Genomic DNA, 144,179 nt, shown 5'->3' on the forward strand with positions numbered 1-144,179 from the left:
CAGAAGTTATTCTCCTAGAAGCCCAGAGGATCTTCTCTCGGAGGTCTTCTTCACGAAAAAACCAACGATTTTTTATTAAAAATTCTGCTTCTCCCAAAGCAACGACCTTCAGATCGTCTCAAGGCGAAGCAATTTTGAAATTCCCTCACACAGAAAAAAAGTTCCGTTTACATTGTTAGAAATTTTTATGATTGTTTTTGTTATTTACATTCCAAACATGTTGTGCATGACTAAATCCGTCCATCACAAGCCATCTGGCCAAGCAGGGTGGTAAACAATCTCACCCTAGCCATTTAACATTCTTTGGCTATAGTATCTGGAAAAAATCCAGCTTTTTTTGTAGTTGTTTTACAAAAAAATTGCCAACAATCAAAAATGTGGAACACTTGATCGATGTGCTGAATAAATTTTTTTGCCTTTCTTCAGATTTGAAATTCAAAGTGAATACCATTAAAATTGATTTGTGTTTTTATTTATTGCTTGAAAGTACGAAATGAGAGAATACGAAAAAAACAAACTGTAGACGATGTAGCTTTTTCAAAAGAAAAAAAAAACGTGCTTTATCATTACAACAACAACAATACAATAAAAAATGACACCCAAAGCAAACAACCTTAAACCTCGTTCGAAGTAGAGATACAAAAAACGTTGCATTGCAGTAGAGAAAGAGGGAGAGCGAGAAAAACGTTAAAAGGGGTACAAGATCACAACTTTTTAAAATAACCAACAACAAAATGATTTTAAATAAAAACTAAATTTATTAATGATTTAGAAAAACAACAAAGCCAATGGCATAACTCATTCAATATTTAAATACTGCATACCAAAAAAACAGAAGCAGCAACATTCATAGAGGCCAATGTCGTTGTTGTTGCATATGACATCATGTGATTGAATGAATTTTGTATCTGCAAAAGATAATTGAAGAAAAAAACATTCCAAATGTAGTTTTTTTTTTCATCTACAAAAATATTTCCAGCCATGATCATTTAAAACATTTTTTTTCATAATTATAATTAACCTTTTACACTCTCCCTATGTTCTCGGCAATCATCAATTAAGTGACCGATTTACCATGAAACAATAAAATCATAATTTTTAAGAGGAAACAAGAACCGAAACACTTTAAATTAAGTCTTTAAAAAAAACCACATGTGCCCTGTCTTTACGTACATATACAGCTAATACGTAACACACCATAACGAATGACTAACTTGAGCACATACACCATACCATACTCAGCATGGATTAACAGGGATTTAAGACAAGCAATCAAACAACAATAACATCACATTAAACAGCTGTTTGACACACTGTGATTGTTCTTGTTTGGTAATTGTGTGCCTGCCTGCCCGCACAGTGGAGAGCCGCCACTTAACACAACAACAAACCATTAATTGATGGAGTGTTTGAGAGAGAGAGGGGGAATGTAATAAGAACAATGCATGCAATTTAACTGTTGCAATGATAGTATCTCTTGAAGAGAGAGAGAGAGAGCGCGGCCATCATTGGAGTTATTTAAATGAGGGTTGTTGTTTCGTTTATTCATTTTATATCTGCTTTAATTCAAGAATGATCTTGAACTACAAGAAAAAAACAGTGGACATTCAAAACAATCGTACGACAGGAGCATCACACAACAATAAAGCACACATACATGGAGTTAGAAAGAGAGCGAGAGATAGTGTACTGAGAGCAATGCATGTCATTTAACTGTTGAAAACAAAACATCATTTGAAGAGAGCGCTGTGGTCTCTTCATATCACTAATTGATGGCCATCATTATCACAGTTAAACAACTTATATGACAGAAGATTTTCCCTTCCTTTGTGTAGTTTATTCAAACATGATCATGAATTATTTTGTGTTTAAATGCAAATGGAACATAACACAACAACAACAAAAATGTTAACTGCTTTTAATAACAATAATTAAGTGAATAGACAACACGGTCGTTCGCTAAGAACATCACTTAACACTAAAACAAAGAATACAGAAATGATATGAGATTCGGAGCCCCATGCATTCATTTTTTAACGGCTACAAAGAAAGCTTAATTTGAAGGGAAAGAGGGAGAGCACAGTCATTAATGATGGCACTCATCTTTGTTATCAATTTAAATGAGACAAAATAATCTTGTAAAACATTTTATTCATATGTAAATGGACAACAAATGTTAACTTCTATTAATAAGTGGACAACAAAAGAAAGAGAAAACAATGTCACAAAATGTATAACGGCGGCAATACAAGACAGTGAATGGTCCACTTTAGATGAGAGATGCTCTCAACAAAAGAATAACACAAATGACAAACGTGAGAGTGATTCCGGTAATATGTATTTTACTGCTGTTGTTGTTATTGTTAGAAAACAGCTGATATAGCATGTGCCTGCCTTTTGTGTGCCATTCTTTTGACATAAATCTGTAACATTTATTAAAGCAATCGAATTAATATTACAAGCTATAAAATATGTTACCAATAGAAAGTAAATTATATTTATAATGGAATCTAATAATAATAATGAAGAGATGTCACTTTTCATGATACAAAAATAGAGATGATCTCAAATGAAAAGAAGAATACAAATGACAAGAATGTGTCATTTTCTGTTGTACTTGTTCTTGTTGTTAGAAAAACAGCTGATATATGATGCCTTTGGTGTCTTGGAATGAAATAAGAATGGAACATTTATTTTTTTATAATAAAATTAGAAATTTTTAAATATGTTTTCAATAGGAAATACATTTCCAGATGCAAAATACAAATATGAATAAAAAATAACGAATAAGAAAACTAGTTTTCTAATTGCGTTTACCTTTTATTTATTTATTTTTCATAGCTAATATTTATTCCAGTATCTGCTGTCTCACACATACAAAAAGTACTTTGTATAATAGTAATAAAAATGTAAATAGAATTCTATTAATTAATTGTTAAACGACTACGTAATTATTATTGCATAAATTTAAATGAAATAACAAAAAATAACACACAATATTCTAAATGACCTTGCCTTAAGTGTTATTAAAAAAAATAAAATAAATAATAAAAAAAGTCAAAATAAAAAATTAACGAACTTCTACGGAGAGAGAATAACGAGACCAACAAATTAGTTTCAACGAAATTAAATAATATTTATTTTTAATATACAAGAAAAATTAATAATATTAAAAACCAAAAACTAACGAGTGTTTTCAAAAAACACTGTAAACAACAAATTGAAAACTACGCAGGACTTCATTTGAATAAAAGATAAAATGAAATTTCCTGAATATGTTCCGAACAATATTTTGGTAAGAAATTATTTATTTTTTAATTTTTAAATTTTTATTTATATAATTTTTAATTTTTCTTTTATATTTTTAATTTTTTTATACACTTCGAATATTTGAATTGGCTCTTCTAATTAAGACATCATGTAATCTGGATTAAACATGTGATAATTTATTTATAAAAAAACAAATAGCTAATTTTACTGGTTATTATTTTTTCACATTCAAATAAAACAAAAGCTGTAAATTAGACACAATTTTGTTTTGTTTTTGTTGTTTTCAAACCCAAATTTGTTTAATATCGAGTGAATGAAATATTATTATGCATCGAAGTTGGTTAAGCCCCTTTAACAGCGTGTGTTTTGTGTGTGTGGGCGTTAAGTCATCGTCTGTCATATGACTGAATGACTTTTAGCCTGACTTGTTTTTTTGTATACAACAATTTTCATGAGACATAAATTAACAGAAAATTTAAATGCAAATTCAGTTCAATAAACTGAAAAAATGAAATACACCAAAATTTACATAAAAGTTAGTTTTACTATTTTTTTTATTAATTGTAAAATTTAGTTTTACATCACAATTTTTAGTTTTTTTGTTTTAATTTTTTATGGTGTGTGTGTGTGTGCAAAGTAACAAACCCATAATTTGTGGGTTGTGTATTTAGGTTCTATTGCCAAAGTTGATTTGAAATGCAGGTGTAGATGTTTTTTTTTTTTTTTTTTTTTTTTTTTTTTTTATTTAATGCTTAAGTGAATATTGAATGGTAATATTTATAATTAAACTACATATTGCATAAAATATTGATAGACACGAAATTGAAGTATTGATTCTGAATATGAAAAGAAATAAACAAAGACTTAAATGGTTTGGTTTTTATAACCCAAGCAATTAAACTTCAAATATTAAAAACAATTTTTTTCATTTTTTCAAAACAACCCCAATTTAAAGAAAAAATATATATTATTGTTCTAAAACTCAAATAAACATTCCAACATTTTCTACGCCTCAGATTTATGTTTGAAGATTTTTTAAAAAATCTTGAATTTATATTGCTTAAAAATATTTGAATATTTGAAAACAGTATTCCTTGAGACATCCATAGAGAATATTCTTTAAAACAATCAGAGCTACTGAACGGTGCTAAAAATATTGTTAAAAATATATAAAAAAATGAAAAAAAATCTTTAAAATTTTATTAAAAAAGTTCTGAAAATATCTCTTGAAAAATATTGTTTTATTTTTTAGAAATTTTTTAATATTTTCTAAAAATTTTCTAAAAAATTTTTTTAAAAAATATTTTTTAAAAAATATTCCTAAAAAATTTATTTAAATTTTTTCTTATTTTTTAATATTCTTTTTAAAATGTTCCTTTAAAAAAAATTTTGAAAAAAATTCTTTAAAAAAGGTGCTGGAAATATTATTAAAAATATATAAAAAATTGAAAAAAAAAATCTTAAAAAATTTAACAAAAAAATTCTGAAAATATCTCTTGAAAAATATTGTTTTAAAATCCTCTCAAAAAAAAAAAAAAAAAAATATTTTTAAAAATTTTCTAAAAAATATTCTTTAAAAAAATTATTTAAAAAAAATTCCTCAAAAAATTATTGAAATTTTTTTTAATTTTTTTAAAATGTTCTTTTAAAAAATTATTGAAAAAATATTCTTTAAAAAAATATTTTCTTAAAAAATCTATAAACGCCTTGTTATAGGACTCTAAAAAATATTTATAAAAAAATCTACGCCTTGTTATAGACCTATAAAAATATTTATAAGGAAAGTAGTAAAGTGGGACTGGGCCGACATTGACCCATTGGTTATTTGTTATACAATTAACATGAATAAGTCGAAATTATATATGGAAGCTATGCTATATCTGAAGCGATTTCAAGGAAACTTGCCAGAGATTAATTTATATAAACTTCAGTACATTGTGTCAATCGGCCTAGCTATGGATCTTTAGTGCACCCTGTACTTAAAATCGGACGAAAATATATATAGGAGGTGTATGTAAATCGGAACCGATTTTTACGAAACTTTGCACACATTATTCTAGACTTAATTTAGACTTTGGTGCACAAATTTCGTGCCAATCGAAATATATATAGGGACTTTGGTGCACTATTTACCTAAAATCGGGCGAAACTATATATGGGAGCTATATCTAAATCTGAATCGATTTTCACCAAACTTAGCACACGTCATTCTAGACTTTATTCAGTACGCTATGCCAAAATTCGTACAAATCGAATGATTTTCAGGGCCTTTGGTACACCATTTACCTTAAATCGGACTAAAACATATATGGGAGCTATACCCAAATCTGAACCAATTTTCAAGAAACTTGACATACATCATTCTAGACCTAATTCATTACGCTGTGCCAAATTTCGTGCAAATCGAAGGATATATAGAGACTTTGGTGCACCATTTACATAAAATCGGACGAAAATATATATGGGAGCTATATCTAAATCTGAACCGATTTTTACGAAATTTAACACACATCATTCTAGACCTAATTCATTACGCTGTACCAAATTGCGTGCAAATCGAAAGATATATATGCACAGTTTACATTAAATCGGGTGAAAATATATATGGGAGCTATATCCAAATCTGAACCAATTTTCAGGAAACTTGACACACATCATTCTAGACCTAATTCATTACGCTGTACCAAATTTCGTGCAAATCGAAAGATACATATGCACTGTTTATATTAAATCGGATGAAAATATATATGGTAGCTATATCTAAATCTGAACCGATTTTTCCCAATTTCAATAGGGTTCGTCCTTGGGCCAAATAAGTGACATGAACAGACAGAGGGACATACATAAATCGACTCAGAAAGTGATTCTATGATATTCTCCAAAGGAACCATGTGTCTATCTCGTTTCCTTTTGCCTGTTACAAACATGTGCACAAAGACATAATACCCTGTACCACCGAGTGGTGAAGGGTATAAAAATCCATTCTCCAAATCGAAAGTATGATTTAAATCTTCCTTCTAAAAATATTATTTTTTAATATAATTCTTCTCGTAGGGGTTGAAAAAAATATTTTTAATAAATCCACGTTCTGCAGGTCTCATAAAAAATATTATTTGAGGGGCGTCTACATATTTCATTTAAAAATGCAAATTACAAAAATGGTTTAAATTGTGTGTGTGTGTCTGTGTTTTTATACCCTCCACCATAGTATGGAGGGTATATTAATTTTGTCATTCCGTTTGTAACACATCGAAATATTCATTTCCGACCCTATAAAGTATATATATTCTTGATCAGGGTAAAATTCTAAGACGATCTAGCCATGTCCGTCCGTCCGTCCGTCTGTCCGTCCGTCCGTCCGTCCGTCTGTTGTAATCACGCTATCTTCTGAAGGAATTGAGATAGGGTGCTGAAATTTTGCATAGGGTTGTCTTTTGTCTGCAGGCAGGTCAAGTTCGAAGATGGGATATATCGGTCCACGTTTAGGCATAGCTCCCATATAACAGTACCTCCCAAATTTCGGTATTTTGGGGTTCTTGAGCTCGTTTTTCAACAGAATACGCTGAAAATTGGTACATTGAGTTCTTATTGGGTACTGAATGTCTACACAACAAATTATAAATATAGGTCCACTTTTTCTGGTAGCCCCCATATAACGGTACCTCATAATTTTCAGTATTTTGGGGGTTTTGATCGTATTTTTCCACCGAATTGGCTGTAATTTAGTATTTTGAGTTCTTAATAGGTACCAAATCTCTCTACAAAAAATTATGTATATAGGTATATTTTTTCGGATAGCCCCCATATAAGGGTACCCCCAATTTTCGGTATTTTGGGGTTCCTGAGCGCGTTTTTCAACCGAATACGCTGAAATTTAATACATTGGGTTATTAATAGGTACAAAATCTCTCCACAAAAAATTATAAATATAGGTCAATTTTTTCGGATATCCCCCATATACGGGTACCCCCCAATTTTCAGTATTTTGGGTTCTGGAGCGCGTTTTTCTACCGAATACGCTGAAATTTTGTACATTGAGTTCTTAATAGTTTCCAAATCTCTCCACAAAATATTATGAATATAGGTCCATTTTTTCGGATAGTCCCCATATAAGGGTACCCCCAATTTTCGGTATTTTGGGGTTATTGAGCGCCTTTTTCAACCGAATTTGCTGCAATTTGGTATTTTGTAGGCGTATATGGTAACAAATCTCCCTACCAAAAATTATTAATATTCGCCCCCTTTTTGGGGTAGTCCCCATATACCCCCTTTTTTATATTAAAATTTTTATCGGATTTGTTGCGCGTTTTGGGTTTGGTTCTAAGACCCTTTTGTAATCATTTCAACTGCGGAGGATAGAGAGATAAAAAATTAGAACGTAAGGTTCGGTAGTGAACTATAGCCGCATTTAGACCTAGCCCCTGATTGGAGGTTCCAGAAGGAGTGGACCGATATTCCCCATCTTCGAATTTGAACTAAGTTTGGAAGAAATAATAAGATGGGCAAAGTTTGGATGAAATCTAAATTTTCTGAAACGGATTTGGTCCAAAGAAACATGGGGTCTAGAACCAATATTTCGATGAGGCACATTTTCACCGTGTGAAAGTGTATACACACTAATTAGCCATAAGGCTGAGGGTATAATTATCCTTTAAAATTTTCTAAAATTTGTATTATGGTTTACATAATCTGTTTTTAGAAATGTCGGTATAGGTGCACTTTTTGGTATGTTCCCTATATTTTCATTTATAGTACCTGTCAATATATCTATGGTGGAGGGTATCCAAAGTTCGGCCCGGCCGAACTTACCGCTTTTTCACTTGTTGGTGATTCATTTTGGTCGCTCTCCAATCTTCATTATTTGCCACCTTCCAAATAGATAAAAGACCAAAAAGATTACATCAAAAACACGTATTTCATTTATGTTTTTTTCTCTTTTTTATTTACTTTATTATTCATATGGAAATAAATGTTGAAAATTACTACCTACCTGCTGCATTTCCGGTTATTTAATTCACGCACGATTTTTTATTATGAAGTCTTAATTTTAAATATTTTTTTAAGATATTCATTGGATCATAATTTTTCTTTTTATGTTACAAAATTGTAATTTTTTTATTCGAATATTTTTTTTATTAATTTCCTTCCTTTCTCTAACTTGTCTCCCTCTCTCTCTCTCTCTCTCTCTTTTACAGGGTGATCGTACAACATGGGAATATCACACAGTTTCGGTAACTCGTGTGCCGGGCTATGGTTTTGGTATTGCCGTTTCCGGTGGTCGTGATAATCCCCATTTTGCTAACGGTGATCCTTCAATTGCCGTATCAGATGTTTTGAAAGGCGGACCCGCTGAGGATCGTTTACAGTAAGTAGAAAAGAAAATAAAAATTGAAAAATAAGAATTAATTAGAAATAGAAAAATTGCTAAATCACTTGAGGAACATTTGGATAAGGGAAATTCCGCACACACATGTTTCATTTTAAAAACTTCCAACATTTTTTTGTAAACAGTTAAAAAATTCCCTTATGATTTCTTTTCCTTGAATTTATAGAAAACTGAAGAAATCCTTCACACATGTTCTTCTTAACACAAATCTCGGTTTTTTCCAAATATTCAAAATTTGTCTTAGGATGTTTTCCTTCGTTTTTTTCCCCTGTCATTCTCTTTTGTAAACACACAAGTGTTCTCTTTTTTTTTTTTGTATTTACATATGTTGTATTTTATTATGTTTAGTTGTTTTTGTTGTTAGAAAATTTCCCTATTTCCTTTTTGTGTAAAGTGTGGAAAAAGGGAGATAGAGAGAGGAAGTAAACGAGTCATTAAGCACGTTTTATGCCTTTTTGCCGACATATCAGTCACAGCCTATTAAACGTGGGTGTTAACAGCCAGGAGATATTTATTTGAAATTTGTCAACTGATCGTTCTTTGATTGTTCTAAGATAACCGGAAATTCGACAAAAATAGTTTTGGATGTGCAATTGTTGTTCATTTGTCAAGTCATTGACATTCGGAATTTTACGTAAAGTACTAAAAGAGAAATTGGGATAATTTAGTGGGAACTGATAAATAATCTATACTAATAAAAGAGTAAAGTGATTGACTGACTGATTTAACGATTCATCAACGCCCAGACGAAACGGCTGAAGCTAGAATCTTGGGTGAGGGTCACTCTTGGTTCAAAGGTGACAGATAAGGCTGGGGTTTTTGAAATTCGTACTAGAAAAGTAAAAAGTACTAAATGTGATACCATTTGTATTTGGCGAACCGAAATCTTAAATTTTAAATGAGGGCCGCTGATGGAGTGTAGAATAGATATAGCAAAGGTTTTTTTTTGGACATTCGAACTCTAAGTGTGCGAAAAGTACTAAAATGTACTAAATTTGGTACAATTTCGTAGCGTGTGTATGGATGAAATTTGGAATGCGAATAGGGTTTGAGATGTAGGGTCGGTTTAGGTAGATGGTTATAAAAGCGTGTACTCATGTGTACGAAAAGTACAATATGGTACTATATTTGGTACAAATTTAATTTGGAGATACAAATCGAGCTGGAATCCTGGTATTTGGAATTAACATTACCGTCGGAGTGTAGGGTTGGGATATGTACGTAGTTTTGGAATTTTTTACTTATGTATACGAAAAGTACTAAATCGTACTATAATTAGTACAATTTGGATTTGGGTGAACCAATAGAGCGGGAACAATGAAATTTGGAGTCAGGATCACTATGGGGTGTGGGAATGGGGTCAGGATTCTGTTTAAGAAATTAATTCGTTTGTGTACTAAATGGTACTAAATTTGGTACCATTTGAATTTTAGGTGAACCAATAGAGCTAGAATCATGAAATTTGGAGTCAGGATCACTGTTGAGGTGTAAGATTGAGATATGTGAAAGTTTTAGAAATTTGTACTAATGTGTACTAAATTTGGTACAATTTGAATTGTGAGTGAACCGATAGAGTTAGAACCCTAAAACTTTAATTTAGGATCAGTGTGGAGGTGTGGGATTGGGGTATATAGGAAGGTTTGGAAATTAGTACCACTATGTACTCATTGGTACTAATTGTACTAAATTTGGTACAATTTGAATTGTGAGTGAACCGATAGAGTTGGAACCCTGAAACTTGGATTTAGGATCACTTTGGGGGTGTAGGTTTATGGAAAAAATGAGGTTTTAGAAATTCGTACTACTGTGTACTAAATTTGGTACAATTTGAATTATGAGTGAACATATGCTCGTTTGATAAAGAATTTATCGCCATAAATTTTATTTCATTCATTCGCGAGCGAATTTTTGCGCTCCCTGCCTAAACGCATTTTCTGCAAAATCGATTTTTTTGAGTTGTGCCGGTCTTGCAGCAAATGAGCGATATGTTCTATACAACCCACTAGCAGAAATTTTATATTGATATAGTCACCATATAAGATTCCCGAACTTCTTAAAACATTTTGAGAAAATTTAATATCCTAAAAATCTTGGGTAGAAAAGGGATTTTTCCATCATCCTATAGAAATGTCGGTTAAAAAATATTTTTTATTTTTCTGAAAATATATCAAACCATTTATATTTTAATATCCCCTTATTTATATTTTAATCTCAAAAAATTTCAGATTTACTATGAAGGTAGTAATAACAACAAATGTTCATTTTATGCTCTCCCAACGATATCTTACCACTTCAAGCCTCCCCTTTTTTTTAACTGTTGTCTTTGATATTTAATTAATTTAACAAACTGCTTATCTATGAAGATATTTCGATTTAATGTTTACACAGCGTATTATTGGTCTTACGTTAATGAAACAAGAAAAAAGACAAAATTCCAAAAGAAAGTAAACACGGAATATCAGAGATGAAGAAATTAAAAAAAAACAAAAACAAAAAATACGTAGTTCGAGGTTTATTTAGTGCACACGCAATGTCCATTGAGATAAGAAACAGATTAAGATATGTTTGGGCTTAATGTTAAACGGAAATAGAGCTCTCAAAGGAATGCAGTGTGATTCTGGGGAAGGGGATTTTTACAAACATTCACACGTGACTTGTGACAATCATATCTCAGTGGATGATATTAAACAGACAGGGATTTTTTTGTTATATAGAAAAACATTTTTGTTATATTTCTCAAACTGTTTGCTATATTTCCATCCCCAACCTTTAATAAATCGGTATTATAAGCGTATTCCAAATAAATATGATCCTGATTATTAATGTAAATTTCGGCTTCGTTATCAGAGCCTTAATAGAATTGACATATTTGTATGTCTCTTTATAATATTTTGTAAATTGACGTATCGCTTTGAATTGTAGCTTCCACCTCTTTCCCTCCTCTACCACTCAAACCCAAAGTGTTGTGTGCCCATTTCAGATTATTGAAAAGAAACTCCGTTATCATCTCCATCATTTATTTGTAAACGTTTCTTAAAAAAAATGATAAGACTCTCCCGGTAACAATATGTTCATCATAACCTCAATCATACTTACACCTACTTATATAGACTTTAATTACACAATTATTAAACCTCAAAAAAAGGTAGCAATGTCGATGTAAGATGTTGTAAGCAGTACTTATACCTGAACATTGGTATTTGAAGATTTATTTGTTGTTTTCTTTAATGAGACTGTTATCTTAATTTACCATACCATGGTCGTTAACGCACAGCCAAATTGGTGTCGTCTGGCTCTGGTGTTACGCATCATCATCATCATCTCCGACTTTACGCTTCCGTACTTTATTAATGATGTGTGTTATGATGGTGGTACTACAATGTGACATATTTTTCAAACACAAAAAAAAAAAAAAAATAATAATATTTTTTCCAATGCTTCATTGAAAATAATTAAGAGGATTTAATTTTATGAATGCTGTGTTCAATATCGAAATATATTTTTTATTTTATTTATTTTTTTTTTGATTTTGAGAAATGTCTGATAAGAAAATATGACACAAATATTCGATTTGTCATTGGAGAGACAGCATTGCTTTTTAAAATCAAATTGTGGGACAAAAAAAATATTTTCATGACCAGGGAAGTTATTTTCTATTAAAAAAAAGTGTAGCAGTTCAGCATAGAATTTTTTTCTATAAACAGAAATTCTCAAACCTTTTTTGACTATAAAAAATTCTATCAGATTCTGAAGGTTTAATTTTTTATCGAAAAGGCTCCCATAACTTCTATAAACAATTTAGTCCATTTTCGATAAATAATTTTTTATTGAAATTATTGTCGATTATCGACAAATAATTTTGATAGAAATTTTTGTCGATTAACGATAAATAATTTCTATAGAAAATTTTGTCGATTATCGATAAATAATTTCTATAGAAAATTTTGTCGATTTTCGATAAATAATTTCTATAGAAAATTTTGTCGATTTTCGATAAATAATTTCTATAGAAAATTTTGTCGATTTTCGATAAATAATTTCTATAGAAAATTTTGTCGATTATCGATAAATAATTTCTATAGAAAATTTTGTCGATTATCGATAAATAATTTCTATAGAAAATTTTGTCGATTATCGATAAATAATTTCTATAGAAAATTTTGTCGATTATCGATAAATAATTTCTATAGAAAATTTTGTCGATTATCGATAAATAATTTCTATAGAAAATTTTGTCGATTATCGATAAATAATTTCTATAGAAAATTTTGTCGATTATCGATAAATAATTTCTATAGAAAATTTTGTCGATTATCGATAAATAATTTCTATAGAAAATTTTGTCGATTATCGATAAATAATTTCTATAGAAAATTTTGTCGATTATCGATAAATAATTTCTATAGAAAATTTTGTCGATTATCGATAAATAATTTCTATAGAAAATTTTTTCGATTATCGATAAATAATTTCTATAGAAAATGTTTTCGATTATCAGATCCTCTGACCCTGAGGATAGATTTTTTATAGAAAAAAATCTTCAGATCCTGAGAATACATTTTTATACCAAAAAAATCCTCAGACCCTGAGGTTACATTTTTATATCGAAAAAAAATTCTGAGACCCTGAGGATACATTTTTCTAAAGAAAAAAATTCTTAGGCCCTGAGGATGCATATTGCCAATAGAAAAAAATCCTCACACCATAAGGATAAACTTTTCCGTAGAAAAAATCCTCAGACCCTGAGGACACATTTTTATACCATACATTTTTATCCTCAGACTCTGAGGTTACATTCTTATATCGAAAAAAAAAAATTCTTAGACCTTGAAGATACATTTTTCTATAGAAAAAAAATCTCAGGCCCTGATGATCCACTCTTCTATAGACAAAATCCTTAGACCCTGAGAAAACATTTTTTAAAGAAAAAAATCCTCAGACCCTGAAGATATATTTTTCTACCGAAAAAAATCCTCAGACCCTGAGAATACATTTAATTTTTTTCTACAAGAAAAATCTCCGATCTCGAAGTTCGATTTTTATATAGAAAAAATCACCATACTCTAGGGATGTATTTTGTATATAGAAATCTTCATCAGGGTTTTGACATTCTTCTGAATTTGTTTATATTAAAAAAAAAATCAGTCCACGGAGACCCTTAGATTTTTTTTCATTTTTAATCCTCTTATTTAATTATCATTGCCCATAGAAAGCCCAATTAAAAATGTCTCTCCCTCTTTTCCTCTTTACAGAGTCAATGATCGCATTATTTCCGTCAATGGTGTATCACTTGAGAACGTCGAATACGCCACAGCTGTACAAGTTTTACGTGACAGTGGTAATACCGTAACATTAGTGGTGAAACGTCGTGTACCACTCAATACAGTCGTAGCAAATCAACAGCAGCAACAACAAATGCAGCACCAACAACAACACAACATGAATGGCTTAAATTCTATGCCACAGACGAATGGTATCAATTCGATGGTGGTGCCGCCCAATCCTACCACAGCCATGAGTCAGCCAAATTCTTTAAATTCATCTCTGATCCAGGCCAATGGTCCCGGTATGGGTCAACCCATTAAAGTGACCCTAACAAAAAATAGTAAAAAAGAAGATTTTGGCATTGTTCTCGGTTGTCGTCTCTTCGTCAAGGAGATCTCTTCAAAAGCTCGTGATCAATTGGCAGCCAATGGATATTCGCTGCAAGAGGGTGACATTATCACCCGCATCCACAATACCAATTGTGCCGATACGATGAGTCTGAAAGAAGCCAAAAAGATCATTGATGGCTGTAAGGAACGTCTAAATTTGGTAGCTTTACGTGATATAACCAATCAGCCACCGATTACCGTCGTCAATCAATTGAATAATTCCAGTGCTGCAGCCGCAGCAGCTCAGGCCAACATTTATGGTACGCATCAACCTCAGCTATCGAATTGTAGCAATAATTTAGATGACCCCTATCTGAATAGTGGTGCCACATATTCGTCTCAGAATCTTTATGTGCAACCACCCACAAGGACCTCGAATAATGGTCCCATGAATGGTGGCTTGAATGATGAGAAGAGTAATTTAACGCCACGTGGTAGATCAAGGGGTCCCATAATGGAGGGTGTTTCTCTACAGCAGCTGGATAGACCTGTGACACCCACAAATGGTGGTGGTCGTTCACGTATTGATGAACCCCCTAGGCCACCACCACCAAGAGCTGGCGGCGGAGGAGCAGGCGCTGGCGGATCAGGTGCTGTTAATGGCGGAGAAGATTTCTACAGCTCAAGACGCCAATTGTATGAAGATGATCCCTTGACCAGATCCCGACAGTCATCCGAGCCACGTTTTATATCATTCCAAAAGGAGGGTAGTGTTGGAATACGCCTTACCGGTGGCAATGAGGCTGGCATTTTTGTTACAGCCGTCCAGCCAGGCTCACCAGCTTCTCTGCAAGGTCTAACGCCCGGCGATAAAATCCTCAAAGTCAATGATATGGATATGTTGGGTGTTACCCGTGAAGAAGCTGTACTCTTCCTACTCTCACTGCAGGATCGTATCGATTTGATTGTCCAATACTGCAAGGAGGAATACGACGAGGTGGTGAATAATCAGCGTGGTGATTCGTTCCACATTAAAACACATTTCCATTGCGATAATCCTTCTAAAGGTGAAATGGCTTTTAAAGCTGGTGATGTCTTCCGTGTAATTGATACGTTGCATAATGGTGTGGTCGGTTCGTGGCAAGTGTTGAAAATTGGCCGAGGGCATCAGGAAATGCAACGTGGTGTTATACCGAATAAATCGCGTGCCGAGGAATTGGCAACGGCACAATTTAATGCGACCAAGAAGGAGATGAATGCCAGCGAATCGAGGGGTAATTTCTTCCGGCGAAGGAGGTGAGTAAAATAAAAAAATCTCCTTAGGTCTATATGGAAATGTTATTCTATGGAACTGTCCTCACATCCTAAGGAATTTTTCCACAAGTCCCCACTTTTTACAATACTAACTTCCCCTTTTTATTTTTTTTTCCAGATCCACCCATCGCCGTTCCAAGAGTTTGTCACGTGAAAACTGGGACGATGTTGTTTTCTCCGATAGCATTTCCAAATTCCCAGCCTATGAACGTGTTGTTCTACGCCACCCTGGTTTTGTACGACCCGTTGTCATATTCGGTCCCATCGCCGATTTGGCTCGTGAAAAGCTAGCTAAAGATTATCCCGATAAATTCTGTACCCCACTGCAGGATGATGATAAGACAACAAATTCAAAATGTCGCATTGTACGTCTATCGAATATACGTGATGTTATGGATCGAGGAAAACATGCCCTACTCGATATAACACCCAATGCTGTGGATCGTCTCAACTATGCCCAATTCTATCCGATTGTTATATTCCAAAAGACCGATAGTAAACATGTTATCAAACAGCTACGTCAAGGTATGCCCAAATCGGCACATAAAAGTTCGAAGAAATTATTGGAACAATGCCAGAAATTGGAACGGGTGTGGTCACATATCTTTAGTACACACATTGTTCTCAACGATGAGGAAAGTTGGTATCGTAAATTACGTGATGCCATTGATCTGCAACAGAGCGGTGCTGTATGGATGTCAGAAACTAAGGTATGTTGTTGTAATGTATAATATCTTATTATTATTTGTTTTTTTTATTTTATTTTATTTTATTTCGTATATATATATAGAAATATAGATGTCGTCTATATGAATGTCGTCGTCGTGTGATTTTTTTATTTATTATATTGTTTATTTTTTTACAAAATTATTTAAAAATATTTTTTTTTTTGTTTTTATAAATGGTAGTCTTTTTTAATTTTTGTAGTGTCTTAACTCAATTGGTGAAGGGTTTATTTATTTTTTTTTATTTCTTATTTTTTTTTAATGGATTTTTTTTTAATTTTTATATATATTGGCATGTCATAAAGAACTAGTAATATCGATGTTGTGTATATATACATATATTAAAAAAGTTATTAATATATTTATTTAATTTTTGTCAAACAAAAGTTAGATCTTTTCCAGATTTTTATCCTCCATGGATATTTAAAATAATTTTTTATATCCCTTTAAATAGGCAATGATTTTTAGATTTCCAAATTAGTGTATGAAGAAAAATATTCAGATTTCGTAATTTCTTAACAAAAAAATCTGAGGAGTTTTTATTTTGTATTCTATATTCTATAGAAAAAGAACTATCCTCAGTTCCTGAAGAAATTATTTTCTATAGAAAAAGGTAACCTCAGGTCCTGAGGTTTTTTTACTACAGAAAAAAGTAACCTCAGGTCCTGTGGAGATTTTTTTTCTATAGAAAAAAGTAACCTCAGGTCCTGAGGAAATTTTTCTATAGAAAAAAGTAACCTCAGGTCCTGAGGAATATTTTTTTCTATAGAAAAAAGTAACCTCAGGTGCTGAGGAATTTTTTTTTCTATAAAAAAGTAACCTCAGGTCCTGAGGAAATTTTTTCTATAGAAAAAAGTAACCTCATGTCCTTAGGATTTTTTTACTATAGAAAAAAGTAATCTTAGGTCCTGAGTATTTTTTCTATAGAAAAAAGTAATCTCAGGTCGAGAGGATTTTTTTCTATACAAAAAAGTAACCTTAGGTCCTGTGGAGGTTTTTTTTATAGAAAAAAAGTAACCTCAGGTCCTGAGGAAATTTTTTTCTATGGAAAAAAGTAACCTCATGCCCTTAGGAATTTTTTCTATAGAAAAAAGAAACCTCAGGTCGTGAGGATTTTTTTTCTATAGAAAAAAGTAACCTCAGGTCGTGAGGATTTTTTTCTATTGAAAAAAGTAACCTTAGGTCCTGTGGAGATTTTTTCTATAGGAAAAAGTAACCTCAGGTCCTGTGGAAATCTTTTTGTATAGAAAACAGTAACCCCAGTAACCCTGGGGAATTTTTTTATAGGAAAAAGTCACCTCATCTACTGAGGATTTTTTTCTATAGAAAAAAGTAATCACAGGTCCAAAGGATAGTTTTTTTTATAAAAAATTCTTAAAACAAAACTTTGCTCAGGTCTTGAGGATAGTCATGACCTCATCCTCATGTCCAGAGTAGTTTTTTCTTAAGAAAAAAGCTCCTCAGGTCATGAGGATAGTTTTTGTTTAAAAAAATTTCCTCAGGTCTTGAGCATAGTTTTTTCTTTGGGAAAAAATATTCTCAGGTCCTGAGAATGGTTGTTTTCTTTAGAAAAAAATCTTCGGATCCTTAGGATAGTTTTTCCTTTAGAAAACTATTTCCTCAAGTCCTGATGATTGTTTTTTCTTTAGAAAAATAAAATAATTCCTCAGATCCTGAAAATAGTTTTTCCTTCAGAAAAAAATCAGGTCAGGTCCTGAGGATAGTTTTTCTTCAAGAAAAAAGTTTCCTCAGATCCTGAAGTTTTTTTTAGAAGAAAAATTCCTCAGGTCCTGATGATAGTTTTTTCTTGAGAAAAACATTTTCTCAGGTCCTTAGGATAGTTTGTTTCTAGAGATAAAAATTCCTCAGTTTCTGGGAATAGTTTTTTTCTTTAGAACAAAATTTCCTCAGGTCTTGATGATAGTTTTTTCTTGAAAAAAAAAAAATTTTTTCTCAGTTCCCGAGGATAGTTTTTTTCTGGAGATAAAAATTCCTCAGTTCCTGGTAATAGTTTTTTTCTTTAGAAAAAAATTTCCCCAGGTCTTGAGCATAGTTTTTTCTACTGAAAAAAATTCTCAGGTCCTGAGGATATTTTTACTGTAAAAAAATCCTTAGACCCTGAGAACAGAAGTAAAAAATCCTCAGGTCTTAAGCATTGTTTTTTTCTTAAAAAATTCATCAGGTACTGAGTAAAGAAAAAATGTCCTACAGTCCTAAGAGTTTTTCTATACAAAAACTAAATAAACTAATGAAAAGCCTTGTTAAGTATTTTGCAGTGTTAGGCAATATTTCTATATTTATAGCATACTTTTAGGCTGCCATTAGCTTTTTTTGATTAGGTTTTTACAGGTCTAAATAAATTTTTCTAACAAAACTTCTTTTTTTTTAACAATGTTTTTAATTTTCCCGCCCAACACACCTCCAATCCACAATTTTCTCCCCACCAAACTGTGAACAATGGAAATCGGAAAAATTGTTTATTTTCCCGCCCTCAACACAAATCAAACAGATACCCGATCCTCAAATCGAAATGATATTCCCTCCCTATATAGCACAACCATGTAAATTACCCTGTTGTCGACCCATGTCGTCATCGGTGCCACGTTATAGTAATGCATCTGGCCTAAGTGTTGCCAATAATAGTTCTGCTGCTAGTCCCGCTGTCGCTGTCAATAAGGCGGCGGCATCATCTGTCAAGCGACATAATTCATTTAACACAACAAGACATGACTTTAATCGAAATCGCCATGCGCAACAACATTCGGACTATCATGACGAAGACGATGACGATGATTGTAATGACTTGATACCACCTAGGCCTCCGGATGCCTTGACAACTATGAACAATGAATTACCTAAACAACAGCGTATTACATCATATGAAATGTTACCCGCACCACCCCAAATTATCAAACCATCCTCCTCAATGCCAAATGGTTTACCAAATTCAAATTATTCGTTTAAAGATGATCCGATAAATGGTAGCGATGAGGGACTCCTCACCGACGGTGGTGGTGGTCTGGGAGACTCACAATATCGTGGTTCTCAAACGGAAATTATAATGCCTCAACGACCATATCGCAGTCATTCGCGTAGTACCTCAAAATCGTATAATGTATCCAATTCAAATTTAACCACCTCGACCACATTGGCTTCATCCACACTTTCGAATCTCTCCAATAATTCGGCAATGCAAAATAGGTCAGGAGGTTATGGTTTGAATTCATATGGTAGTAATAGTAATAATGGCGGCGGCGGTGGTCATCAAGGTTTACGTTACACGAACACCAACAACAACAATAATAGTCGTCAACAAAATCTAGAGCCACGTACCACCCCCTATTACTATCATGAATTAATGCAAAAATCGGCAGTTTTTGATTCCGATTTAAATTTATTAAATGCCGACAACTCACCTATCACAACATCGACAACCGAGGCCAATGATTTTGATGGTGGTGGTGGACAAAATCATTCAACATCAAACATTCGCGGTTAGTTGTCAATGATGGGTGGTGGCGGGGGCGGCTCCTCCTCCAATGAACAAAATCTAGCCTCCCTTAATGGCAGCCTGGATAATGTTCTCAAGGCAACTCGTAAAAATTTAGATGATCTAATACTAAGTAGTAATTCATTGTTCAATAGTAATTCGTCGTCGGCACATCATTCGTCAAATGATTTACTTAACAACAACACGAACGGGAATAGCAGTAGTGCCAATACCTTGGTTGATGATGAACAGCATCATCACCAGCAGCATCATAGTTTAGGCTATATACCACCTCATACGAATAGTGGCCATTATAATAGCAATGCCATCCCGCAATCGAATCCCATACCAGCTACTCGTAATGTTTTAAGCTCGAATTCCTCCATACCATTACAGTCGTCATCGACTTCGTCATTACATTTGTCCGCGGCCACGGCAAAACGCAATAGCAGCCACCAGCATCATTCTTTACATGCCAGTAATTCAAACATTTACAATAGCAACAAAAGCAACAACAACAACCACAACAACAATAATAACAATAATAGTCATCATCCTAATTATCCGAATGAAAAATATGTTGCATGAGAGAAATGTTTTGAATAAGTTCGATGGAACATTTTTTTCAGTGTTGAAAAAAATTATGAAATGTATGCAGGGGAAAAATTTTTTGTTTGTTGGAAATCATGTGAAAATTTTCGGGGTCCGGCAAATATTTTTTTCAGAGGTCTGGATTTATTTTTTTTTTTTTTTTTTTTTTTTTTGATAAAAAATAACATTCTCTTACAGAGGCATTTTCTATGGGAAAAAATCAGATTTCAATTGCTGAGACATATTATTTTGTTTTACAGGAAAAAATCCGGCTTCAGTTACTGAGGAAATAAAATCCTACCATACTTTATCTTCCGGAATTGGGTACTAAATGTTCCTATTGGAGTCTTATTGGATAGAAAATCTCTCTACTTTCTTTATAAAAAAAATACCCCTGTCTTGCGGAGAATTTTTTCGGAAGGAAAAATTCTGTTACTGAGGAATTTTTTCTGCAGGAAAAATCCGGCCTCTGCTACTGAGGATTTTTTCTTCAGTAAAATCTCCGGCTTCAGTTATTACTACATTTTTTTCTTCAGGAAAAAATCCGTCTTTTGTTACTGATTTTTTTTCTGCAGGACAAAAAATACCACAAAAAAAAATCATTATTCGGTAGTTTAACCGAACTTGCTCTAATTTGATATATTGTATTCCGATTGGTTTTTTTTTTGCAGGAAAAAAACCGAACTTAGCTATTGAGGAATTTTTTTCTTCAGGAAAAAATCCGGCCTCAGTTACTAAGGATTTTTTTTCTGTAGTAAAATCCTCTTACTGAGGAATTTCTTCATCAGGAAATAATCCAGCCTTTGTTGATTTTATTCTGCAAAAAAAAAAAAATCCTACGAAAAATTATAAAAATTGGACCAAGTTTCAGAACCGATCACATATGACGGTACCTCCAATTATTCGATATTTTGGTGATTTTCGACACTTTTTTCAAATCAAATTAGCTTTTAGCCGAATATCTGGGCCTCAGTTCACGGAGGAATTTTTCTTTTATAAAAAAATCCTGACCTAAGTTTTCTGAGGTAAATTTTTTCTTTAGAAAATAATCCCGATATTAGCTCAATGAAGTATATTCGGTTTTATTTTTATAAAAGAAAATCCGCTCCCAAGTTCGCCGAGATATTTTTTTTATAGAAAATAATCCCGATATCACCTTAATGAGGTATATTCGGACCTCCTTTTAATGGGGCAAAATTTTCTATAGAACACAAATCTGGCACTAATAAGTGAGACTTTATTTCTACAGAAAAAAAATCGGACGTAAATGTCCTATAAAAATTCGGACTAATTAGTGAGGCCTTATTTCTACAAGAACAAAAAACGGACCTAAATTTCTAGGCTTAAAAAAGTTCAATGATGTATTGTTTTCAATAGAAAATAATCCGCATCTCAACTTAATGAGATATATTCGGACCTCCATTTAATGAGGCAAATTTTTCTATAGAAAAAAATCTGACACCAAGTAGTGAGGCTTTATTTCTATTGAAAACAAAACGGACCTAAACTTCTAGGCATTGAGAATCAGTTCTAATTTTTTCTATAAAAAACTCTGCCACAGTAAGATTTATTTTCCATATGACTTTCAAAAATTTATTAATTTGAATTTATTATTAAATATTTTGAAACCAAAGAACATGATTTCTATAACAAAAATTCCACCCCTGCAATATTTCAAGCATGACGTTTTTTGTTTAAAACATAGCGATATTTAAAAAAAAATCCTTTAAAATTTTATTTTTAATTTTATATATTTATTGTATATATAACTAATATAAAAAGAAAAAATCTAAAACACTAATACCTAAATGTTGCATGCTGCATTTTGTTCAAGTAGTTATTTTTATGTTATACAATACCCCCCACGCCCCCTCTCCTCATATCCCAAAAAAAAACTCATCACATTATAATATGTATTTTTTTATATATAAATTATCCTTTTAGAATTTATTGTAACTAATTTTTTCTTATTAGATGTAATACAACCAAAGAATTTATTTTAAAATTTATATATCTACAAATTTGTTTAAAAAAAAATAATGTTGCTAACTTAATTGTTTTTTTCGTTTCATCTTTTTTTTTCTTTTATTTATATATCTCGAAAATACACCCAAATAAACAAATCAAACAACAACCAACAATCAATCGAAACATCCATCCATCCATCCAAACATCATCACCACCACCATCTCACAATCAATCACCAACAAACATATGGTCATATATATACCCTATATCCTGCCCGTTATATCAACCGCTTAAACAACAAAAAAACAATTCATTATCCTCCCTATATTTTTTGGCGACTCAACTAACCTTTCATCCAAAAACCTGTGTCTTTGTCCGCAAAAAAAAAAACAAATTAAATTATTTTTACATTGTGTCCGTCCTTATCTGAAATGTTATTTTGTTTACGTTACATTTATGCTATTACGTTCCGTTTACGTTACATTAAATGCTTGGCAATCAAACGTATTTTGTTCTCCTGTTTTTGTGTGTGTTTTTTGGCGATCATTTCCTTTAATTCCGTTTCCGTTACGTCAACTCTCATTTCTTAACTACATTTACGTTACGTTACGTTTGTTGCTATTTAATTTTGGAAATTACAATATTATTTTTTCTGAATTGATTTGAATTAATTGAATTCCTTTTTGAAACTAATGCTTTTCCCTCAAAAAATCACGATTTTATTAATTCAAAATTTGAAAAAAAAAACACAACCACAACACCCACTCCCATCCCCTTCCTTATCCCTAACAAATCCTTATCCCATCTGGATTTCTGACACAATCTGACAAACCAAACAACAAAATATCGGCACATATGAATTCCCAACCCTAAAGCCTGTTGAGTCCTTATCCGATGACTTCCTATTCCCAATGACCTCAAATCGTTTGTCGTATGCATCAAGTCCTGAATCTGATTTGGAATTAAGTCCCGGCCCGTCGACATCATTATCTTTGGGCAATTTGCCACAGTTGGTAAAATCCAATTCGGATCCATCGATTGCCACAAATCAGGATAACTTGGATAGGGATAGAGACATAATTGGTGAAGGATTACCACCTCCATATACGGTAAGCGGAAAATCTCTCCTCCCCCAAAACAAATAAACAACAACAATAAAAACAAATAACAATAATAATAAAACACAGGTGCTACAAACAGAAATTATGAAAATTCAAAATCGAATGGCAAAGTATTCAAACTCTAATTTAAAAAAAATATATTACATTTTTATAAGTGGATAATTTATACCCAAGATACTAAAATCTAACCTAAAAATAAAATAAATCCTTATTATATGTCAGGGAATCGATTCATTTTGTTCTTCAAATTAAAAAAATTAACATAACCTCAAAAAGCAAGACAAAAAGAGATTGAAAAAGTTTATTCTTAAAATTTAAAAAAAATCAACATAACCTCAAAAAAAAAAAAAAAATAAATTCCTATTATATGTCAGGTAATCGATTCATTTGTTCTACAAATAAAAAAATCAACATAACCTCAAAAAGCAAGACGAAAAAGAAATTGAAAAAGTTTATTCTTAAAATAAAAAATTTAAACATAACCTCAAGAAGCATAACCTCAAAATAAAATAAATCCTTATTATATGTCAAGGATTCGATTTAATTAAAATTAAAAAAATCAACATAACCTATTACATCTATGTCAGGGATTCGATTCAATTTATTCTTAAAATTAAACAAATCAACATAACCTCAAAAAGCATAACCTTAAAATAAAATAAATCCTTATTATATGCCAGGAAATCGATTCAATTTGTTCTTAAAATTAAAAACATATCAACATTACCTCAAAAATCAAGACGAAAAAGAAATAAAAACAATTTATTCTTAAAATTAAAAATTTCAACATAACCTCAAAAAGCATAACCTTAAAATATAATAAATCTCTATTATATGTCAGGGAATTGATTCAATTTGTTCTTCAAATTAAAAAAATCAACATAACCTCAAAAAGCAAGACGAGAAAGATATTAAAACAATTTATTCTTAAAATTAAAAAAATCACCATAACCTCAAAAAGCAAGACGAATTAAATAAAAACAAAAAAATCGAATTAAACCTAACCTTAAAGCTTTTTAAGGCATCATGTATAATGTAACCTCAAAATAAGAAAAACCGATATTATATATTTAATAGAGTACAGGTTGATATTACATATATTATTACTATATCGGGAATTTGATTCAATTTCCTCTTAAAAAATTAAAAAAAAAATTAACATAACCTCAATATGCAAAACGAAATAAATAAATAAAAAACTCCTATTAAACCTAACCTCAAAGCTTCTGGAGGCATCATAAAGCCAACAATTTACAAAAAATGAGCCTCAGTTCTAGAGTTTTGAAACATTGCAAACCATAATCACTATACGAAATTTGTTAATTATCTATTATAGGACCTTAGGTGCACCAATGGTCCTGCAATCGGATCGACTTGTGTATGGGAACTATGTCTAAATCTGAAATTATTTTATTCCCACATGACACAAGTCATTCTAGTTTCAATTTAGTAGGCTGTACAAAATTTCAGGTCAATCGGACTGGATTTGAGTCTTTTGTGCGCCATTTACATTAAATCGGACCTATTGGAGTCATATCAAAATTTGTACCAATTTAAGTCAAACCTGACACATGTAATTCTAGACTAATTTCGGCATTCCTTGCCGGATTTCGTATCAACCTGACAAACTTTGGGACTTTCGTTCACCATGTATATCAAATCGGACCGATTTATATACGTTAGTCCTATCTAAATCAAAGTTTGATTTAAATCAAACTTGAAACATTCTAGACTCAAAATTTCATGTCAGTCAATTATAGGCCCTTAGATGCACCCAAGTACATGAAATCGGATCGTACTGTGTATGGGAACTATGTCTAAATCTGAAATTATTTTATTCCCACTTGACACATGTCATTCTAGTTTCAATTTAGTAGGTTGTACAAAATTGCAGGTCAATCGGACAAGATTTGAGTCTTTTGTGTAACATTTACATGAAATCGGACCTATTGGAGTCATATCAAAATTTGAACCAATTCAAGTCAAACCTGACACATGTAATTCTAGACTCATTTCGGCATTCCATGCCGGATTTCGTGCCGATCGAAGCCAACATTTAAAAAAAAAATGAGCCTCATCTCTAGACTTTTGAATCTTTACCAACCATAATACCAATAAGAAATTTGTTTTGTAGCACTATGTAATAAACAAAATAAACTCTAGTAATAACAAACAGCTAAAAACCCAACAACAACAACAAAACATGCTTTCATACTACACATACATACAAATATATATATGCATATTTAAAAAAACAACAACGTATGTGCATGTTACTCTATTTGTTATAACAAAAAACGCCCTAATAATATTAAAAAAAAAAGCTTAAAATCAATATCCTCCCTAAATTTAAATTCCATAAAAAAGAAATCGAAATCAAATTCAATAAAAAAATTGTAACCAAAAAATAATCATTACTAATCTCGTATTAACATCACGTATTTTGTTTTTTCGTTTTTGTTTTCCAAATTCTCTATTGCATTAGATTCCCTTTGATCATTCCAATACTACTCAGCCTCCACCGAATCGTCGTCAAACTATGGACACTAGTAAATATGGTGGTTACTCATCTAATTCTAATCTTCTTAATTCTTCTGATCCCTCAACACCATCGACACGCCCCCAGTCTTTGTATGGTATTAACGCCCCCGATCTACCACCACGCATTGATCGTCAATCAAAACCAGGTCCAAATGATATTGTGGTCACAACATCACCCAGTACCACAAACACACCATCACGTTCGAATAGTTCAGGTGGTACATTGGGTCGATCGGCACAGGAGCGGCTCTTTGGCAAGGCCATTGTTAGTGATGATGTTCAGGCGGAATATATTTCAAGGAATGCCGCAAATGCTCTCAATGCTGCAAATGCGACAGCTGGTAGCAGTGATGCCACCACCTTGGATAGACATCATGCCTCATTGGAAAGGCAGGCAAGATTGAATGCTGCCGCTTCACAATCGAAATTACCCGGTGTCCCTCAAACAGCATCGGCTGCCATAAATACACCACAACAGAATGGTTCCAGCTATGACAGTGTCTCCAGTTATGATTCATATAATGCCTCACAACTGACCATGCAAAATTTGGGACGTTTGGGTCCCAATGCTCCCGATGATCTCAAATCAGTGCCAAATGTTAAGTAAGTTTTAATAACACACACACATTTTTTGTTTTGAAATAAATATTAATGTAATATTTTGATTTTGCTAGTGCTGGACGTCCATTGCCTCCAGTGGGTATGGGTGGCCAAACAGCCGATTATGCCCGCACCACTCACGATCATCGTCAATATGCTGGCGGTCCCAATGATCTAAATCGTCAAAGTAGTCCTGGTAGACCACCATATCATGATATGAATGCTGCAAGAAATATCGGTAAGTGAATAGATTTAATAAATATAAGTGTTATACAAATATTAAAGTGTTATACGGGCACTAAAAACATTATTCCTTAGACCTCCGCAATCCATACTCTAGGAGTGTACCTCAGTCGGCAACACCGACTTACACATTTTTTTTGGTTTATATTACTTTTCAAAAAATCTGTTTTTCACAATTTGGTGTCAGTCGGACAAATTGTAGGGTCTTAGGTGCACCAAGAGCATCAAATCGGATCGAACTATTTATGGGAACTATGTCAAAATCTGAACTGATTTTATTCCAAACATGACACAAGTCATTCTAGTTTCAATTTAGTTGCCTGTACAAATTTTCATGTCAATCGGACTAGCTTTGAGTCTTTTGTGCACCTTTTACATGAAATCGAACATAATTATGCATAGGAGTCATATCAAAATCAGATCCGATTTAAATCAAACTTAACACACGTCATTCTAAACTCATTTCCGTATTCTATGGCGGATTACGTGTCAATCGGGTTAAAATTTGGGGCTTCGGTGTGCTATTTACATAAAATCGGACAAAGTTATATATGGCAGCTATATCAAAATGTGAATCGATTTGGCGCAAACCTGGCATACGACATTCTAGACTCAATTTGGTATTCTATGTTGGATTTCATGTCGATCGAGTTAAGATTAGGGCTTATGGACACCATTTACATAAAATCGGAGCTATATATAAATCCTAACCGATTTTAAGACACACGTCATTGTAAACTCAGTTTAATATTTTGTGCAGAATTTCATGTCAATCGGACATACATTGGGTCTTTGGTGGACCATTTACCTGAAATCGGCTCTATTTATATAAGGGAGCTATATCAAAATATAAACCGATTTAAATCAAACTTGACGCACGTCATTCTAGACTCAATTCGATATTCTCTGCCGGATTTCGTGTCAATCGGGTTAGCATTTGGACTTTGGTGAACCATTTATATGAAATCGGACTATGGGACATATTGTAACTATATCAAAATTTCATCCGATTTAATGCTACTTGACGCACGTCATTCTAGGCTCAATTCGATATTCTAAGTCGGATTTCGTGTCAATCGGGTTAACATTTGGACTTCTGTGAACCATTTATATGAAATCGGACAATGTTATATATGGGAACTATATTAAAATTTCATCCGATTTAATGCTACTTGGCGCACGTCATTCTAGGCTCAATTCGGGTTAACATTTGGACTTTGGTGAACCATTTACATGAAATCGAAGCTAATTATATGAGGGAGCTATATTAAATTCCAATACGATGGAGCTACCTTAAATTCTTTACCGATTTAATGATAATTTGGCATGTGTCTTTCTATTAGGTAGTATATGCAAAATATCGTGTCAATCGGACAATTGTGTGGTCTTTGATGTACCATTTTACTGAATCGGTCCAATATATATCATTTCAATACAGTTCATCCTTAAGCCAAATACACCATAAACACCTCAGAACACAACCTCTTTAAATTGATATATTGAAAAATATTTATATTTATTATATGTATATTTATTTTCCAGATCCCCGTAATGGCACACCCCAACGACCATCGAATTTGGGCCTTGAGGGCAGTCCACGTAAAGTCGAAACCAAAACCGATTATGGAAAATATAGGTAAGTTTTCAACAACATTTATCCTCTAAATATCTCTTCTGCAAATCATTTCTCACATTTTATAAGTTTTTAAAATATTTCATTTAGTTTTAAACTATTCTCTTTATAAAATTTGTATATATAAATTAACCACTTAAAAATAATTTCAATTACTTTTATTTTCTTTCTTTTATTTATTAAACAAACAAAAAACTAACTGCATGCCAACCAAACAAACAACTCTCTCTCTCTCTACTCTACTGAATTAAAAAAAATCTAAAAAAACAATTGAAACGTAACTATAAAACAACAAATTATTCTTCTTTGTTTTATTAAAAATATTCCCACCTTCTCTTTTATATTTGTTGTTATTGTTGTCCGTCCCTTGAATAAAAAAATTCGTATTAGATATCACTTCCATATCCATCCCTTTCATATACATTGTCCGGCAACGGCACTACAACGTTTAACACCATCTACAACAACTTCACATATCCTGACAAAAACAAAACAACAACAACAATGTAGTGCCATGCCATCATGCATGCCACCACCCTCTAAAATAACTTGGCGTAATTGTCAAAGGCCAATCTCGGCCTATGTTATGAATAATGCCAGTTATACTCCAACACCATCTCCAGCACAATTTTGTAGCGTTTCAAGAAGTCGTCGTCGTCCCATTGTGCAAAATATATCCATTTACGATACATTAGTTTAAAAATAAATAATAATTCGCCACTTGTAATGTCTGTCTATATCTTTCAATTCTGTATGCAATTAAATATAGAATATTATTTACGAACATTTTTTGTCGAATAATTAAAAAAAATGTGGTTTTATTTTCGAAGAAAAAAATCAAACCTATTGTCCAGCGTCTTCTCTTCACTCCTTTACTCCATTTATGTTGTTTTTTGTAGTTGTAGTTTATAAACAAACATATATTTTTTCGATTTTTTCACAATAATTAATTTTAATTCTAATTGTTTTGTTTTATTTTTTGTATTGCTCTTTTTCATCACCTCTTCTCATCATCCACAACGTTTTATTTTTATGTTTTGTAACTGAACATCCATTTGTTGTCATGTCTCGTCCTGATGTCGCATTGATCCTCGATTTGTAATGTTCTTTTTTATTGTTGTGTTTGTGATATTTGTCGTGCTTGTTCATGACAGTCGCAATAACTCTGCCTCACAAGCCGATTACAATAAAATACCCAAAAATCCGGGTATGCCTCATATGGTAATACCACCACCAAATGTCAATGGCAATATGAACGGCAATGCTGGACCACAATCTGCAGCAGCAGCAGGAGCGGGAGGACCATTCAAACCTGTGCCTCCACCAAAACCTAAAAATTATCGTCCTCCATTGCAAAATTCTGGAAATGCCATGGGCCCGAATCAATGGGAAAATCAGGTAAGTTATTAAAAATATATATTTGTTTCTTCGAAATTTTAAGGGGGATATTTTTACTTTGTGAAAGTATCTACATATGAAAAATTCTCCGATCTCGCAATCGTTTATGATGGATCTTATTTATAACATCCTCCATAAACTGCATACCATACTGTGTTAGAGGATATTCTGTATTTATGAATTTGTATGGAACATGCAAAAGGATAGATAGGTCCATAAATATTCTTATGGATATACGCTTTTTTTATTTTGTGACATAATCTAAATTTCAAAAAGTCTCCGATCTCGCAATCGTTTATGCTGGGTCTTATTTATACCCTCATCCATAAACTGCATACCACTACACTGTGTTAGAGAATATTCTGTATTTATGAATTTGTATGGAACATGCGAAAGGAAACATAGGCCCATAAATATTCTTGTGGATATAAGTTAGGTCACCTTCTATATTAAATCCGTCCGACTGTTCATGTAGCTTTGTTAACAAAATGCAGATCGAATTTATTTTCCAATTGTTATGAAATTTGACACGGGAAGCTCAGCGACGAAACCTTTTGTTCGATTTTATGTAAATGGTGCACCAAACACCCAAAGTATGTCCGATTGACACGAAGCTCTTAGCATTAGCCACCGACATTAGACTAGAAACAATATAGATCCCTCAAAGCTCCAGCGCTTGTCCATTTGGCTTAAAATTTGCCATAGACTTCCGAATTAAGTGCACAATAATATGTGTCAATTTTAATTTATATCGGTGCAGATTTAGATATAGATACCTCATATAATTTGAATCACATGCAACTCATATGTGAGAGTTTCATGTGATCGAAAATCGAAATATTCGTCCGATTTGCTGCTATTAATTTTTTTTACAATAAATTTTTCTTTTTTCCCCTCAGGAACCTGGTTCACCACGTTCACCCAATGGTTTCTATTATCCACCGGCACCGCAGCATCATCATTATGGTCAACAAACGCCTGGATCTCCACATGCCAATGCAAATATGCAGCCAACATATGGTACAAATAATAATTATGGTCCACCACCACCAGCTGGATATCCAACGGCAAATGGTTACAATGGTAATGCCACCACGCATCATTATAATGGCGGTAGTGGTACCGGTCCATATATAGCACCACATCGTGGTATGCCACCACCAATAGGTATGTATAGACAATACATTTCCAAAACCTTTACACAAATAATAAATAATTAAATTAATTTTCCTTCAGATTTAGCTGGTAGTCGCGAACAACGGGGTTCAGCATTTGAATTATATCGTAAACCACAAATTGGTACAGCTGGACACCATCACAACATGAGGTAAGTGCCAAACAATATATATTTTTTTAATTTTCTCCATGGAATTTATTTCCAAAACAACGAATTGTTTCTTAATTTCGTCCTCCATATCCATTTCCAATCGACCCTTCTCTATTCACATTGTGTTAACGAAAAATGTTTTTATTTTTGTTTATTAATAACATAACATCTTCATAAATCGATAAATCGTTTTGTCATTTGTGTTGTCGTTTAAACACTGAACGAAAAACCGCCAAACATTCCTTCAAAACATCGGGTTAAATGGTCATAGTGTTTTTGTCATTTTGTTTTTTATTTAATCTAAAATATATATATGTTCATCATTTGTTTCGATAAAAACATTTTTTTACCAAATTATTTAAAAAATTAAATTAAAAAAATAGATTTCATTCATCAACAATAGCCCATAATTATTGAAAATTTATTATTCATCAGCCACACACACACTTAAACAAACAAAATTTGTTATATCTTTTATTTTGCAATAACCAAACAATAGAAAAAAAAATAGAATGCTTCCCTAAAAAAAATTCAAATTCAAATAAGGATTAAAATGTATTTGTATAACAAAAATTAAATGAAATTAAAACGATTATAAATAACTTTGGCAAATTGTAATTTCAATTTAAAATTCCATTTTTTTTTCAAAACAATCTAATGGAAAATGTCCTCAATAATGTGTCCGTAAAATACATTGTGGTTTCGAAAGTATTTAAAAGTTATTATCTGTAGATGTAGATCAGATGAGTTCAATAGTCCTAGATTAATTCATACGTTTGGACTACATTTCTACCCGATTGAGATGAAATATTGCACAACATTCCAAATTGAGTCTAGAATAAAATGTGTTATGTTTTTTTTTTAATTCAGTTCCGTTTAAGATATAGCTCCCATATATATTTTCGTTCGATTTAATTTAAATGGTCCATCAAGGACCCTACATTTGTTCGATTGTCATAAAATTCTATATGGATTGTCGAATTTTTTATAGCCACCCCATTCTATAATCAATTCGACAATCCATAAGTTATAAATGTATATCAAAATCGGTTTAGAATTTTATATAGCTCCCAAGTATAATCAGAACTACTCAAAAATATATTAGTGCCCCAATAATTCCCTTACTCTGTCTAATTGACACCCAAGTTTGCATAGATTATTGAATTGAGTATAGAATACCGGATACGGAGTTTGATGTAAATCGTTTAGTTGTAGACATAGTTCTCATAAATATTTTCATCTGATGTTTTGAAAATTGCGCACGAAAGATGTTACGCCCCTAAATGTATCTGATTAACACGAAATTTTGCATAGATATTTCTAGAAAAATTAGCCATATAACCGTCCTCAAGTATTGCCTTTGACTTGACAATCCTATTTTTTAGTTTTTATTTGTCTACAACTATGTCTTGACAGTTATACAGAAAGAGTTAAAATATTCTAAAACTTCGAAAAAATATCGTGAAATACCTTATCACAATAAAAAATCCTTATCTGAATAGAATGCTATTTTTTTTCATTATCGATTTTTTTTTATCAAACGAAAATAAAACATTTTTCGGGTTAATATGATTTGAACCAAAAAAAAAAACACTCTTACACTTTTAAAAACATACATACAAGAAATAATCATTAATATTACACTAGTTTTTTTCTTTACCAGATCCATTAAATACAATTAAAAACTTATTTAATTTATAGTTTTAAATAAAAGAATTTGCTAAGGTTTTGGTCTCTTTAAGATTTTCTCCAAAATAACCCCCATTTTTTCTTAAACTAACCCATTTTTTTACTCGAGTCTAGCTATAAAATTATATAATTTTAGTTTAATTGAATCTTCATATATGTTATGGGTTACGGGTTCTTTTTTGCTAACTCCCTTCTACTCCCACTCCACTGTTGTTATGGTATGGTAACGAATATAAAAATCTTCTTCTTTATATTCTTCTTAATTCAATTGGTATTTGCAAAATAAAGTGAGAAATACAAATTTGTTTTTGTTTAAGTTATGTGATAACTTATAAAGAAAATTATTGTTTTAAAAACCAAATATAAGTATTTAATTTCGGATTTTTAAAACAAATATAAGTATTCAATTAAAAAAATTTTAAGGTTAGGATGTATCAATGAATATTTTGTGAATTTGTTATTTTATTTATTTTTTTATATGATTGATTGTAAGTTTAGTTACTAAATTTGTACAAGTATTGAAAACTTATAAAAGTATTTTTTGAATTATAGATATATAGATTAACAAAATTGTGTCAAGTTGAAGTTAGGTTGAATGAATTGTTTTAAATTTTATTTTTCACAATACTTGTACAAAATTTACCATAGGGTATACCCTCAATCCCCTCATATGTTCTCCCAGAAAATATATATACAATTCCTATTTCAAAAATCTAAATGAAATACCAAACAAATTCTAAACCCCATCAACTATATATATAAAAAAATCTTTAGCGAAATGGAGTCATATGAACAACAACACCACCACCCCCATCAAGACCAGCAAGAAATCTATGATGATTATTATGCAATGCAACAACCACCGCCGCCACAACATCCACCACCTAGATCTAGATCGGCGCCTCGCTATCCACATGAACGTCCACCACACGCTCAAGACCCCAATTATTATGATTATGGTGGACAGCCACCGCCACCTTTGCCTCCAGCACATCCACATCATCAGTATTACAATGAAAATGATATGCCACCACCCTTGCCACATAAAACCAAAAAGAAATCAGTATTGAAATCACCATTGACGGCGATTAAAAACGCATTTATGAAAAGTACCCGGCCGCTACGACGCATAAACAGTATGTCCGATCCCGATAGGAAACCAAGCAAATCGGCTCTGCGTAGACAAAATTCTATGCTAGAACGTGGCATGCAAAGGCCCTATTACCCGGATGAATATCCCACATATCCGGCAGGATTTGAAGACCGATATTATGGTGGCAGTGGTCGTGGACGTAGTGTACCACCAAATGCCATGCGCGGTCGTGGGGATCAGTATTATGATCAAGTGCCACATAATTATGGCACCGTACCATATCCTCCACACCATCATCAACAGCAGGATGTTATGAATAGTACCTATCAGAATTTAGGTGAAGAAGATATTTATGGCCATATGGGAGGAGGAGGCGGTACAGTACCCGGCCGAGATCGCATGTCACGAGAGCGTTCCTATGACCCATATGCTGCTGGTAATTATGCCGAACAGGATGACATATATGCCAATCGTGCTTGCATCGATTTGGAGCGTAGACAAATGGAAGCTGCCCAAAATCGTAATGGTAAACGAATCATGAGACGTCATAGTACCACAACAGCTGATCGGTCACAGGGACGGCGACCTCTAATGCCAGCCAATCCGCCCGCCAATTACGAACAAGATGATATATATCAGAGTAAACAGGGAGCCTACATGTTGGATAATCAACGTCGGGCTCCCAATTCAGAGGTAATGTCACGCAGACGGTTCTATCCCGGCGCAGCCAATGAACAAGCCGAAATCCATGAACCCGTCTATCAATCTCGGCGCGAAATGCAGCGTGAAATGCAACGCAGTCATTTGTATCAGACCAAAAAAGAAATGCAAGATCGCATTACCCAAGGCAAGCGGGAAATGGAAAGGGAATTTAGCCCTCAAAGTGGTGGTAGTCAATCGGAAAAATCCGATGATAAATCCGAGAAAGAACCAATCTATCAGACACGACGTGAAGTTAAGGAGAGTGCCCTAAAAACCAGAGCTCAACTGAGAGAGCAAATATATCAGACAAGACGTGAAACACTAGACAGTATGGCAGAGCCATCATATGTTTCTAAGAGAGATATGGGTCGACCGGAACCCATATATGAAACCAAGGAAGAAAGTATTCTACAATCGAGGGAAAATGAAACCGATGAAAAGAAGGAGGGTAAAACGGAAATAAATACCCAAGCGGAGATAAATCATGAAACCAGACCCTTGAGTCCTGTAACAGACTTACAAAAATCTTCGGATACCGTAATTGAGGCTGCTGCCGCAACCTCTGCACCCTTGGCCAGAAACGATGAAGATGATTTAGAAGAGGCGGAGGGTACAGAGGCCAAAGATTTTGATAGATCTGAAATGCCCACGGTAATTGAAAATAAACACAATCAGGCTATGCTGGAGCAAACAGCCATTGAAGCGAATACCTTGAACAATGATAGTCATGATATATCCGATGATGTTTTTGAAACACCACAGGCAGTGTCCTCACCCCTGGTGGTGGAGGGACCACCCATAGAACCCTTAGAGCCACCAAAACCCACCCTGCCTCTGACACCACGTTCAAGTCGGGCACCTTTTCATATTTCCAATATTTTGAAAAGGACGGGTCCACCACCATTGAAAAAAATCAGTGATAGTCGCACCTCAATTGAAACACATTATACATCACAAGCCAGTCTGCCCGTAGGTCCACCAAATGCCACCAGCACACCATATACAAGTAATATGTCATTGCCAATAGCTGGCCCCGTGCCAACATCTGCACCAGCCGCAGCCTCTATACCCGGCAAGGGATCATTCCCCACGCAACCCCGCGAGCCAACCACTTGCCGTGGCATATTCGATTCAAATGGTGGCACACTCGCCGATAATGTATGGAATGTTTCATTAGAAATACCACCGGGAGCCATTGCGCCCGGCGTACGACAGGAAATCTATTTTACTGTTAGTGATCCACGTATGGGTCAGGCTGTTGGTGGTCCACCATTGGATATGGAAAATGGTTTGTTCCTTTAAATTCTCTACTTCACTCCCAATTACCAACACTACTATTACTACTCTCTCTCTCTCTAATATTATTTTCTCTGTCTCTCTCTCCTTGACTATTTACACATGTTTTTCTTAACAATTTAAATGTTTTTTAATGTCTTATTATTTATTTTTTTAAACAACTTAATAAAAATTCTTTTGTTATATTTTTTCACATTTATTAAAAATTTCATTTTTTTAATATTTAGTTTTGTATATTTTTTATATATATATTTATGCAGATATTTATACAGATGAAAATGTATATTTTTTTGTTTTTGTTCGATATTATTTATTTTGCATACCACTTGATGTTTTTTTCTCTGTATCTCTTTATTTTTTTCTTTGGTTTTTTAATAACTAAATATAATTTTATTTAATATATATTTTTTTTAATTTTACTTTTTGGCATGCCTAAAAAATAGACCTTTTACTAATCTCCACATACATAACTCACCTAATGCATGTATATTTAAGATAAAAAGATATTTTTATAAGCAAATATATTCTAAAATAATCAACATATTATATAGCCAGTTCAGGATCTATAGGCCCTCTATTGCCAATTGAAGACATATAAGTCATCTATATCCACTAAAAACATATATGTCCTCTTTGGGAAATAGAAGACCTATAGGTCCTCTATAGAAAATATAACCCATAGGTCTTCTATAGACAGTAAAAGACTTATAGGTCTTCTATAGACAGTAGAATACCTATAGGTCATCTATAGACAGTAGAAAACCGATACGTCCTCGATAGACCGTAGAAGACCAACAGGTCCTCCGAATTCAACAGAAGTCATCTATGCACATTAGAATGGCAATAGGTCCTTTATAAACTGTGGAAGACCTATTTGTCCTCTATACACAATAGAAGATCTAGATTATCTAGCAATAATGGAGGACTTCTATAAACAGTAAAAGTCCTTCTAGGACAGCTGGATCCTTTTCGTTTTGCCACATAAAAAAATTTTCTCTAGCAAATAAGGATTTTTTTCTAGGAGACAACTTTAAAGAGAAAACAAATCCGTCTTAAGTTAATGAGGCAGTTTTCCAAAGAAAAAAATTCGTCCACAGTTAATGAGGCATTTCTTCTTATACAAAAATTTACCTCAGTTAAATAGGCAAATTTTTTGATATAAAAAAAATTGCGACCTCAGAAAATGAAGCATTTTTATAGCCTTCACCACTGTGGTACAGGGTATTATGTCTTTGTCACATGTTATAGACCCATGTTTCCTTTTGAGAATATGCATAGAATCACCTTCTCAGTCGATTTATGCATGTTCGTCTGTCCGTCCGACCATGTATTTTTGTGGACAAAATACAGGTCGCATTTATGATCCGATTTGTATTAAATTTGGCACATGTCACTTATTTGGCCCAAGGACGAACCCTATTGAAATTGGAGAAAATCGAATCAGATTTAGATATAGCTCCCATATATAGATTCGACCGATTTTAGATAAATTGTGCACCAAACTCCCAATATTGGTCCAATTGAGACAAACTGTTGCAGAGAGTTCTGAATTAGGTTTAGATTCATATATGCCAAGTTTTGTTGAAATCGGTTAAGATTTGGATATAGCTCCCATATATAGTTTCGTCTGGTTTTATGTAAATGGAGCACCATACTGCCAATATTGCCCCGATTGAGACAAAATTTTGCACAGAGTACTGACATATGTCCAGATTGATGTATACAAAGTTTTGTTGAAATCGGATCAGATTTGGATATACCTCCCATATATATGGTTTTGTCCGATTTTATGTAAATGGAGCACCATACTGCCAATATTGGTCCGATTGAGACAAAATTTTGCAGAGAGTGCTGAATTAGGTCCAGATTGATATATGCCAAGTTTTGTTGAAATCGGTTCAGATTTAGATATAGCTCCCATATTATAGAAAAAATCCGGCAAGTGAAGCATTTTTTCTGCTAATGAGACATTTTTCGATATAAAAAAGTTGGACTGAGGCATCTCTCAGTGTATTATAAAAGTAATCACGTAGCATACTTTCAGGTGCTTCTAACCTTCATTAATTGTTTGCATGTTTATTTGTTTTCATTTTTTAGTACTCCTTTCATATTATTTTTAATAGTTGTACTAATTTTTTTTATAACAATATACACACATACACATATAATTCTTAATATTAAAATTTGCATGTTTTGTTTAAAAAAAAAATACTAATTATAATTTATTTCTCTCCTCCTTGTCTCTAGGTGAAACAATGCTGTCGCCCCTTGTAATGTGCGGCCCACAAGGCCTTGAATTTTTAATACCAGTTACCCTTAATATACCACACTGTGCCGGACGAACAACATCATTGGGATTGGCCTTGAAAGCCACCGATAGTGAAAAGAATATACATACCGAATGGGATAATATTGATTTGCCCAGCAATGCGGCAGCCCATACCGTATCCGTTAAAGTAGATCATTTCTAAACAAGAACAAGAAACATAATTAGTATATAGTTATAGATTACTTGTATAAGTTATTTTTTATTATTGATTAATTAATAATCTATGTATTATTTGCATGTAAATATCTATAACAGAAATTGTTTTATAGTTTTACAAAAAAAATTAGACGGGGAAAAATTAGAAAGGACAACAACATAAATGAGAAAAAAACCAACTCAACAATAGACGCAATAACGATATGATAATGTCATGGGGTATAAATTGTGCCTTGAGCAGATAAACAGAAAAGGGAGATCCAAACCCCTTTAATTACATAAAAGAAAAAACGAACGACTTTCAAAAGGAAATGATAACCATACTATGATTTTGAAAGGAAAACGACAAGCTAAATATTTTACAATTTAAGTTTTGCAACAAATCCTATTGACATATAGCGCATGTATTTTGTAAATAATTTATTGCTATTATTTATAATTATTGAATTTATTATATATATTCTTGTTTTTATTATCATCATACATTAATTATATTACATATAAATTAATTTTGCGTTAAGATTCCAACTTTTTTTCTCACACACACAAATCAATGAAAATTTCATTGATTTCTCTTTGTGTAGTCTCATTTAATTGTTTTAATTAATTTTGTAAGCATTTTAAATGTTTATTTCTGTTCTTTCTCGAACGAATAATTTTTTATTCATATTTTTATGTTCTCCCTATATAAATACTATATATATGCTTTAAATATATTTTAAAAGATTATCATTATTTTAGTTATTTCATTAATTGTAAAATGGTTAAATATTACAAAAAAAATATTGCAACCAATTTAAATGTAACGCAAAATGAATTAAATGTTATATTATTATTTTTTTTAATGTTTTAAAAAGCAAACCTCGTCGTCGTGTTAAATCAACAAAACAGAAAAAAAGAAAATTATAATTTGTTTGTAATCCTATAAAATAATATTAATATTATTATATTATATATAGCTACACTATTCACACATTTATATTCTATATATACATACATTACATACATATTTACAATACGACAACATACTCCACTACAGAGATAAATATAAATCATTACAAAATACAAACAAGAACAAAAAAACAAAAGCTTCAATAAAAAATTTAAAAATAAAAAAAATAATAATTGTATTTTTTTATAAAAAGGAATTACAGTCATCATTTAAATGTCCTTAACTATATACTTTTAACGATTATATACATGTATTAAACAATAAACCTTCAAAAAGCGTAGATTTGTTTAAAATATTTTGCCAAGGACCTTCAATAGGTGTAGATTTGCATTAAAATATTTTGCCTACATTTGTCTTAAAACAATTTTCAAGGACCTTCAATAGGCGTACATTTTTTTACAGTCATCACTTAAATGTCCTTAACTATATACTTTTAACGATTACATACATATATTAAACAATAAACCTTCAATAGGCACGGGTCCAAGTACCTTCAATGGGCGTACATTTGTTTAAAATAATTTTTCAAGGACCTTCAATAGGCGTAGATTTCTTAAAATATTTTGCCAAGGATCTTCAATGGGTGTGGGTCCAAGTGCATTCAATAGGCCTACATTTGTTTAAAACAATTTTTCAAGGACCTTCAATAGGCGTAAATTTTTTTTAAATAGTTTGCCAAGGACCTTCAATAGGCGTGGATTTGTTTAAAATATTTTGCCAAGGACCTTCAATAGGCGTGGGTCCAAGTGCCTTTAATAGGCGTGGATTTGTTTAAAATATTTTGCCAAGGACCTTCAATAGGCGTGGGTCCAATTGCCTTCAATAGGCGTGGATTTGTTTAAAATATGTTGCCAAGAACCTTCAATAGGCGAGGATTTCTTTTGCCAAGGACATACAATGGGCGTGGATTTGTTTAAAATAGTTTTGCCAGGGACATACAATGGGCATGGATTTGATTAAAATATTTTTTCAAGGACCTTCAATAGGCGTAGATTTGATTAAAATATTTTGCCAAGGACCTTCAATAGGCGTAGATTTGTTTAAAATATTTTTTCAAGGACCTTCAATAGGCGTGGGTCAAAGTGCCTTCAATAGGCGTAGATTTGTTTAAAATATTTTTTCAAGGACCCTCAATAGGCGTGGGTCAAAGTCCATTCAATAGGCGTAGATTTGTTTAAAATATTTTTTCAAGGACCCTCAATAGGCGTGGGTCAGAGTGCATTCAATAGTCGCGAATTACTTTTAAATATTTTCCAAGGACCTTCATTAAGCCCGGATTACTTTTATATATTTTGCAAGGACCTTCAATTGCCGAAATTTACTTTTAAATATTTGTTCAAGGACCTTCAATAGTCGCGAATTACTTTTAAATATTTTCCAAGGACCTTCATTAAGCCCGGATTACTTTTATATATTTTGCAAGGACCTTCAATTGCCGAAATTTACTTTTAAATATTTGTCCAAGGACCTTCAATAGGCGTATACTACTTATAAATATTTTTTCTTAAAGTCTTCCATTCAGATTCTTTGTTTTTTATTTATTTTCCAAGCGTGTTTCATATCTAAGCATGGCTCTTTTTTAAACGTTTTTTGATTGGTAATGATTTTATATTTTCTTTTTTCTATATAATCCTCTCAACCAAATCAAAATAATCAGTTAATTTCCACAATTCCTTAATATCGTTTATATACCTATACATTTTTTTTAAAAATCCAACAAAATTTCAGCCAATTATAGGACATTGAAGATCTTTTCAAAAACAACTAAAAATCTATATGAATTTGACATCTATGGACCTTAAAGACAATTCAGTCAAATACTACATATTTTCCGCTAAAACCTAAAGAAATTTTCATCCAAATCCATCCAGTCATTGCTGAGTTATAGCCATTCGAAGTTTACCTTGTGTCAAAATATAGCTGCTGCGCAGTTCTGGGCGCTTGGTACCACAAAATGAAAAACGGCGATTTTTGGTTTTCTCCAAAATGCAAAATAGCAACAATGTTGCCACATATCTACGTTCTTGCTAATGTGAAATTAAGAAATCGGTATAAAGTAAAGCATACTTTTAGGCGTTACTTAAAAGCACACTAGTAACTACAACAGAACTGTTTAACCAAATAATGTTTGGCGCCTTAAGATATGCTTTAAATTTATTTAACTACCCAGACGAACAACTGTACAAACAAAATATTGATTCAGTTTGTTCAGCTATTGGAAAAATTACGTTGTAACTTACCTTACCAAAAAATGTAAATTTCAATTTTAAATTATTCTTAAATAAATATATTTATTTATTATTATTAGTAGTTAATAGATTTGTTTGTATATTTTCTCAATATATATTTACGATTACTAATATTTTTTGTTTATATATAATTGCAAATTTTATCTAAATTTATTTTATTAAAAAATGTATATGCATCAAAGATAAAAAAACAAAGTGATTTACTTAAGGTTTTCGTTTAGGCGACAACAGTCGTACATATTATTGTACATTATATAATATAATTTTTAAATAGCTACGAGAAATAATACATTATCATTATTATTATTGTAAACTTCATATGCCATAAAGATAGAAAAGGAATAATAATAAAAAACAGTCATATTTTCATTTCGTTAAAGATAATTCACTATATGATAAAGGGGTTTGGGGGGATATCATAAAAAATTTAACAAATTGATGAGTAGGGGATAAAAATATATATAAATATACACCTTTTACGAATTGGAGGATGTTGATGTTAACATGGCATCGGGTTCAGGTATAGTTGATACAGCGTCCTTAACATAGCCATAGATTTGTTTACGTGTATCGGCCACAACGTCTCGTACCATGGTTTTGAAAAATGTTGTGTGATGTGGTGCCTCCGCATAACGATCATAATGATCTAGGGAATCTTGCAGTTTTAGCGTTAAATCGTAATTTTTCCTCACCACATCGAGAATTTGTTCTTCGGTGGGTGTCGATAGGCCCTGTTCGGCTAGCCATTCTTTGATTTTATTTTGAAAATGTTTAACAATTGCCAAAATATTCACCAAGGCATTTAATAGTTTAATGACATCATCTTTATATTCACAGTCGGGCATGGTGGTATAGCGGAGAACTAGAAAATAAACAATTAAAATTGATTAGTTAGAAATGAAGGTGTTTGATTAAAAAAATTATACATTTCTTCGAAGCGTACATTTAAAAAAAATTCAAAGCCTGTATTTTTTAAAAAATATCATTTCAAGGCATGAATTTTGTTTAAAAAATATTTTTTTCAAGGCGTGGATTTTTTAAAAAAAATATTTTTTTGAGGCGTGGATTTTTTTAAAAAAAATTTCAATGCGTAGATTTTTTAAAAATTATGTTTTCAATGCGGATAATTATTTAAGGACCTTCAATAGGCGTGGATATTTATTCAAGGACCTTCAATAGGCTTGAATATTTATTCAAGGACCATGAAAAGGCGTGGATTTGTCTAAAATAGTCTTTGAAGTATGGATTTGTCAAAAATATTTTTTCAAGGACCTTTAATAGGCGTGGATTTGTCTAAAATATTTTTTTAAAGAACCTTCAATCGGTGTGGATTTGTTTAACATATTTTGCAAAGGACATTCCATATGCGTGTATATTTTTGAAATATTTTACCAAGGACCTTCAATAGGCGTAGATTTTTTGGAAATATTGTGCTTTCAATGGGTATGAATTTGATAAAGATATTTTTTGAAGGTGCCTTCAACAATCGCGGATTACTTTAAAATATTTTTCATAGGACCTTCAATAGGTCTGGACTACTTTAAAATATTCCTCAAGGACCTTCATTAAGCCCGGATTAATTTTAAATATTTTGCAAATACCTTCAATTGCCGAACTTTACTTTTAAATATTTGTCCAAGGACCTCCAATAGACTATCAAGGCGTGAATTTTTTAAAAAATATTCCTTTCAAGGACTATAAAGGCGTGGATTTAAAAAAATATATTTTTTCAAGGACTATAAAGGCGTGGATTTAAAAAAATATATTTTTTCAAGGACTATAAAGGCGTGGATTTAAAAAAATATATTTTTTCAAGGACTATAAAGGCGTGGATTTAAAAAAATATTTTTTTTCAAGGCGTGGATTTTCTAAAAAGGACTATCAAGACGTGGATTTTTTGAAAAAGGACTATCAAAACGTGGATTTTTTTAAAAAGGACTATCAAGACGTAGATTTTTTAAAAAGGACTATCAAGGTGTGGATTTTTTAAAAAGGACTATCAAGACGTGGATTTTTTAAAAAGGACTATCAAGGCGTGGATTTTTTAAAAAGGAATATCAAGACGTGGATTTTTTAAAAAGGAGTATCAAGACGTGGATTTTTTAAAAAGGACTATCAAGGCGTGGATTTTTTAAAAAGGACTATCAAGACGTGGATTTTTTAAAAAGGACTATCAAGGCGTGGATTTTTTAAAAAGGACTATCAAGACGTGGATTTTTTAAAAAGGACTATCAAAGCGTTGGTTTTTTTAAATATTTTGAATGACTATTTAAAAAATATTATTTCTTTGACTATCAACATTTAAATCGTATATCCTTCTATTATACTATACTATTTATAAATAAGTACTGCCAAGGCGTGGGGTTAAAAACTATTTTTCCAAGAACTACCAATACCTAGGGGCTTGTGGGCTATTGAGTAGTGTTTTTCTAATATTGTTTTCAATGTTATTTAAATCGTATATCCTCTTACTAGGTCTTCTTAATAGTTGAGGTTTTTTATTAGTATTTTCACATACCCATTGCATGCAATTCGGTGAAAACTTTCTCCTCCCGATTCAATTCATAATAGAGTTCATCATAACTATTTGTGGTTGCCAGAAATGTATCGCCATATGTTATAAACAAATTGAAAATATTTACCACCTAAAAATTAAACAAATAAATAAATTAAATTTCCTATATAAAATACAAAAATTAATTCACCCTACCTGCAGTGATAAATGGAAAATATTGCATTTCTTCACCAATGTTTGTTCTTGATTCACCAAAAACCTTAGTAAACCAATTAGCGCAGACCATAATTCTTTCCAGGGGTAATTCAAACGTACACGACAACGTTTTTGATAGCACAACACACGATGTATGACGCCAACACACAGCAAATACAATTCCATGGGGAATTTCTTCATTAAATGTGATACAATAAACTCAACCAAAAGATCTAATAATGTAGCAGCCAGTGGTTGGGATTTACCCACACGATCAACATTTAATTTACGATGACGCATTTGGGCTCTATGCAGCATAACTTTAAATGTTAAATTACTGTCATGCATCATGGAATTGGCATATTGATCTTCAGAAATGCAGGTTAATATGAGGAAACATAATTTCAAATTGGCCACACTGGATTCGTTTTTGTTATCCTGCATTACTATGGAACTGAAAAAAAAAAAAAACAAAGAGAATAATTAGTACTGATGAATGTTGTAAAAAAATTTAAATGAACTTACCAATATTGAAATACAGCCACCAGCAAATTCGTTGGATATTGTGTCATATCGATAATGGGTGCATTTGCCAAATCCGGCACCGGCTGGGTTAAGCTTAATGTATTACTGGGCGAAGGAGGTGCACTGGATTCGGTTTGTGTATGTGACAATGTTGTGATAAAATTTCGATTTAAATGCACTGCCTCATAGAGTGCCAATAGCAAACCATTATTGGCTTTTATTTGTTGTACACGTTCACAGCCCTCATCCGATACAAACATATTACCAACAATATTCGATAGCGATGAGAACCACGATGATGATTGTGCATTATTAAGGCTTTGCATATATTGGCGACAAAAATCAATTAATGATTGCGATATCATTTGACCATATCCATTCAGAGCCAATTCATCGGCTAATATGGATAATTGCACTATATAAGGATTTGTAGCTTCATGTTTACGATAATTTACCAAAATGGTGAGAAGTATAACAATATCATGACCATGTTGGGCTCTTAGCGTTGGATCACTCAGCAACTTGACAAAGGCATCGAACAGGGTGTTCATCATTAAATATTCTAAGAGGACATTTTGACTGACATTATCCGTACCCGTTACTAGAACCAATAATAATTTGAGGCACATAAAGCGTGCATTTTCGGGAACATCACCTGGGAAGAGAAGAAGAAAAATAAATTTGAGTAAAAAATAAAAAAAAACAACATATATATATATATATATATAATAATTATTTTTTTCAAGGACTATCTATGGCTTTTTTATAAATATTTTTTCCAAGGACTATGAAACCTTGGATTTTTTATAGGACTATCCAGCTTGGATTTTTTGAAATTTTAAAGGACTTACACGGCATACATTTTTTAATAATTTTTAAGGACTATCAAGTCATGGATTTTTTAGTAATTTTTAAGGACTATCAAGTCATGGATTTTTTAAATATTTTTAAGAACTATCAAGGCGTGGATTTGTTAAATATTTTTTAAGGACTATCAAGCTGAGGATTTTTTAAGGACTATCAATGCTTAGATTTTTAATATTTTTTAAGGACTATCAGGGCGTGGATTTTTTAACAATTTTAAGGACTATTCAGGCGGGGATTTTTTTAAGAATTTTTAAGCACAATCAAGGCGTCGATTTTTTTGATAATTTTAAGGACTATCATGGCGTGGACTTTTTAATATTTTTAAAGAAAGTTTGATGAGATATCCATCTGGGTATAGGAGTTTGGAGTTCTTATTCCGCACTACCTACACATGTAATAAAACTATCAAACGTTTCCCATTAGACCGGAGGGAATGATTTTCGACGTCCTCAAACATTATAGTATCACTGGTGGTATGAAAGGTTTATGATCGGTCAAGGGCTACTAACACTGTTCTATAACAGGACCTGCTCTGGATTTTAGTCCTCGGCTTACTGGAGAGGATATACCTCACTGGCGATAGAAGTGACATTGACCTCGGCGCCCTGTCACTCTCGGAATGCATGATAAGTTATCGGTTAAAATAACGATATCTTTGGATCAGTAAATTGTTCGTCGAGAAAAGCCATTGAGGTCCCATCATCCATCTCCCATACTACGCAATTAATCTGCTGACCACCAGCTAGAGTTCCTTGAATCTGAGATCTGCGGTGTTAGAACGGCTGACTTTGAAAGAAAATTACGTGTCATTTCATCCTCCAGCTACTGGAGAGGAGTAATACCTCAAATGTCCTCCCTATTGGCGACAGAAATGACATAGACCTCGGCGCCCTGTCACTCTCGGAATGCATGATAATCTATCGGTTAAAAAACGGAATCTTTGGATCAGTTAATGCTTCGTCGGGAAACGCGATTGAGTTCCCATCATCCGCCTCAAATACTGCACGATTAATCTGTTGACCACCAGATAGAGTTCTTTGAATCTGAGATCTGTGGTGTTAGGACGACTGACTTTGAAAGAAAATTACGTCTGCTTTCATCCCGATATGGTCAGATAAAACCCTGCCACCACATTTAGTTCATTAAACATCCGCTCAGTTCTTGGTAAATATTAAGAATTTTTAATATTGTTTCATATGGCGTCCTGGTTGCACTAAACAAATGATCTATTAATATAATATAGGTTATTTTAAAAATATGAGAGTAATTTTAAAATCACATACAAGTCATGATCAAATTTGTTTACAATCGGTTTCACTGCCTCTTTGCAGCTTATACAAAATATCTAAAACCCTACATGGAACTATATTCCAATATTCTTAACACTAAATATTTCCATAACAACTCACCTAAAAGTATACGATTACAATGATCCATTAACTGTTTCATCCATTTGTCCATATGTTCATAACCGAATATATCATTCAGTATATCATATGAGGTATCTGCAGTCGATTTTTTAAATATGCCATAGAACATGGAGCACAGTGTTTGAAGGCTATTGCACAAACGTTTCGGATGATCTATATAATAAATAAATAAAAGAATTATTATTAATAAATAAAGCCACACCCTGTTGCTTTTGAAAATCTGGTGTCCACACAACAACACAGCATGAATTCTGTGTTATTGTCACCTCCTCCTCTACTCACCGGTATCCAACATTTCTATACATTTCTGGAAAATCATATTTAAATTGGGCTTAACCAAAGCGAATTGTTCACTTGTCAGCTTGGTAATTTCACCCTCCAATGCTTCAACATTTGGTTGCAGCAGAAAGAATTCATTCCAAAACTCGGAATATTCAGGACGACGTTCTTGACTAGGATCTTCACCACGAAAGAACAGCTCATAGATATAGACAACTTTTTCTTTGGGTCTTTTTGAGGAACCACTACCACTGCGTTTACGTGAAGTCATTGTTGTTGTGGGAATTGTTTTTAATGTTTATTTTGTGTAATTTTAATTTTTTCAATAGAATCTGGAAACTATCCTTTTTCTTTTGTTGGTTGGTCGCTGTCAATTGTGAAAACGTCATTCGCAATGACGAATGGGAAGAGAAGACAAAATGCCCGATAAAGAAGAAGTCAAAGTGGAGAACCGAAAGTTACGAATGAGGTGGGATGGAGACTAAATGGGATTGTTTACGAATGATGTGGGTAAAAGAGGTATGACATTGACGTTTGACAGCGGAACAGCTGTTCTTTTATGATTAAGGGTTGTTTAGACATTTGGATTTTTTAATGAAAGGGAGAAACTTTTTGTACAGCAATTGATGTTGAATTTTTAAAGGATTTTATTTATGTTTGTACAGAACCCCGAATGTGTGTGTGAGAATTTCAGATCGCCATTCAAAGCCAAGTCATCGGCCAATATGAATATAAAGATTTGTAGCTTCGTGTTTACGATATGAGCCGTTTATTTTGAAAGTGTTTTAAGTCCATTATTTCTAATGTAGAAATATTTTAAAATATTAAACATGATAGAATACATAACGTGATATGTTTTGTAAACTTTTCTAGAAAATCAAGTTTTGTATCAGAACCTAAAATCGATTTAAACCACTTTCAAAATAAACGACTCAATTTATTAATATCGTATCAAGTATAACGATATCATGACCATGTTGGGTCTTAGCTTGGGATCACATAATAGCTTGACGAAGGCATCGAATAGGGTGTTCATCATTAAATATTCTAGCAGAACATTTTGAAAGACATTTTCGGTACCTTTTACGAAAATTAATATAATTTTAGGCACACAAATAGTGCATTTTCGGGAATACCACCTAAAAAAGATTGAAAATGGTTATAAAAAGGAAATAAAAATCAATGAATATGAAGACGTGACGTGACTAAGTATTTTTTCCTAGGAATATCACGGCATGAGTTTTTAATAAATATTTTTAAGGAATATCTTTAATAATTATTTTTAAGGAAAATTATCAAGGCACGGATTTTTTAAATATTTTTTAAGAAAAATTAAAGCGTGGAATTTATTATATATTCTCTCACAAATAATCAAAGCGTGGATATTTTTCTTTTCGATTTATTCGCAAGAATATAATAATATTTCCGCAAGGGTGGATATTGTTTTTTAATATTTTCTCAGGGACAAAAAAAAGCTCAGGGGTTTAAAATAATACATTTTTATCAAGGCAAGGTATACAAGAAAGCCAAATATTAAACGACTTCGACCTTAATATCAACACCAGGCTGTTTCAATCTACGGAGTTTAGACTTATAATTTCGAAACTCAATTTAAGACAGGTGTCCACACATATAATTGAATAAAACTGGGATGCAACGACGTCCTTAAACTCCTTAAATGTTTTTTTTTTATCTAAAGAGAAATTTTTCAAAAACAACAAAAACATGGACAATGTAAAGAAAACCTTTCCCAAATCCAAAATTACAGAGGTCCAAATTATTTAAAGGCAATTTTCTATATGACCCAACTTAAGATTAGATTATTTAAGTAATATTTTTGAACTATTCTCATGGTGCGCGTTTTTTTTTAATCAACACCGACATCTTGGAATCTTGTAGTGACATCTCTGAACGTCTCACTCACACGATTCGGTATTTTTTGATAATGAATTATGAATGCATTTACCGCAAGACATTGCGTTGTGAGCTTAATTAAATTTAGTTTATTCTCAGAGCTCGGTGCGATGATAATACACACATCTGTCAGTTAGCACCCAATCGGATCTTTTATTTCTCTGGGCAAACAATGTTGTCCTGGTTTAATCGCACTCAAACTGCCATTATCATTGGATGTCTGAATATTTTCATTTATTCTATGGTTGCTGCTGTTATTCTTGAAAATTTGGAATATGATCGATTTGCACAATATGACTATGATGATTACCGGGATATTTATAGGAGTTATGAACAACGGGAATATCGAGAACTGTATTGTACGATCTATACGATAATGTGTTTTATAATGGCATTACTATCGGTTTTACTTATATGGGGCATTATGAAGGTATAGACGAATTAAACAAAATATTTACTATGAAGAAGGTTTAATAACAATATTTTTTTTAATTAGAAACGCCCCGCTTGTATGGCCCCTTGGCTTTTGGGTTCATTTGTGGTGTTAATTTATAGCAGTATTGTTATATTGGATGATATCTTTTTAAAAGCCTCTTTTGACGGTGTGTCACATGCGATTGAATTTTTTGTTATACTTTTTATTATTTTTGGTATGTTTTAAATGAATATGACCATTTATGAGTCTTTTCCTTAACTATATTTTTGATATCTTTTTAGGTTTCCAGACATTTTCCCTGGCATTGGTGTATAGTGTTTATCGAAACTATCAATTGGAAATTGTTCTGCAGCATACTCGTCAACAACTTTATGAAGAAATTCAAGAAGAATATTTGGAAGAAATGACATCAAATGGGGAAGATAATATAACACCTGAATCTCGGATCAATGGCAAATTTTATGGAAAATTTAAAAACAATTAAATAAATACTTCTACTTTAAGTTCTGTTCTGTGATTTAGTAAATGAAATTAAAAGCCTTACTTTTTTCTATTTTCTATTACATGGTAGGGCATAGCTAACAAGGTAGGGCATATCAAACAGCTGATTACAATTTTTTTCAAAGTGGACTGTTCTGTCAAATCAAAATATAAATGTTATTCACCTGAAGTTATCCATTGCATATGGTACAATAATGCAAGGCACGTTTAGACCAGACTTGTTTTTCAACCGAGTTGACTCTAATTGAATATTTTAAGTTCTCATTGGGTGGCAAAATTAAAGTCGAATCTCTTTATAGGTATTTTGTTGGTGGTAGGAACAATGTAGTGATCGTAATTTGGAATTGAGGGATCTATTTTCAAGATATTATTTGCTAATCGATTTCGTTTTCTCCTTGCAGATCTTTAACTTGCATATCCCTCTTACAATAGTCGGGTTACGTTTTCGTTATTCTGAATGTTCTTGTGTTAAGACGTATACAACTTCGAATGTGTCGACTTCATTACTTGTTAAAATAATATTTTTTTTAACCTTGGATTTTTAAAGAATATAGAACTGCCACCGGAACCGTGTACTAAAAAACATTTCAACGTCTAAAGCTGAATAAATGTTGAAGGAATATTTTTGCAACACCCAAAGTATGGATCACAGTCCTCTATTGTTAATATAATATTTTATTCCAACAACAGCGGGAAACTCATGATTTTTCATGGAATATTTTTTCCAACACTAGGCGTGGATTTTTTTATAGAATATTTGTTAGCGTGGTGTAACAATACAAGATGCGACAACCTGAGATGAATTACAAAATTGCAACCTAGGTAGCAACAAGCGGTTGAGTTTATTTCTTCAGGTTTTTCTTTCAACACCAAAAGAAGTATGTATACTTTTTCAACATCCAATCAAGAAACCCTTGTTTGCCTTCAACAAATTGGGTTTTTGTAGAATAATGGTCCGTTCCCGTACTGTAAGAATTTACCACTTTTCACTACGATAACGAATTTTCCTTTATGATATCGAAGAAAATAGTAAAATCTAGCAGATTCTTGCAGTACGGGAACAGACCATAAATATATTTTTTTAAATTATTCATCCCAATGTATCTATTTTTTATTTAATGCCTCTATTATTTGATAAATTCCGTTAAAGGGTTAAGATGTTTCGTGGAAACAACAATACAGCTTGGGGAAAAGACTGGAAGGCAAACAAACAAATATGATGGCAAAAACAAAAAACACATCAAACATCATCACAAAATCTCTCTCGGGCACGTAATGTCCATAATTTGTTTTATTTTATATTTTTTGTTTGTATTATTGTTTTGGATTTAAAGCTTCCATTGTTTATTTTGTCGGTACGGTCGATTAGTTTACTCAGCCGGGCTTTGGCCGGTTGTCTTTTGTGATCATTAATTTGCGTGTATAAAATCAACAACTGACAAGCTTTCAGGTTTAGTTGAGATTGAGAAGTGTAACCTCGCTTTGAACTTGTTTTCAGCAGCTGTGATTTATTTTCTGTACGACGACGATATTCAAACAAACAAAATCAAAGATGCGGTTTGCTTTGGGATTATTCTTGGGTAAATATTAATTGATATCAATTTTTATAGTATAGTAATATTGAATCTTATCTGCATTGGGAGATTCTAACTTAGTTGGTTTTAATTATTATTCTAAATCATTAATTAAACTGAACGAATTTTAAATCACCTGATAATTATGTGTGTACGACATTTCTATGTAGTTAAATTTTTAATTGTTTCAATTGAAAACTGTTGACGATAACATCAACGAAATTGAAGTTACCTCCATGTTTTTTAATTGACTGTGTGCAAAAATTATTGTATTTGTTGTTGGTTTGGTCAATTTTTCACTCATTTGATGACTAATTCTGTGGACATTTAAATTATAATTATTTGAGAAAATAAAAGAACAACAATACAAATCCAGAGTGTTCTACATTTGCAATTAAAATTAATTAAAGTTGGACATTTTATTACACTAGTCAACAATATGTTCAAATATCAGTTATATTAAAAAATGCTTGATATGTATTTTCTTCAAAGAAAAACTATTGAACGGAATTAAAAAATATAGAATACCTCTTAAAAGAAATAATTAAAAAAACTATCTATTGAATAATATTTTGTCTATGAAAGATTTTCTTTCAATGCAAGTCTCCTTGAAAGAACTTCATCAACAAATAACCATTTCAAACAATCTTCGGTCTGCAGAAGACCTCTTCAAATGCTTTTAATCTGCAGATAACTTTTTGAAACGTAAGAAATTTAAGGTTTTTAGAGGATTAAAAGTTCATTGTTTAAAATTAATTTTTTAAAAGTGCATGGATCTGATGAACGTGGGAAAAATACTATTTACAGATCTGTTTATACCAACTAACAGCTCCGTAGGCCCCATAACAAACATGGATAATTTTTCATCATAATTTTTCAAATCTTCCCAACGGGATTGGAGTCAATTCATTAAAAAAAGTTGTCTAAAACTCCCTCAAGATACCGAATAATGGGTGTACCATTATATGGGAGCTACTCGGAAACTTGGACCAATATTGAAAATATTTGGTAGACAGATTTTCTACTCAATGAGAATCGAAAATATCAAATTACAGCTAATTTGGTTAAAGCACGTTTCCAAGCTCCCTAAAATACGGACCATTGAGATGTTGCGTTATATGGCGGCTTCCCTAAAAGGTGGCCAATATTTGTAGGAAGATTTACTACCACACCACAACCTAAAATAACAAATTACGACCAATTAAGTTGAAACATATGCCAAAAAAGCATTAAAATATCGAAAAGAATACCTGCACGTCTACCACAGGAAGAAGACCTGCAGCTCTTCCACAGGAAGAAGCATACCAGCAGGAAAAATACCTACAGTTCTCCTATGGGAAGAGAAGACCTCCAGCTCTCCTATAGGACGAAAAATTCCTCTAGCTTTCCTATAAGAAGAATACCTCCAGCTGTTTCATAGGAAGAAGAATAGCTGCTTAAAAACGTGTAAAAAATCCTCATAATACCGAATATTTGGTGGTACCGTTATATGGGGGCTATACCAAATCTAGGATTGTTTTGTTGAAAAAATTACACGCTTCTATTGAAAATTTTCTTTTTCTTCTTTAAAAAAATTCATGCTTTTGTTGAAATGTTTCTTTAAAAAATTCATGTTTTTGTGGAAAAAAATTCCACGCTTCTGTTGAAATTTCTCTTTAAAAATTCCAGCTTTTGTTGAAAAAATTCAAAGCTTCTTTTAAAAAAATCTTTAAAAAATCTACGCTTCTGTTGAAAAAAATCTTTAAAAACCCCACGTTTCTGTTGGATGTTGAAAAAAAATTGTTTATAACAAATTCCATACTTTAATGTTTCACAAACACATACATAAAAAAATAAATAAAAATAATTATTTAAAATCAAATTTTTTGTAAAAGTCGTTTTCTTTAAAAATAGATTCTAATAGGTCATCTAAAAATAGAATAATAATAGATTTATTTTCGATATAACCTTGGAAAATTGAATCTATAATTATAAACTTTGGAAATTCCTTACTTTTTTAATTTCAGTAATTTGCCTGGTTGCTCTAGCCGTTGCTACACCAGCCAAAAACAAACAGGCTCCTGCATGTTCAGCAAATTGTGGTGAGAAATATGAACCCATTTGTGCCAAGGCTAAAAATGGCAATAAGGAGAGACTTTTGACCTTTGGCAATGAATGTGTTATGGGCAACTATAATTGTCAGCACAGTGATGATCGTAAGTTTTTGTTGTAAAAACGAAAATAAAAAAAATAATATTTTAAACTTTTAAATTCCATTTTACAGCCTATGAGATGAAATCCAAGGGAGAATGTGGTGGCAATGTCAGTGTCCGTCTATCTTAAACGGTTCTTGTATCTAACATTTTTTATGCATGAAAAATAACAACAATAAAAAGTTATTATTTTTTTTAACAGTTAAAGCATATATTTTTTATTTTTGTATTTATTTTATTTTTATGTCAGGCTTAGAAAGAAGAAAAAGCTGTGTTTTTTATTCAATATGCAAAACGGTTTTCACATTTCTTCTTTGATCATTTTTTGAATTAAAATATGACAACGTTCTGTATCTCTTGTACATTATTAAATCAGACTTAAGCTTTTACTTCTCCAAACGCTCGTACACAAAAAGTATTTGTAGTCCTTATTGTATATCTTCAATCTTAAATAGTTATCGTTAAAGAAAACTTTCCATGAAAGCCCTTTTTCACATATTTTTTTTTTCATTTTCTACAAAAATATTTAGTCAACAAGTTTAAACTATGAGCATACCCTATGAGTACTAAAAATAACTAGATAATTTTCGTTTTTTTGTTTGTTTGTTATGTCGCTTTGAAGACAAAATAAATAAAAATCATTTCTCCAGTTGGCTGATTTTTTTGTTTATTTTACAAACATTTATTTGTCATCCTTCTTCTTTTGCTGTTTGACTTTGTAATCGGCCAGAGCAGCTTTAATGGCATCCTCAGCCAACATGGAGCAATGTAGCTTGACGGGAGGCAAACGCAACTCCTTGGCAATATCGGTATTTTTCAATTTACCAGCCTCATCGATGGTCTTGCCTTTTACCCATTCGGTGGCCAAAGAACTGCTGGCAATGGCTGAACCACAACCGAAGGTTTTAAATTTAGCATCGATGATTTTACCATTTTCGTCTACTTTAATTTGCAATTTCATCACATCACCACAGGCGGGGGCACCAACGAGGCCGGTACCAACGGTCGAGTCTTTTTTATCTAAAGAACCAACATTACGTGGATTTTCGTAGTGTTCAACTACCTAGAGAAAAAGTAGACAAGACAAATAAATATATATTAATAAATTATTAATATAAAACAACAACAACATCACATACATGGTGTTTATCAGTTGAAGACCCAGTGTGATAATGTCAATTGTTTACAAAATAAAAAATAACATGTACAAGAGGATGAACAAAAACAAAATAGGGGGCGGGATGGAAGACCAGTAACAGATGTTGTTAAATTTAAATGTTATTTTAGATAAGTATTAAATCTTGAGAAAATAATTTTTAATTGAATGGAGTTTTAGCTTGAGAGCAAGGCTTCATCTGAAGGGATTAGGTAGGAAATATTTATTGCACTTAGTCATTTAGTTGGTTATAAAAATAAGACCCGTCAATCAAATTATTATCATACATATTGAATTTTTACTGCGCAATTTATTTTTCGAGCTCCACCGAAATTGTTCTGAAATAGGTCAAATTGTTGAAAAGTAAAAAACGAATTAAAAAGCATAAACACGATGTCATTAAGAATTTGCTTTTATGTGATGTAGATTGTACATTTAAATTGTTTCTCAAGAAAACCTCTTGAAGATTGTACACTATAGTACAGGCTCTGCACATTCTGAGCACCGCATCCAATCCTTTATTAGCTCATGGGTGCCTTTATTACAGGATTCGATGTGAGCCCGAATTGTCCTATACTTCTTAAAAATAACTAAGATAATATGGGTATTACCGTTGAGGACCTGTTTATACTATTATTTATTGAGGAAGTTTTTTCTTTCCAAAAAGTCCCAACCTCTAAAACTTGCTATGCAATGCTACAACACAATGACAACAAGCAAGAACATCGTTAAGTTCAGTCAGATCGAATTATTTATTTCCTCTAGCATTGGGTGTGCATTCAAAATTCATATAATGGGGCCAAAGTGTATATGGAGCATAGAAAAACACAAATTACAGCCTCTTCGGTTGGCAATTGTATCGGGAAATGCATCTAAGCACATTAAAATTCCTAAATGGGATGGAAACTTTATATGAAGGATATGTTCTAATATTAACTTACTAGCATATGCCCGCTACTTCGTTGACGAATGAATATTTTATTTTGTTTTCACAGAGAACTACATCTGTTAGTAGAGCTAATCAACATACACACCAATATTGACCATAAAACTAACTTCAAATATCAACACTACTCTCAAAAACACTACTATACAAATCTAGCTTTGCACTAATTTGGGTACCATTTTTTACCTTTGCTACTCTTGTAGTACTTATTTCGAAATTTCATGATTAGAGCTCTATAGGTTCACCCAAATTTCGTACCACCTAGTACACATTAATATAAATCCAATAGAAATACAATATTTTCCAATTTCAGGATTCCAGGTCGATTGCTTTACCATAATATAATTGTACGAAATTTAATACCAATTTCCAAAACTCCGTGTATATATCCGCATTTTACACCCCAACAGTGATCCTAACTTCAAATTTCAAGATTCCAGCTCTATCTATCAAATCAACATTTGGTACCATTTAGTACTCATTAATAGAAATTTCCAAAATTTCCTACAGATCGCAATCTTATATCTCAACAATGATCCTTACTCCAAATTTCAGGATCCCAGATCAATTCACCCAAAATTCAAATTGTACCAAATATAGTACAATATAGTACTCATAAGTATGAATTTCCAAAACTACATCCATACCCCAATCCTACAACACTCCAACACATTTGGTACCATATAGTACACATTAGTACAATTTTCCAATACTTCCTACATATTCCCAATCTTACACTCCAATTTTCAGGATCCCAGATCTATTGGTTAACCCAAAATCCAAATTGTACCAAATATAGTACTATTTAGTACTTTTCGTACACACAAGTACACATTTCTAAATCGACTTTACGACGGTAATGTTATTTTAAATTTCAGGATTTGTTTCCCCAAAATTCAAATTGTACCAAATTTAGTACTGCTCAGTACTTTTCGTATACATGATTAAACGCTTACAAAACCACCTCCTTTATATCGACCAAATTTAGTCCATTTTAGTACTTTCGGATACTCATAGTTCTAATTTCTAAAAAACACATTGCTACATATACTCTAGCTCTACCGCTTCGCCAAATACAAATGGTACTTCATTTAGTGCGTATCCTTCTAGTATGAATTTCCAAAAACCCAACCATATCTGACACCTTTGGACTAAGAGTGAACCTCACCCAAAATTTCAACATTCTAGTTTCAGTCATTTCGTCTGGGCGTTGATGAATCGTTAAGTCAGTCAGTCAATCTCTTTACTCTTTTATTAGTATAGATTATCTGCAAATATATTTTTTCAATCTCCAAGAACCCGGATCATAACCCACTACGGCTAAAAATTTGTTTTTCATCTTTCAAAAATCCGAAAGGTAAAATTACAGCCGTATCTTTGGAAGTATGGGCTTAATAAAAATCGTTGCAATCACCACTACATATGGTAAAACGTCCACCATGATCTGCGATGAGGCCCTGAACTTGTACTTTGCCGGAAGTTCTGAACAAATACTGCATCTATTCCTACAATACTTTTCCACTTTTCTTATGGTATTTCTTTCCACATCATTTAAATCATCAATCCCTTAATTATCCCGTAAAAAATTCCCATATATAAACTTTGATTTTGATAGATTGCCAAAACAAAAAAATAACAGCCGGCAAAGGGGCCTTCATCCCATCGTCACCGCTATACTATATAGAGTACAAAACAAAAACACAAACAGGCATGTTGACTAAACTAGACCTTGAAATTTCTCGGCACCACTTCAGAGCGCAACAATAAATTACTGGTACAGCAACAACAACAATAACTAATCACACTATTTTGAAAAAAAGGGAATCATTTTTTTTGTAGTTAAGAATTCCACACAATCTATCAACAAAGATACTTACATTCTCGTGATATAATGCAACGGGAATACTTTGAACACGTCTCAATGGAGCCTGCAAAAGGCGTGATACTCTGGTCAATGATGCCATTGCTTTGATTGATTTGGGATTTCAAAAATTAAATATTTGCTTTTTACACCATACAAAAATTGGAAAATATTGTGAAATAGAAATATTCTAGGTTCGTGTTCTTGTTACGCGCAGTTATATTTCTATTTGCAATAAGGGTTATGTAGTTCGACTGTGGTAGGAACTAGTTCAAAGGGAGTACTCGGAGAATGGAACAATTGGAACTAGAATTTTTTTTATTCATATCGTTCCATTATTCGCCGTTCCGAGGTAGAATTATTTAAGGCCTATTAACCAGCTGGATATCAGTTGTTTATGGCTGATATCAGCAAATTTACTGCCATTCCAATCTCTTTTAGATTTATGCTCATTGGAAGGGTGATATTTCGCAGTAAATTTTTTGTTGTTTTTTGTTTGGTACATTCTAAGGTCTATAAATAAGGTCGTCCAGGGAGACCAGCTGGACATCAGTTGTCTCTTAAGTTTGCTGCCAAAAAAACTTTATTGTGAATTGGCTTCCATTATGAAAAGGTAAACAAAAAATAAATTTTAAAGAAAAACAGCTGTTTTTCGCTAGCTGGCTTACCTTATTTATAGGCCTTTATTCAAATGAAACTAGTTTTAAAAGTTCACACCGCAGAATCATCCAAGTGAACTAAAATGTACACGTAAATGTTTAAAACCGCTCTACAATTGTCGAATATTTTGCAAAATTATTAATAAAATAAATACGGTATGAAGTTGTACACACTACTAATAGTGCTGGGACTATTTACCAGTCCGGTATGGACGAAGGATAGTAACGAAGTGAAGAAAAATCAAACATTTGTGGCAACCCATGAATGGCAGGAAATTCCAGAAGGTATCCAACATCATAAATAATGTGTTTTTGTTGTTGTTTTTAATTGTTTATATTTTTTGGGAATAGGTCAAGGAATACCTCAGGGTCTACATGTCCGCATCAATTTGCAAACCGGAAAGAAGGAAGCTAAACTTTTGGATGAAACCGATGACAGTAGCAATGATCCTTTAAAAGTTATGCACAAGGATGGAGCATTATCCGTTTTGCCCGATGACTATGACATGGTTAAAGAGGAGGAAGACGAAGAGGGCGACAGTGAAGCACCGGAAGACTATAACGGTGAAAATGGACAACCCAAGAAAGTTAAACATTTGGATGAGGCCCTTAAGCGAATTGGCATTGATTATAATCCCGAGGAGAAATTGCAAAATATAAAGCGCGAATTCCGTTCCTATGAAGAGCTGAAGAAGACATTTGAAGGAATGCGTAAAGCTTTTAAGTCGGATGGTGAAATTATCGTACAACTGATTGAGGAATTCCATAATATCACCAAGGATAGCAAAGATATGGAAGTCCGCATTAAGACACAGACGCAAATATTGGAAAGTTTCAATTATCTAATGTCCCAATATGATAATGCCCAGCTGTTTGTGGAACAGGGAGGTTTGGATCAAGTTATATTACCAACATTGGTCAATCAGACACATGTGGGTTTGAAGGTGGAAGTTATGCGTGTCCTCGGTGCAATGTGTCAAAATAATCCCAAAGTACAAATTAAGGTGTATGAACGTAATGTGGGCTCACATCTCACACAAATCCTAATGAGCTCAACACGCACCGAGGAACTCTCCACAGCTCTATATGCTTTCAGTAGCTTGCTGCGCAAGTTTCCACATGCCCAACAGCGCATACTTTCCACATCGGGAACACAAGCCTTGGTTTCAGTCTTGGGTAAAGAAGCAGAATTGAAAATAAAAGCCAAAGCCGTTACCATTATCAGTGATATAATTGTGGAAAAAGAATTGGTTCTCTCCAAATCATCAGCCGATGATGATCCGCTGGCGGCGGCACAATATGCCGAATTAAGTTTCCCCGAATGGCTTGAAGCCAATTCGTATTGTGAAACAATGGATGGCCTTGTTACAACTAATCTCTATGAATTCCTCGAGGCACCTGATATATTGGAATATTTTACAAATGCTCTAGAGAATACAAAATCGTTTTGTTCACCTCTGTGGTCACAGAGTCCACAATTTCGACATGTCCTCCTGACACTACGAAATCGTTATTCACAATCGGAAGATGAATATCGTTTGGATATTTCGAAATTGTTAAAAATCCTAATAGATAAATTATATCCTGAATCAATTAGACATGATGAGTTCTAAACTCCAGTGTATCATCATCTTAAGAATACTTAAAGGCTGTTTATTTCCTCTTAGAGTTTCTAGTTTATTTTCCTGGTTCCAATACCCTTTGTGATTTTCCTAGTGATTAATTCTTTTTTGTTTATTTTATTTCGAAGACTTACTATTTGAATAATTATATTTAGTTTCTATACTTGGGAAGAGTGTTGGTGTATTTTTTTTAATTTCCTATTTAAGCGTTAAGTTCGGACTGCACAAGAATAAATGTAAAGAAAATGTAATTAACAAAATATTGAAGTTTTCTGAGTTTTATTTATCTTTTGAAAAATATTTCTGAAAAGGTCTAAATAGTTGCTTCTTGTTGTCTATAAAGAGAATTCAGAAATATATATATATATATATATATGAAATGAACTCCATTCAGGAAGTCTATAAAGGCCCTTCAGCTCACCTATTAAGACTCCCATCAGCTTGCCTAAAACACGCCGTTCTGCTCGTCCATAAAGGCGCCCTTCAACTCGTCTATAAAGACAACCTTCAACTCGTCTAGGAAGGAGACCATCAACTCGTCTAGGAACTATTCTCATTTTGATTGAGAAGAGATCAACCAAACTCTTCTCTAAAGGATACTACTACAACACATGTATGGTACAGTACGTTATGATTTAAAATATACTGTGCATTACATCAAGGACATGAACCAAACATGTCCTTCCAATTAAATACATCTAATTGGAATATTTCCTGTAGTTTTAAAACAAAATTCTGTAATTCATTTTGAACTCAATTGGGATATTTATCTGGGCGAATTGATATTTCTATTTCGAGGCGGAAATGTTTTAACAAAGATTCGATTCACGCTAGTACTTGTTAAGGATTATTTAAAAAATATATTTTTATTATTTTTGAAGATTTAGAAAAAGTGAGCTGGCAGGGCGTGGATTTTTTTAAGTTTTAGCACAGCATATTTTTTTAAATTTTTTGCATAGCTTAGCCTAGATTTTTTAGAATAATTTTGTATGGCTTTAGGACTGGGCTTTTTAAGAATAGTTTTTAAGGGTTTACGGAGTGGATTTTTTTACGAATAGCTTTCGTAACGAATAGCTTCTAAGGTGATAAAAGTAAGGTGCATTTTTTAAAACCATTTCCTCCACGTCTCTTCTAATATCTCTCCAAATACTCAAAACCTAAGTCGACATTCTGAAGAAGCGTAAAACATTCTTAGAAATGTAGAAAGACCCTTACTTAAAAAAAATGGCCATCCTAATGGACAATAATATCGCTAAACAAGAAAATCCCTATTTTATAGGTTATGTTCTAACCAAATAATACCGGAAGAAGAACAAAAAAAAATGAGTCGCTTCTTAAGAAATATGAAGCAGCATAAAAAATTGTAAAACGAATGTAATCCGTTAGGCGTATCCTGTGACACAATACGACATGTCCTTATAAAACACAACAAGACAATGGACTTAGTGATGTTTTTTTTTTTTTTTTGATGAAAAAAATCTGGAGCAATTTATTACTCTAAAAAAATATTTCCAAGGCCATAAATTTGCGATTTACACAAATTCTTATTATACAACAAAATGTGTAAAAATTGGACAAAGAAAATCAAAAAATGAAGAAGAAGTAACCATTTTAAGGGTAGCAGAAAAGAAAACAGAGCCACAAAATCACCCGCTATAAAATAATGTGCGGCAGATTGTCTCTGTCGCACACAACAGATGTAGCTCACACAAAATAGTGGACAATTAAAGGTTCATTTTTATAACTATCGAAAAAAAATGTAAAGGGATTTTTATGGTGGCCTATAAAAAAGAAATCTACAGCGAGGGATACATTTGGCACAAGCGCAAAAAAATATTGTCCAATTGTTTTTATCATCAAATTGAAAATGTGATGATGCTGCTGCTGCCGATGATGATGACAAAAGGTCAATTGTTTGCCTATAGAAAAGAAGAAGAAACTAACTAGAGATAGTAATTGTCCAGTCGTCGATCAGTTCGGAAGGCAACCTAAAAGATATTCAAACAAAAGAATTTCTAAGAATGAAAAAAAATCGTTACACGCGTTTGAGGTTACCTTAGAGGTCATTCAGGATCATTATTTAGTTAGGAAACGAAAAAAAAACTGTCCAATGAGGGCTGAATTTTTGAGCAAGACCATAAGGCAGAAGAGGGAAATGCTGCACCTTTTGCAATGCTGGTCGTTTGGTCTGTCGGCCAGCCATCCAGCAAAGTCCCAACGTCAAGATGATCTTAAATGCTCATTTAGGACAAACAAAACCCTAAACTTCAAGAGAAAACCTCATTAATTTTCATTTGCAGTTGGCTCAATGTGCTCAAAATTTGGCGCGCTCTCTTCTTCACCCTGCCATTGTTCGTTTTCGAAAAATAAAGAAATCTCTATTTACTTTGATCACATTTATTATTTTAAAATGTCATTTGCTTTGATAGGGTCATTGTATTATCCTGCTAAGCATCCTTGTTGTTGGTAGCTTGTAACAGCATTTGTACGCACACACAAATGAGCTCTCTCAATAATAGTTACCTTTTGCTCAACTGAAATGAGAGCCAAACGGAAAAATAAAAACATCTTTGAAACCACTTGGTTTCATATTCTCTCTCTCTGCTCAATGACAATCTCTCTTCATAACAGTTAACATCTTGAGGAAGTGGCCAATACTTTACTTTTTGTCCTCACCGGTATTCTTCCTTTTCCACATAATCCCCCTTGTGGACAAAAGTGGCAAAAGAACAATGCCATGATTGTCACATGCACACAGGACATTTCCGGATTTACTCGGAAGACTGGCAAATTGCCAAAAAATTTGAAATGAAATAATCATCGGGGAGAACTAAAAAAATGAATAGAATTGAATAGAAAATGTCCAACGACCAAAGATCAGTTTTGTCACCATTGTCCTTGGAATGATACATCTACTAATCTGTTGGTTTTTTAGCTCATGTTACATCAAGATAGTTTTTTAATTGTTGTCCTTGTCTTTTTATTTCTTTACAAAGATTGTCATCGATCATTTTTTTCTGGTCCATGTCATTCATAAAAAATAAGCAGTGTCAGTGTCCATCATGCAACAGTTTGGAGGAGGAAACAAAGATTGAGGGAGATGTTGATCTGATACAGGTAAGCATGACTTTGATGGGTATCAAAAACACACAAAAATCAAGACAAATTGACATTATGTGAAGGGAGTCTTTCACTGGTGAGCAGAAGGCCAGGCAGTGTTTTATAGCCGGGCTGAGGCAGTCTTTCATAGAAGAGCTTAAGGTAGTCTTTCATAGACGAGCTGAAGGTAGTCTTTCATAGACGAGCTGAAGGTAGTCTTTCATAGACGAGCTGAAGGGTGTCTTTCATAGATGAGCTGAAGCTCGGAGCCTTTCATAGACGAGCTGAAGCTCGGAGCCTTTCATAGACGAGCTGAAGCTCGGAGCTTTTCATAGACGAGCTAAAGCTCGGAGCCTTTCATAGATGAGCTGAAGCTCGGAGCCTTTCATAGACGAGCTGAAGCTCGGAGCCTTTCATAGACGAGCTGAAGCTCGGAGCCTTTCATAGACGAGCTGAAGCTCGGAGTCTTTCATAGACGAACTGAAGCTCGGAGTCTTTCATAGACGAGCTGAAGCTCGGAGTCTTTCATAGACGAGCTGAAGCTCGGAGTCTTTCATAGACGAGCTGAAGCTCGGAGTCTTTCATAGACGAGCTGAAGCTCGGAGTCTTTCATAGACGAGCTGAAGCTCGGAGTCTTTCATAGACGAGCTGAAGCTCGGAGTCTTTCATAGAAGAGCTGAAGGGAGTCTCTATAGGCGACTCGAGACTAGAGTTTAGGCGAGTCTTTATAGACGAGCTGAAGGGAAACACAATAGACGAGCTGATCATATTCTTCCATAGACGAGCCTAAGGGAGTCTTTATAGATGAGCTGAAGGGAGTCTTCATAGACAAGCTAAAGCGGGTCTTCATAGACGAGCTAAAGCGGGTCTTCATAGGTAAGCTGAAGCGGGTCTTAATAGGAGAGCAGAAGCGGGTTTTTATAGAGGAGCTGAAGGGAGTCTCTATAAACGATCTAAAGGAAGGGAGTACAGACGAGGCCTTGATTGGAGATCCTTGAAAGTGCGGATTTTATAGAGAATATATCGTTGACACCTTCAAAGCGTGGTTGTATAAAAAGTATATATTTTTGAAGGTCCCGTTATTTTAATAACTTTTTTCGGAAGAACATTTTTTGTTTACAGAATATTTTTTGGAGGTCCATCCAAGAGTACCTTTTTATACCCTTCACTACACTGTGGTACAGGGTATTATGTCTTTGTGCATATGTTTGTAACAGTCAAAAGGAAACGAGATGGACACATGGTTCCTTTTGAGAATATGCATAGAATCACTTTCTGAGTCCATTTATGCATGTAGTTCCGTCCGTCTGCCCGTTGTACGTCTGTTGGTGTTAAATTGTAAACAAAGTATAGGTAGCATTTATAATCCGATTTGGATGAAATTTGGTACAGCTCATTTGTTTGGTCCAATAGTAAAATAGTAAAAATCGGTTCAGATTTAGATATAGCTCGCATATATATTATCGTCCGATTTAAGGTAAATGGTGCGCCAAAGTCCCTAAATATCTTTCGATATACGTGAAATTTGGCATAGCGATATACATGAAATTTGGCATTGAGTCTAGAATAATGTGTGCTAAGTTTCGTGAAAATCGGTTCAGATTTACATATAGCTCCCATATATAGTTTCTTCCGATTTTATGTAAATGTTGCACAAAAGCCCCTATATATATTTCGATTTGCACGAAATTTGGCATAGCGTACTAAATTGAGTCTAGAATAATGTGTGCTAAGTTTCGTGAAAATCGGTTCAGATTTAGATATAGCTCCTATATATATTTTCGACCGATTTATGATAAATGGTTCACCAACGTCCCTATATATCTTTCGATTTCCACAAAATTTGGCATAGCGTACTGGATTGAGTCTAGAATGATGTGTGTAAAATTTCTTGAAAATCGGTTCAGATTTAGATATAGTTCACATATATATTTTCGTCCGATTTGATGTAAATGGTGCACCAAAATCCTCATGTTTGTAATATTGACATGAAATTTTGAACAACGTATACAATTTAGCATAGAATGATGTAATTGCGTTCTGTAGAAGTTCCGATATAGTCCATATAAATTTCCGACCCAGTTCGTGTTAATTGGACTCCAAATATTCAACGGATGCCCGATTGATATTTTGTTTTGAAATCGATTTACATACTTTTGTCCCATGGCCATGCATGGTAACAAACGAATGGCATGTTTATGGATTGATCTAAGTCGGCTCACATTTAGATAAAGGTAATGTTAATGACCCTTCTGTGGTGAAGGGTATCATATAGTCGGCCCCGTCCGACTTTACTACTTTCCCTACTGGGGTTTTTTTAATTTTTAAATAAATATTTTTTAAAGGAATTGTTTAAAGCATATTTTTTTACAAAGAACCTCAAAGCGTATTTTTTTAAATAATATTTTTTTGAAGTATTCTCAAATCTATGATTTTTTTTTGAAATATTCTTTTATATTATTTATTAAAAGGAATTTTACAAAGAATATTTTGTTTATGAAATACGAGATTTCCTTTAAAAATACTTTTCTGATGTATTTTTATATGGAATCTTTTTTTAAGGACATATTCTCAAGTTTTTTCTCTGTGTCGTTATTTAATTAGATTTTCCTACTTTCGCCATAATGTATTCCCTGTGAAAACACATCCTTAGTTTTAAAATCTGATATTTTTTTCTGAATGTTTTCACTTCCTTAAAAAATAGCAAAAAAAAAAAAAAATAAATAAATAAATAAAAAATAAATTTCCAAAAAAATGTCCACCCATCCTCATTAGTTTTCCATATTTCCTAATATATCTACTCACATCCCTCACCCCCGAAATGACTTGATCACATGACGGAAAAAGGACACGGCCTTCTGTTTTTTACACACAATAAAAATTAAACTAAAATTAAGTAAAAACATGTAAACTCTGTCACATAAATTATGCATGCCCCATTCCTTGCCCTATCTCCCTCTTAAGAAAAATAGAAAATCTCAAGTGGTTACAACAAGTTGTCGGGTGAAAGAAGGAAGTCCTTGTGACACCTTGCACGGTGTTGTTTTTCTTCTTCTTCATTTTTTGGGATCCCTTATGGTAGCTGAAATTACAAAACTATTTTTAAAAAAATCATTGCATGTTTTTTTTTCGTTATGTTTGTAAAGGATCATTATGCTAAATGTCCTGAACTGGTCTGTTGATCTCTCAACTTGGGTCGTCGTAGTACTTTTTTCTTGGAGCAAAACATGTGTCATTTGTTGATAATTCATGGTGCAACAGCTGCTGCCGACATCGATCGCTTGTCGTCGTAACACTCCATTTACATTTGTTTCAAATTCGACAAAAATTAGTGTTTACTATGAAAATTGAATTTTTATTAATATAAATGTCCCTAGTGTGTGAGTTTTTTGTTAGAGATTTATGTGACTAGGTTGTATGTTCAGTTATTTGAGAAGCCCCCCCAAAAATCCTAACACGAATACAATATGTTGCATCCACTCTTCTTTGAAAGAGGTAGGCAGGGATGGATGACCCGACGTTCGATCAATATGCCTATGGTTGATTGCAATCGGCTACTGCAGTAGAAAGGGTAGCTCGGCTTAGAAGGTGTTAGAGGTGTACCTCGGTGGGTGTTGATTATGGGATTTTAAAAGGATTACATGCTGTTCGTCCCGTTCAGAGAATATTCATTGCTTATTAATGTGTTACAATAAATCAAAGGAAATTCCGAAAGAACTAAAATTAATACGACTTAGGGGTCATTCAAAAATATTTTTCATAAAATCCACGCTTCAATCGTCCTTCAAAACATAATCTTTATAATTTTAAATTTTTTCAATAGAAACAACTTGCACCAAAATTTTTTCTATTAAAAACATCTATAGAAAAAGTTGGATCCCAACGATTTTTTTTTAAAACATGGACCCTAGGTCCTGATGATTTGTTTTGTATAGAAAAATCATTGACCAAAGATCCTGACGAATTTTTTTTCTATAGAAAAAATCATTGACCAAAGGTCCCGACGATTTTTTTCTATATAAAAAACTTGAACCAGAGTTCCCGACGATTTTTTTCTATGGAAAATCTTGGACCAGAGCTCCCGACGAATATTTTTCTATAGAAAAAACTTGGATCAGAGGTCCGACGAATTTTTTTCTATAGAAAAAACTTGGACCATATTTCTTCAAAAGAAACATTTAGACCAGAGGTCCAGACGATTTCTTTTCTACAAAAGAAAAACTTGGGCCAGAGGTATTGACGAATTTTTGTCTATCAAAAAAAAAAAAAAAAAAAAAACTTAGACCATAGGTCTGACGAAGAATTTGTTTCTATATAAAAAATCATGGACCAAAGGTCTTGACGAATTTTTATAGAAAAAAGTGATGGGCAGGGTATTTTTCTTTTCGATATTTTTCTATAGAAAAAATAGACAGCAACCAGAGGTCCGTACAATTTTTTCTTCTGTAGAAAAAAATCATGGAAATGAAAAGAAATGGAGCATCCGGTCCTGACGAATTTTTTATCGAAAATAAAATTGGAGCAGAAAATATGGAATATTTTCTACAGAACACACATAGGCCAGAGATCCGAAGAATTTTTTCTATTTATTATTTTCATAAAAATTCCACGATTTTTTTAAGTTTTTTTTCGTAAAACTCCGCTATAAAATACTCATTTCAGCTCATCTTTTGAGTCAACCCAAGTTCTTCTATAGAGACTCCATCATTCAGTCTATTTTAGCTCGTCTCTAAAGAGTCTCTTTGCGTCCCCTATAAAGACATTTTCCATAGAGGTTCCATTTGATTCCATTTTTTGCCTTTTTTCTGAGGTCGTCCTCGGTTAAATATCTTTACTTGTCGCCTTGAAGAAAAAATCTGCATGTTTTTTTTTTTTTTTAATTTCATTTTAAATTCCCCAAAGTGCATGTGGAGCAGAGGGTCATCCGGCAGCTGTAAATACATCATTTAATAGTCTCCTCTATGTTCGGAACCTAATGTGCCAGACGACAGCGATCCATAACAAATTCCTTTCCAAGTAGCAAATCCGTGGCGACTGTCGTTAGCACATGTTGCAACAAAAATAGTCATAGGTCGTTAAGTAAAATTTGACATCGATTTTCACGACACATAAATGCACGCACACAGACACACACACACCAAAATTCAAACAAAATAAATGCGCGTGCGCAAAGGGAAATACCAGTCGAAACATTGAACAAAGGGCAGCCAGCCAGCCAGGAATCTAATTTAAATTTATTTTCTTAAGAAATCCATATTCCCTTAAGATCAGCAGCACATAATACGATGCCATGCCATGGCATCTGAACTCTGAACCGTATTTAATACAGTTTCCCCCCCTTTGCATTGTAAATTCCTCCATTCATAGACACACGAAAATATTCAAATAATGTTTTTGTTAGCAGCAATCCATAACAAATGTCCACATCCAAGGCGAGAGCGCATTCGGGAAAAAAGGTCACAGCAGCCTTAGCACCTTTGACACAGACCAAATAAACGCGCGCGCCACTAAAATCTAACACATCTTAGGATTCGATGCCCCAGCATTAACAGCACTTAGCATTTGCTCCCTTTTCAGATGTCCTTACACAATCTACGTTGTTGTTGTTTTTGTTTCAGATTTTGTTCGGTTTTCCCTCGTGTGGAATGGTGTGATGTTTTCTTTACACTTCCTTTCCCTGCTCCCTTTTTGTGCAGGGGTCGCATTGTGTTTTGTTGTTTGTGTGTTTTTGTTGTTTTCTAAGATGCAACATTAGAAAAACGATGTCGTGTGTGTGTGTGTAAAGATGCTGCATGCTCCTAAGGGTTCATAATCTTACGTCGTCTTCTCGTAGAGATTTAAGATTTGCCCTTCCCTTTCTGCTTCTTATCACCCTATGCATGAGGGGGAAACAATAATGCCATTGGTAGCGTGTGTTGCGCACGCGCATTTTCTTCCCTTTTTCGGGTTTCCAAATTTTCATATGATTTTCATTTTTGATAATTGTTTTGATTTGTTTGATTTCTTACCCGATGATCCTTGGAGGATTATGAGAATTCGAAGACAGGAAGTGTGTGGGTTTTATTATGCCATGTCACGAGACTTTTGGCCTGATACAAATCTTGTGGTTGTGCATGGAAGGGGGAGATTTTGGTTTTGAGGTTCTGGAAGGATCACAATAATGATTATGCATAATTTAATTTGAATATTTATTGTTTCCGAGAATCGGAAGGAGACTGAGGGAGACACTATTTTTTAGATGATGTGTTTATTAGTTTTAAAATGATTTTAATATAACAAGGGATGGAAGCGAAAGGAAGGATAATTCGTTTACCTCAAAACATTGCCCAAAGTTTTTATAAGGAAAAACTTGGACCAAAGGTCCTGACCAATTTTTTTCTATAGAAAAAACTTGGACCAGAGGTCCTGACGAATTTTTTCTATAGAAAAAAACAGGGACCAATGGTCTTGACGGATTTTTTCTATAGAAACAACGTTAACCGAAGGTCCTGACGTATTTTTTTCTATAGAAAAAAAACAGGGACCAAAGGTCCTGACGAATTTTTTTCTATAGAAGAAAAAACAGGGACCAAAGGTCCTGACGAATTTTTTTCTATAGAAGAAAAAAACAGGGACCAAAGGTCCTGACGAATTTTTTTCTATAGAAAAAAAAACAGGGACCCAATGTCCTGACGAATTTTTTTCTATAGAAAAAAAAAACAGGGACCCAAGGGTCCTGACGAATTTTTTTCTATAGAAAAAAACAGGGACCCAAGGGTCCTGACGAATTTTTTTCTATAGAAAAAAACAGGGACCCAAGGGTCCTGACGAATTTTTTTCTATAGAAAAAAACAGGGACCCAAGGGTCCTGACGAATTTTTTTCTATAGAAAAAAACAGGGACCCAAGGGTCCTGACGAATTTTTTTCTATAGAAAAAAACAGGGACCCAAGGGTCCTGACGAATTTTATTCTATTTATTTTATTTTATTCTATAGAAAAAAACAGGGACCCAAGGGTCCTGACGAATTTTTTTCTATAGAAAAAAACAGGGACCCAAGGGTCCTGACGAATTTTTTTCTATAGAAAAAACATGGACCCAAGGGTCCTGACGAATTTTTTTCTATAGAAAAAAACAGGGACCCAAGGGTCCTGACGAATTTTTTTCTATAGAAAAAAACAGGGACCCAAGGGTCCTGACGAATTTTTTTCTATAGAAAAAAACAGGGACCCAAGGGTCCTGACGAATTTTTTTCTATAGAAAAAAACAGGGACCCAAGGGTCCTGACGAATTTTTTTCTATAGAAAAAAACAGGGACCCAAGGGTCCTGACAAATTATTTTCTATAGAAAAAAAAAACAGGGACCAAAGGTCCTGACGAATTTTTTTCTATAGAAAAAAACAGGGACCAAAGGTCCTGACGAATTTTTTTCTATAGAAAAAAACAGGGACCAAAGATCCTGACGAATTTTTTTCTATAGAAAAAAACATGGACCAAAGGTCCTGACGAATTTTTTTCTATAAAAAAAAACATGGACCAAAGGTCCTGACGAATTTTTTTCTAAGTTTTTTTCTATAGAAAAAAATTCGTCAGGACCTTTGGTCCATGTTTTTTTTTTATAGAAAAAAATTCGTCAGGACCTTTGGTCCATGTTTTTTTCTATAGAAAAAAATTCGTCGGGATCTTTGGTCCCTGTTTTTTTCTATAGAAAAAAATTCGTCAGGACCTTTGGTCCCTATTAATAAAATTTGGATCAAAGCTCCCTCGATTTTTTTCTATTGAGTGGAGGTCTGACGATTTTTTCAGAGCTCATTTATTAAAGAATCACTCTATCACCTCTACAAATATACTCTCTAACATGAAAAGGTATAAAATTTCGTCATATTTTGCAATCTTCTGTAACTGATCTTTTTTTTAATTCTATCGAAAACAAAAATAGAAAATAATTTCACAGTAAAAAGGATCACTGCCAAGAATGGCTCAATTCAAGACGAGTGCACACACGTGACCAAGACAATGGAGATAAAAAATAATCTTCTCTATTCTTGAGAATCCTGAACTTCATGGTCAATTAGTAATCAACAATTAGCAAAAACTTAAAACACATTGTCCTCCCGATGACAAAAAATAACCTAACACACAGAAGCCAAACCAATCTCCGGGTCAGCATCAAAAAAGACGAATTAGAATTTAATCCTGTCAGCGTGTGATTGCCAGATTGTCATCAAAAGTGGCTAGACTTCTTCAAAAAAAATCGAAATTAGAGCAAAGCTGAGATTTTTAATCCGACAACAAAGAAAATATGCATTTTGTTTTTTTTGGGTCATAATCGAATGGAAATATTCGTTGGAAAAATCGCCAATAAGAGAAAAATGTCACGCTTATTTGGCGAAAGGACAATACATGTGTAAGGACATCTGTTTTTCTGCTGTTGCATTGTTAGTGACATGCAGAAATTGCAGAGAGCACAGTGGACAACATCAGTGGAGGGATGTGCGGGTAGATGCGTTAAGTGTCTGTGATTGTAAATAAGGATATGCGAAGGATACACCTTCGCAATGAAAAATAGAATAGAAAAACACATGGCAAATGGTGACCAGTAGAATGTGATATGGGTGAGCGAGGGTAGTTTGACAAGTGGAGGAAATGAAGAGATACAAATAATCTCCATTTTCTATAGAAAAAAAAATTCGTCAGGACCCTTGGGTCCCTGTTTTTTCTATAGAAAAAAAATCGTCAGGACCCTTTGGGTCCCTGTTAAAAAAAAAATCGTCAGGACCTTTTTTCCCTGTTTTTTTTTCTATAGAAAAAAAATCGTCAGGACCCTTTGGTCCCTGTTTTTTTCTATAGAAAAAAAATTCGTCAGGACCTTTGGTCCCTTTTTTCTATAGAAAAAAATTCGTCAGGACCCTTGGTCCCTTTTTTCTATAGAAAAAAATTCGTCAGGACCCTTGGGTCCCTGGTTTTTTTTCTATAGAAAAAAATTCGTCAGGACCCTTTGGGTCCCTGGTTTTTTTTCTATAGAAAAAAATTCGTCAGGACCCTTTGGGTCCCTGGTTTTTTTTTCTATAGAAAAAAATTCGTCAGGACCCTTTGGGTCCCTGGTTTTTTTTTCTATAGAAAAAAATTCGTCAGGACCCTTTGGGTCCCTGGTTTTTTTTCTATAGAAAAAAATTCGTCAGGACCCTTTGGGTCCCTGGTTTTTTTTTCTATAGAAAAAAATTCGTCAGGACCCTTTGGGTCCTTGGTTTTTTTTTCTATAGAAAAAAATTCGTCAGGACCCTTTGGGTCCTTGGTTTTTTTTTCTATAGAAAAAAATTCGTCAGGACCCTTTGGGTCCCTGGTTTTTTTCTATAGAAAAAAATTCGTCAGGACCCTTTGGGTCCCTGGTTTTTTTTCTATAGAAAAAAATTCGTCAGGACCCTTTGGGTCCCTGGTTTTTTTTCTATAGAAAAAAATTCGTCAGGACCCTTTGGGTCCCTGGTTTTTTTTCTATAGAAAAAAATTCGTCAGGACCCTTTGGGTCCCTGGTTTTTTTTCTATAGAAAAAAATTCGTCAGGACCCTTTGGGTCCCTGGTTTTTTTTCTATAGAAAAAAATTCGTCAGGACCCTTTGGGTCCCTGGTTTTTTTTCTATAGAAAAAAATTCGTCAGGACCCTTTGGGTCCCTGGTTTTTTTTTCTATAGAAAAAAATTCGTCAGGACCCTTTGGGTCCTTGGTTTTTTTTTCTATAGAAAAAAATTCGTCAGGACCCTTTGGGTCCTTGGTTTTTTTTTTTTTCGTACCCTTGGGTCCCTGGAAAAAAATTCGTCAGGACCCTTTGGGTCCCTGGTTTTTTTCTATAGAAAAAAATTCGTCAGGACCCTTTGGGTCCCTGGTTTTTTTTCTATAGAAAAAAATTCGTCAGGACCCTTTGGGTCCCTGGTTTTTTTTCTATAGAAAAAAATTCGTCAGGACCCTTTGGGTCCCTGGTTTTTTTTCTATAGAAAAAAATTCGTCAGGACCCTTTGGGTCCCTGGTTTTTTTTCTATAGAAAAAAATTCGTCAGGACCCTTTGGGTCCCTGGTTTTTTTTTCTATAGAAAAAAATTCGTCAGGACCCTTTGGGTCCCTGGTTTTTTTTCTATAGAAAAAAAATCGTCAGGACCCTTGGGTCCCTGGTTTTTTTCTATAGAAAAAAATTCGTCAGGACCCTTGGGTCCCTGGTTTTTTTCTATAGAAAAAAATTCGTCAGGACCCTTGGGTCCCTGGTTTTTTTTCTATAGAAAAAAATTCGTCAGGACCCTTGGGTCCCTGTTTTTTTTTCTATAGAAAAAAATTCGTCAGGACCCTTGGGTCCCTGGTTTTTTTTCTATAGAAAAAAATTCGTCAGGACCCTTGGGTCCCTGGTTTTTTTTCTATAGAAAAAAATTCGTCAGGACCCTTGGGTCCCTGGTTTTTTTCTATAGAAAAAAATTCGTCGGGACCTTTGGTCCAAGTTTTTTCTATAGAAAAAAATTCGTCAGGACCCTTGGGTTCCCTGTTTTTTTTTTCTATAGAAAAAAATTCGTCAGGACCCTTTGGGTCTCTGTTTTTTTCTATAGAAAAAAATTCGTCAGGACCCTTTGGGTCTCTGTTTTTTTCTATAGAAAAAAATTCGTCAGGACCCTTTGGGTCCCTGTTTTTTTCTATAGAAAAAAATTCGTCAGGACCCTTTGGGTCCCTGTTTTTTTCTATAGAAAAAAATTCGTCAGGACCCTTTGGGTCCCTGTTTTTTTCTATAGAAAAAAATTCGTCAGGACCCTTTGGGTCCCTGTTTTTTTCTATAGAAAAAAATTCGTCAGGACCCTTTGGGTCCCTGTTTTTTTCTATGGAAAAAAATTCGACAGGACCCTTGGGTCCCTTTTTTACTATAGAAAAAAATTCGTCAGGACCCTTTGGGTCCCTGTTTTTTTTTCTATAGAAAAAAATTCATCAGGACCCTTTGGGTCCCTGGTTTTTTTTTCTATAGAAAAAAATTCGTTGGGACCCTTGGGTTCCTGTTTTTTTCTATAAAGAAAAAATTCGTCAGGACCATTGTCTTCCTCTGCAGGTATCTAATTAGATTTCCCTTTTGTTATCCTCCCAACCTCGTATCTGCATTGTCTATTGATGATGGAATGCCATAAGCCTAGTCTGTCTATCTGGATATTATAATTCAAAATAAGTGCAGTTGTTGTTGCTGTGTCTGTGCGCTTAGGCATGAGGATATACCAGGACAACGGAAGAGAGTAGAAAATGTGAACAAAAACAAAAATTGAAAATGAAAAAACACCAAATCGGGATAGAGTGGCAAAAAAGGAAAAGTCGAACGACGACAACAACAACAACTGTAAAACGCAGTTGTCCACCAACAACTTTGCGTGTAAGGACACAGGCAAACCAGGAGATGGTGGTGTCAATGGCGAGCCATGTGGAGATGACGACGATGATGATGCCGACAGTTGACGATGATGACGACGAAGCTGCTGCTGCGTATGCTGATGAGGATGATGGTGGCAATTGTGAAGGTGTCTATGGTGGTGGCGATGGTGGTGGTAGGAGTACTTCATCTGTGATGTTGTTGTTGTTTTTTTCTGTTTTCCGTTTGATTTTTTCTCTTTGTTACTTTTGCTGGCTATTTTATTGAATCCTCTTTGGTTTTTGTTTTTTCCCCCCGTTTTTTTTTTCTATATATTATTTCCTATTTGATAGTTATTATGTGTTTATTGTATTTTTATGCCATGGATGGTGTTGTTGTTGTTGTTGTTGACGGTGGCGACGATGGCTGTTGTTGTTTGTGTATCGGTTTGTGTTCGTGACATTCAGTGTCAGCTGAATAAGTCCGCAAAAACGCATAGACAACTAGCCGGTCGCTGGTGATGTTGGAGTCTTTGACTGTGTTTTTCATCCTGTTGCAAGGATATTTGTAATGTATGATTTGCCAATGAATGTGTCTGTGTGTGTGTATGTTTTGCAGAAGCCTGAGTGTGAGTGGTTTAGATATCCTTGTGACTGTATATCTGTATTTGTATCTGTTCGGTTGCTTGGTTATTTATATTCATTACTGGGCAAATGCTACTAACGGATGTTACAAATACACTTACACACACACACTCGCACACAAAAATGAAATTTGTTTATTTTGAATACTGCTGTGGATTTTTTCTCTCTCTGTGTGTGTAGTTGTTGTTTATAAAATATATCCCAACATAAATATAAAATAACCGTTTTTTGTTTTTGGTTCTCGGGAAATTCAATATAAATATCCTCTAAGCCGCCTGACTCTCCTAACAAAATAATACAAAAATATCCTGTACATATACAACAAAAAAAGGATATTAGAAATGTGTACAACATGCAAAACAGAAAGCAACAAAAACAACAACGACGAAACACAACCAACCAACCTTACAGAAAAATATTTTAAATGGCTAAAAATCGCCAGGACACTTTTTTCCCTATTAATTTCCTATTTTTGTTTGGTGGCTATGTGTAGATATTATTTTGGCATGTGTTTAGGATATTTTTTGTCTAGGTGTGTGTGTGCGAGCTAGCTATTGTTGTGACCCGTTTTTAATATTTTTGGGTCTCATGCACACATATTTAAATGGATATTTCATTGAATATTTTTAGTGGCGATATATTGTGAAAGGTAATGCAATTTATGCTGGGTCCTCCTAATTTTGTTACATGCCGATGTTTAGCTGGCTGGCTGCCTAGATGACTTTGTTAGTGAGCTGTTTTGCAGGACCATCATCTCTGTCGGTTTTTTGTTGTTGTTGGCATTTTTATGTTTTAAAATCACATTTGTCACCCGAAGACCAATGACATTTCAATTGCTATCGGATGCAGGCTCTCATCGCAGAGCCTTTGTAGAGAGTATTGTTAAGATTTCTTTTGGATGAAACGTTAATTACTTCATAAAGAGGATGGAAGGTGACCTTTGGCCTTAGAGGATATAAACAATAATTTTATTTTGAAATAAAAAATGTTTTTTTTTTATATAAATCGCCAAAAAATATACTTAGATGCATTATTGAAAGTCCTTCCAGACGTTTACAGAATACTCATCGAAGTTTATATTTTATAGATGAGGGCATTTTGCATACTTTAGCTCTATATACAGGCTGTCTGTTTATAAACGCACATTTAAATAAAACAAGTGAAAAGGCGTTAAGTTCGGCCGGGCCGAACTTTGGGTACCCTCCACCATAGATGTACTGACAGGTACTAGATATGAAAATATAATCCATAATAATAATAATTTCATAAATTTTTAATGGATAATTATACCTTCAGTCTTATGGCTAATGGAAAGTGTATACCTCACTTTAACACGGTGAAAATGTGCCTCATCGAAATATTGGTTCTAGACCTCATGTTTCTTTGGACCAAATCCGTTTCAGAAGAATCCGTTTCCGCAAGAAAAATGATTACAACAGAGCCTTAGAACCAAACTCAAAACGCGGAACAAAACAGATAACTAATTTAATATTAAAAAGGTGGGTTATATAGGGACTACCCCAAAAAAGGGCGAATATTAATATTTTTTGGTAGGGAGATTTGTTACCATATACGTCTACAAAATACCAAATACGAAAAAAAATTTAATATATTCATAATTTTTTGTGGAGAGATTTGGAACCTATTAAGAATTCAGAATACTAAATTACAGCTAATTGGACGGAAAAATACGATCAAAATCCCCAAGATACTGAAAATTAGGAGGTACCGTTATATGGGGGCTACCAGAAAAAGTAGACCTATATTTATAATTTTTTTTGTGGAGACATTTAGTACCCAATTGAGTAAATTTCAGCGAATTCGGTTGAAAAACGCGCTCAAGAACCCCGAAATACCGAAAATTGGGGGGTAATATTATATGGGAAACGAGATAGACACATGGTTCCTTTTGAGAATATGCATAGAATCACTTTTTAAGTCGATATATGCATGTCCGTCCGCGCGTCTTGATTTTAGGTTTACTTTTAGTTATTAGTGCACCAAAGTCCCTATACATCCTTCGATTTGTACGAAATTTGGCATAGCGTACTAAATTAAGTGAAAAACAAATTGTGTTAAATTTCGTGAAAATCGGTTCAGATTTAGATATAACTTCCATATATATTTTCATCCGATTTATGGTAAATAGTGCACCAAGATCCCTATACATCCTTCGATTTGTACGAAATTTGGCATAGCGTACTAAATTAAGTCTAGAACGATGTGTGTTAAATTTCGTGAAAATCGGTCCAGATTTAGATATAGCTTCCATATATATATTTGTCCGATTTTAGGTCCAAAGTCCCTATATCTTGGATTTGCACGAAATTTGGCATAACGTACTGACTTGAGTCTAGAATGATGTGTGTTAAGTTTCGGATAAATCGGTTCAGAAATAGATATAGCTCCCATATATATATATATATATATATATAAGGTAAGGTAAATACTGCACCAAGATCCCTATACATCCTTCGATTTGTACGAAATTTGGCATAGCGTACTAAATTAAGTCTAGAACGACGTGTGTTAAATTTCGTGAAACAACGGTTCAGATTTAGATATAGCACCCATATATATTCGTCCGATTTTAGGTCCAAAGTCCCTATATATCCTTGGATTTGCACGAAATTTGGCATAGCGTACGGACATGAGTCTAGAACGATGTGTGTTAAGTTTCGGAAAAATCGGTTCAGAAATAGATATAGCTCCCATATATATATATATATAAGGTAAATACTGCACCAAGATCCCTATACATCCTTCGATTTGTACGAAATTTGGCATAGCGTACTAAATTAAGTCTAGAACGACGTGTGTTAAATTTCGTGAAACAACGGTTCAGATTTAGATATAGCACCCATATATATTCGTCCGATTTTAGGTCCAAAGTCCCTATATATCCTTGGATTTGCACGAAATTTGGCATAACGTACTGACATGAGTCTAGAACGATGTGTGTTAAATTTCCTGAAAATCGGTTCAGATTTAGATATAGCTCCCATATATATATTCATCCGATTTTAGGTACATAGTGCACCAAAGTCCCTATATATCTGTGGATTTGCACGAAATTTGGCATAGCGTACTGACTTGAGTCTAGAATGATGTGTGTTAAGTTTCGGAAAAATCGTTTCAGAAATAGATATAGCTCCCACATCTATTTTCGTCCGATTTAAGGTGCACCAAGATCCCTATACATCCTTCGATTTGTACGAAATTTGGCATAGCGTTCTAAATTAAGTCTAGAGTGATGTGTGTTAAGTTTCGTGAAAATCGGGTCAGATTTAAATATAGCTCCCATATATATTTTCGTTCAATTTTATGTAAATGGTGTACAAAGGTCCCCATATATCCTTCGATCCGCACGAAGTTTGGCATAGCGTACTGTATCGAGTCAAAAATGATGTGTGTTAAATTTCGTGAAAATCGGTTCAGATTTAGATATAGCTTCCATATATATTTTGGTCCGATTTAAGGTACATAGTTCACCAAAGTGGCTTTATATCTTTCGATTCGCACGAAATTTGGCATAGCGTACTGAATCGAGTCTAGAATGATGTGTGTTAAGTTTCGTGAAAATCGGTTCTGATTCCGATATAGGTCCCACATATACATAAATATTCGTCCGATTTTACATAAATGATGCATCAAACTCCTTATCTTTGTCCGATTAACACGAAATTTTGCACAACGTATCAAATTTGTGCAGATGCTGCCATAGCTTACATATGTATTTCGAACGGGTGTCTGATTGAAATTAAATTTTTAAATTTTAGCTCGACTATAGAGTCTCGTCTATAGAGACTCCCTTCAGCTCGTCTATAGAAGAGTCCCTTCAGCTCGTCTATAGAAGACTCCCTTCAGCTCGTCTATAGAAGAGTCCCTTCAGCTCGTCTATAGAAGACTCCCTTCAGCTCTTCTATAGAAGACTCCCTTCAGCTCGTCTATAGAAGACTCCCTTCAGCTCGTCTATAGAAGACTCCCTTCAGCTCGTCTATAGAAGACTCCCTTCAGCTCGTCTATAGAAGACTCCCTTCAGCTCGTCTATAGAAGACTCCCTTCAGCTCGTCTATAGAAGACTCCCTTCAGCTCGTCTATAGAAGAGTCCCTTCAGTTCGTCTATAGAAGACTCCCTTCAGCTCGTCTATAGAAGACTCCCTTCAGCTCGTCTATAGAAGACTCCCTTCAGCTCGTCTATAGAAGTCTCCCTTCAGCTCGTCTATAGAAGACTCCCTTCAGCTCGTCTATAGAAGACTCCCTTCAGCTCGTCTATAGAAGACTCCCTTCAGCTCGTCTATAGAAGACTCCCTTCAGCTCGTCTATAGAAGACTCCCTTCAGCTCGTCTATAGAAGACTCCCTTCAGCTCGTCTATAGAAGACTCCCTTCAGCTCGTCTATAGAAGACTCCCTTCAGCTCGTCTATAGAAGACTCCCTTCAGCTCGTCTATAGAAGACTCCCTTCAGCTCGTCTATAGAAGACTCCCTTCAGCTCGTCTATAGAAGACTCCCTTCAGCTCGTCTATAGAGACTCCCTTCAGCTCGTCTATAGAAGACTCCCTTCAGCTCGTCTATAGAAGACTCCCTTCAGCTCGTCTATAGAAGACTCCCTTCAGCTCGTCTATAGAGACTCCCTTCAGCTCGTCTATAGAGACTCCCTTCAGCTCGTCTATAGAAGACTCCCTTCAGCTCGTCTATAGAAGACTCCCTTCAGCTCGTCTATAGAAGACTCCCTTCAGCTCGTCTATAGAAGACTCCCTTCAGCTCCTCTATAGAGACTACCTCCAATGCGTCTATACTCCCTCCCATCAGCTCTTCTATAAAGCCTCCCTTCATTTCGTCTAAAAACCTCAAAATTTTCCAATGACATTGAACTTCAAAAATCCGAAACATATGTAATCCATTTGTTTATTTTTCTAAAATCTCTTCAAAGTTGATTTTCAAAGGGGTTGATTTTCGAAATAAGTTATCAAATCTATTTTTAATGATCAATATGTTTTCTTTTTCGGAAAACCCCAAGGAAAGTGCTACTTATATGAAAAGACAGACATTTGTTGTCTTAAATTACCCGATAACACTCAACACTTACGGTGACGAATGGCATCCGACAACAAAAAACATCCTGACGAGGTAGCCTAGATAAATAAAAGAAGGGATTGGGACACGAAATTAATGATGTGTGAGTAAACCCTTTTGCTACCACACAGACTATTTTGACGTCATCCATGTGGTAATCCTTTTGTTTACCCCCCCTCACACACAGAACGTGAGTGACGTAAAAGTAGAAGGGTAAAATGGGACCCTCACAACATCACGTGCTACACATATCACTTTTTAGGGTAGTTCTTAAATTAAAAAAAAAAAAAAAATGAAAACAAACTTGTTGCTGCTCTTTTGTCGGCAGAGTGACTCCTCACCGTGTTATCCAATATTACACACAATGGGATTTTAAAGTGATAAAAAAACCTCTCACTTTTGACAGTTCACTGTTGAATGAAAAAAAGGTGGAACGAAGTGGAAAAAAACAACAAACAATTTAATTTTTTGATGAGGGGAGATGATGATTACCCTCATCCTCATCCTAATTTGGGATACTTATCATTCACTCCCTTGTCTTTTTTTTTTGTTGTACCCTGTAATCCACGATAGGTGAGCAATTAACCACCGAAAAAAATTGAGACGGCAACCACTTCCGTTTTTTATTGGCATTTTGATCCTCATAACTCAATTTCCCTCGAAATCTTCCCTTCCTCTCTTTTTTCATTGATGGACCATTTTTGTTTTGCCCTCTCCATGTAATTATTTTGTTGATTTTTTTCGGGGATTAGTTTTTTTTCATTCGTAATTTTTATCGACAATTATGTAACCTTAAGGGCATCTTCCCTCTTCCGTTTTTTGAGGGGGTAAAAAAATCAACACCCTTAATTTGTTTGTTTTTTTTTGTTTTCATCCGATATCGAAGTACCCTCGCAAATTGTTTGTTAAACGCCACTTAAACCGCATTTTTTGTGGTTACGTGAGTACGTGTGTGCGTGTCAGAGGGGTCGCCGGTGTTTTTTTTACATTTGTAAAAAAACACCTCCCTTGTTTTATGGGGTGATTTTTTACACATTCGTTGATGGAATGGAATAAAAAATACGCTTATGAGGGTAAAACCATTTGGCTTTGCTGATTGGCATAAAAAAGCCGATCAAATTATTTTATTTTTGTAATGTGAACCCGTCAATTGGCCAATTAACCTTTGATCCGTTTACAATTCAATTAATTCGATTTTGATGCGAGGGTGTGGGAATAAAAAAATAGGAAAATCACAACAACACAATGAAGGGAGGTGGAGGGAGTTTTAAGAAACGAGATGGAGGGAGTCTTTAGATACGAGGTGGAGGGAGTATTTAATGGACGTGCTGAAGGAAGTCTCTATAGAAGAGTTGAAGAGAGGCCACCTGAAAGAAGTCTTTCATAGATAAGCTGGAGGAAGTCTTTTATAGACAAGCTGAAGGGAGTCTTTACTAGACGAGTTGAAGCTCAGAGTCTTTTCTAGACGAGCTGAGGCTCGGAGTCTTTTCCAGACGAGCTGAAGCTCGGAGTCTTTTCTAGACGAGCTGAAGCTCGGAGTCTTTTCCAGACGAGCTGAACCTCGGAGTCTTTTATAGACGAGCTGAAGCTCGGAGTCTTTTATAGACGAGCTGAAGCTCGGAGTCTTTTACAGACGAGCTGAACCTCGGAGTCTTTTATAGACGAGCTGAAGCTCGGAGTCTTTTATAGACGAGCTGAAGCTCGGAGTCTTTTATAGACGAGCTGAAGCTCAGAGACTTTTCTAGACGAGCTGAAGCTCAGAGTCTTTCCTAGACGAGCTGAAGGGAGTCTTCTATAGACGACAAGCTGGAGGGAGTCTTCTATAGTCGACAAGCTGAAGGGAGTCTTCTATAGACGACAAGCTGAAGGGAGTCTTCTATAGACGAGCTGAAGGGAGTCTTCTATAGACGAGCTGAAGGGAGTCTTCTATAGACGAGCTGAAGGGAGTCTTTACTAGACGAGTTGAAGCTCAGAGTCTTTTCTAGACGAGCTGAGGCTCGGAGTCTTTTCCAGACGAGCTGAAGCTCGGAGTCTTTTCTAGACGAGCTGAAGCTCGGAGTCTTTTCCAGACGAGCTGAACCTCGGAGTCTTTTCTAGACGAGCTGAGGCTCGGAGTCTTTTCCAGACGAGCTGAAGCTCGGAGTCTTTTCTAGACGAGCTGAAGCTCGGAGTTTTTTCCAGACGAGCTGAACCTCGGAGTCTTTTATAGACGAGCTGAAGCTCGGAGTCTTTTATAGACGAGCTGAAGCTCGGAGTCTTTTACAGACGAGCTGAACCTCGGAGTCTTTTATAGACGAGCTGAAGCTCGGAGTCTTTTCCAGACGAGCTGAACCTCGGAGTCTTTTATAGACGAGCTGAAGCTCGGAGTCTTTTATAGACGAGCTGAAGCTCGGAGTCTTTTACAGACGAGCTGAACCTCGGAGTCTTTTATAGACGAGCTGAAGCTCGGAGTCTTTTATAGACGAGCTGAAGCTCGGAGTCTTTTATAGACGAGCTGAAGCTCAGAGACTTTTCTAGACGAGCTGAAGCTCAGAGTCTTTCCTAGACGAGCTGAAGGGAGTCTTCTATAGACGACAAGCTGAAGGGAGTCATTCATAGACGAGCTGAAGCTCGGAGTCATTCATAGACGAGCTGAAGCTCGGAGTCATTCATAGACGAGCTGAAGCTCGGAGTCATTCATAGACGAACTGAAGGGAGTCTTCTATAGACGAGCTGAAGGGAGTCTTCTATAGACGAGCTGAAGGGAGTCTTTCATAGACGAGCTGAAGGGAGTCTTCTATAGACGAGCTGAAGGGAGTCTTTACTAGACGAGTTGAAGCTCAGAGTCTTTTCTAGACGAGCTGAGGCTCGGAGTCTTTTCCAGACGAGCTGAAGCTCGGAGTCTTTTCTAGACGAGCTGAAGCTCGGAGTCTTTTCCAGACGAGCTGAACCTCGGAGTCTTTTCTAGACGAGCTGAGGCTCGGAGTCTTTTCCAGACGAGCTGAAGCTCGGAGTCTTTTCTAGACGAGCTGAAGCTCGGAGTTTTTTCCAGACGAGCTGAACCTCGGAGTCTTTTATAGACGAGCTGAAGCTCGGAGTCTTTTATAGACGAGCTGAAGCTCGGAGTCTTTTACAGACGAGCTGAACCTCGGAGTCTTTTATAGACGAGCTGAAGCTCGGAGTCTTTTCCAGACGAGCTGAACCTCGGAGTCTTTTATAGACGAGCTGAAGCTCGGAGTCTTTTATAGACGAGCTGAAGCTCGGAGTCTTTTACAGACGAGCTGAACCTCGGAGTCTTTTATAGACGAGCTGAAGCTCGGAGTCTTTTATAGACGAGCTGAAGCTCGGAGTCTTTTATAGACGAGCTGAAGCTCAGAGACTTTTCTAGACGAGCTGAAGCTCAGAGTCTTTCCTAGACGAGCTGAAGGGAGTCTTCTATAGACGACAAGCTGAAGGGAGTCATTCATAGACGAGCTGAAGCTCGGAGTCATTCATAGACGAGCTGAAGCTCGGAGTCATTCATAGACGAGCTGAAGCTCGGAGTCATTCATAGACGAACTGAAGGGAGTCTTCTATAGACGAGCTGAAGGGAGTCTTCTATAGACGAGCTGAAGGGAGTCTTTCATAGACGAGCTGAAGGGAGTCTTCTATAGACGAGCTGAAGGGAGTCTTCTATAGACGATCTGAAGGGTGTCTTCTATAGACGAGCTGAAGGGAGTCTTCTATAGACGAGCTGAAGGAAGTCTTCTATAGACGAGCTGAAGGGAGTCTTCTATAGACGACAAGCTGAAGGGAGTCTTCTATAGACGACAAGCTGAAGGGAGTCTTCTATAGACGACAAGCTGAAGGGAGTCTTCTATAGACGACAAGCTGAAGGGAGTCTTCTATAGACGAGCTGAAGGGAGTCTTCTATAGACGACAAGCTGAAGGGAGTCTTCTATAGACGACAAGCTGAAGGGAGTCTTCTATAGACGGCAAGCTGAAGGGAGTCTTCTATAGACGACAAGCTGAAGGGAGTCTTCTATAGACGACAAGCTGAAGGGAGCCTTCTATAGACGACAGCTGAAGGGAGTCTTTTATATACGACAAGCTGAAGGGAGTCTTCTATAGACGACAAGCTAAAGGGAGTCTTCTATAGACGACAAGCTGAAGGGAGTCTTCTATAGACGACAAGCTAGTTAGTTTTTCATAGACGAGCTGAAGGGAATTTTATAGCAAAAGCACGGATTTGTAAAATTATTATTTCGTCAAGGGTCTCCCATAAGCGCTGATTTTTTAAGGTCCTAAAGATGCCTGTTTTTTTTTTAATATTTATTAAGGTCTTGGGCAGGTGTGGATTTTTTACAAATATTCTTATGGTCGCATAAGTGCGGTTTTTAAGGAATTTCATAAGAATTTCATACCAAAAGCACGGATTTGTAAAATTATTATTTCGTCAAGGGTCTCCCATAAGCGCTGATTTTTTTAAGGTCTTAAAGATGCCTGTTTTTTAATATTTATTAAGATATTGGTCAGGTGTGAATTTTTTACAAATATCTTATAAGGTCTTCTCATAAGTGCGGTTTTTAAGGACTGCGTTTTTAAGGACTATTAAAGCCTGGATTTTTTTAATAATTTTTTTTTTTAATGACTATCAAGGCCTGATCGATTTTTTTAATAAATATATGTTTGAAGAGTTATTAAGGTGTGGATTTTCAAACAAATTTTCAAGAACTATTTAGACTTGGATTTTTTAAATTTTTGTTAAGGAGCATAAGGCTAGGATTTGTTAATAAATATTTTTTCCAAAGGACTCACTCAAGGCGGGATTTTTAAGAATATTTTTCAAGGACTATCAAGGATTTTGTTTGATAAATATTTTTGATAGGCTGGAATTTGTATTAACAATTTTTTTTCAAGAACTGAGACAAGGCTTGGATGTTGAAGGGAGTCTTCGTAGACGTTCATAGCAAATGCGCGGATTTATAAAATTAATATTTCAAGGTTCAAACAGAAGCATGTTTTTTTATATAATATTTTCCTAAAGTCCTAAAGATGCCTGGATTTTTTACAAACATTCTTTTTCAAACGTTGAATTTTTTATATATTTCGTCAAGGGCCGCTTAGCTGGGTGATTTTTTAAAGTTTTTAAAGTCCGGATTTTTTAAATTAATTTCTAGTGTCTTGCCGAGTGTTAATATATTTTTTCAAGATCCTATTACAATCCTGGATTTTTTAAAATTTGTTCCATATAAAACATATTTACATAATCACCTTTTTATTTATATAATCATCGCCCATGATTTAAAATCCGAGAACATAAAAACTTCCTACAAAAAGTGTGAATTCCTTCGTTTTCTATTCGTTCGGCTTCAGGACCCAGTCCCACTCCAAATATGTAAATTCCAAAACCCCGCCATTGTTGCCTTATCAGCCTCTTTATTTAAATGAACGAACGCCTCCCCCTTTGATCCAATGAAAAACCAAAGAAACGTTCACCCTCCCCCCACCTTCAGCAAAACCACGCGACGACTACAACAACTTCGACAGCACAACGTGCAACTTTTTATTTTATTTTTGTTTAAAAAGAAAAAGAAACAAAAAAAGATTTTTATTATTGTGAAACACGCGTGCGCCATACTTTTTTTTGTTGCATTCATTAAAATCAACGACTGGCTGACTGACTGACAGGCTACGACGACTCTACCTCTGGTGTCCCATAAGGGAATGGAAAACATCGTGCGGCATTGAAGAGGTAACTCAAAAGTGGAAGAGTTTGAGAGGTGCTCTCGTGAATGAATGACTGACAAACTGCATGAATGGAGTACCTAAGTGGGTGGGTGGAGTAATGATGGCGATGTTACAGGAGCTGCGAACATTACCGGCAACACTTAAGAAACCAATTAAAGTCATCTCACAGCGTCAACAATAACAACAAATTGCCGCGATGTTATTTTTAAAGGCGAATGAAAATCGGGGAAAAGGTTGTAATACGACATTTTCTTAATTTTAATTAGGGATGGCAGGGTATGGGGAAGAGTGGTAGGGGTTAAAGAAAGTATTAATGCGTTCCAAGGTGTTGAAATATGTCAACATATTTCCGACTCAAAATTTAATACATATTTTTTGTGTGTTTGAAGTAAAGGATAAGACCCGAAAAATTCGGTAACAGCTGGATAACATTTGGTGGTTTGAAGGCAGGGAGTCTCTATTCAAGGACAATATCGGAGTCGATTTTTAAATAATTTTTTTTTTTTAAGGACTCAGACAATGCGTGGATTTTTTTAAAAAATATTTTTTCGAGGACTCAGACAAGCCGTGGATTTTTTTAAAAAAATATTTTTTCAAGGACTCAGACAAGGCGTGGATTTTTTTTACAACATATTTTTCCAAGGACTCAGACAAGGCGTTGTTTTTTTTTTAAAGATTTTTTCAAGGACTCAGACAAGGCGTGGATTTTTTAAAAAAATATTTTTTCAAGGAGTCAGACAAGGCGTGGATTTTTTTAAAACATATTTTTCCAAGGACTCAGACAAGGCGTGGATTTTTTTAAAAAAATATTTTTCAAGGACTCAGACAAGGCGTGGATTTTTTTAAAAAAATATTTTTTCAAAGACTCAGACAAGGCGTGGATTTTTTTAAAAAAATATTTTTTTGAAGCCACGACAAATCGTGAATTTAAAAAAAAATATTTTTTGAAGCCACGACAAGGCGTGGATTTAAAAAAAAAAATATTTTTTCAAGGACTCAGACTTGCTGGCAACTTAAAAAAATATTCTTTAAAAAATCCACGCCTTGATGGCAACTTAAAAAAATATTCTTTAAAAAATCCACGCCTTGATGGCAACTTAAAAAAATATTCTTTAAAAAATCCACGCCTTGATGGCAACTTAAAAAAATATTCTTTAAAAAATCCACGCCTTGATGGCAACTTAAAAAAATATTCTTTAAAAAATCCACGCCTTGATGGCAACTTAAAAAAATATTCTTTAAAAAATCCACGCCTTGATGGCATCTTAAAAAAAAATATTCTTTAAAAAATCCACGCCTTGATGGCAACTTAAAAAAATATTCTTTAAAAAATCCACGTCTTGCTAGAAAAAAATATTCAACATAAGTCTAAGTCCCTTATTTTTTAATCCACTTTACCTTTGGTCCTTGGAAAAATCTTTATGTGTGTGGTCTTAATATCCTGTGTTTTTGTTTTAGAATGTTTCCGAATTATTTCAATATTTAATTTGAAATAAGATATTATTTTTTTCTATACAAGTGATTTTTTCCACTACTTCACAGCGAACATCTGTCTCCACTCAATCCTTTTATAACTAAATTGTCCCCTTTACCATCAAATCAAACGGAAATGAAAGGGTACAGAATGCCTGTGAATGCCTGTGAACAAAATGAATTGATACTTTTTTGTCTGAATGCAAAAAAGGGAAAATCCTAACAAAATAATGAAAAACCCTCGACCACAATTTCAGAAAAAAATCAAAATTGTCGACTGGATGAGTCGAAAAAAAAAACGGCAAACAACAGCTGGTGTCAGAGCGGCGGCACCGCAAGACAATTCAACACCATGAAAACAAAGAAAAAAAGGATCAACTGGTCACCAAAAAACCCAACAAGGGTAAGACAAACATAAAATGAAAGAAAGGAGTAAACGCAAGGATAATGGGATACTTCAAGCAAAAACAAACAATTTTACACGTAAGTAACTCCTATTTACGAATGGTTACACACAGACACAATCACACACACACCCATACATAAATTATGGAAACTGAATCCTTTTTTGTCTTATTGAAAAAAATACCAGAAAAATTTGAATGATAGATGGATGATTGCCAAAAATTGGTGACAGATGATTTTTCGTTTTTCTTTGACGGGGAGAAGAAAAGTCACCTGCCTTTGTGACCGCAAAAATGAAATGCAAAAAAGTATTGCAAGGGAAGGGTTTTCCAATTTGGAAAATTACATTTTGAAAACAGCATTGAAAATTGAGCCATTGTTAAACGGGTTATTGATGGTGTTAATGACATGGAACCAGGTGACATTTAGTTCTCCTGATCGTCATCATTAAATATGCAATTTTTTTCAAAGGATTGCAGTGTTTTTTTTTCTTGTGTCTTGTCGATGGAATTCTCAATAATAATTATTTGCAGCAATTGAATATTTCATCACGACATTCGGTAATACTTGAAAGTAACAATGATGTTCAGTTACACCCTTTGAAGTCAAAGTCCATTTAATATTGAGCAAAATCATTTCGGGCAATCATTAATCAAAATCGGGATTTGGAAATTTCGAAAAATAAACACAACACGTGGCCTTCTATAAAAATCCGCCCCCTTAAAACATATTTTTTAAAAAAGACGTGGATTTTTAAAAAAATATTTTTTAAGGACCTAAAAGGCGTGGATTTAAAAAAAAAAATTTCAAGGCCTATATAAGGCGTGGATTTTTTAACAAATATTTTTTAAGGACCTAAAAGGCGTGGATTTAAAAAAAAATTAAGGACCTAGAAAAGGCGTGGATTTAAAAAAAAATATTTTCTAGGGACCTAGAAAAGGCGTGGATTTTTAAAAAAATATTTTTTAAGGACCTAGAAAAGGCGTGGATTTTTAAAAAGATATTTTTTAAGGACCTAGAGAGGCGTGGATTTTTAAAAAAATATTTTTAAGGACCTAGAAAAGGCGGGGAAAAAATATTTTTTAAGGACCTAGAAAGGCGTGGATTTTTAAAAAAATATTTTTTAAGGATCTAGAAAAGGCGTGGATTTAAAAAAAAATATTTTTTAAGGACCTAGAAAAGGCGTGGATTTAAAAAAAATATATATTTTTTAAGGACCTAGAAAAGGCGTGGATTTAAAAAAAAATATTTTTTAAGGACCTAGAAAAGGCGTGGATTTTTAAAAAAATATTTTTAAGGAACTAGAAAAGGCGTGGATTTTTAAAAACATATTTTTTAAGGGCCTAGAAAAGGCTTGGATTTTTAAAAAAACGTATTTTTTAAGGGCCTAGAAAAGGCTTGGATTTTTAAAAAAATATTTTTTAAGGACTTATAAAAGGCGTAGATTTAAAAAAAAAATATTTTTTAAAGACTTAGAAAAGGCGTGGATTTTAAAAAAAATATTTTTTTAGGACCTAGAAAAGGCGTGGATTTAAAAAAAAATATTTTTTAAGGACCTAGAAAAGGCGTGGATTTTTAAAAAAATATTTTCTAAGGACCTAAAAAAGGCGTGGATTTTTAAAAAAATATTTTCTAAGGACCTAGAAAAGGCGTGGATTTTTAAAAAATATTTTTTATGAAATTTTTTCAATGGATTGTACATTCTTCGAAAGAATATTTTTCACGGATTTTGATAATTCGAATATTGTTTTTTTTTTTTTGAAAATGTTTTTTCTATTTCATTCAATATTTTCAAAAGGAATTAGAATAGCCTTCATACACATGATACACACACATTCATATTTTTCCAATTTCCTAGAAAATCCCATATCCATTGTTTATCCTGTCAAAGGATTTACAGCTCACAGTATGTTTATGTTTTTTTTGTTTATCTCCTTTTTTAAGGAATTCCAAACAGTTGGAACCCACCACTTATCCTTACATATGAGTGTATATGTATGTCAATGTAATTTGAGTGGTGAGCGATGAACTTGTCAGGAGAAATGTGGAAATTCTAGATACAGATAACAGATACAGGTGATCCTCTCATTGTCTTCATAGATATGCGATATAAAAGATGTGCAAAAGATTTTGATTTTTGATACGAAATGTCACCAAAACCATCATTTCAAAATGACAACCACAAAAAAACTGGGTCACAAATTTAAAAAAAAAAATATTTTTTTCGGTCCTTGTATTTCTTTTTGTCTTTGCAAACGGAAGTTGGTGTTTTATTTCGTGTTGGTGAAAGGAATCCATCGGAGATATTTTTTCTCGAAAAATGATATCAAAAGAAATTGATACATTTTTTGTGGTATGGGGGATTTTCAATTTTTTTTGGGTGTAGACCAAAAGCTAACCACTTTTGGTACGCCTGTTTTTATTTTGGAAGTGATCGTGAAAAGAGGGAGTAGGCGTTTTTTTGTGGGGTTATATTTTTATTAATCTTGATCAAATTCTAAGTGGAAAATCATATGACATGACAAAATAAAATATCACGTGTCTCGGTGAAGGAATTGCTGGAGATATGCAGCTGCTTGCAAGGTGAGCCAAAATAAAATAATCGAAGCACATGACAAACAGATTATAAAGGACCTTGGAGATTTGAGAGTACTTTGAAAGGACATTTAAGTCAGTAGAGTGGAGTTTTGAATAACGTGCTTAAGATGCTTTTCTTTTTAAAGAATATTTTAGGAAGGACCTTAACGATTTTTTGAAGGACATCAGGAAGGACCTTTAGAAGAATAAACGTGGATATTATAAATATTTTTAGAACAAAGAGCCTGGATTTTTAAATAATATTTTCGAAAGGACCTTCCGGACAAAGAGCGTGGTTTTTAAATAATGTTTTAGGAAGGCTCTCAGAGCCATAAACGTAATTTTTTAAATAATAACTTTAGAATGATCTTAAGAGTTGATTTTTAAACAAAAATGTTTAAGAATATTTTTGAAAGGACCTTTTTTTTAATTAATGCTTTTCGAAGGTCCTTCCGAATAATAAATATGGATTTTTAAAGAAAATTTTTATTTATTTTTTTGAAGAATATTTTTTGGAAGTACCTTTAGAGTAATAAGAGTGGATTTTTGAAGAGTAGTTTTAGAAGGACTGTCAGAGAAATAAGCGTGGAAATAAGAATATAAGCGTGGATTTTGTAAGAATATTTTTCGAAGGACCTTCGGGGAAATAAGCGTAGATTTTTAAAGAATATTTTTCCAAAGACCTTCAGAGACATAAGCGTGGACTTTTAAAGAATATTTTTCGAAGGACCTTCAGAGACATAAGCGTGGACTTTTAAATAATATTTTTCCAAGGACCTTCAGAGACTTAAGCGTGGACTTTTAAAGAATATTTTCCAAGGACCTTCAGAGACATAAGCGTGGACTTTTAAATAATATTTTTCCAAGGACCTTCAGAGACATAAGCGTGGACTTTTAAAGAATATTTTCCAAGGACCTTCAGAGACATAAGCGTGGACTTTTAAAGAATATTTTTCGAAGGACCTTCAAAGCGTGGATTTTTAAAGAAAATTTTTCGAAGGACCTTCAAAGCGTGGATTTTTAAAGAATATTTTTCGAAGGACCTTCAAAGCGTGGATTTTTAAAGAATATTTTTCGAAGGACCTTCAAAGCGTGGATTTTTAAAGAATATTTTTCGAAGGACCTTCAAAGCGTGGATTTTTAAAGAATATTTTTCGAAGGACCTTCAGAGTAATAAGCGCGGATTTTTAAAGAATATTTTTCAAAGGACCTTCAGAGAAATAAGCGTGGATTTTTAAAGAATATTTTTCAAAGGACCTTCAGAGAAATAAGCGTGGATTTTTAATGAATATCTTTCGAAGGACCTTCAGAGTAATAAGTTTGGATTTTTAAAGAATATTTTTCCAAGGATCTTCAGAGTAATAAGCGTGGATTTTTAAAGAATATTTTTCCAAGGACCTTCCGAATAATAAGTGTGGATTTTTAAAGAATATTTTTCCAAGGACCTTCAGAGCTATACGCGTGGATTTTAATAGAATATTTTTCGAAGGACCTTCACATCTATAAGCGTGGATTTTTAAAGAATATTTTTCGAAGGACTTGCAGAGCTATAAGCGTAGATTTTTAAAGAATATTTTTGCAAGGACCTTCAGAGATAAGCGTGGATTTTTAAAGAATATTTTTGCAAGGACCTTCAGAGATAAGCGTGGATTTTTAAAAAATATTTTACCAAGGACCTTCCGAATAATAAGCGTGGATTTTTAAAGAATATTTTTCCAAGGACCTTCAGAGTAATAAGCGTGGATTTTTAAAGAATATTTTTCCAAGGACCTTCAGAGTAATAAGCGTGGATTTTTAAAGAATATTTTTCCAAGGACCTTCAGAGAAATAAGCGTGGATTTTTAAAGAATATTTTTCCAAGGACTTTCAGAGAAATAAGCGTGGATTTTTAAAGAATATTTTTCCAAGGACCTTCAGAGTAATAAGCGTGGATATTTAAAGAATATTTTTCCAAGGACCTTCAGAGTAATAAGCGTGGATTTTTAAAGAATATTTTTCCAAGGACCTTCACATCTATAAACGTGGATTTTTAAAGAATATTTTTCCAAGGACCTTCACATCTATAAACGTGGATTTTTAAAGAATATTTTTCCAAAGACCTCCAGAGTAATAAGCGTAGATTTTTAAAGAATATTTTTCCAAGGACCTCCAGAGTAATAAGCGTGGATTTTTAAAGAATATTTTTCCAAAGACCTCCAGAGTAATAAGCGTAGATTTTTAAAGAATATTTTTCCAAGGACCTCCAGAGTAATAAGCGTGGATTTTTAAAAAATATTTTACCAAGGACCTTCCGAATAATAAGCGTGGATTTTTAAAGAATATTTTTCCAAGGACCTTCAGAGTAATAAGCGTGGATTTTTAAAGAATATTTTTCCAAGGACCTTCAGAGTAATAAGCGTGGATTTTTAAAGAATATTTTTCCAAGGACCTTCAGAGAAATAAGCGTGGATTTTTAAAGAATATTTTTCCAAGGACTTTCAGAGAAATAAGCGTGGATTTTTAAAGAATATTTTTCCAAGGACCTTCAGAGTTATAAGCGTGGATTTTTTAAGAATATTTTTCCAAGGACCTTTCGAAATATAAGCGTGGATTTTTAAAGAATATTTTTCCAAGGATCTTTCGTGTATTTTGTAAAGAATATGTTTCCAAGGACCACATGAACTATAAGCGTGGATTTTTTTAAAGAATATTTTTCCAAAGACCTCCAGAGTAATAAGCGTAGATTTTTAAAGAATATTTTTCCAAAGGCCAAGGCGTAGATTTTTAAAGAATATTTTTCCAAAGGCCAAGGCGTAGATTTTTAAAGAATATTTTTCCAAGGACCTCCAGAGTAATAAGCGTGGATTTTTAAAGAATATTTTTCCAAGGACCTTCCGAATAATAAGTGTGGATTTTTAAAGAATATTTTTCCAAGGACCATCAGAGAAATAAGCGTGGATTTTTAAAGAACATTTTGAGGAGGACCTTTACATCTAAAAGTGTGGATTTTTAAGGAATATTTTTCCAAGGAAATTCACATCTAAAAGCGTGAATTTTTAAATAATATTCTTCAAAGGATCTTTAGAGTAATAAGCGTGGTTTTTTAAAGAATATATTTTTCGAAGGACCTTCAGAGTAATAAGCGTGGATTTTTAAATGAACATTTTTAGAAGGACCTTCAGTGTAATAAGCGTGGATTTTTAAAGAATATTTTTCCAAGGACCTTCCGAATAATAAGTGTGGATTTTTAAAGAATATTTTTCTAAGGACCTTCCGAATAATAAGTGTGGATTTTTAAAGAATATTTTGAGGAGGACCTTCACATCTATAAGCGTGGATTTTTAAAGAATATTTTTCCAAGGACCTTCAGAGTAATAAGCGGGGATTTTTAAAGAATATTTTTCCAAGGACCTTCAGAGTAATAAGTGTGGATTTTAAAGAATATTTTTCCAAGGACCTTCACATCTATAAACGTGGATTTTTAAAGAATATTTTTCCAAGGACCTTCACATCTATAAACGTGGATTTTTAAAGAATATTTTTCCACAGACCTCCAGAGTAATAAGCGTAGATTTTTAAAGAATATTTTTCCAAGGACCTTCAGAGTAATACGCCCGGAATTTTAAAAAATATTTTTGAGAAGGACCTTCAGAGTAATAAGCGTGGATTTTTATATAATAATTTAGAAGAAAATTCAGACGACATGCGTGGATTTTTAAATAATATTTTAGAAGGAAATTTGGAGGATAAACGTGGATTTTTAAAGAATATTTTTCAAAGGACTTTCACGTCTATAAGCGTGTATTTTTAAAAAATATTTTGAGGAGGACCTTCACATCTATAAGCGTGAATTTTTATAGAATATTTTGAGGAGGACTTTCACGTCTATAAGCGTGGATTTTTAAAGAATATTTTGAGGAGGACCTTCAGAGAAATAAGCGTGGATTTTAAAGAATATTTTTAGAAGGACATTTAGAGAAATATGTGTGGATTTATAAATAATATTTTTGAAGGTTCTTTTAGGGTGATATATTTGTTTTTTAGAGTTTTTTCATGGATCTTTAAAGGGCTTAGGCCAGATTTTTAAATAATATCCTTATGCCAAATAATCGAGGATTTTACGGAACATTTTTAAGGTATAAAAATGTGTGCATTTTTAATAAGATGTGTGGGGCTATTCAACCCATTAAGCGTGGATTTATAAAGATTATTTTTGTGGGGTATTTTAGGCTAAATATCCTAATTTGGAGGTCCCTTATTTCTACATCAAAGTTTTCCTTTCGTTTATTAAAATAATATCTCATTTACATAATAAACCCATCAGCCTTTATAACTCTTGCCAAAGATCCACACAAAAACTGTTGTTGATAACCAATCACAGAACTGCATTTCATTTTATATACATATTTCATACAAAGTACATATATACACATTCTCACATCCACACACACACATACAATCATCGAGTCTATATCCTCACATAAAAAAATCCCACCCCACATTGCCAAGCTAAAAAAAACAAAAATAAAAAACTCTCCCCTCATTGCATAAAAAAAATTCCAACTCTGAGGGTGCCACATATCCGACCCTCACACCTCGCTCGGACGGCCGAATCAACCAATCATAAAACTTTACATAATATTTTTTTTTATTACCCACAAAAAATAAAAATAAACGAAAACAAATTTACAAAAATAAAAATGTGGTTGGGAAATGAATATAGCACACTGCTATACACACACATCCAAACATATATGAAATATCTCTCTGTGTGTGCTGCTGGGTGTATGTGGGTCCGCATGGCAAAAATTTGTATTTTATTTTATTTCATTTTTTTGCAAACAACACACAAAAATATTTACCAATAAAAAACAACATTTGAATGACTCTAAAACCCGAATGCCTGCCGATAGTCTATGCCAACCCTTATGTGGAGGCCAGTAAACCAGAACCTGGGCTCGTATAGCAATTTCGATATCCAGGCCTTTATCATCAACTACCTTTTGCCATGCAAAATATGTTGGGAAATATTCGACACACAAAAATACAGGCTAACACATACACACACACCCACAGATACATACTGTATCTCCACAAGCTATGGGTGTGTATGTGTGTGTTTTGGATACAACAAAAATGCTAATAAAAAAATTGAAAAAATAAAAATACAAAACTGAATTTTTATTCAACAAACGAATGAACGAACGACAAATTCAGTGAGGCTACATTCCCATCGTCCTTGCCGGGCAGGCAACCATCCAGGCAGCCAGTCATCCAAACCTTCCATTCATTCAAATGAATCAACATGCAATTCAATACCCATAGGGTGGTACTACATATTTACCAAGTGATGGTGGTTGGAGAGATCGACCGTATGGAGAGGGGTGGAAACCCAAAAATGTTCGTATCCAAAAAAAAAAACCGAAACCCAACAACAATGGAGTAGCCAAAAAATAAAAATTGCCAAAAAAGAAAAGAAAAACAACCGTCACACACACAAGCACCAACTGTTCATGGGTTTGATTGGGTGAGTGTGTGTGTGAATGATTTTTGCCAGATCTTAAGGGTTGGTTTTTCCCAAATTTTGTCAAAATCTGAACAAAAAAATGTTGTTGCTCTGTGCTCAATATTTGTTCCCTTTGCCTTTTTTTAAATGGAAAGTGATATTTTTTTTGAAATGGTTTTTTTTTCTGAACAAAAGAATTTGCTTTGCTTTAAAAAAAAACAGGTACGATCGAGAACTGGTGTATTTCCTTTGTTTCGAAATGCAACAGATATTTTTTTGGGGTCCCAAAACAACATGTGTTTTTTATTGTTTTCGATTTTTAAGTAATGATCACCGTAAAAAAATCAATTGTTTGGCAGGACAAAAAAAGGATCGGTTTCAGGAGTTGTAGACAATGTAGGTGTGTGTGTGTGAGTTTTTTGCACTCTAAGGAGGTGTGTCGGATCAATGACTTATTGGAATGTTAAAAAAATAATAATGAACAGAAAAAGAAGTTGTGATTGTGGTAGATAAGGATGAGTGAAATGCAGGTCTTCTCCAGAGAAATTAGAAAAAAGGACTTCTTATAGAAAATAATGTTAAAATGAGCTTAAACATTTTTAAAAAATAATAAGCCTGGATTTTTAAATTACATTTTTCGAAGCACCATCAGGGCTATAAGTGTGGATTTTTAAAGAATAATTTTAATAAGAACATTATGTGTAATAAGCGTAGATTTTTAATGGAAACTTTCGATAGACCTGCAGAGCAATAACCATATAGTATTTTTCGAAGGACCTTCGAAGCATTAAGCGTGAATTTTAAAAGAATATTTTTTGAAGAACTCTAAGATCAATAAGCGGGGATTTTTCAAGAATAATTTTCGAAGGACCTTCATAGCAATAAGCGTGGGTTTGTAAAGAATATTTTGAGAAGCATCTTCAGAGCTATAAGTGTAAATTTTTAAATAATAATATCAATAATTTTTATAAGAACCTTCTGAACTCTTTGTGTGGATGTTTAATGAATAATTTTCGAAGAACCTGCAAAGCAATAACCGTTGATTTTTAAATAGAATTTGTAGGAGGACCTTCGAAGCATTAAGAGTGAATGTTAAGAATATTTTTTGAAAGATCTTAAGAGCAATAATCGTGGATTTTTAGAGAGCATTTTTAAGAGGACCTTCAGAGCTATAAATGTGACTTTTTAACAAATAATTTTTGTAAGGACGTTATGAGCAATAATCATGGATTTTTAAAGAATAACTTTAGAAGGATATGCAGAGCAATAACCGTTGATTTTTATATTGTATTTTGTCGAAGGAACGTCGAAACAATAAGCATATAAGAATATTTTGGCAAGGACCTTCTGATCTATATGTGTGGATGTTTAAAGAATTCTTATAAGGACCTTCTGAGCTCTTAGAGTGGATTTTAATGAATATTTTTTTAACGTTGATTTTTAAACAGAATTTTTCGAAGGACCTTCGAAGCATTAAGCGTAGATTTCTAAGGAATATTTTTGAAGGACCTTCAGAGCAATAAAGAATAATGTGGGAGGACCTTCATAGCAAAAAGCTTGGATTTTAAAAGAATAATTATTGTAAGAACATTCTGAGCATTTTAAAGACTTTTTAATGGTTTTTTAAAGAACAGCATTGGAAAAATCTTCAGAGCAATAACCGTTGATTTTTAAATAGTATTTTTCTAAGGACCTTCGAAACAATAAGCGTGGATTTTTTAAGAATATTTTGGCAAACACATCCTGATCTATAAGCGTGGATTTTTAATGAACAATTTTCGAAGGATCTGCAGAGCAATAACCGTAGATTTTTATACAGTATTTTTCGAAGGACCTGCAGAGCAATAACCGTAGATTTTTATAGAGTATTTTTCGAAGAATCATAGAAGCGTTAAGCTTGGATTATTATAGAATATTTTGAGGAAGATCTTCAGAGCAATAAGCGTGGATTTTTTAAGAATATTTTGAGAAAGCCCTTCAGAGCTATAAGTGTGGATTTTTAAAGACAAATTAGTGTAAGGACCTTCTGGACAGTAAACTTGGATTTTTAAAGAATAACTTTCGAAGGATCTACAGAGCAATAACCGTTGATATTTAAATAGTACTTTTTCGAAGGACCTTCGAAACAATAATCGAGGATTTTTAAAGAATATTTTGAGGAGGACCTTCACAGCAATTAGCTTGGATTTTTAAATAAAATTTTTTTGTGAGTATTTATATATCATGATGAAAACAATTTCCTCAAAGAGCTCTTAACAAATCCAAATATTTTTCAGAACCTGTGAAAGAATTCCTATAAAAATCCAGGCATTCATAGTACATTCTAGAAAATATTGTTTAAGCGCCCAACGCTTATCATGACCATTCGGAAACATTTTTTCGGAAAACTCACAGGATATCTTTGTGAATCTAGTCCTAGGCATCTGATGAACATATATTGTTTGTTTAAAAAGCCCGATCTGTGATGGATATTTAACAAAATATATTGAAAAATCAGATGACAAAAAAATCTACAAATTGCGTGGACCTTTGAAACATTATTTTTAAATACTGGTCTTGCTTGCAGCTTGGAAAAATTATTTAAAACATCAGGTCTTGTGGATGGATCTTGTTAAGACGGATGGCTTTAGAAAAATCTTTATTTAAAAAACCTTGATTGCGGTGATTTTTTTTTAAGAATCCACGCCTTTTTGAGAAATATATGACTCATATAGTCCTTCAAAACTCCTAACTCTCAAATACTGTTTGAAAAAAATATTTATAAAAAATCCCCCCCTTCCCACAGTTTTTTTTAAAAACATAAATATAAAAAATATTTTTTATTACATGAAATTCAACGACCTACAAAACACTAACACATACATATGGAAGAGTACATAAACGGAGATACATATGTATTTTCAAAAAAATTCACATTTTCACGAAAATGCACCAACAACAGAGAGGAAAAACAAAAACAGCTGCTTCTAATTGTTTGCACTTTAGTCTCGGTCAAAGGAGCACACAACAGTTTACCGCATTGTTCTCTCCCTCTCTCGCTGGCGATCACATATTTATCACTGCTGTTGTTGTTGTCGTCATTATATTTTTGTTGTCACTGGACACGCGTCCATTCATCGAATTGCCGATTCAAATCTCTGGGTCTGTTTTGCCTTTTGTTATCTATTTTATCCGAATGGTTTTTCCGATTCTTTTTTGTCTCCAAAATTTTTATTCGCTTTTATTTGAGGGAGAAAATTAAAAAAAAACATCCTGGCACACTTTTAATTGTTTAACAGCAAATTTTAGTGGAGATGGATGGTTCAGTTGATTTGATAATGGCCAGCAGTGTCACCACCACCATCACCGGCATAAATGTTGTTTTTTGTCTTTCTGTTTGATTGGCTCGGAACAAGTAGCCGTTAGATAAATGAAAATATAGGAGATTCTAGGATTTTTGAAACGATCTCCAAGCTTTAGAGAGCAATGTGATTGTTTATTTAATGAATATTTGCAAAAGGACCTTCCGAGCAATAAGCGGATATTTTTGTAAGGACCTTTTGAGTAGAAGTAAAGGATTTTGAAAGATTATTTTTCGAAATACAAAAGCAAGGATTTTAACAGAATATTTGAGGAGGAACCTTCAGAGATATACGTGAAGATTTTAAATAAAAGGATCTTCAGAGCAATACTGGTGGATTTTTAAATAATATTTTTCTAAGGACCTTCATTGAAATAGCTTGGGTTATTAAATAAAATTTTTGAAAGAACTATCGGAGGATTTTTTAAAGAAATTTTTCAGAAGAAATTTCAGAGCAATATGCGGCGAAGGACATTTAGAGCTACAAGCAAGTATTTTGCAAAGATTTGTTTGGAAGAACATTTAAAGCCGAATGCAAAAATATCGAAATATTAGAGCACAAAGCAATGCTTTTTAATGAATATGTTAGGGGAGACCTTCAGACCAGTAAGTGTGGATTTAGAAGAAATATTTTTGTAAGGACCTTCAAAGCAATAAACGTGGATTTTTCAATAAAATTTTCGAAGGACATTCATAATGACATGGATATTTAAATAATATTTTTTTTAAGCACTAAGCGTGGATTTAAAAAAAATATATATTTTTTAAAGAACCTTCGTAGCAATTAGTGTGGATTTATAGGGAATATTTCTGGAAGGACATTTAGAAGAAAAAGCTAGATTTTTTAAAGAATATTTTATGAAAGACCTTAAGAGCAATTAGTGTGGATTTTCTAAGAATATTTTTTGGAAGGACCTACAGACCAATATTAGTGGATTTTGATAGAAATATTTTTTTAAAAGACCTTCAGAAAAATAAGTGTGAATTTTAAAATAAAAGTTTTCAAAGGACTTTCAGAGAAATACACCTGGATTCTTAAAAAAATTAAAGGATTACTACGATAATAAGCATGGATTCTTAAGTAATAATTGTGAAAAGATTTTAGAGCGTCTATCGTAGATTTTTAAAGGGTATTTTTTGAAGGACTTTCCGAGTAATAAACTGGGATTTTTTAAGGTTATTTTTCGACAGATCTTCAGAGCTTTATGAGCCAAAAATGTTTAAAGGACCTTTAAAGCAAAGAGTGCTGATTTTTGAAGATTTTTTTTTTATCCATGTTTTTTAGAGCAAAAAACATGGATATTCAAAGAATCTTTTTGGAAAGATATTTATAGTAAAAATCAAGTATTTTTAAAGAATATTTCTCAAAGGACCCTCAGAGCAATTAGTATGGATTTGAAAGGAACAATTTTGAAAGGACTTTCAGAGCAAAAAGTACGAATTGTTAAATAATACTTGTGAACGGATCTTTAGAACAATAATCGTGTATTTTTAAAGGATGTTTTATTATTTTTCAGAGCAATAAGTGTGGAATTTTAAAGATTACTTTTTGGAAGGACCTTATGAGAAATTGGTGTGGATTATTACGAAATTTGTTTTAATCCAATAAGCGTGGTTTTTTAAAGAATATATTTAGAAGGACCTTTAGGACAATAAGTGTGGATTTATTAAGGATATTTTCGCTTGACTATCGAAACAATAGGTGTCGATTTTTAAAGAATGTTTTTCGAAGGACCTTCAAGGAAATAAGCGTAGATTTCTAAAGAATATTTTTCAAGGGACCTTCAAAGAAATAAGCGTGGATTTGTAAATAATATTTTTAAATAATAATTTTCAAAGGACTATTAAATTATTAGTAACATGATTTAAAAAAAAAATCAAAGAACTATTAGACTGTTATTAACTTTATTTAACAAAAATAATTTTTGCTGGTAGTTTTTCTAATGATCGAGAATTTTGCAAAGAATATTTGAATATTCTTTAGAAAAATAATAATTTTATATTTATTATAGTTAAACTATTTTTCCACATAGTTAAAATTTAACTTCCCTGTTTTTTCTACTCTTGAAGAGTTACATGATAGACCCCTCGAGAGTAGAAAAAAACGGGGAAGTTAAATTTTAACATACGGTTATAATCCCTCACATACATACATACATACACATATGCAACAATACAAACGAATATTAATAATTGAAAGTAAAATGTGGGTGAGATTTCAATCGCATGATTAAGGGAAAAGAAACATTACATTTATCCGAAAAAATCGATTACAACAACATTTCAACGTTTTTCCAACAACAACGAAAAAGAGATGAAAACAAAAAACCATGAAAATTCAATAGAAAAATTGACCATGTGAATGTACCGTTCACGTGTTACAAGAGGGTGAACATGCATTTTTTTTTTTCAATTCGCTCTCACTTTGGGAACCTCTATCATGGCTGGCCGGTTTAACGCTTTTTAATTGAATTTTCAAATGAAAATTGTTTTGAGCTATCAACACGCATTTCATACATCTGGGAAGCGAGGAGAGAGAAAAATGTGTTTTCTGTTTGAAATACCGCCAATGCGCTGGCGTAACATTTATCCCTTCATTTTCAGGGCTACACACACACACCCGCATTAATGGCCAATTAACGAAAATATGTTTTTTTGGAGTGATGCCAAAACCTAGACATCTTTTTTGTTATTGTTATTGGAACTAATCGCTCCTAGGCACTCTAAGTAGCCTTAAGATACAGGTCATTTTCATTTTCGTTTTCGCTTGGTTAATTTTTTGAAACCTTATTAAAATTGTGATCGCTTGTTTGTTGTTGTTCTTGGCAATTGTTAACAATAGTCCGGCATCTTGATAATCGACCACAATAACTTGTGGCCAAAGTGAGAGAAGAGCCTTGTCTTCGGGTTACTTCGTTCTTTTGTTGTTGTCTTGTGTTAGAGGCGCATAGCGTCATGTGCATTATGGCTAGCCAGTCCGCCTTTAATCATACTCCCTCCCTCATGCTGGACCAGTTGTTGTGTCCATTCCCATGTAAGTAGCCATTGAAAATCTTCAGTGGCGATTTTTATGGCTTGTTTTTGTGGAATTTTGCTCGTAAAAATTCCAAAAAAAAACAAAAAATAATAATTTATTATTGTAAATATTTAATGAAGCGAATTCCCGTGTCCAACTTGGCGCACAGATGACCATTTGGTTGGTAAAAGGCGTAGCAAATTTTTAAACGGGTGACTGCAATAAATCTTCATAAATGAAAAAAAAAACCAGTAAGGAAAGTAGTAAAGTCGGACGGGGCCGACTATATGATACCCTTCACCACTATGGGTATATTACACAGGACTATTAGCATGAAATTGGATGAAATAAAATATGTGATATTTATCTAAATGTGAATCTACCTAGATCTATCCATAAAGTATGTAAATCGACTTCAAACAAATTTAAATAGGTCATCCGTAGGGCTATATCTGTACTTCTAGAAAACGCAACTATATAATTTTATGCCCAATTTTGTACGATGTGCAAACTTTGATGTCAATCTGTCTAACATGAGGAGTTTGATGACAAATTACACTTGAAATCGGGCGAAAATATATATGGTGCGTCAATTACTTAAAATCAATCTATAATAAAAGGGGCTATATCTATCTAAATCTGGACCGATTTTCACGAAACTTGGCAGACATCATTTTAGACCTAAATGATCAGGCTGTACCAAATTTCGTGCAAATCGAAAGATATATAGGGACTTTGGTGCACCATTTACATGAAATCGGACGAAATTATATATGGGAGCCATATCTAAATCTGGACCGATTTTCTCGAAAGTTGGCAGACATCATTCTAGGCTCAATTCAGTACGTTATGCCAAATTCCGTGCAAATCGAAAGATATATAGGGACTTTGGGGCACCATTTACATAAAATCATACGAAACTATATATGGGAGCTATATCTAAATCTGGACCGATTTTCTCAAAACTTGGCAGACATCACTCTAGGCTCAACTCAGTACGTTATGCCGAATTTCGTGCAAATCGAAATATATATAGGGATTTTGGTGCACCATTTACATGAAATCGGACGAAACTATATATGGGAGCTATATCTAAATCTGGACCGATTTTCTCGAAACTTCGTAGACATCATTCTAGACTCAATTCAGTACGTTATGCCCAATTTCGTGCAAATCGAAAAATATATAGCGACTTTGGTGCACCATTTACATGAAATCGGACGAAACTATATATGGGAGCTATATCTAAATCTGGACCGATTTTCTCGAAACTTGGCAGACATCACTCTAGGCTTAATTCTGTACGTTATGCCAAATTTCGTGCAAATCGAAAGATATATAGGGACTTTGGGGCACCATTTACATGAAATCGGACGAAACTATATATGGGAGCTATATCTAAATCTGGACTGATTTTCTCGAAACTTGGCACACATCATTCTGGACCTAATTCAGTACGTTATGCCAAATTTCGTGCAAATCAAAAGATATATTGGGACTTTGGGGCACCATTTACATCAAATCGGACCAAACTATATATGGGAGCTATATCTAAATCTGGACCGATTTTGACGAAACTTGGCAGACATCATTCTAGGCTCAATTCAGTACGTTATGCCAAATTTCGTGCAAATCGAAAGATATATAGGGACTTTGGGGCACCATTTACATGAAATCGGACGAAACTATATATGGGAGCTATATCTAAATCTGGACCGATTTTTACGAAACTTGGCAGACATCATTCTAGACTTAAATGATTAGGCTGCACCAAATTTCGTGCAAATCGAAAGATATATAGGGACCGTTTACATTAAATCGGTTAAATATATATATGGGAGCTATATCTAAATCTGAACCGATTTTTCCCAATTTCAATAGGGTTCGTCCTTGGGCCGAATAAGTGACCTATGCCAAATTTCATCCAATTCGGATCATAAATGCGACCTGTACTTTGTTTACAATTTAACATGGACAGACAGACGGACAGACGGACAGACGGACAGACGGACGGACGGACGGACGGACATGCATAAATCGACTTAGAAAGTGATTCTATGTATATTCTCAAAAGGAACCATGGGTCTATTTCAGATCGATAAGCGTGGATTTTTTAAAGAATATTTTTCAATTGACCTTCAGATCGATAAGCGTGGATTTTTTAAAGAATATTTTTCAATTGACCTTCAGATCGATAAGCGTGGATTTTTTAAAGAATATTTTTCAATTGACCTTCAGATCGATAAGCGTGGATTTTTTAAAGAATATTTTTCAATTGACATTCAGATCGATAAGCGTAGATTTTTTAAAGAATATTTTTCAATTGACAATTGACCTTCAGATCGATAAGCGTGGATTTTTATAAATATTTTTGGAAGGACCTTCAGGACAATAAGCGTGGATTTTTAAATAATATTTTTGGAAGGACCTTCAGAGCAAAAAGCGTGCATTTTTACATAATAATTCTAGGAGTGGATTTTTAAATAATTTTTCTTGAAGGACCTTCATAGCAATAAGCGTGGATATTTAAAGAATATAGAAACTTCGGAGCAAAAATTGTTGATTTTTAATGGGATTTTCAATAAATATTTTTGGAGGACCTTCAGAGCAAACAGCGTAGATTTTCAATGAATGTTTTTGGAAGGAACATAAGAGAAACAAGTGAAAAAGCATTAAGTTCGGCCAGGTCGAACTTTGGATACTCTCCATCACAGGTATACTGACAGGTATTTGAAATGAAAAAGTGGACCGATATTTATAATTTTTAATAGAGATATTTGGGATTACCAAATTTCTGGAAATTACATCCGAAAAATTTCGGTGTAACAAATTCGGTGTAAAAATACGATAAAAACCCTCCAAAATACTGAAAATTAGGAGGTACCGTTATATGGGGGCTACAAGAAAAAGTGGACCCATATTTGTAATTTTTAGTGGATACATTTAATACCCAATAAGAACCCAATGTACCAAATTTCAGCGAATTCGGTTGAAAAACGCGCTCAAGAACCCCAAAATACCGAAAATTTGGAATTTTACCCTGATCAAGAATATATATACTTTATAGGGTCGGAAATGAATATTTCGATGAGTTACAAAGGGAATGACAAAATTAATATACCCTCCATACTATGGTGGAGGGTATAAAAATGTGAATTTTTAATGAATATTTTTAGAAAGTTCATCAGAGAAAAAAACGTTGATATTTTTGGGAGGACCTTCATAGCAAAAATCGTGGATTTTCAATGAATAATTTTAGAAGGACCTTCGGGGCAAAAATCGTGGATTTTTAATGAATATTTTGGAAGCACCTTCAGAGAAAAAATGTGAATATTTAGTGGATATTTTTTAAAGGACCTTCAGAGCAAACGCGTGGATTTTTAATGAATATTTTCAGAACAATAAGCGTGGATTTGTAAATAATATTTTCCAAGGATCCTCAAATTAAATTTTAAAAGAATATTTTTTGTAGGAGCTTCAGAGCAATAAGCGTCGATTTGTAAACAATATTTCTGCAAGGACCATTATAGCGTATTTTTAAATAATATTTTTCAAAGAGCCTTTAGTGCAGAGGGACTTCTGAAGAATATTGTTTGAAAAATAAAAAAATGGTTGATTTTTTAATAATTGAATTAAATGAAATTTTTAGGTCAATAGAGGCGGATTTTTAAATATTTATATTTTTGGAAGGGCTTTTAGAGCAATAATCATGTAATTTAAAAAAAAAATGGAAGGGTCCTCACTGCAATAAGTATGGACTTTTAAATAATATGTTTAAAAAGATCTACAGAGCATTAAATGTGGATTTTTAAATAGCATTTTTGAATGGAACTACAATGGTGTGATGTTAAAGGACCTTTAGCGCAAAAAGCCTGTATTTCTCAATCAATTGAAAAGAACTTTCGCGTCGATTTTAAAATAGTATTTTTTGGAAAGAATTTTGTTTTATTTTTTCCGCACTGTATTTGTTTTCAATTTCACCAATTTAGTACAAAATTGAAATATTTTTTGTTATTTTTATTTCATAAGTAATTTTCCTATATTAAGAATTAATATATGTACTTAGCAACAAAAAATCCACACAAAATGGGGATCACATTTTTATAATTTAAATCCCCATCTTTACTTCTCACCCCTTCCTCTTTATTTTTAGATTATTTTAGATTTTTTCTTCCGAAATCTTTTATAAATTGTACCTTAAAATTTTGAAATACCAAAATAATAAACAATATAATGGGTTATATACATTAATATCCACCCTCATCGCGCTATGTCCCACGTCTCTTCTGCTATTTTAATTTCTTCTTTTCAAAAAAAAAAAAAATATTTCCATCAAAAACTGTGGCTTTTCTTTGTGTCATGTGACGAAGGTGGTGGTTGTGGTGGCGTTGGCGGCGTCAAAGAAAATTATGGTTTCCAACGGCTTATAAATGGCTTTTCAAAATTTCATGAAAAAGGGGAATAGAAAAGAAAATGGCAAAGCCATGTTTTTCCATAAATACCCAACCACCCTCAACTAAAAACGCTGGGCATGTACTTAGAACGCTGATACATACAGGGGTAAAGATATTGAAACAATTTTTATACATACGAAGAAATAAATATGTATGTAATAATACACAACAGCTGGAAATTATTGTGGAGGAGAAAATAATATATATTAAAATTTTTGGAGATAGATTCCTTAAAATTAATAATATTTACCAATATTTTTTGACATTAAAAAGTCGTTCTCATATGTAAATATAAATCTCAAAGTCCTTCCAAAATTATTTTAAAAAAAATCGACTCTTGTTGCTTATTTGTATTTTCTTTCAAAAATAGTATTAAAAATCCACGCTTATTGCTTTGAAGGTCTTCTCAAAAAAGTCTTTAAAAAACCCGCTGATAGTTCCGAAGGCATTTTCGAAAATATTTTTTAACAATCTAGCCATATTGCTCTGAAGGTCCTTCCGAAAATATTATTTAACCAGTAAGGAAAGTAGTAAAGTCGGACGGGGCCGACTATATGATACCCTTCACCACTATGGATATATTAAACAGGACTATTAACATGAAATTGGATGAAATAAAATATGTGATATTTATCTAAATGTGAATCTACCTATATATCCATAAGTTATATAAATCGACTTCAATCAAATATAAATAGGTTATCTGTTGGGCTATGTCTGTACTTCTAGAAAACGCAACTACGTAATTCTATGCTCAATTTTGTACGTTGTGCAAAATTTGATGTCAACCTGACTAGCATGAAGAGTTTGATGTCCAATTTACTTAAAATCGGGCGAAAATATATATGGAAGCTCTATCCAAATATATCGAAGGATATATAGGGACTTTGGTGCACCATTTACATGAAATCGGACGAAACTATATCTGAATCTGGGCCGATTTTCTCGAAACTGGGCAGACATCATTCTAGGCTCAATTCAGTACGTTATGCCAAATTTCCTGCAAATCGAAAGATATATAGGGACTTTGGGGCACCATTAACATGAAATCGGACGAAACTATATATGGGAGCTATATCTAAATCTGGACCGATTTTCGCGAAACTGGGCAGACATCATTCTAGCCTCAATTCAGTACGTTATGCCAAATTTCATGCAAATCGAAAGATATATAAGGACTTTGGTACACCATTTACCTTAAATCGGAGGAAGATATATACGGGAGCTATATCTAAATCTGAACCGATTTTCACGAAACTTTGCACACATCATTCTAGACTTAATTCAGTGCGCTATGCCAAATTTCGTGCAAATCGAAAGATATATAGGGACTTTGGTACGCCATTTACCAAAAATCGGCCGAAACTATATATGGGAGCTATATCTAAATCTGAACCGATTTTCACGAAACTTGGCACACATCTTTCGTGGCTCAATTCAGTACGCTATGCCAAATTTCGTGCAAATCGAAAGATTTTCAGGGTCTAAAGTCCGTAAATCGGGCGAAACTATATATGGGAGCTATATATAAATCTGAACCGATTTTCACGAAACTTGGCACACATCTTTCGTGGCTCAATTCAGTACGCTATGCCAAATTTCGTGCAAATCGAAAGATTTTCAGGGTCTAAAGTCCGTAAATCGGGCAAAAATATATATGGGAGCTATATCTAAATCTGAACCGATTTTTCCCAATTTCAATAGGGTTCGTCCTTGGGCCAAACAAATGAGCTGTGCCAAATTTCATCCAAATCGGATCATAAATGCGACCTGTACTTTGTTTACAATCTAACACCAACAGACGGACAGACGGACGGACGGACATGCATAAATCGATTCAGAAAGTGATTCTATGCATTTTTTCAAAAGGAACCATGGGTCTATCTCGATTATTTTTGCCTGTTACAAACATATGCACAAAGACATAATACCCTGTACCACAGTGTGGTGAAGGGTATAAAAATCCACGTTTATTGTGTTGAAGGTCCTTTCGAGAATATTATTTAAAAATCAATGTATATATACCCAAATTGTTCTCCCACAAATATATTCTTTAAAAATCTTCGCTTATTGTTCTGATCGCTCTTCGAAAAATATTCTAAAAAAATAATGTTTATTGATCGGAAATATTATCTAAAATCCAAGGTTTTTAATCGAAATGCCTTTCAATAGAAATTATTTGGTCCTTTCTAAACTATTATTTTAATATCCACATTTTATATCTCTGAAGGTCCTTAAAAACACGCTTATTTCTCAGAAGGTCCTTTCAAAAATATTCTTTTGAAAATCCGCGTTAATTGCTCTGAAGGTTATTTCAAAAATAATCTTTAAAAACACAATCGTATTGCTCTGAAGAACCTCTCAAAAGTATTTATTAAAAACCCACGCCTATTGATGGACCTTTAAAAAATATTCTTTAAAATTCACAAACAAATATTTAAAAAAAAATCAACGCTTATTTCTCTGAAGGTCATTTCAACAATATTCTTTCTTTAAAAACCCACGCTTATTACCCTGAAGGTCCTTTTAAATACTATATGAAAATCCATGCTTATTGCCCTGAAAGTCCTTTTAAAAATATTATTTGAAAAATCAGGATTGTTTCTCTGAAGGTCCTTTCAAAAAATCCACGTTTGTCCAGGGACTTTGAAAAATATTAAAAAAAAATATTTTTTAAAAGCCACACCTTGTATTGGTCCATGAACAAATTTCAAGCATCGATATTAAATAAATGTTTTTAAAAAATCCACACGTAGGCATGGGCCTTGAAAAGATATATATATATATATATATATATATATTTAAATCCACGCCTATGTCTGGGTCTTGAAAATATATATTTTTATAACCTTTACCACACTGTGGTACAGTGTATTATGTCTTTGTGCATATGTTTGTAACAGGCAAACGGAATCGAGATAGACCCATGGTTCCTTTTAAGAATATGCATAGAATCACTTTCTGAGTCGATTTACGTATGTCCGTCCGTCCATGTAATTTTGTTAACAAAATACAGGTCGCATTTATGATCCGATTTGGATGAAATTTGGCACAGTTCACTTATTTGGCCCAAAGACGAACCCTATTGAAATTGGAGCAAAATCGGTTCAGATTTAGATACAGTTCCCATATATAGTTTCGTCCGATTTTATGTAAATGATGCACCAAATTCCCAATATTTGTCCAATTGAGACAAAATTTTACACAGAGTATCGGATCAGGTTCAGATAGATGCCTATGGAAGTTTTGTTAAAATCGGTTCAGATTTAGATATAGCTCCCATATATATTTTCGGCCGATTTTAGGTAAATGGTACACCAAAGTCCCTATATATCTTTCGATTTGCAAGAAATTTGGCACAGAGTTCTGAACTAGTTCCCGAATGATGTGTGCCAAGTTTTGAGAAAATCGGTTCAGATTTAGATATAGCCCCCATATATAGTTTCGTCCGATTTTATGTAAATGATACACCAAATTCCCAATACCTGCCCAATTGAGACAAAATTTTACACAGAGTATCGGATCAGGTTCAGATGGATGCCTACGAAGTTTTGTTAAAATCGGTTCAGATTTAGATATAGCTCCCATATATAGTTTCGTCCGATTTTTTTTATGAATGATACACAAAACTCCCAATATTTTTCCGATCGGCACAAAATTTTGCCCAGAGTTCTGAATTAGGTCCATGCTTTTATGTGCGAAATTTTGTTGAAATCGGTTCAGATTTAGATATAGGTCCCATAAATGGTTTCGTCCGATTTTATGTGAATGATACACCAAACTCCCAATATTTGTCTGATTGGGACAACATTTTACACAGAGAACTGCATTTGAACCAGACTGATGTCTGGGAAGTTTGGGGGGTGTGGGCCGGTAGTACAAAATGAAAAAATTCGCTGTTGCAAACATAAATTTACTGTGAAAAAAAATCATTTTGGGCGGTGCTTCCCGGGCCCCCGGGCCGCCCCCTGCGTACGACCATGGCTACCATATATAGTTACGCCCTTTTTTTGTGAATGATACACCAAACTCCCAATATTTGCCCGATTGGGACAAAATTTTGCACAGAGTACTGATTTAGCTCCAGACTGATGTCTGCGAAGGTTCAGATTTAGATATAGCTCCCATATATAGTTTCGTCCGATTTTTTGTGAATGATACACCAAACTCCCAATATTTGCCCAAATGAGGCACAGAGTACTGAATCAGGTTCAGATGGATGCATGCGAAGTTTTGTTAAAATCGGTTTAGATATGGCTCCCACATATAGTTTCGTCCGATTTTTTTGTGAATGATAAACCAAACTCCCAATATTTGTCCGATTGGGACAAAATTTTGCACAGAGTACTGATTTAGGTCCAGATTGATGTCAGCGAAGTTTTTTTTTTAATCCGCTCAGATTTAGATATAGTTTCTATATATGGTTTCGTCTTATATATATTTTCGTTCCATTTTATGTAAATGGTGCACCGAAGGGTATATGATTGTTCGATTTACACGAAATTTGGCTGAGGGTATTAAATTGAATATAGAATGACTCAATTAGGTCCATGTGATTATATATAGCTGCCATACATAATTTGACACGATTTCATACAAATTGTACACCAAAGAATGCAAGTCTGTCCGTTTGACATGAAAATTTTCATTGATTTCAGAATGGTATGTGCATGGGGATTTTTTCAATTGGTTCAAATATCTATCTAGATAGCACATTTAATTTCGCCCGATTCCATCTCAATGGTCCTCCAAAGATTCTATGTGTGTTCTATCTACAGGATATTATAGATATTAACATGTATTGCATGTACCCTAAGTGGTGAAGGGTATCATATACCCGGCCCAGTCCATCTTTTGAACTTTCCTTACTGGTTAAATTTTATAATTTTTTATAAAATGGGCTCCAAAGTACACAGCCGTATTCCAATGTGGATCGAACAAGGCTCATGACCTTACTAGGCCTTAATTTTTTTAATCCACGCATGGGCATATATTCTGATTTTTTTTTCATCCACAATTTGAGCTTTAAAAAATCCACGCATATGCCTGTGATTTGAAAATTGAAAAAAAAAAGTAAAAGTCAACCCATTGGAATAAGAATTTAAAAATATATTTTATAAAAATCAACGCCTGTATGTATAGAGCTTGAAAAAAAAAACATTTAAAACTTTTTTAATCCCTATCCAGACATAGACCATGAAAAACCTACTTTAAAAATCCACTCCTATGAATGGACCTATAGTTATATATATTTTAATTGTTAAAAAAATAAATTTATTTTTACTCCTTCTCAAAAAAAAAAAAAAAAATATTTGGGATATCAGTTTTCTGTGGACTTTCCAAGCTTCAATTGATTTTTGAAAAAAATAAAAAAAATGAGTAAAATATTGGAATTTCTCACATAAATTTGATTGAATATTTTCGATTTTTTTTTCTCTCTCAAAATAAACAGAAAAAAAATAAAACAACAAACATACTTAAATGTAAATATATGAATATGTGTAAATTCATTTATATGAATTTTTATATGTTAATGCATATAAATATGTGTGTGTGGGTGTATGTTTTATATCCGTATCCTGCATTAGTAGGCACACACATACACTCCGACACTCAGCCTAGATGTTTTAGTTTTTCGTTCTCTGCTGCGGCTGCTAATGTGATGTGATTTTATTTCAGCCGCTGCTGTTGCTGCTAATGCTGTTTACGTTTTATGTAGCTGGCTCCAGGTTTGTCCATGTGTGTGTGTGTGTGCGTTTGTATGTGTGTGGGTACATCTCACATTCTTATCAATATGGCGTTTTTATGTCGTTTTAGGCCTGCTTGTGCAGCTTTTATAATGATGATTATTTTTAACAATGGGTGGTTTTTAATTTACTCACACTGTCACCGAAGGTATGTGTATATGTGTGTGTGCATACAAAGTCTCCCCCCTGTTCACACATTTCCCCCCTTGGCTTTTTTGTTGATATTATCAAGTAAGTATGCATTTGTGGAGCCCAAACGGGGGGCGGCAGACGGCAAACACAACAATTCACTTACCTTCTCTACATATTTATTCATTTACATTCCGTTTCGTTTTGTTTGGTGTGTAAGTATGTGTGTCAGTGTTTATGTATGCGTGTGTGTGTGTGTGTGTAATTATTGCAATGTGCAACCTAAAGTATTGTTGCCTTTAAATGTGCGTTAAATTTCAAATGAAATATTAAAAATTGGCAATGATGGGGGGGATTTTTGTTGTTGCATGTGTAAAGGCCAGGAAGGCAGGAGAGAGGTAAGGGAAGAACTGCAGGAGTTTGGTGGCTGATTGGGAAAAAATAAATAAAAATTGAAAAGTTTTTCACTGACACATATCCGGGCTCAAAACAGCCAAAAAATATTTCGCTGTTACACACACACACACGCGTCATACAACCACACACGAACATTTGCGAACATTTTGTGGAATATTCAAATTTCCATTTTTAGTTTTTGTGTATTTAAATTATGTACACACACACACTACTAACCAACACACCCTCACCCTTCATACCAGCCATAGCTAAAACGCTTATCTCTCCCATACAACAAAATACGCTCCTCAAACTTTTACAAAACGCGCGCGCAATTCTGAAAGTTTTTTTTTTGAAGTTGTTGTTCTTGTTGTTTCTGAATTTTCCAAAAATATTCTCTATTCTAAAAAGTGAAAAGTATGGGCCGCCACATGTGTTGGGGGCAAAGGGGGTGGTAATTTCGTCTTGGGCGGATTCTTAAGCAGCATAAGGAGCAGGAGTATGTAAATGAGACATCCCTAATTAATTTTTACACACACGCACACACAAGCATAAAACTTAAAAATCTGCTCAGAAGCACACACACACACACAAAGACATTTGCTTCGCCTAAAATTTTGCATAACAAAACGTCTTCGTATATTTTGTTGTCCTTTTGAAAAGGACTTGTGTGTGTGTGTGTGCTTGGATTCGTGTGTCTATGTGTTAGTTGGAGAAAAGCCGAAGACGTTTTATATTTTAAAAATCCGAAGTATTCTGCCGGTGTGTGCTAAAGTAGGTCTGCCGCAGAGCAGCAACAGATGCTGGTAGCTGGAACGACAAATGTCACAAATACTTGGCTTATGTACTGAAACAGCTTGGCTAGGCAGACTGGCAGCAGTAGCAGCAACAATTTATCCCCCTACCGCGTAAAAAGATGTTCGGAATGTTTGCATAAACAGTGGGACAAAAGAGGTTGAAAAAAAAGATTTTCAAAATTCAACAGACAAATTGATTGAATTGAATTTTTTTCAAGGAGCCAGACAAGGCGTGGATTTTAAAAAATATTTTAAAAAATAATTTTGAAAAAATTTATTTTAACCACACCATGTTGGATACTTGAAAAAATTTTTTTAAATCCTCGCATTGTTGACCACCTGAAAAAAATTGAATTTTTAATTGGATTTGTTCAAGGAGCCGGACTAGGCGTGGATTTTAAAAAAATATTTTGAAAAAATTTATTTTAACCACACCTTGTTGGCTACTTGAAAAAATATTTTTTTTAAATCCTCGAATTGTTGGCTACCTGAAAAAAATGAATTTTGAATTGAATTTTTTTAAGGAGCCAGACGTGGATTTTAAAAAAATATTTTGAAAAAAATTATTTTAACCACACCTTGTTGGCTACTTGAAAAAATATTTTTTTTTTTAATACACGCATTGTTGGCCACCTGAAAAAAAAAAATTGAATTTTGAATTGAATTTTTTCATTTTGAAAAAAAAATGTTGAAAAAATTTATTTTAACCACACCTTGTTGGCTACTTAAAAAAATATTTTTTTTAAATCCTCGCATTTTTGGCTGAAAAAAATAATTTTTAAACCAGAGGGAAAAGTTCAAAAGTCGGACGGGGCATTCGCCACTTAGGGTACATGCTAGACATTTTAATATCTACATAATCCTGTAGATAGAACGGTCATAGAATATTTGGAAGACCATTGAGATGGAATCGGGCGAAATTAAATGTGCTATCCAATTAAAAAAACCCATATACATACCATTCTGAAATCAATGAAAAATTGCATGTCATACGGGCAGACGAAATTATATATAGGAGCTATATCTAAATCTGAACCAATTTACAAAAAAAAAAAACTTCGCAGACATCAGTCTGGATCTAATGCCGTACTCTGTGCAAAATTTTGCCCCAATCGGAAAAATATTGGGAGTTTGGTGTATCATTCACAAAAAATCGGACGAAACTATATATTGGAGCTATATCTAAATCTGAACCGATTTTAACAAAACTCCGCACACATAAGCATAGGTCCATGCTTTCAGAACTCGGGGCAAAATTTTGTGCCAATCGGACAAATATTGGGAGTTTGGTGTATCATTCACAAAAAAATCGAACGAAACTATATATGGGAGCTATATCTAAATCTGAACCGATTCCAACAAAACTTTGCAGACATCAATGTGGACCTAATTCATCATTCACATAAAATCGGAAGAAACCATATATGGGAGCTATATCTAAATCTGAACCGATTTTAACAAAACTTCGCAGACATCAGTCTGGATCTAATTCAGAACTCTGGGCAAAATTGTGTCCCAAGCGGACAAAACTTGGGAGTTTGGTGCATCATTTACCTAAAATCGAACGAAACTATATATGGGAGCTATATCTAAATCTGAACCGATATCAACAAAACTTCGCATACATTAGCCTGAACCTAATGCAGTCATCTGTGCAAAATTTTGTGCCGATCGGACAAATATTGGGAGTTTGGTGTATCATTCACAAAAAATCGGACAAAACTATATATGGGAGCTATATCTAACTCTGAACCTATTTAAACAAAACTTCGCATACATTAGCCTGAACCTAATTCAGTCCTCTGTGCAAAATTTTGTGCCAATCGGACAAATATTGGGGGTTTGGTGCATCATTCACATAAAATCGAACGAAACTATATATGGGAGCTATATCTAAATCTGAACCGATTTAAAAAAAAACTTCGCAGACATCAGTCTGGATCTAATGCAGTACTCTGTGCAAAATTTTGTCCCAAGAGGACATGTACCTAAAATCGCATCATGTACCTAAAATCGGACGAAACTATATATGGGAGCTATATCTAAATCTGAACCGATTTCAGCAAAACTTCGCAGACATCAGTCAGGACCTAATTCAGAACTCTGAGCAAAATGTTGTGCCAACCGGACAAATTTTGGGAGTTTGGTGCATCATTCACATAAAATCGGACGAAACTATATATGAGGCCTATATTTAAATCTGAACCGATTTTCTCCAATTTCTATAGGGTTTGTCCTTGGGTCAAATAAGTGAACGGTGCCAAATTTCATCCAAATCGGATTATAAATGCTACCTGTACTTTGTTAACAAAAATACATGGACGGAAGGACATGCGTAAATCGACTCAGAAAGTGATTCTATGCATATTCTTAAAAGGAACCATGGGTCTATTTCGATTCCTTTTGCCTGTTACAAACATATGCACAAAGACATAATACCCTGTACCACAGTGTGGTGTAGGGTATAAAAATTTAAGAGTTGGATGGATGCCTACTTGAAAAAATATTTTTAAAAAATCCCCGCCTTGGATGGATGCCTATTTGAAAAAATATTTTTTAAAAAATCCACGCCTGGGATGGATGCCTACTTGAAAAAATATTTTTTAAAAAATCCCGGCCTTGGATGGATGCCTACTTGAAAAAATATTAAAAAAAAATCCCCGTGTTCGATGGATGGCTACTTAAAAGAATATTTTTTAAAAATCCACGCCATGGATGGCTACTTGAAAAAATATTTTTTTTAAAAAATCGATGCCTTGGATGGATGGCTGCTTAAAAAAATATTTTTTAAAAAATTCAAGCCTTGGATGGATGCCTACTTGAAAAAATATTTTTTAAAAAATCCCGGCCTTGGATGGATGCCTACTTGAAAAAATATTAAAAAAAAATCCCCGTGTTCGATGGATGGCTACTTAAAAGAATATTTTTTAAAAATCCACGCCATGGATGGCTACTTGAAAAAATATTTTTTTTAAAAAATCGATGCCTTGGATGGATGGCTGCTTAAAAAAATATTTTTTAAAAAATCCAATATTTTTTGAAAAAATATACCTTGAATGGATGGCTACTTAAAAAAATATTTTTTTAAAAAATCCACGCCATGGAAGGCTATTTGAAAAAATATTTTTTTAAAAAATCGACGCCTTGGATGGATGGCTGCTTAAAAAAATATTTTTAAATATTGGATGGATGGCTACTTGAAAAAATATTTTTTTCAAAAATCCACGCATTTTTGGCTACTTAAAAAAATGATTTAAAAAATCCACCACTTTTTGACTACTTGAAAAAAATGTAAAAAATCCGCTACTACTAGAAAAATATTTTTTAAAGAATCCACGGCTTGTTGTTGGCTACTTGAAAAAAAATATTAAAAAAAATACACGCCTTGTTTGCGTAGAAGTTTTTTTAAATATCCGTTTTTGATCCTTGGAAAAAATATCCTTGAATTTTTGTCCCACAGTCCACCTCCACCTAATTACCATACAAAAATGCTATTTTGTCGCATTAAACTCAATTCGAAATACAATGAAACCAGATTCTCTAGGACAGCAGAGCTACGCTGTCCCTGCCTGGCCTATCCAATGGTGTGCTTGAGAGTCTAGGCCAGACCTGAGCTGCTGCAGCAGCATATTTACATTTACCTAATTTACTCTAATCAATACTTAGCGATGTGGCTGGCATTTTTCTTTCAGACCAACATTTGGCAGCAGCAGCTCCACAAGTTTCGTAGCCGCCCAGCATCTTCGTTAAAACGAAGATGCCAATGCTCACCCATTTTTTAGACCAACATTTTTGTGTGTGCGGCGTGTCATCACCCTTTCGCTGGATGAAAGGATGTCTGCGTGTGTGTGTGTGTTGGTGTTTTAAAACTTCAAGGCTTCACTTGAAAGTTGCTTGAGATTTTTGAGGTAGCTGGCGGGTTGCAGGGTGTTCGGAGGCAAATTTTCAAAAATTTTGTCCAGGGCTCTATAATGATTTGATTTCGACGTCGTAGCAAAACGTCGTCGTTGTTGTAGCCGTCATCGTAATTAGGAAGAAATATTTCTCTATACCAGTAAATAAATGGTAAATAATTTTGCATACGGAGGACGATGACGATGATGATGCTGGCTCGACGACAATGGGTGGCATAGAGTCGCAGACCTCGAAGTATGTCTATGGTGGAGTTGTTGCTATATAAGCAGCAAGCCAAGTAGCCAAGTTGAAGCCTTGTGTGTTCGGCCTCCCTCTGTATTATGTATGTACATTTTAAATGTGTTTGTGTGTGTTGAAATTTTATAAGTAGCATCTAAAAAATGGTAAATGAGCACATAATCATGTAGAGAATTAGTCTTCGGTAATGTGCGTCATGTACATTATGCATACACAAATGCAAACACATACACATGCACCCACATATATTGGAGTAGCTGGCTGGCTGACTGGCTGGCTGTACATGAGCAAATAATTATAATGTATAATAATATATTTACAGGTATATATGTACATTTGTATATAAATCTATTTATTTACAAATGTACATTATTAAGAATTCTTCAAAAGCTAGGTATACAGAATTTTTCGAAAATTTTCGAATGTTTTGCATAATTAGATTTTAAGAAGAAAAAATAAATAAATTTAATTAATATTTAATGATAGGTTTTCGGTTTCTTAAAGAAAAATTTCTCTGGCCTTTATTTTCTAGGAAATATTTTTATAAGGAAACCATCGAGGCCTTGATTTTAAAAAAAAATCATTAATTTTTTTAAATATTTCTTTTAATTTGCAAGACGGTGTATAAAAACAATCAAGTAGCCAACAAGGCATAGATTTTAAAAAATATGTTTTTAAGTAGCCAACAAGGCGCTGTTTAAAAAAATATTTTTCAAGGCGTGGATTTTTTAAAAATATTTTTTCAAGGCGTGGATTTTTAAAAAATATTTTTTCAAGGCGTGGATTTTTAAAAAAATATTTTTTCAAGGCGTGGACTTTTAAAAAATATTTTTTAAAGGCGTGGATTTTTTACAAATATTTTTTCAAGGCGCGGATTTTTTACAAATATTTTTTCAAGGCGCGGATTTAAAAAAAAATCAGGGCGTGGATTTTTAAAAAAATATTTTTTCAAGGCGTGGATTTTTAAAAAAAATATTATTTCAAGGCGTGGATTTTTAAAAAAAATATTTTTTAAAGACGTGGATTTTTTAAAAAATTCTTTACAAATATTTTTTCAAGGCGCGGATTTTAAAAAAAAAAATTCAAGGCGTGGATTTTTAAAGAAATATTTTTTCAAGGCGTGGATTTTTAAAAAAATATTTTTTCAAGGCGTGGATTTTTAAAAAAATATTTTTTCAAGGCGTGGATTTTTAAAAAAATATTTTTTCAAGGCGTGGATTTTTAAAAAATATTTTTTTTTTAAAAAAATATTTTTTCAAGGCGTGGATTTTTAAAAAAATATTTTTTCAAGGCGTGGATTTTTAAAAAAATATTTTTTCAAGGCGTGGATTTTTAAAAAAATATTTTTTCAAGGCGTGGATTTTTAAAAAAATATTTTTTTCAAGGCGTGGATTTTTAAAAAAATATTTTTTTCAGGGCGTGGATTTTTAAAAAAATATTTTTTCAAGGCGTGGATTTTTAAAAAAATATTTTTTCAAGGCGTGGATTTTTAAAAAAATATTTTTTTAAGGTGTGGATTTTTAAAAAAATATTTTTTCAAGGCGTGGATTTTTAAAAAAATATTTTTTCAAGGCGTGGATTTTTAAAAAAATATTTTTTCAAGGCGTGGATTTTTAAAAAAATATTTTTTCAAGGCGTGGATTTTTAAAAAAATATTTTTTCAAGGCTTGGATTTTTAAAAAAATATTTTTTCAAGGCGTGGATTTTTTAAAAAAATATTTTTTCAAGGCGTGGATTTTTAAAAAAATATTTTTTCAAGGCGTGGATTTTTTAAAAAATATTTTTTTCAAGGCGTGGATTTTTAAAAAAATATTTTTTCAAGGCGTGGATTTTTAAAAAAATATTTTTTCAAGGCGTGGATTTTTAAAAAAATATTTTTTAAAGGCGTGGATTTTTAAAAAAATATTTTTTCAAGGCGTTTTTAAAAGAAGATTTTTTACGGCGTGGATTTTTTAAAAAAATATTTTTTCAAGGTGTGGATTTTTAAAAAAATATTTTTTCAAGGCGTGGATTTTTAAAAAATATTTTTTCAAGGCGTGGATTTTTAAAAAAATATTTTTTCAAGGCGTGGATTTTTAAAAAAAAATATTATTTCAAGGCGTGGATTTTTAAAAAAATATTTTTTCAAGGCGTGGATTTTTAAAAAATATTTTTTAAAAGGCCAGCCAAGGCGTGGATTTTTAAAAAAATATATTTTAAAATTCCATACAAGGCGTGGATTTTTAAAAAAATATTTTTTTTTAGAATCCTCGCAAGTCGTGGATTTTTTCAAAAAATATTTTTTTTTTTTTAAAAAAATATTTTTTAAAGGCGTGGATTTAAAAAAAAATATATTTTTTACAGGCGTGGATTGAAAAAAATTTTTGACCACGACATTTTTAAAAAAACATTGACGGTGCGTGGATTTTTAAAAAAATAAACGTGGATTTTTAAAAAATATTTTTTCAAGCGTGGATTTTTAAAAAAATAGAAAGGGTATAAAAAAAAATCCACGTGGATTTTTAAAAAAATATTTTTTCAAGGCGTGGATTTTTAAAAAAATATTTTTTAAAGGCGTGGATTTAAAAAAAAATATATTTTTTACAGGCGTGGATTTTAAAAAAAATATTTTTTCAAGGCGTGGATTTTTAAAAAAATATTTTTTCAAGGCGTGGATTTTTAAAAAAATATTTTTTTCAAGGCGTGGATTTTTATACCCTTTCACCACTCTGTGGTACAGGGTATTATGTCTTTGTGCATATGTTTGTTACAGGCAAAAGGAAACGAGATAGACACATGGTTCCTTTTGAGAATATGCATAGAATCACTTTCTGAGTCGATTTATGCATGTCTGTCCGTCTGTAGATGTTAAATTGTAAACGAAGTACAGGTCGCATTTATGATTCGATTTGGATGAAATTTGGCACAAGTTACTTATTTGGCCCAAGGACGAACCCTATTGATATTGAAGAAAATCGGTTCAGATTTCGATATAGCTCCCTTATATAGTTTCGTCCGATTTAAGGTAAATGTGGCACCGAAGTCCTTATAAATCTTTTTATTTGCACGAAATTTAGCATAGGGTACAGAATGATGTTTGCTATGTTTCGTGCAAATCGGTTCGGATTTAGATATACCTCCCAATAGTTTTGTTCGATTTTATGTAAATGGTGCACCAATGTCCCTATATTTCTTTTCATTTGCACGAAATTTTGCATAGTGTACTGAATTAAGTCTAGAATGGTGTGTGTCAAGTTTCGTGAAAATCGTTTCAGATTTAGATATAGCTCCCTTATATATTTTCGTCCGATTTTATGTAAATGGTTCACCAAAGTCCCTATATATCTTTCGATTTGCACGAAATTTTGCATAGTGTACTGAATTGAGTGCAGAATGACGTGTGCCGAGTTTTGAGAAAATCGGATCAGATTTAGATATAGCTCCCATATATATTTTCGTCCGATTTAAGGTAAATGGGGCTCCAAAGTCCTTATACATCTTTGTATTTGCACGAAATTTAGCATAGGGTACAGAATTAGGTCCAGCATGATGTGTGTTAAGTTTCGTGAAAATCGGTTCGGATTTAAATATAGCTCCCATATATAGTTTTGTCCGATTTTATGTAAATGTTGCATGAATTTGCATGAAATTTTGCATAGTGTACTGAATTGAGTCTAGAATGACGTGTGCCGGGTTTTGAAAAATTGGGTCAGGTTTATATATAGCCTCCATATATATTTTCGTCCGATTTAAGGTAAATCGGGCTCCAAAGTCTGTATACATCTTTGAATTTGCACGAAATTTAGCACAGGGTACAGAACTAGGTCCCGGATTTAGATATAGCTCCCATGTATAGATTTGTCCGATTTTATGTCCATGGTGCACCAATGTCCCTATATTTTTTTCGATTTGCACGAAATTTTGCATAGTGTATTGAATTGAGTCCGGAACGATGTGTGTCAAATTTCGTGAAAATCGGTTCAGATTTTCATATAGCTCCCATATATATTTTCGTCCGATTTAAGGTAAATGGTGTACCAAAGTCTCTTTATATCCTTCGACTTCCACGAAATTTTGCATAGTATACTGAATTGAGTCTGGAACGAAGTGTGTTAAATTTCGTGAAAATCGGCTCAGATTTAGATATAGCTCCCATACATATTTTCATCCGATTTAAGGTAAATGGTGCACCAAAGCCCCTATATATCCTTCGATTTTCACGAAACATACTGACATAAGTGATTTAAATATAGCCATATACATTTTACGTGCACCAAAGTCCCTTTATATCCTTCGTTTTGTACGAAATTTGGATTTAAAATTATCAAAATGTGACATACAATTTTATGAAATTATTTACATAGTATTGTCCCATTGTAAGAAGCCACTCTATATTTGACCAAAATTTAGTATAGATTCAGAATGACATGTTTAATTTCATGTCAAAAATGTGACGTCTGTTAGGATTCCATCTGTTGAATACACCCAAAGTAGTGAAGGGTATCACATAGTCGGCTCCGTTCGACTTTACCACTTTCCTTACTGGTTTAAAGAATATTATTGTATAGTTTGGGTCGTTCGGTTTTATTTTTGCCTCTGATGAGAAAATAGCTATTCATTATCATTCTGTCTCAGGATTCAGAAATTCAACCCATAACGTGTTAAAATGATATGTACAATTATTTCTAGTTTTCATTAAAATAAGGCTGCAGTTTCCCATTCCTCATCTAACGTGGGAAAATCCGTTGCCCGTCTGCCCCAACTCTTGGCATTTTAGAACCATTGAAAACAAACAAATGACCACGGCAACCGATCAAAACATTAAAAGTGTCATGATGATCCTTAGACTACATATACTAATAGAAATTATTTTGTCCAGTTTTCAAAAACCAGTTTATACCCTTAATATGATATCCTTTTTTAGGACATTGTCCACTTTTAAGTAAATTTCAAAACGTGACATTTTCACAGAAAATTTTATCCTTTTTTTGTCTTAAAGAAATGCGACTTGAAAATCAGGTTTCAAAAAAAATATGTTTTTTGTAAAATCATTGCATTTTTATGATAATAAATCCTGTTTGGAAGTTCCTTTTCTTTTTATCTTCCATTAAAAAAAGACAAAATTTACAAAATATTTTCACACAGATGGTCAGTTTTAAAGGATTTTTTTTTGCTAAAAAAGGGGGTTAGTTTTTCCCATCGAACATTTCTTCCCTATCTTTTTTTTGTAAAGAAGACCATAAAAAGGGTTTCCAAAATAATTGAATTGTGAATTTATTAAAGAGGCAACAGATTTCAACCCTTTTCGAAGAAACAAGCCCTTTTGCACTTTCTTTGGCAGGCTAACGCGGTCAATGCCTTGGTCAATGACATGGTTTTGATTAAAACTTGACCGTTTGGGTGATAAGAAACTGGTTTCTAAGATTAGAAAATAAAATGTGTGTTTTTCTTTGGTTGAAGTGATCGTAGTATCCTTAAGGAAACATTCCTAAAGGATAAGGGTAATTTCTTTCACACAGACACACATATTTTACGCAATCGAAACATTTAAATTTTAAAAATTGTTAGACAAAAAATATTTGTCTTAGACTTAGGGATTTTGTCACGATCTAATGTCAAATTTACCTACCCAGCATCTTCATCTCCCTTTTGACCTTCGTTCGGCGATGGGTGGTTAATTGTTTATTAGATAATCATCACATCATGTCAAAGGTCAACTTTAATTTTGGCAATGCATTTATCTTAAGACGAATGAGGATGCCTGAAGAATGGGGGTTAATTTGGGATGCTGTCAACAATAGTTTTGGGTGGTGAAAGTTGAGGATCTTCGTCAAAACATCTTTGAACATGCTCAAACATTGATAAACATCTCATAGGTCAGAGTTCAAGTTTATTCATTCATTATTCTATGATGTAATTGTCTTAAAATGTTGCCAGTGATTTCAGGGGGGGTTAATTTTGGATGCTGTAATTGTAAATAAGTTGAGTGTTAAGAGATCATTGATCGACCTCATGATCTGCAAAGCGATGAGGTATTTAATCTTTTTTGGCTACTGGAAAAAAATATTCTTTAAAAAATCGACGCCTTGATGGCAACTTAAAAAAATATTCTTTAAAAAATCCACGCCTTGATGGCAACTTAAAAAAATATTCTTTAAAAAATCCACGCGTTGATGGCAACTTAAAACCAGTAAGGAAAGTAGTAAAGTCGGACGGGGCCGACTATATGATACCCTTCACCACTTTGAGCATATTCAACAGATGAAATAGAAGCTATATCTAAATCTGAACCGATTTCAACGATTTCAGGAAACTTAACACACATCATTCCAGACCTCATCCATAACGCAGTGCCAAATTTCGTGCAAATCGAAAGATATATAGGGACTTTGGTAGACCATTTACATTAAATCGGACGAAAATATATATAGGAGCTATATCTAAATCTGAACCGATTTTCAGGAAACTTAACACACACCATTCTATAACTAATTCATTACGCTGTGCCAACTTTGGTGCAAATCGAAAGATATATAGGGACATTGGTGCACCATTCAGATTAAATCGGATGAAAATATATATGGGAGCTATATCTAAATCTGGACCGATTTTCAGGAAACTTAACACACACCATTATATTCCTAATTGATTACGATGTGCCAACTTTCGTGCAAATCGAAAGATATATAGGGACTTTGGTGCACCATTTAAATTAAATCGGACGAAAATATATATGGGAGCTATATCTAAATCTGAACCGATTTTCAGGAAACTTAACACACATCATTCTATACCTAATTCAGTACGCTATGCCAAATTTCGTGGAAATCGAAAGATATATAGGTACTTTGGTGCCACGTTTACCTTAAATCGGACGAAAATATATATGGGAGCTATATCTAAATCTGAACCGATTTTCACGAAACTCAGCACACACCATTATGGACCTAATTCAGTACACTATGCCAAATTTCGTGCAAATCGAATGATATATAGGTACTTTGGTGCCTATATCGGGTGAAAATATATATGGGAGCTATATCTAAATCTGAACCGATTTTTCCCAATTTCAATAGGGTTCGTCCTTGGGCCAAATAAGTGACCTATGCCAAATTTCATCCAAATCGGATCAAAAATGCGACCTGTACTTTGTTCACAAAAATACATGGACGGACAGACGGACGGACGGACGGACGGACGGACAGACGGACATGCGTAAATCGACTCAGAAAGTGATTCTATGCATATTCTCAAAAGGAACCATGTGCCTATCTCGTTTCCTTTTGCCTGTTACAAACATATGCACAAAGACATAATACCCTGTACCACAGTGTGGTGAAGGGTATAAAAATATTCTTTAAAAAATCCACGCCTTGATGGCAACTTAAAAAAATATTCTTTAAAAAATCCACGCCTTGATGGGAACTTAAAAAAATATTCTTTAAAAAATCCACGCCATAATGGCTACTGGAAAAAATATTCTTTAAAAAATCCACGCCTTAATGGCCACTGGAAAAAATATTCTTTAAAAAATCCACGCCTTAATGGCCACTGGAAAAAATATTCTTTAAAAAATCCACGCCTTAATGGCTACTGGAAAAAATATTCTTTAAAAAATCCACGCCTTAATGGCCACTGGAAAAAATATTCTTTAAAAAATCCACGCCATAATGGCTACTGGAAAAAATATTCTTTAAAAAATCCACGCCTTAATGGCCACTGGAAAAAATATTCTTTAAAAAATCCACGCCTTAATGGCCACTGGAAAAAATATTCTTTAAAAAATCCACGCCTTAATGGCTACTGGAAAAAATATTTTTTTAAAAAATCCACGCCTTAATGGCTACTGGAAAAAATATTCTTTAAAAAATCCACGCCTTGATGGCAACTTAAAAAATCCACGCCTTAATGGCTACTGGAAAAAATATTCTTAAAAAAATCCACGCCTTAATGGCTACTGGAAAAAATATTCTTAAAAAAATCCACGCCTTAATGGCTACTGGAAAAAATATTCTTAAAAAAATCCACGCCTTAATGGCTACTGGAAAAAAATATTCTTTAAAAAAACCACGCCTCAATGGCTACTGGAAAAAATATTCTTTAAAAAATCCACGCCTTAATGGCTACTGGAAAAAATAATCTTAAAAAAATCCACGCCTTAATGGCTACTGGAAAAAAATATTCTTTAAAAAATCCACGCCTCAATGGCTACTGGAAAAAATATTCTTTAAAAAATCCACGCCTTAATGGCTACTGGAAAAAAATATTCTTTAAAAAATCCACGCCTTAATGGCTACTGGAAAAAATATTCTTTAAAAAATCCACGCCTTAATGGCTACTGGAAAAAAATATTCTTTAAAAAATCCACGCCTTAATGATAGGCCTAAAAAATATTCTTTAAAAAATCCACGCGTTGATGGCAACTTAAAAAAATATTCTTTAAAAAATCCACGCCTTAATGGCTACTGGAAAAAATATTCTTTAAAAAATCCACGCCTTAATGGCTACTGGAAAAAATATTCTTTAAAAAATCCACGCCTTAATTGCTACTGGAAAAAAATATTCTTTAAAAAATCCACGCCTTAATGAGCTAGTCCGTAAAATATATTTTGTATTGCTTATGAATGGCCCTTGAACAAAATATTCACTAGAGAAAAATACAAATAATTATTTCGTAATTATAAAAATAGTATTTTCGATTTTTTTTAAGATTTTGACGAGCATATGATGGCGTAACGGATGCCAAATGTCAACAAAACGCCAAAAATAGAAATTAAAAAAACGTTAATCCTCTCTTTATCGAATCAATATACTGATTAATGATCTATGTTGGAAATTGAACAATCGTGGAAAATGTGCTCAATCATTAGCTAATCACTTGGGCCACAAGACTTCTTTCATTCAAAATTATTCTTTGTGTCAATTTTTTCCCGGGAAGCCAAAAAAAATTATCTGCGGGCTACCAGTGGAACAAATGCCACTCCACACAAAAAAGAAGATGAAAAACAAAACAAACAATCAATGGAATATCTGTCATGACAAGGACACTTGGTAATGATGTGGCAGAAAAAAAAAAACTGAAACAAAACGTAAGTATATGGTCCTGACATTTCCGAAAAAAAAGTTAAAAAGAAAACAAACATTTGCCAATATTGTGTAAAATTATAAAAGGCAACTCCTCTTCCAATAGCCACTGAGAAGAAAACAAAAACAAATAAATATTCACGATACGAAGATTATTATAAAATTATGAAAATCTCATAAGGTGAAGGAAACTGATCAATCATCTTGACGATGGAAAATAAACAATTGAACAGATGCTTTGCGAGCTGAAGTGTGGCTGGCACCAGGACCATTGAACAGGAGCCAAAAATTCAAACATTTACAAGAATGTTGGAAACTCTCCTTTGTCTCCTTCATCTCTGTTTTCCAAGGGGAATAAACGTTGACGCCTTCCCTGTGTGTGTTTTTGATAGGAGCAGAAAACAACATACTGGAAAACCTACAGGACTCTCCCACTCCAAAACGAAATGTAGTGGGACATTATGCTGTAAAGAAAATTCATAAAAATTTTCTGCTTTCCTTGCAATGACTATTCAAATTTACGCCGCTGTTTCAAGAGAAATTCGTGTGACAATATATTATCCTGTGCCGAGCACACTTTGGCTGCCATGTTCTCTTTTATAGCCTCTCCTTGTGGTGGGATTTGTTTCTTTTTTTTTCATTATTTCGTTTTGAATATTGGTGGGTGTATCCTGACGTATCCTTATGGTATTGTGTGCAATGCGGTACGATGTGGTGCGGTGTGCTGGTGTTGTGCAAGACTTCGTTTCTGATTTATGAATAAAAACAATGTGTCAATTGTTTGATATTTTGTTTCGAGATTAACCTTCGGTTTTTGGTTTCTTGGTTGGGAACAATTCGAACGCCCATTGGGGAATTAATATATTCATAATATTTTTTTTTTTGAATGGAATGGGAAAAATATTTCCGATATTATGTTATTAATTATTAGGTGATTGCTTTCGGAAATATGATGGAAAAGTTAGGTTATGTTGACAAAAAATAATTTTGGATTTTTTAAATAATTTCAGATTTTTTTCTGGATCACCATAAGAGTATTTTTCAAGGACCGGAACTAGTCATGAACACTTTCTAAATAATTGTTTCCAAGCACCAGCTCAAGGCAATTGGCAATTTAAAATATTTATATTTAAGGACTAACACAAGGCGTAGATTTTTTAAAAAATGTTTTTTAGGACCAGATTTTATTTCAAAAATAATCAAAATATAAAAAAATAAAGAATATTTTTTCAAGTACCCAACAAGGCGTGGATTTTTTAAAGAATAATTTTTCAAAGAAGCCAACAATGCGTGGATTTTTTAAAGAAAAAAATTCAAGTAGCCAACAAGATGTAAATTTTTTAAAGAACATTTTTTCAAGTAGCCAACAAGGCGTGGATTTTTTAAAGAATAATTTTTTAAAGTAGCCAACAAGGCGTGGATTTTTTAAAGAAAAATTTTTTTAAATAGCCAACAAGGCTTGGATTTTTTAAAGAAAAATTTTTCAAGTAGCCAACAAGGCGTGGATTTTTTCAAGTAGCCAACAAGGCGTGGATTTATTAAAAAATATTTTTCAAGTAGCCAACAAGGCGTGGATTTATTAAAAAATATTTTTCAAGTAGCCAACAAGGCGTGGATTTTTTAAAGAAATATTTTTCAAGTAGCCACCCAATGCGTGGATTTTTTAAAGAATATTTTTTCAAGTAGCCAACAAGGCGTGGATTTTTTAAAGAATAATTTTTCAAGGAAGCCAACAAGGCGTGGATCTTTTAAAAAATATTTTTTTCAAATAGCCAACAAGGCTTGGATTTTTTAAAGAAAATTTTTTCAAGTAGCCAACAAGGCGTGGATTTTTTAAAGAAATATTTTTCAAGTAGCCAACAAGGCGTGGATTTTTTAAAGAATATTTTTTAAGTAGCCAAGGAAGGCGTGGATTTTTTAAAGAAAATTTTTTCAAGTAGCCAGCAAGGCGTGGATTTTTTGAAGTGCATTTTTTTAAGAATATTTTTTCAAGTAGCCAACAAGGCGTGGATTTTTTAAAGAATATTTTTTCAATTAACCAACAAGGCGTGGATTTTTTAAAGAAATATTTTTCAAGTAGCCACCAAATGCGTGGATTTTTTAAAGAATATTTTTTAAGTAGCCATTAAGGCGTGGATTTTTTAAAGAATATTTTTTCAAGTAGCCAACAAGGCGTGGATTTTTTAAAGAATATTTTTTCAAGTAGCCAACAAGGCGTGGATTTTTTAAAGAATATTTTTTAAGTAGCCAAGGAAGGCGTGGATTTTTTAAAGAAAATTTTTTCAAGTAGCCAGCAAGGCGTGGATTTTTTAAAGAAAATTTTTTCAAGTAGCCAGCCAATTGAATTTTAGGTAATACAATTTTGCAAATTAAGGATAAGTGCCGCATCACGTTGAACGTCATGAAGGCGATCCCCGATATTTTAACACCCAAATTGTTTACAATTACATTATCAAAAATTAACCCCCATGAAATCGCTGTCAACATCTTAAGAAAATTACATCATAAAATAAAGATAAACTTGAACTCTAACCTATGAGATGTTTATCAATGTTTGATCATATTCAAGGATGTGAGGACGAAGATCCTCAACTTTCACAACCCAAAAACTATTGTTGTTGACAGCATCCCAAATTAACCCCTATTCTTCATGCATTCTGAATTATCTTAAGAAAAATTTTTGGCAAACTAAGAAATGTTGACGTTTGACATGATGTGATGATAAACAATTATCCAATTTTTCTTGTAGCCAGCATCCCAAGGCGTGGATTTTTAAAGAATATTTTTTCTAAGGAACATCCCAAGGAGTGCATTTTAAGGAATGTTTTTTCTCAAAAAGCTTTCCAAGGCGTGGATTTTTAAAGAATATTTTTTCTAAGGAGCATCCTAAGGAGTGAATTTTTAAGGAATATTTTTCTTTTTCAAAAACTTTCCAAGGCGTAGATTTTTTAATGAATATTTTTTTAAGGAGCATCCTAAGGAGTGAATTTTTAAGGAATATTTTTCTCTTTCAAAAACTTTCCAAGGCGTAGATTTTTTAATGAATATTTTTTCCAAAGATCATCCCAAGGCATGGAGTTAATTAAATAATTTGTTTAATTAATTTTAATTTTCCGATTCAATTTGACAAATGGCGCCCAACGTACAAGTGTATTATTTTAATCTGTCTCTGTCAATGTTTTGCTTAATGTAATTTAATTTGCACTGTTTATGAAGTAGGGTAGTGTATTACGTCTGAAATATGTGCAATGGAAAAGTGGCGCCCAACGTGTATGACTGGAGTATGTAATATAAAATAAAAATATTGTACGATCCAAGAGAAAGCCATATAAAATTTATTATTTTCCTCGGGTGTGATCAACATTTTTGAAGCTTGAATTGTATATAAAAATGGCGCCCAACGGTTGCCGATATTTTAATTTATTGAAAACTTTTTAAAATTTATTCCCATTCATTCTCCTCAAAACTTATGTTTCACTTAATTTTTGTCCCTATAAATTATGAACATTGGCGACAGCCTCTCAAAAGTTATTAGTTATTTATAGTGAATATAGTTTCGATCTAGATGCGACATGCAGTAGCTCCCAATGTGTACAAATCGACATTTTAATATTATTATTTCCTATTTATAATGAATATAGTCTACGATCTAGTTGAGACATGTAAATGTAAGATGTGTTGTATGAAATTTGAAAAATGGCGCCCAACATGAACGACTTTAATTTCAAAGTTCTGGTCGCATTTATAATCCGAATTGAATGAAATTTAGTACAGCTCATTTATTTGGCCCAAGGACGAACCCCATTGACATTTGTGAAATTTGAGAAATGGCGCCCAACATGAACGACTTTAATTTCAAAGTTTTGATCGCATTTATAATCCGAATTGAATGAAAGTTAGTACAGCTCATTTATTTGGCCCATGGACGATCCCCATTGACATTTGTGAAAATCGGTTCAGATTTAGATATAGCTCGGATATATATTTTTTACCTATTTGATTTAAACGGTGCACCAATCTCGAATAATTTGTCAGATTGGGGCGAAATTTTACATAGCGTATTTGGGTTTTTATTTTAGAATCATATGTGTTAACTTTTGTTGAAATCGGATTTAGATATAGCTCCCATACATCTTATCGTCCGATTTAATGTAAACGGTTGAACAAATGTCCTAAATTTGAAAAATGGCGCCCAACATGTGCGATTTTAATTTCAAAGTATAGGTCGCAATTTGAATTTAATAAAATTTGGAACATCTCATTTATTTGGCCAAAGGACGAACCGATTTTATGTAATCGTCCGATTTTATGTAAATGGTTGAACAAATATCCTAAATTTCTTTCAAATGATACGAAATATATATATTCGTCCGAATTTGTATAAATCGTGCACCAAACTCCGATTGAGACGAAATTTTGCTTAGCTTGGTGAATTGACAATAGAATGATTTGTGTTCAGTTTTGTTGAAATCTTTTGAGATTTAGATATAGCTCCGATATATATTTGCGTCCGATTTTATGTAAATGGTGCACCAATGGATCTATATTTCTTCCGATATCAATGAAATAAACTGTTGTTTCATGGAAATCCATTTGATGCAAAATAGGGCAAGCGCGTTATCACAAAATATTAATCTTTGGCAAATGGCGCCCAACGTGTACTAATCAACATTTCGATTCGTTTACTCATTAAGTTTAAATCGACTAATTTAAATTGATTGCCTAAATTTTACTTTATATGATGTAACTAACAGTTTGCAGAACAATGCCTAAAATTTGTGTCATTATAATATGGCGCCCAACGTGCGATTGCAATTTTTTTGCGATTTTGTACATTTTTTTAACAGATATTAGGTTGGGAAAAAAGAAATCTATTAGACTGGTCGTCGAAAGTGTCGATAAAATCGGAGAAATGATCGAAGTTGATCGGCATGTTAGCTGTTGTAACATCGCCCAGGAGCTAAAAATCGACCATAAAACTGTTTTAAATCATTTACACAAAGCTGGATTCAAAAAGAAGCTCGATATTTGGGTGTTACACCAATTAACAGAAAAAAACAGGATAGATCGAATTCCATATGCGAAGCCTTGGCCAAACGGAATGAAATAGACCCATATCTTAAACGGATGGTGTTTGGAAATGAGAAATGAATCACATACGACAACCCAGTGCGTGTTCAAAGAGCGGTGAAGCACCTCAAACGGTGGCTAAACCAGGACTAACGGCCAGGAAGGTTCGGCTATGCATTTGGTGGGACTGGAAGGGGATTATTTGGTTTCAAAAAGAAGGTCGAAGTTTGGGTGTCACACCAATTAACAGAAACAAATAGCATGGATCGAATTTCCCTCTGCGAAGCCTTGGCCAAATCGAATGAGATAGACCCATTTCTTTAACGGATGGTGACTGAAAATGAGAAATGGATCACATACGATAAACCTGTGCGAAAACAATCGTGGCCAAAGAGCGGTGAAGCACCTCAAACGGTGGCCAAACCAGGACTAACGGCCAGAAAGGTTTTGCTATGCATTTGGTGGGACTGGAAAGGGAATTATTTATTATGAGTTACTTTCATATGGTCAAACGTTAAATTCTGATCTCTACTATCAACAACTGGACCGTTTGAAGATAGCAATTGATTAGAAACGGCCAGAATTGGCCAATAGGAGAGGTCTGGTGTTCCACGGGGACAACGCTAGGCCCCACATATCGACAGTGACTCGCCAGAAACTTCGGGAGCTTGGTTGGGAAATTTTAATGCATCCGCCACACAATCCGGACTTGTCACCAAGCGATTATTATTTTTTTTTCTTACATTCCAACATTTCTTTAATGATAAACCAGTGAGAGGAGCAGTATAGTCGGACGGGGCCGATCATATGATACCCTACACAACTTCCACGAAAATATAACCTTATGTGGTTCTACATTCTGAGCTTGGGCACTATTTCACGATATTTGTACCGCTATGATCGTCTAGAAGTAAACAAATATTACTAATATTCAGTACAGCCCTTCTAATTAGTTGTCCAGATTCTCCTCACCGTGGGTTGTGTTGTGATGTTCGATTTTTAATTGTGGCCAAGGGATCGACTCTAAAAAAACACAAAAATTACGTTTTCGGTCCACTTCATCCCTATATTATTATCTGATCATTGCCGAACATTAAAGGCGTTGTCCTTGACCATACCTGGATCCTCATGGAAAACTTCAAAGCTATATTTTCGCCCTCTAGTGTGGTAATGGTTTACTGAATAATATCTGAGTACGTAGGCACCTATAAATATTTAAGTGTAACTTTCACATCCGAGTACATACGACAATGCTATTGGTAACAATTTAAAGGTCAACCACTCCCCTTGGATATAGTTTAAACTTCTCGGGTCTATATCCTTCATGAGTAAATACATACGCATTTGAATACAATTTTTTTTCACGCAAAAGTCAGGGTTCATTTGACCCGCTAAATAATGACCGATCTTTATAAAAACAGGCGTGTTTATTCTTTGGCCCGATCCCCTTCTCCATGTAAAATTTCGCGATGTTCGGGCCATAATTGCGCCCTCTGGAGGGACTAGTATTTTGTCCATTTTATCCCCTAAATATTACCCCTCTTTTCCAAAAACAATAGGGGTCTTCATTGGCCAGAACCCATCCTACAGGCAAAATTTCGTGAAGATTGGTCCATAACTTTGGCCTGTATCGTGTTTACAAATTATAATGGACAGACTGACAGACAGACGGACGGACACACATGTCTAGATCGACTCAGCTAGTCGAGATATGACGATCGGTATACTTAAAGGTGGGTCTAGGACCAATATTTCGCGGCGTTATAAACTCTTGAGGCTGCACAATGCTATAATACCCTGACAACATAGTTGGTAGGATATAAAAATGGTATCTAGGGAGGATTGTACAAATCGACTACTAAAGTTTTTTTTTTTTTTTTTGCAAAAAGAGAGCAGGACTTCTATGAGAGAGAGGCATTATGAAGTTATCTTTAAAATGGCAACAAATCATACAACAAAACCGTGCATATTTGACCCAAATCGGACATTCCGAATCATGTTAAATAAAGTCCTATAGTTCATATAAAAATAATGGATTTCTTTTTCCATTAGTTCTATGTTCGGCTTTAAAATATTACCCTGTATTCTATATGAAGATTTTTCATTGCAGATATTCTTTCAAAAGAACTTCTCCTATCATAGAAATTCCCATAGACGTTCTTCTTTTTAAAGAGAGAAAGAAATCTTTATATAAAAATATGTATGGAGGACCTATAGAAAACCTTCTGTTTGTAAAGGAAATTGTGGATTCGAAATCTTCGCAACCAAATTAGCATCCCTTTATTTACATATCCCCATTTCAACAATCCCAAATAATTACGAACTCATTTAAGCCAATAATTTCCCTTCCGTTCCTTATCACATGCCCTCTATCATTAGCCAATTATATTATTATAAAAAAATACTTAGCTATTTTATCGCAAAGGCACCTATCTGCCGCTAACAACTTTATCTGGCCACAAAAATCACCACAACTCAACTGACCACAGCTTAGGTCGAAACCTCAAAGAAAAAATAGAAAAAAATTTGATCTTTGCCTAATAAGGAAGTGTGGCAAACGCATGTCTACCATGAGCCATGCCAGAGCATCCTTGTTTTTGTACTTCAAAACAAAAGGAGCTGATCTTTTTTCTAAGATTTTCTTTTCCTAAGCAAATGATCTTTGACGTAACCTTTTTTGTTTTTGTTTTTGGCTAAGACACCCCTAAATTGCGTTTTACGAGTCTGGCAGACGTTCAGCCATCATCTAAGCGAAGATTCGTATCTGTTGAAATTATAATTTGGAAATCATTCATGTGTTTTTTTTTTGGTAAAAAAGGAGGATGCTGTTGCTGCTGCTGGTGTTCGTCAAACAAATGTTTTCCATCCATTTGGTCATAAAAATGACCCCTGACGTTTGCAGAACAATAGAGTGGCGAGACTAGGTGGCTATTGTTTTTTTTTTTTTTTTTTTTTTTTTTTTTTTGAGAAGAGGGAGAAAGAGAATTTCTATTATCCTTATGCTCTTTGGTTTTGATCTTATCTCAGCTTGTGGATTGTCTAGGAAATTAGAAAAAAAAGAACAACAATTTTTTGGAAGCCAAAGGACATTGGGTAATTTGTTGCTTAAAGGACTAAAAAAATAACAAAAAGCATATTTTTCAAAAAAAAAAAAAAAAAAAAAAAAAAACATTGGCTAAAGGTGTAATCAGTTTTGTTGTTGTTATTTTTTTGTTGTTAGGATCTCCTTAGAATTTTCCATTTTTGAATTGTTGTTATTTTTTTTTTTGTAAATGAATATTAATGGCTTATATTTTAGCACTTTATTTTTTTGGCCATTACTTGGTTGAGTTTTCTTTTGTCTCTTAAATTGAATTATTTTTTTCTCCTTTCTGTTTCTTTTTGTTGTTTATGAAAATCATAATTTTGCACCTTTTCAACTACTCCGATTCTTTGGAAAATTGCATTTCATTTTTTGTATTCTAATTTGTGAAAAAAAAAAATATTTTTTTTACATTGTTCTCTTTCCTCTCAGTGGGCCACCGACCACCCCCGATGTCCGACAATTTTATGCTATGTGTGTGTGTGCTATTTTTTTAGCATGACATGAGATCTAATTGACAACAATTGGAAACGGAAATAAGTTAATTGAGTTCCGTTTTTTTTTTGCACAACAAATATCTGTCAATATAATTCGCATGAAATGACACACACGCACACACCACTGTTAATAAGCAAAGGACTTTCGGGTTACCTGTATGATTTTGTTTTTTCGAAAGGAGTAAGGAGGAAATTATGACAGGAAAGTACAACTATGAAGAAGAAATTAAAGCATGTTCTTAGGAGGATACACGTACCCTAAAATTTCCGATGGAAAAATCCACATAGATGTTCAAAAAAAAAAAAAATGATTTAAGGGAACCCCACCCATTCTCGATTTTAATTTTTCAAGATTTTCAATGGGTTGGTAAATCAAAAACAATCCTTGTTAAGGTTTGTAACTTTGCACATATATATCTGAAGATTTAAAAGACAAGAAAAATTATTTACAAAAAAATTTTGTAATTGTTTTGTTGTTGTTTTTTGTAATTAAAGAGAAGTCCTTATTTTTGATGGCGGGCATGATAACTCCTCACTGGAACATCGGAATCCGAAAATTCCAACGGTGTTAGAAAGAGTACATGTCTGGCTCTCGTATGAACTAGGATTATTGACTTCGCTCTAAAATTAACAAAATGGCGGCCCTCTGAAAAAATATTTTTAGAAAATCGCCGATTTTTTACCAAAAACCAAGTTAAAAAATAAGGAAGATCTTCACCGATTGGCTTTATCTTAGTTCATACGATAGCTATACACTCACAGAGAAACGTGTAAAAATTTGGAATCGATTGGGTTATTAGTTTTTGAGTTATCGTGACCGCCATTCGCAAAAGAAAAAAACCGCGTTTAAAGTTTGAGAAGCCCTTTAGCCGTCACTTGATGCTGACACAATAAATCGGCTATATCTTCAAGAGTTCTTAAGATTTTCACATGAAATTTTGTAGAGACATTCTGGAATTAGTGTATATTCGAATTAATTCAAAAAATTTTTTGATATATCGAAGGATATATAGGGACTTTGGTGCACCATTTACCTAAAATTGGACGAAAATATATATGGGAGCTATATCTAAATCTGAACCGATTTTCATGAAACTTAACACACATCATTCTAGACTTAATTTAGTATGCTATGCCAAATTTCGTGCAAATCGAAGTATATATAGGGACTTTGGTGCCCTATTTACAGAAAATCGGACGAAACTATATATGGGAGCTATACCTAAATCTGAACCGATTTTCTGGAAACATAACACAGATCATTCCAAACTTAATTCAGCACGCTACGCCAAATTTCGTGCAAATCGAAGGATATATAGGGACTTTGGTGCCCTATTTAGCTAAAATCGGGCAAAAATATATATGGTAGCTATATTTAAATCTTAACCGAATTTCATGAAATTTAACACACATCATACTATACTCGATTCATTACGCTGTGTCAAATTTCGTGCAAAACGAAGGATATATAGGGACTTTGGTGAACCATTTACATAAAATCGGACGAAAATATGTATATGGGAGCAGTATCTAAATCTGAGCCGATTTTCACGAAATTTAACACACATCATTCTAGACTTAATTTAGTACGCTATGCCATATTTCGTGCAAATAGAAAGATATATAGGACTTTGGTGCACCATTTACCTAAAATCGGACGAACATATATATGGGAGCTATATCTAAATCTGAACCGATTTCTACGAAATTTAGCACACATCGTTCTGGACTCAATTCAGTATGCTATGCCAAATTTCGTGCAAATCGAAGGATATATAGGGACTTTGGTGCATCATTTACCTTAAATCGGACGAAAAAATAAATGGGAGCTATATCTAAATCTGAACCGATTTTTACGAAATTTAACATACATCGTTCTGGACTTAATTCAGTACGCTTTGCCAAATTTCGTGAAAATCGAAGGATATAGAGGGGCTTTGGTGCACCATTTACCTGAAATCGGACGAATACATATATGGGAGCTAAATCTAAATCTGAACCGATTTTTCCCAATTTCAGTAAGGTTCATCCTTGGGCCAAATAAATGAGCTGTGACAAATTTCATCCAAATCGGATCATAAATGCAACCTGTACTTTGTTTACAATTTTACATCTACAGACGGATGGACGGACGGACATGCATAAATCGACTCAGAAAGTGATTCTATGCATATTCTCAAAAGGAACCATGTGCCTATCTCGTTTCCCTTTGCCTGTTTCAAACATATGCACAAAGACATAACACCCTGTAACACAGTGTGGTGAAGGTATAAAAATCCACGTCTTATATAAAAAATTTAAAAAAAAAATAAATAATTTAATTAAAAAAAATAATTGTTCAAAAAATGATGTAAAAAATCCACGCCTTATAATTTTACTTTTTTGTCCCATTACTCTATTGAATCACAAAGTCATCATTCCCATCCCTGGCCACCATACAAGTGAGTAATTTTAAAAAACAACAACAAAACAAACATAATGCTTACCTTGAAGAAAAGCTCCATTCCTTTACTCTCCTAAGTTCACGAGAGCAGTAGTGATCAAATGATAACGGCGACGACTGCGACGACAACGATTGTTCGGTCGACCGAAGATGACACGAAAAATGTAAACAAACGAAATTACAAAGAACACAAGCAGGCAAGATGCAAAAAAAAAATACGCACAAAACTAAAAACGCAATAAAATTAACAGTTTTATTGACACTATCGGATTCACTGAATTGTTTTAAACTATTTATTAACAATTTACAGATGATGGATCATGAAATGATTACCGAAAATAAAGAAACACGACTCGCGAAACTCCCGACAATTTACTAGCATCCGGCTTTGATGAAAGAACGAAACAACTGAAGAGAACATAATTGTAGAGTTGCCATAATCAATGTAATTAGACAAAAACGGGATGTTGGATTTAGGTTAGGAATTAAAGTAAGTAACTAATATCGAATTTAAGTAAAAATGTTGACGCTTTAAGGGGGAGGTACCAGAAAGAGTGTGGTCCTATCTTTGGACATGATCTCGATTTGATAAAAGTATTTCGATTTGCAATGCTTGGAACAAATCGGACATTTCATTCGTTCGATGATGAATTAACAAATATTCAAAATATTGGCACTTTGTGGGGGAGGTTCTAGAAGGAGTGGACGGAGGGGTCCCCTCTTCTGACTTATTCTAAGTTTGGTAAAAATATTACGATGTGTAATGTTTTGAGTCAAATCGGACAATCCATTCGCTTAATAGGATTTATAAAAAAATACCAAAAAGAAGTGAACCGATGGGTTGTACAGTTTGAGTTAAATCGGTTATTCCCTTCGAGAGGAGTCGTGCGCACCAGCTAGTCAGACAAACAAAAGAACGGATTCGGTCCAAAGAAACATGGGCTCTAAAATCAATATTTCGTTTTGGCACTTTTTTGCGGTAGCAGAGTTTATATACCCTAATTAGCCTCAAGACTGAGGGTAAAAAATGATTAGGGTCTGTAATTCTCGTGTTCTCAAAAATCAGTCGTGTGGAAAAATTTATTGACCAAGTGACATTGTTCGTGACATGAGGAAAACTCAAAATTAAGTGTCCAATTGAAATTGTATTGTTCAATAATTAAACATAGGTAACTGGCGCCCAACGTGTAGAACTCGATATTTTAATTTAGCTATTTCCTATTTATGGTGAATATAGTCCCATTTCTTAAACCGATGGCGACTGGAGATGAGAAATGGATCACATACCATAACACTGTGCGAAAACAATCGTCAAAGTCCCGTGAAGCACCTCAAACGGTGGCCAAGCAGTACTAACAGCGAGGAAGGTTCTGCTATGCATTTGGTGTGACTGGAAGGGGATTATTTATTATGAGTTGCCTAGACACTAGATCCTGATCTCTACCGGACGTTTGAATATAGCAATTGACCAGAATTGGCCAACATGGGATGTGTCGTGTTACACCAGAACAACGTTAGGCCACACACATCTACAGTGACTCGCTAAAAATTTCGGAAGCTTGGTTGGGAAGTTTTAATGCATCCGTCATACAGTCTGGACTTGGCACCAAGCGATCATCATCTTTTTTTGCATTGCAAAATTTCATTAACGTAAAAAAATGGTATCTAGGGAGGATTGTGGAAATAGGGAGCAGGGCTTCTATGCGATGGACATTATAAAGTTACCTTTAAAATGGCAACCAATCGTACAACAAAACGGTCCATATTTCTCTCAAATCGGACATTCCGAAGCATGTTAAATAAAGTCCTTGTAGTTCATATAAAAATAATGGATTTCTTTTTCCCCAACCTAATATTACATAATTGTGCCACCAGTTGGGCGCTACTATAAATCAATCACCTAAACTGGAAATTTGAACCCTTTTTAAATGTCGTTTCACAAAAAAGTGATTTGTCTGACAATTTGTTGGACCTGTTGGGCGCCATTTTTAAATATGTCAATGAGTCCGGTAAAATATTGGATTATTCTGAAAACTTTTTCTATAAATTTCCCATGAAGACGTTTCGGTTCTGAATTAATTACAAGATTTTGCCACCAATTGGGCGCCACTGGACATTATTTGCCCAAACCGACGAGTCATCGTTCAGGTGATATAAAAAAACCGCTCAAACTGATGAGAGCTATATAAATTTCAATATTCATTCTAATATGTATTAAATAACTTACCTCCAAGACCTGCAATCATACTTACATTTATTGAAATTCCATCCAAAAAAAAAAACTACACCCAAAGAAAAAAGTCAACACTGCTGTTTTTTTTTTGTTTTGTCAAAATTTTTAAAAATTTTCATATATATTTTTTTCACCTTCAAATGATATACAGTTTTGTGTGTTGTATTATAATTTTCATTCGTTTTTTATTATTAGTATTTTTATTATCGTTAAAGACATTGTTTCATCTTTTATGTTAAAAAACATCTAAAATTTAAACTTAACCTCAAATATTTAATAATTTTTTTTCTTAGTTTTCTTTTTACGATCATAGTTTTCGGAAAAGTGTCAAACAAATAAAGAAATTCTATCTAAACATGGGGAGTAGTAAATTAAAGAAAATATATAAATATTACTAAATTTAGATGTATATACACATACATACAAACATACATGTACATTTTTGTGTACATGTAATTATGTGACATTTTTTTGGCTTTTTTTCCATTAATTTTTAATTTTATTTTTTTCTCACAAATCTACCAAAAAATTCGTTATTTTTTGTTGTTTGAAATCGAAAAAATTTCATTTTGGAGTTCCATGATTTGTAATATTCTTTGTTTCTTTTTGGTTTGGGGGTTTTGAGTTTCTGTTTTTGGATTATTTTTGTTTTATTCGTTCTTTGGCTATAATAAATGTCTTTTTGCGGAATATTTCGTTTGTTTTTTGAGTTTCAAAATCTTCGGGGTTTTTTTGTACTTTTTCTTGAGAGTAAATAAATCAATAAATATTGTCGTTTCGTTTTATTCTTTTTTTTATTTCGTCGTCGTGTATGTGTGTGTGTTTGGATTGTAATTTATTTTGGCTAAATTATTGCTAAATTAAGAAAATATTTTGTGGTTTTAAAAATGTTATATTTTCTTCTGTTTGTCTAAATTGGAAATTAATATTGAATTATTATTTAAATGATAACAAGTAGGCAATGGATCAGGTTGGGCGCCATTTGTTGAGAATCACTTTTACTGTCATATTATTCCTAATTTTATCTTAGTTTAAATAAAAAAATGCTTCATATCGCATATTGGTCGCCACTCTATCGGTGGAAAGAAAATGTGGCGCCCAATATTTACATACATATTTACATTTAAAACATTGATTTGAAAATGTCTACGTTGGGCGCCACAAATAATATTTGCAAAAAATGTAACAATTATCACTACTCAATTCACAATTAATACATCACCTCCATTGTACCCTATTTGCAAGCTATCGAAAGTACTTCGAAGAAGGAAATATTTTGTGTCTGATTATATACCAAGTTGGGCGCCATATGCGAAGAAGTTAAGGTAAATTATTGAAATACTAAAGTTTTATTAAACGATGTTCCTCCTTTGGCTTTTGTGTTGCAAACATGTGTCGACAGTTGGGCGCCATTTGTAATGATTTCCAAACAATTTAGTCACGTTGTAAATCGATACCAAAGCTACAACGTAGTTCAGCACCATTTCCATGCAAAATGATCAGGAAACGTTCCCTGACTCTACTGTTGTCTGAATTTTCTACAAAATTCAGTCTGGTGTCACTTTCTGCAAAGTTAGTGAAGCGCTATTTAATATTTTGCCACAAGAACGGATTTGTGTATGATTATCTATCAAGTTGGGCGCCAAATTAGTTGCACTAAAATAGCCACTTTGTGAAGCGAATAAAATCCAAATTATACAATAATGTAGCTGAATATTTTACAATTTTTTTTAAATGGCGCCCAATTTATCTTTATCCCAACGATTGCAGCCCCAGCATCCTGTGCCGTGCAACATGTACGCGACTGAATCCGATGGCCAATGAACGACTGAATCCGATGGTCAATGAATCCGATGGACCATATTAATGTGGTTTGGCAAATCCATCATTGGCCAGATTTTCACTCATCGTCAGATCCTGGAAAAGACCCATGAAAAACACATCGACACATTCCACCTATTCGTCGAGTAAAAAGCCGCATTCGACAGCCCTATCCGTTCAGAGGTGATTAAAGCCATGTCTGCGTTCGGCATTCCTACAAAATTAATACGACTATGCACGATAACATTAACTGGCACAAGGGAAGCAGTTAAATTCGGGAAGAACCCTTTAATACAGTTGACAGTTTGTGGTGTGATATTTTTAACATCCGGCTGGAAAAGGTCATACGAGAGGAATAAGTGAACAGAAATGACACTCTATACACCAAACAACTCATGTTACTCGCCTAAGCCGGTGGCATCGATATAATGGGTCGAACATTGAGAGCGGTAATAACCACCTTTGAACAAATTGAGAAGGAGTCTGCCAAAGTGGGTCTGGCAGTAAATGGCGAGAAGACCAAGCTGATGGTATCAACGCACAAAACGTTCAGTAGACTCGGACCAACTGTGGAACTTTAGAACTACAGCTTCGAGGTAGTCAAAGATTTCTATACATTGGTATCGGCATAAACATAACTAATAGCCACCTTTGAACAAATTGAGTAGGAGTCTGCCAAAATGGATCTGGCAGTAAATGGCAAGAATACCAAGCTGATGGTATCAACGTACAAGACGTTCAGTAGACTCGGGCCACATGTGGAACTTGAGAACTACCGCTTCGAGGTAGTTAAAGATTTCTATACATTGGTATCGGCATAAATAAAATTAATAAAATCAGCTTTTACATTCGGAGGAGAATAGTGTTGATCCACAGATGCTACTATGGTCTAAATAAGCAACTCAAAAGCAATGCCACCTCACGCCAGACCAAACTCGCTCTCTACAAGACGCTGATACTACCCTTGCTGTTGTATGGATCATAAGCATGGGTACTAGCGCAAGCAGATAAAACAGCTCTTGGAGTGTTTAAGAGAAAAATTCTCCGAAAGATCTATGGGCCGATCTGCGTCAACGGTGATTATCGCCGTCGAATGAACCATGAGTTGTACCATCTATTCTCGGACATCCACATAGTCAGATGTATTGAGCTGCAGCGCCTACGTTGGCTAGGTCATGTTGTGAAAATAGATGAGGATGCGCCCCAGCTCAAAAGGCATATAAAAGCGAACCAACTGATGGATCACATAGAAGGGGAAGGTCAGGAATGTCAAGATTAAGTGGAAGACAACATCTCGAAACATGGTATTTAAAATTGGATGATGTGCGCACAAGACCGACGCATCTGGAAATTTTTTTTATGCTCGACTTATGGAACAAAATAAGTAATGCATGGAAATATTTGTGGTATATTGACTGCCATGTTGGTCGCCATTTTGATATAAGTGAAAATGTTCAGCAAACATTCTAGTCTAACTCGTTTCGAAACATTTCCCTATTCTACTGTTCCCTTAAGTTATTACTGAACTATGCCAACAGTTGGGCGCCACTTTATATAATTTTGTAAATACACAAGCATCAATGAACTGTTGATTGTTAGTTATTTTTATTTGCCTAATTGGGCGCCATTTTTTCTTTTTCTGATAATTTATTGTGATACTAGAATTCCAATTGGGCGCCATTTTATATAAATTGATAAAACATACGAGATACTTTAAAATGTTTTAAGTTAAGTGGATCATATAATTATTTATGCCAGATTTACTAATATCCCGGGCGCCATTTTCTATTTTACA

The 144,179-nt window shown here is 33.6% G+C and overlaps 5 protein-coding genes across 5 annotated transcripts; 3 read left to right on the forward strand and 2 right to left on the reverse strand.

Annotated features, from left to right (window-relative positions):
• Window positions 1–3,249: 3,249 nt before the first annotated feature.
• LOC133323964 (uncharacterized) lies at window positions 3,250–38,453 on the forward strand. The gene is given in 12 exon segments (XM_061532865.1): window positions 3,250–3,295; window positions 8,466–8,635; window positions 13,909–15,546; window positions 15,683–16,274; window positions 23,214–23,447; window positions 25,945–26,603; window positions 26,675–26,838; window positions 28,386–28,479; window positions 29,631–29,874; window positions 30,774–31,201; window positions 33,665–35,973; window positions 38,229–38,453. Coding segments are annotated over 12 exon segments (6,792 nt in total). The 5' UTR covers window positions 3,250–3,259; the 3' UTR covers window position 38,453.
• A 3,667-nt stretch (window positions 38,454–42,120) lies between these two features.
• Window positions 42,121–47,750, reverse strand: LOC133323965 (armadillo-like helical domain-containing protein 3). Its single transcript, XM_061532866.1, has 6 exons — window positions 47,482–47,750; window positions 47,179–47,352; window positions 44,903–45,557; window positions 44,378–44,831; window positions 44,186–44,312; window positions 42,121–42,529 (listed from the first exon to the last, which is right to left on the reverse strand). Exons 1-6 carry the CDS (start codon window positions 47,747–47,749, stop codon window positions 42,144–42,146), a joined length of 2,064 nt encoding a protein of 687 aa, XP_061388850.1. The 5' UTR covers window position 47,750; the 3' UTR covers window positions 42,121–42,143.
• A 4,131-nt stretch (window positions 47,751–51,881) lies between these two features.
• LOC133323967 (vasotab-like) lies at window positions 51,882–54,231 on the forward strand. Its single transcript, XM_061532868.1, has 3 exons — window positions 51,882–51,909; window positions 53,910–54,098; window positions 54,167–54,231. The coding sequence occupies exons 1-3, from the start codon at window positions 51,882–51,884 to the stop codon at window positions 54,223–54,225; spliced, it is 276 nt and encodes a 91-aa protein (XP_061388852.1). The 3' UTR covers window positions 54,226–54,231.
• A 536-nt stretch (window positions 54,232–54,767) lies between these two features.
• Window positions 54,768–58,227, reverse strand: LOC133323963 (iron-sulfur cluster assembly scaffold protein IscU-like). Its single transcript, XM_061532863.1, has 2 exons — window positions 58,075–58,227; window positions 54,768–55,158 (listed from the first exon to the last, which is right to left on the reverse strand). The coding sequence occupies exons 1-2, from the start codon at window positions 58,159–58,161 to the stop codon at window positions 54,778–54,780; spliced, it is 468 nt and encodes a 155-aa protein (XP_061388847.1). The 5' UTR covers window positions 58,162–58,227; the 3' UTR covers window positions 54,768–54,777.
• A 648-nt stretch (window positions 58,228–58,875) lies between these two features.
• LOC133323962 (nucleotide exchange factor Sil1-like) lies at window positions 58,876–60,364 on the forward strand. The gene is made up of 2 exons (XM_061532862.1): window positions 58,876–59,002; window positions 59,069–60,364. Exons 1-2 carry the CDS (start codon window positions 58,876–58,878, stop codon window positions 60,328–60,330), a joined length of 1,389 nt encoding a protein of 462 aa, XP_061388846.1. The 3' UTR covers window positions 60,331–60,364.
• Window positions 60,365–144,179: the final 83,815 nt, after the last annotated feature.

Source organism: Musca vetustissima, unplaced genomic scaffold (genome assembly GCF_032173495.1).
Source record: "Musca vetustissima isolate MV318-11 ecotype Yass unplaced genomic scaffold, APGP_CSIRO_Mvet_v1 utg6932, whole genome shotgun sequence".
NCBI classification, from domain to species: domain Eukaryota; kingdom Metazoa; phylum Arthropoda; class Insecta; order Diptera; family Muscidae; genus Musca; species Musca vetustissima.

Excerpts from the sequence above, each read along its gene's own strand:
- LOC133323963 (XM_061532863.1), bottom strand. The coding sequence starts at position 58,161 with ATGGCATCATTGACCAGAGTATCACGCCTTTTGCAGGCTCCATTGAGA. Across the intron at positions 55,159-58,074 it reads TTGCATTATATCACGAGAAT|GTAGTTGAACACTACGAAAA; the intron begins GTAAGTATCTTT and ends CTTTTTCTCTAG.
- LOC133323965 (XM_061532866.1), bottom strand. The coding sequence starts at position 47,749 with ATGACTTCACGTAAACGCAGTGGTAGTGGTTCCTCAAAAAGACCCAAA. Across the intron at positions 47,353-47,481 it reads TATAGAAATGTTGGATACCG|ATCATCCGAAACGTTTGTGC; the intron begins GTGAGTAGAGGA and ends TTTATTATATAG. Across the intron at positions 44,832-44,902 it reads GTGGCTGTATTTCAATATTG|TTCCATAGTAATGCAGGATA; the intron begins GTAAGTTCATTT and ends TTTTTTTTTCAG.
- LOC133323962 (XM_061532862.1), top strand. The coding sequence starts at position 58,876 with ATGAAGTTGTACACACTACTAATAGTGCTGGGACTATTTACCAGTCCG. Across the intron at positions 59,003-59,068 it reads ATGGCAGGAAATTCCAGAAG|GTCAAGGAATACCTCAGGGT; the intron begins GTATCCAACATC and ends TTTTGGGAATAG.
- LOC133323967 (XM_061532868.1), top strand. The coding sequence starts at position 51,882 with ATGCGGTTTGCTTTGGGATTATTCTTGG. Across the intron at positions 51,910-53,909 it reads TGCTTTGGGATTATTCTTGG|TAATTTGCCTGGTTGCTCTA; the intron begins GTAAATATTAAT and ends TTTTAATTTCAG. Across the intron at positions 54,099-54,166 it reads TTGTCAGCACAGTGATGATC|CCTATGAGATGAAATCCAAG; the intron begins GTAAGTTTTTGT and ends TCCATTTTACAG.